This window comes from Plectropomus leopardus, chromosome 12 (assembly GCF_008729295.1).
Source record: "Plectropomus leopardus isolate mb chromosome 12, YSFRI_Pleo_2.0, whole genome shotgun sequence".
In the NCBI taxonomy this organism is placed as follows: Eukaryota; Metazoa; Chordata; class Actinopteri; order Perciformes; family Serranidae; genus Plectropomus; species Plectropomus leopardus.
The window spans coordinates 20,354,275-20,495,699 of NC_056474.1; the positions used below are offsets into that span (position 1 = coordinate 20,354,275).

Genomic DNA, 141,425 nt, shown 5'->3' on the forward strand with positions numbered 1-141,425 from the left:
AATGAAAATAAATTTATTCATACTGGGAATATTTTGTATTTTTATTGCCGCCAGAGAGTACGCCCCTGCATACGCTTGACTTGTGCGGAGCTGCAAATGGATTTGCTTCTTGGCATACATGAGTGAGGACAGCACATGTCAATAGGTAGAAAACAGGCATGCAGTTATTATATATACTGATAAATTAGGGCTGGACGTTTTGGAGAAAAAATGTAAGGATATTTTTGACCAAATACACTGAACAAAAACTTAAATGCAACACTTTGGTTTTTGCTCCCATTTTTCTCAGATTTCAAAGAAAGGTCTAAGACTTTTTAATGTTCTCAACAGATATATGTCTCTCAGTTTTTGGTCACAAATTTGGTGCCCAGTAGTACACCTGGTAGAGCAGGCACCCCATGTTTAAAAGCTGTGTCTCCCTTTACTGTAGGCCTTCCCCTTTCTCTCCCCCTTTCACATTATATGCTGTTTAAAAGCAAAAAGCCCCCCAAAAAATAACCCTTAAAAAAAATTTGTGAAAAAAAATGTCCTTTCCTTTTACAAGAAAATCCCTCCACCTGACTTGTGGTGTATCAAAATGCTGATTAACCTTTTGAAACCTGAGCAAATTGGTTTATGGTGAGACAGCAATGAGCAACTTAACAAGAAATGACCCAAAAAATGTGTAAAAAGTTACAATAAAATTACCTGAAAATATTCAAAAAAGTGAAAAAAAAAAAAAACCCACAAAAACCCTCAAACAAACAAGAAAGTAACCTTAAAAAGTACTGAAAATTTATATTTGATCTATGTTACATTTTTCTGTAAAACAGTTTAAATATTAAAGTATTATGATTGAAAATATAGTTTTAGGGACATTTTTCACTATTTTTGCGTGATAATTTTCAAATAATCCTCCCGTCTTTTTAAAGACGTTTGTAATTTTGTTGTAATTGTCACATTTTACTCATTTCTTTACATTTGCAGGACATTCATGCCAAGTTGCTGATAATTTTTTTAACCTTGTTTTGGACAGAAATCAATTTTGTAATTTGCTGTGCATTTTTTGCCAAGTTGCTGATTGCCTTTTTCCAAATCAAGCCAATTTTCAAAGGTTTCAAGGATTTAAATGCTTGTGAAAGGCATCTGAATGCAGCACTGATGTCGGTCCAGGTTTCAAAGGGTGAAACAACATCATAACTACACTCTTGGGATAGTCACAATAAAAGGCCACTCTAAAATGTAGAGTTTTATGACACAACACAATGCCACAGATGTCCCAAGTTTTGATGGAGTGTGTCACTGGCATGCTGATTGTAGAAATGTCCAGCGGAGCTGTTCCCCGAGAACTTAATTTTCATTCATTTTTAACTTAAACCTGTGAAAAAATGGTAATAATAGCACAAGTGTTGCTTTTAAATTATTGTTCAGTGAACTTCAGTATTGATATTACAACAGTTTTGTTGTAATAAAATATTAAAGCAATTATTTTTTGCAATAAATAATCATTATTAATCTGAATATAATGACTACTATACTACTAATAAGTCATTAAAAGTCTGATAAAGTCATAAAATTACATCACTTTACTGTAATGCGGCCTTTAAAACAAGAAAAAAACACCTTACAATAGTATGATATTTAAATTCTAAGGCGATATCCAGTCTCACATCATGATATTGACATATTATCAATATATTGTCTAGCCCTATGATAAATACAGTTGATGTTTACCAACCCTTTGGAACTGAGAAAAATGTCTTTATTTTTTATTTATGTTTTAATTTTAAACAGAAATGAGGCATTAGCAACTTAACAATAAATGACCCAAAAATTAGCAAGAAATTGGTCTTAAAAAAAAAAGTTACAAAAGTTTTTTTTTGTTCATTTTTTTTCTGAAAACCAGCCAAAAAACGTGTAAAAAGCACACAAGTAAATTGCCTGGGGAAAAGTGCTAAAAATTAAAATAAATATTCCAATAAAATAGTATTTATTCCCATTCTAACATAATTTTAAATATTTAATTGTGATAATTATAAATAAAGTTTTCTGGAAATTTTCTCTGTTTCTCTGTTTTTAAGCTAATTTTCTTGTCACCTTGCTGATTAACCTTTTATTTTCTTAAAATTTGTATTTATTTTTTACCATGTTTAGGGCTGAAATCAATCCAATTTGCTCAGGTTTCCAATTTTTTTAAATGCTTGTGAAAGGTGTTTGAATGCAGCACAAGAAAACTGATGTCCATCCAGGTTTCAAAGGGTCAGCTGGCCTCCTGTCATTTTGCAAGTGCCCTGGGAAAAGCAGGTTGATTCTCACTGATGCACATTATTTTGCAGTCGGCTTCTGCAGATAATCTGGACGAAGGTTTCCTGTGTCATGGCTATGGTTTGTCCAGTGGGCTCGTACTGGGTTCAGTCCAAGTCCCTGCCTGCCACTCCTCACAGGAGTCACATGACTCATCCTCCATCTGTGCTTCTCTCCAGGTTCACGCCTCACCTTCCCAATCTGCTTGCTTGTTTTCTCCCCTGTCTGTCCCCCCTCAGCACACACACTATCTCCATCTCCATCCAAATACACTTTGAGTCCACAACTATGCAAAGATAATCTGTGACTGTAAACAAAAAAGAGAGAGAGAAACTGGCAGAATATGAGAGATGTGTATTTCTGTTCACCTGCCTCGATCTCTGTTTTTTTATTTTTCAGGGTTGAATAAAAACTGCTGTTGTAAATGTACTCAGAGAGGTTAAAATAGGTTATATTGATTCAGTGTGTCTACATTTGTCGCGGCACCGCAGCTCATCCAGCCATCTGTTGCTATAGAGACTGGTTTGGTTTTTCAGAGTGCACTGCAACTGGAACTGAAAAAAAGACAGTTCAAAATATTCATGGGTGTGCCTGTGTGCATGCATTAGTGTGTGTGTGAGAGAGAGAGCGTGCACACGTACACACTCGCAGCTCGGATGTGTCCATTCATTTCACTTTGAAGTAAGAAAAAAGATCAAGGCAGAGCTGGTTGTTTCAGCACAAAATGCTTTAATTTATTCATTTGTTCTTGTAAAAAGACTTTCATTTTTGCTTTTAAATAACAGTAGAAGGAAGTCTTTCGATATAAATACGCAGACTGAGCAGCAAGGTCAAACAGTCATATGCCATCAAATCTCATCTCATAATAAAAAAAAGAAAATTCAGCATCTTTGACCAAAGGTAACCCCTCCTCTTTGCAGCAAGCTTGCACCTCATTCCACCACTAGATGGAAGCTACAGCGAGGATTTTCCTCTCTTTGAGGCGGGCACTGTCAGCACCATTGATACTGTTCTGTTTAGTAAACATACCCCATATCCCGTAACACATAAATACATATAAATTATATAGAACTATAAAATATCCATGAGGCTTATTATGATCTCCGCCTGATCCCTGTAAATATCCCTCACAGTACGTTCCCATGGGATCATTCTGTCATATAGTGTGTTAGTTTTACTGCAACAATGTTTGTTGATATTGAAAGTTAGTGTCACTGTACTCCTGTTAGTATCTGATAAGAAAACCCTTTTAAAAAATACATATATAAAGCAAAAATGTTTCATATTATTGACCCTCATCTTTTGTGCAAAGCAGCATTTTTCCAGAGTGACGGGGACATGTGCAACCTGAACCGTCTCCAGCTGTGGTTGTTTGGCTGTAACAGATTTTTATCACATTTCCTGCATTTCCACATGCCAAACTCACTAACACAGTTCACAGAGTCCTGCTCTTGTCTGTGTCGTGTACCGCTCGTCACTTCTGTCAGGTAGTACACTTCACAGAGGTATCAGTTTTACACTTTGATGGCGCTGCTGCTGGCAGGTTTGCGCTCGTAGCTGTAAAGAAATGTGGCAGCAATAACCAGCACTGCCCCCAGGAAGAATACACTGAGGCGGGAACAGGACACAAAAGAGAGAAAATAAAGAGGCATTAATATGGAACTGATTAAACAAACATTGTTTGCTCAGCTCATGTCATGTAAACAAGACTAGAGTCTACAGCTCTTGCTATGTGATGTTGTCCTTGAGGGTACAGTTCAATCCCAAATCAAAAAATCATATTTTTACTCTTACCTGTAGTGCTATTTATCAGGGGCGTGTCTAAGGAGTGGCCACCCCTAAAGTCTGACTGGACACCCCAGTTGCAGTTCCATTATTATAGGCTATCTGCCCACTCAGTTTGAACTGCTTGACGAATAAACTGAATTTTTGTTTAAAGGTGCAAGTCAGTCTTAAACCTGCGAGGCAGTAATGTGCCAGAGTCGTGTGTAGCCTGCCAAAAAGCCACAGAAGAGGAAGAAGATCTGTTTTGTTTTGGAGTGGAGCCTTGGAGCAGAGCTTTATGTTACATTTGTGTAGAGTCACTCTGTCGTGTTGGGATTGGTAGGTCGATTTATCTTTGAAATTAAATTCTAAACAAGAATGTAAGACACTGCAATGTTAGTATTTAAAGTAGGTATGGGAAGTGGAGACAAAACTGGAATATTAAAGCTATGCCGACGCATGTGCCTGCAGCAGTGCTCGTACTTCATGCCACCCCTGTATAAGTCAGTGCCAGACTTGGGCCACCCCAGTATCATAAATGTCTGCACACGCCGCTGCAATTTATCAATCTAGATAGTTTTGGTGTGAGATGTTCGGCTGTAGAGATGTCTGCATTCTCTCCAGTACAATGGAGCGAAATGGCACTTGGCTTGTGGTGCACCAAAACAATCTAGATTGAAAACTAGCACTACAGGTTTTTGATCTTGATGTGAATTTTATTTATTTATTTTTTATACATTGAACAAAATGCTAACCATAGCATGATAATATGAATGTCCATACACATTTCATGGCAATTAATTGAACAGTTGATGAGATATTTCCGTCTTGACCAATGTGGTGGACTGAGTGGATTGCTTTCTTTAGAGCCACACCACTAATATGGCTATGAAAAAATATTTATATATATATGAAGCCTTGTAGGAGTGTGTATGAGCATGTGTGTGTTTACCTTGTAGGGTTGAAGTCCTCCAACAGGAAATATGAAATGAGTGTGGACACGATGATGGACAGAGAGGTGGCGAATCCTTTGAGGATGTTGTCTGCATATTTAATGACTACTGCTACGACCAACCCGCCCAGAGCCTGCAGACAGACAGTTTCAAACATGAAACACAAAGACGAATCTGTACAAGAACAAGTATATGAGCATGGACACCAAATGCATTTCAGTGACAATTTGACAGAATGAAGAGAAACATAATGACCACACCTGCAAGACAACGACTGTGTACGTGACGGTGTTGTAGCCCTGAAATATTCCCAACTGTCTCACCCTCTGGCCGTCATACACCATCATCCCTATGAAGCCAAACACAAAGCCGAACAAACCTGGAGGAGACAAGGAGAGAAGACAGTACAGGTAAAAAAAAAAACACTACAGGTACACTGTCCAATTTTGAGATTAGGAGCTATTTGCTTCCATAATTTATCTCCTTTTAGACTAGTGGAAAATAAAAGTGCAAAATACACTTTTAGGTGTTTTTAGTTCAGATTTATTCTAGAAATATATGGGGGAAAATGTATTTAGTTAGATAATGCTATATTTGCATATTCAAACATTTCAGAAAAATTGCAATATTAAAAAAAACAGTAATATACCAGGGGGTAGCTTTTATAGCGATACCTAAAAGTTCAAAATGTTGACCTTTTCACCTGTGCCGTTAATATTTATGGTATTTTACAATCTATATATTTGAAGGATGTTTCATCAAAATGAGTTTTTCTCATACTCTAAATCAGAAATATCCACCTTAATAGTACATAAAAACACCAAACTTTCCAATTTTATTCCTATTTTTATCCTGAAGTTTTTACAGAAGGGTTTGTTTATATATCATTCATAGTAGCCTGATTTATATGACATTTTGTGTTGAAAATCACTGTTTTCTAATGGCTATTGATAGTATTTTCTTATTCTTATCCTTTCTTATTTCTCTGATGGAGTGATAAAGTGATAAAGTATACAAATACAAAATTCTCTGTCTCTAAACCTTTGACTCTAAACCTTTGACTCTAATATGTCAACAAAATGAAACAAGAATTTTGAACCCAGCTTTATCCAGTGTTTGCATTCCTCTTCTGAAAATGTATATAAATTAGTGCATATTTAATTCCATAACAACAATTTGCATATTTAGACATGTCATTTCAGAAAACGTGTCATACAAAAAAATAATTGTCTTCATGTAAGAAATCAAACTAAAAAACTTTTACCCTTTTCATCTGTTTACCCTAAAGGCAAAAACAAACATGATGGGATGGAGCCATTGGCTTAGCTACAGTTTCAGACAGGTTGTTACAATCTTTAGCCACATTTTAGTCTCCAGAGTTGTTTCATTACACCTGTTTGCCACTAGAGGTCACCATATTTGAGGTTCCAGTGATTTCACAGAGGCTCAACAAAGTGAAATGTTTAAGATTTACACGCACACTCGTAAAGGAGAGATGTTATTGTTTTTATGTCTGACAGGTGTCCCAGGCCCATAAACTCCTCCTCTGCCCTCCAGCTCAAACATTTTTGCGCATCACATTGTTAAAAACGAATGCACATGAAAAATCTACACACACATACTGTCATGTTCTCAACAAACACACTAATCACACATCAACTGCTTTCTTTGTGAGTTTTCATAATGCTTACTGAGCTTGAGAAAGGGTGAGAAAGAGCAAAAGAAAGTCTGTGTAACCTTTTAACCTCTTCCTTCTGCTCTGCTAGTCGTAAAAAAAGATTCATTCACACAAACCTCTCATTAGCAAGTGAGAACATAAACCTAACATTTGTTGTTCTGTCTCAGCATTTTTTGAACACAGATGTCTTTGCAAATATATGTGATGATGCTGCAAACCATAACAGTCAAATCTGAGGAAGAGAGGAACTGATTAACTGACACAAACACAAACATGGGCGGATTATGAGTCAGTGGGCCCCAGGGAACGAGAAACTCTCTGTTGCTGATGTTTTAGATCTTGTAGTTGTCAGCATCTTTTTGTGATTTGCCTCCTCTGTGGTTCCTTTGCATGTCTTGTCATTCTGTATGTCTTTAAAGGTAAATATGTTTTTACTTTAAGTATTTTTTGGTCATTTTGTTAGGCTTGAAATCATTTTGTGTCTCTTAGTTGTTCTGATAGTAGCTCCTTTGCATGTCTTTTTTAGCTGTTTTGTGGTCAATATGTTTTTTCCTTGAGGTGTCTTTTTCGATCATATTGTGTCTCTTTGTACTTGATTTGTGTTTCTTTGAGGTATTTTTGTGTCGTTTTATGTCTTTTTTGTAATTTTGTGTGTCTTTGATGTATTTTGTCTCTTGGGTTATTGTTTTGGGGGTTGGGCCTGTGCCCGAAGGCCATGCTCTCAAAGGGAAAATCTGATTGCTGTTTTCACCAACTGTAACTTCAAATATATCAAACAAGACATAATAGGAGATGCTTTTTAAATTTCCTTACCTGACAACATTGTTATTAACATAGAAACAATTCCAGGTTTTAGGAGAAAGTTAACAATGGCATTTTCTATGTTTTCCATATTTTGCATTCTTTGGGGCAATACTTGAGCCTTCAGAGCTTGAGTTGTAAGCCATTTAATATCAGCCACTTAAAAAATGTTTCTTTTCCTGTAATCTAGTAACATAAAATTATGCCTTTGAGTTTCACTATCACAGAAAAACCAGTTTCATTGCTACACCTAATGCTGGCACAATCGACTGCATACTTCAGCATGAATAAAATCAGCATCCCCATTCCTTGAATCAGCCTTTAAGGAATACTTAATAATTATTTGTATATCAATGACTCACCCTCTGTTACCTTCAATTCATAATGAAAACTCTATTTTTCTTGAATTGCTCCACGATGAGCGAAGAATCTAAAAAATGGTGAACATTCTGGATGAATTAAAGAAAAAGGGGGTCAATTCAAGGAAGCATGGGCCGAGAAATTGATATATGAGTTATTATTTTGTAAATGAAGTATTCCCTTAAAAAAAGCACAGTAAGGTCACTTGTGTAACACTGCCATTCTTATCTGTGGCATCTATGGGAGGAGGGCCAGACTTAAAAAAAAAACAAGCAACAAGAAAACATGCAATGACATAGAAATAACATTTTGAAATGATCATTAATTCACACAACAGTATGAGTCTGCAATATTTATGTCACAAACAATATATACAGTATTTAGTATCACATGGGGTGTATAATTTGAGCTACTGCTGCAATAAAGAGGCACAACAAAAGAGTAACGGACAATAGAGGCTTATTAAATAATGTAATTTTCAGAACATTTTTCATTTATTTCCTTCTGTGTGCATCTGCACCTCCATAAAGATATGAACAGGTCAGTGGAGTGTGCCTGCCAGTAGTAGGTGTGTCAGTGAAACAGTGCTCTTTGTCATACTGAAATTCAAAGGTATAATATTTCTTCTGTGTCATTAGAACAGGAGGAGATACATTTCACCTGGCTGAATTTCTCCTTTTCAAAACAAAACGGATTCTTATACAAGAGTCAGTCTGATCCATCGACTACATACTGATTTATGGACATCATTATTATCATTTTGCATGTAATTTGAAAGGATACTCTTACAATTGAGCATTTTAACTCCATAAAATTGAGACAGTTTAACAAAGAATTGTGAAAATGAAAGCAGTTTAGGCTGAGGTATCCTGATTTTTAATCCCAAGTACAGGTCAAGCTCCAAAAACAATGAATCCTAACCCAGGGTGATTTTCTTCAGACTTTGGGAACCTCTCTCTAGAGGAACCAAGGACTCGACTCTGAGTAGCACCCTCCGAGTCGAGTAAACTCTTTAACACTGCTCACTTTTAAAATATCAACCCAATTGCCCTAATAGATGTTGGCATTGTGTGATTGGGTACAATCCCAGTTTAACAGGTCAATAATAATAACCCATCAAAACACCAACATTTAGGTTGACATGTTGTGAAAAATCCCTTTCACCTGCTGTAATTTTTCAGTTAAATGTTTTTTGTGGGCATGACATTTTGGAAACTGGTCTTGCCTCGGCAAAGAGCTAGAATTAAGAAACCATTTGGAAAATGAAAAAACATTTTATCACTTCATGTTGAAATTGAACTGATGTAGGTGCTAAAGGAGTATGGGTTAGCTTAGTGGACACACGTCAAAATCAATTTCACGAAACACATATGCACGCATGCACATGCGCGCACACACACACACACACACACACACACACACACCAGGCTCAGGACTCAGGACATATGGTCTCATCTTTCCAAACAAACAGAGGCCATGGTTACTTACCCAGCTGTATGTTACGGACCCACACACTCTGTTTAGTCTCCTTGAGGATTTTCTCAAAGTAAACACCAGCGAAGCCGCTGGACACACAGGCCATCAGCACAGCCATCAGCCCCACAAACTGGGAGCCTGCAGTCAGGATCTTCTGCTCAGGGTCACCCTCAGACTCTGTGGGCCACTGGGGAGGTTAAGACACTGATCATCACATACAGGGACAGACAAAGGACTAAACATCTGCATATGAGATTTATCTAACAGCTGTTTTTTTTTAAACCATCAGGCACTTTGCAGCTTCAGTGTGTGTTGGTACCTGCACTAGAGTGACTCCAGCCATGAGGAAGAGGAGGGAGAGCCACTGGTAGAAGCCCAACCTTTTTCCCAGCATGGAGACAGAAAACAGCGCTGTGGTGAGGATCTTCAATTGGTACGTGACCTGTATGGAGCACAACACAAACACACCACTAATTCCCCTTTCCCACCAAAATTAGTGTGTGCACGTGGGTTTTTCCAAACACTCGTAAACCAACTAAATAAAGGCAACAGACTACATTCCTATTGCCACTGAACAACATTGCCACATCAAACGAGTCAGCCTTTCTGTTAGCTGGCGTGTGTTTGTGTGGGTTGTTTTGTTGGTGTGTCTGTGTGATGTCGCGGACAGGCAGGAGAACAGGTAAACAGTGGACAGCAGCAGAAACAGAGATCTGTGGAAACTTTCCAGGGATTTCTTCTCTCTCTATAACTCTTACTTATTCAGTCTCTTTGAAACTTGGTGCAGATGTATGTGGATGTATGTGTTTTAGTGCTGCTTAGGAGGAGACAGACAGTAGTTAGTGACAGTGCGTCATTGCATCTCAGTGGTTAAGGATCTGAAATTACTGCGTTCACCCGGATGTTGCATTCCCATCAATGCCAATCAGGGCCAGAGGGGATAAAAACTTTATCCCTTTACTGCAGAGTCATTTGACCCAGGTGTGAATACCGATCGTATGCATTCTAATTGCATTAAAAAGCCAGATTTTAGCACGTTTTGTGCAGTGAGAATGAGGCTTAAGAAAGCAAAGTAGTAGTAACCATAGTAACATCAAACTCAGAAAAGTTGCTAGAGAGAGTACTGGTCCTCATGCCCACTTATCTTTAGTTCTTTTGGGCCTCTCATGGGGGGTTTCTTTCTTCTAAAGATCTAAAATATGAGATTTCCTGAACAAACTCAAAGATTTATGGGAAACTACTGAATTGCCTCACCTTTTTTTGAAATAGACACAAAATGGATGCATCCCATCAATCTTAGCTAGCACTTCATGGGAGGTGTAGTTGATGAAAGTTAATCAAACACTATCTTATTATTTCACCTTTGTTAAAATCTGCAGCACTAGAATGTCCTGAACGCTGACTTATAAGGCAGGTATGAAAATGTGTCAGGACTGGAGAAGTTTAACTGCCATCAAATAGAACTAATGGAGTTGTAGGAACCTTTAAAGAATTACATATTAAAACAAAAAAAAGTAACTTGGAAACTGTAGGGTCACTTTCTTGCAGAGAGTTAGATGAGAAGATCAATATCACTCTCATGTCTGTTCTGAAGCTGCAGTCAAGAGATGGTTACAGTGTCGCAAGATGTACAATAATTATCGTCTCTGTTCGATGTACGATCAATAATGACCAAATTCTCACAATGTGCGATAATGTGATCATTTTGAGACACTTAATATAAGTACAGAGCAACATAACAGAACAGAAATCAGTTTAATTTTACACACTCAAACACTCACACAGTGAACTTGAACCAGCACATTCATATGTTACCTGATAGGTGGCTGCGTCCAGGTTGGATAAGGCAACATAGAGCAGATTGTTCTGCAGTGTGTAGATCCCTGCAGGAATGGCCAACTTCATGGTCTCCACGGGTTTGTTCACAATCTCCTCCTTCAGCAGCCGAACACTGAAATCTGGCAGAGAAAGATTGTGTGTTGTTGGTGATTTAATCAAGAGACCCCCCATGGGGGGAAGAGACAAAGAGAAGAGACAGGTACTTGTTGTGGTATTAATTGTGAATTTGGGGACATCTAGTTAAAAATCTTGTACCCTGTAGTGCAAAATCTACACCTGTATACAGACTTAGAAGAGAAAAAAAAACAGAAAAAGCTTGTATCACCCTCCCCACTCTTTCAACTCACTGTTCTCCCTGAAGACGAGGAGGGTGCAGGCAAGGATCTTGAGCACCTCAGCCGACACCACGGCGGATGAGGCCAGGTAGCGGGGGCCGTCCTCCTTAAGGGTACGGGAGTAGCGCATTGTGAGCACCAGCGAGGTGGTCTGTACCACCAGCACGCCCAGAGACAGATACTTCAGCCTGGAAGACTGCGGCGAGGACACAAATGACATTCCGGAGGACTTTGTGCCCAAGTCAGCAGACAACCGAGAAGTCTTTGGGATGGACAGAAAGAAACAGAGACAGATTGAATGAGTGAGTTCAAATTAGATTCAGTCAGTCACTGCTTAGGAACACTGGTGCCACCTTTTTGCCTGAACGTCCCCAAAAAGTCCAAATAAGTAATTGTGGTTTAGGAGAAAGGGGGGGCACTCACCCCTCAGTCACCACCAATGGCCCAGTGCAGGAGACTATGGACAAATTCAGATACCTTCAGGTATAAGTCTGGGTACAAAAGGGCCCGAAATTTCTCCTGCACAGAAGCTTGACACAGACTTTGGAGTGCTTTTGCTTCTCCTTGAGCCATTATGCTATTTTGTGTTTTTGAGTGTCTTTGAGGTGGTTTTGTGTCTTTTTTGGTCATTGATGTTTCTTTTAAGTCACTTTTTGTTATTTTGTAGTCACTTTGTCTCTCTTTGAGATCATACTGTTTCTCTTCGAGGTCATTTTGTCTCTCTGTAGTTATTTTGCTTCTCTGTGACCTGAGAAGGCCTTCACTTTGGCCCTATTCATGACAAGGACCTGACATGGCCTACCTGCCCCCGTCTTTTGTTAAAAAGGTCCAACAGTGTCTGAATAGTTTCAGGCACCTGAAGAAGTTTGGCCCAAAATCCTCAGGAACTTGTACCAGAGAACCACAGAGAGCCTCCTGACAGGCTGCTTCACCACCTGGTGAACCTACCAGCTGCACTAATGGACTGCAAACTGCTACTACTACTAAATTAAAAAAAAAAAAAAAAAAGATTTTCTTTAATGAAGCCTCTCAACGAAAGTATTACACGACTGTACTTGTATAACCAGGGTGAGACTAAACATCTTGTGTCTTGTGGTCAGTAGTTAAAGGGTAGTAAAACAGAAAGTCCAGCCTGAGGCAGAGTGGTGCGTCCCTGTGACCGGCCTGCAGTCCTGGAGCACATAAAACATCAGACCATAAATAAGACTAATGGGGACAGTGGGTAACATGTATTTAGCAGTCATCTCAACGTTAAAAACAGCTGTCATCTTCTCTATACTGAGTGTGCAAGTCTGTCCTCCACCAGCAAAAACAAAGTGCTCACTGTTTCTGTTATATTACATTCCCTGTCTCTGCTCAATAATTCAATTCAATTCAATTTGATTTATCAAGCCCATTATCACAAATCACAATTTGCCTCAGAGGGCTCTACAGCATATAATATCCCTCTGGAAAAACTTGTCAAAAAACCCCCAACCCTAACACACATGACTAATAATATTCATGTTCCTTATATATTCAAATCTAAACATTCAAAGTTTGTTTGTTAGTTTCCAAACTCTTCTAAAACTGTTGTTCCATGAGACCTGACGTAGGTTTTTGCATGATTACGCTACATAAAAACCTCCCAGCTGCTTTTTTTTGTGTGTTTGCTGGCAAAGGCAAAGCTTTAAAAATATTCTAAAAGTCATGTACACATAAACTTAAGTTTATTTTTTTAGGAGGTCTTTTTTTACATGGCTTAATTATGTTTCGCTGCTGCCCCCATCCACAACCAAAATGAGCGCACAATCACTTACAATGCCATAAGATGTCATGACTTTAGTAGTCTACATGTCTGATATCACTTTTACTGACACTGTTTGTATCTCATCTATTAGCCCTCAATAAAGCACACTGTCGAGTGTTTGGGTAATTATTAACTGTCTTTTAACTACGGTGTCCTGGAGGCTTGACGTGGACATTCTTTACTATTTTACTTTACTTATCCTTACTGAGGCATCTGTTCTCTGAGCAGCCACTTCCTGTTCCTCACCTCATCCAAATGCAGCCAAATCTAAAAGAAATTCCTGTGTACAGAAGGCAAAATATGAGAGGCAAACCACACCTCTGAGCGGGGGAGGAAATGAGGGACCTTCAAAACAGGTAAAACTGAACAGTGCGATTGGCACAGATGGATTGTTTGCATTAGTTATTAACTAGGCCCTGCGACCGCAACCACCTCTGTATCACTCCCACCTTCAGACAATTGTGTACCCGGACCTGACTGACAACAATACAGTTTTTATCTCACCACAGTTAACGCACGTCAGTGTTTTATTTTAAGCACACAAAGTAGTACATTTCACAAAAAAAAGAGAATTTGTAAATTTATTTTCACTACTGTGAAGTTGAGAGACAAAGTCCACTGAGCCGTGCCATAAAATAGTTGCATATTTTCAACTATGAAAGCCTATATATACTGCTTTAGTAAACAGGATGTACGACAAGCCACGAAGCCCAAAGAAGAGTTGACAGCACAAGAGGCGTGGTGTGTTCAACACACTGACCTCCTTATGTAGCAGCTCTGCTTTGCAGCGGGGCCCGGCTGCACAATCCTTCTCTGTTAGTGTGTGTCAATAAGTGAGTGTGTTCCCCAACAAGCTCTCCTCTCACTCTCTCGAAGAACATCTTTAGAACACTAACGACTTTCATTTTTTAGTTGCAAGCAATGCAAAGATCTGCACAAAACCGACTTCAGACAGCTTCAAGAACGCTGACTGTTTAACCTCTTAATGAACAGAATTCTTCTCGTGTGTCTCATCCTTCACAACCAAAAGACCTTTATTGCAAGGTTTCGTGGAGATTTCGAAGTTTCCAGAGATACTGGATGCATTAATTTACCTGCAGATGAACAGTAATAGAGTCTAGATGGTGTAATACAATTTTAAAAATTCCTAAGTTTATAATTTTGTAGATGTCAGGATGCAAACATGCTACATCACACAATCTGCTATCTGCATCAGTAAAACGGGTCACGTCAGCTCAAGCTGTTCACCATAGCAAGCTGGTAGAAAGTACATTTACTCAATCATTGTGTTTAAAAACAGTTTACATGTACTAGAGAATTTTTATTTTCTGCTACTTTACACTTCTATTCCACTACATTTCAGGAGGAAATATTCTATGTTTTGCTCCACTTCATTTATTTTACAGCTGTAGTCACTAATACTTCTGTACTTTTACATTGCTACTTTGAGTTAAGTAAACTGTCTGAGTATTTCTTCAAACACTTCAACAGATCACACACGGAGTGCCAAGACAACACAGTAATAATACACCATCTGCCCCTACAAGCTATTAGTTTATAATCCACCATGAGTCCCCCTAAGCATTGCTGTCAACACTAATTTCAGTCAACTGACCCCTGACCCTTAAATACAGTTATCCCTTGTCTTCGAACAGTCCTGTCACCATCAAACACTGCACACAAACTTAGTTAGACCAGGTTCTGTGTCAGGATCGAGCCGGACGCTGTGAACATGTGGGGCTCAGCCCAAACACAGGAGGCTACAGTAGCTGTATGCACTATTTTTCTAACATTTGTGGTAATAGAATATCAAAAAAACTGAACATAATTTGGTAAAAAGAAGATAGTTGCCAAGAAAAAGCGGTTTGATCCTTGAATGATGACCAGAAACATATTTTGTAACGTCAAAGTGACCTTGACCATTGACCACCAATTTCTTATCAGTTCCAGTGCTCAAGATATTCTGGAGATATCATGTTTACGAGAATTAGACTCATGCAAATCACAGTGAGCTCGATTTTTAAACACCAAAATCTCTGCTGTTCTCAGTTTAGTCCAGGCGAATGTTTGTGCCAAATTTGAAGAAATTCCCTCAAAGCATTCTTGAGATATCACAATAAGAATGAGACACACGGACAGATGGACGGATGGTCGGACAACCCAAAATCAATACTTCTGACTACTGCGAGCTAAGGAATGAATGTTTAGCTGAAAAATCTGCTCCATTTGAATCGATGCAGTAATAATTGAGGCTGCTTCAACTGCAAATCAAGGATCCCCAACAATACCAAACAGTCTTCATACTCTGAACTCAATATTAGTAGCAACAGAAGAACATTCACTAATTTATACAAGATTTAAAGAGCATACAGGCATAAACAACATGGCCATATGTTATTATTTTACTGACACAAGGTTGAAGGTAAAAACCTAAAGGATTCAGGGCTTCTGAGAAAACATTCAGGGTAGCTCATTCTAGTGTAGCATTATTTTCAACTGTAGCTGCGCAGAAATACCAGGGTTACACATACTTAGAAAATGTGAAGAAAGAAAAAAAATAGCTGTGCAGCAGAATTTGCATGTCAGCATTATGAATAAAGCTTTGAACTATTTGGTACAGCCCTATCTGAAACCAATATTTTCTCCTGCACCACAAGTGTGGCAAAGAGTCCTTATTTTCTTTATTTCCACACTTCATTTCCTCCCCTTTCCTCAGCACCGTCTGGTTCGTTTCACTCTTTGTTTACTCCTTATTATCCTGATTGAGCTCACCTGTTAACTCCCTTTTTAAACCCTGCACACCCTTTCTCTCACTCTTTTATTTGATCATTGCATGGGATGGCAGTGCTGGTAAAGTTTCTTTCTCTTTAGTTCTTTCTGTGCATGATCAGATTAACTGAGAACATTATTTATCCTTATCAAGATGGATATTGTTTAATTTGACTCCAATTCAATTTTTGTATTTGTGTCTGTCAGAGTCACAACCCATGTGTGTTTGCTCCCTCATTTATGTTTAACTGCGTTTTTTGAGTTTTGGAAAATAAACCTTTTTTCACTGTCTGATCAGAGTTTGATGGCACAGAAGATTTGGCCGCCTACTAACTAATTATGGTGAGTATTTCATGTAAACCCGTCAGAATAAAACTGACTGAACTGTAGATCTATGAGTAAACAGACACAACTGAAAGCCACAAACATCCGTCTGATGTAGTGTCATCGCAAATGAGACTCCATCTGTCACAACATCTTCACAGACGAGTACACTTCCTTTTCCAGAAGCTGCATCACAGATAAAATCTTTGTGGTGGTCTCAGGTCAAAGAGAGCGGTGCCTGTGGCCCTGCTGAGGGTGGGGGCGTCCCACAAGGTCTGCTTCTCCTTTGGGACATTTGAGACAAGATCTCAGTCTGATAATTCAGCAAGCAGGATAATGTAACATAAGAGAAACAGGTCAAGCTGCAAAGATATCGTAGGTCTAAACTAGGGGTCTTCAGTGTTTTTCAGGCCAAGAGCCACTTAGCTCAAACAGAGGCCCACTAGGGAACCCCTACTCTATAAAATATGAGTTGCATTTATGATAATTCTTTGAATATTTTTGGCTTTTCTCTAGTTTGCTCTTGCCTGTAGCTGCTTACACAGCAGCCATGGTAACATGGCTCGGTGCATTAGCCTCACTCTCTGCACTTTTGACAGTAGCTCACATGATCACACAAGGACTCGTAGGAAAAAGCCAAGTAGCAACCTCAAAGGCTGAGAAATGAATCCAATGCTTAAGTACCAAAGACTGCAGTTCATCCAGTGGCCACTTGAGGCTGGCTCATAGACAGTTTATCCCCACAGACCCCCATGTGAAAACGCCCAACTTAACATCAGAAATACACGTTTACAGCCTGGTACAAAAACTGTTTTTTCTCTATAGCTAACTGATAGTAACCATACAGTAGCCTATTATCATTAATGTTGTCACAGAGCCCCTTTTGAAGACCCAGGGTCTAAAGTTAAGTGCTTCGATTTTCGGCATTTGCTAAGAATGAATGATGTTTAAAAAGTCTTTCACCTGAGGGGCCACAGCTAGTGACGTAGACCTGTGGAGAAATCAGAGCTGATTAAGGGAGACATTTAATCATTTGTTTTAATGGGAGTTCACTTGAACAAATATTGAACCTCACAACAGTATCAGGATGTGGATCCGTTGAGAGAAGCAAGTGGGAAGGAGTGAATGGATGAATCAGCCCTCATATCCAGTTCAGCCATTGAAAACCTGAGCAAATTGGATTTATTTCTTTAAAAAAAATGGGGGGAAAGGCAAAGAACAACTTCAGAAGAAATGACCAAAAAAAAATTGAATTAAAATAAAATAATTTATTTTAAATTACTGCGGGGGGCGCGGCATGGGAATAAGGTTAAAAAGAAGGAAAAATGAAGGAAGGAAATGACCTGGCAAAGTGTCTAAAATATGTGCTCTGTCCCAATATTATTTTTTTCGCCATTTTTCACTAGCTTTGAAATAATTTTCCAAATCCACTATTTCTTGCAATTTATGGAACACTTCTTGCAAAATTGATCGTTACCTTTTATCCCTCGTGTATGGAAAAAAAAAAGCAATACAATCTGCCCGTAAAAGTGATGCTGATCCAGGTTTCAAAGGGTTAAAGGCTCTCCTGATTTAACTTCTGCTGCTGACAATAAAGTTACATTTACTTACACTGTCCCTGAAGGGGTCCCAGACTTGAGCGGAAAAAGAGGTAGTAGGAGAAACCGACTATCAAACCTATAGCTTAACAGAAATATCTGCAGCCAGGGAAAGTTAACGAGCTTTTTCATACTTTTCCCCGTAGACTCTCACAGATCCCCCCTCTCAAACTCCCCATCATGCACTTACAGAGTCACACAGTTACCTGTCGGACTGGATCTCAGCTGAGGACGTGGATGAAAGTGTCCGGACACTCGCTGGACGGTCCTCTCCTTTCTGCTCCTCCATACATTTATTATACAGCTCTAAAAGTTAATCCGACCGCTTCTTATAGTGAAACATGGCAGACAGTATGGACTGCTCTCTGACAGCTGCTGGAGTTGGAAAATGTTATCTTGAGTACACAGACGGGACGCAGTCTCTCCCTCTCTACACTGAATGAACAAATCCACATGTAGCAGACTGACCACCAAACGTTTGGTGACTCCTGCTGGAGAAAATAAGTTAGGCCTATTATAAATGGCCTGATCGCTTTTTAACTATATAAATCAGAAGTACTTTTGAACTTCAATTAAAAATATACACGAAAAATTAAATAATCTCAGCCTATAGCCAACCAAAAATATTGATGATAGTATGATATGATTGATAATAATGATAATTTTGTTGTTCACCAACCCAGCCTCTCACCACATTCCTCTCAAATTTGCCAGAATTTAAGACAATTAAGAAAACATGCTCACAACATCCTCATAGATGTTGTGAGCATGTTTTCTGACTGCAGGCCATTCAGTATCACATCTAAATATCTAGATGGGTAGGCTTGCTACTTCCAACCTTTTATTGTCTAATTCCAACAGTATGGCATCTTAATTAATAATTGAAAAACGACTTAATATGTTCTCTTTAATATCAATTTTTTTATGACTTGTCTTAGCGATACATTTTTGTTGTAGGCTAAAATAAGTTGGTATAAATACATTTAGGTTATACCGATTAAATTAGAACAGGGGTAGGACTAGACAAGCAGTTTGTGTCTTGTCACTCCTTTTTTGATATGACATGTAAATTTATTTTTTCTTATTGAAAATCTTTTATGTTCACTTTTGGTTATTTATTTGTTTTATTAGTTTTATTTTACATGTAGGCCTACATATCTATATTATCTTAATATTTTTTTTTTAAATGGTCAAAATTAAGTATATTAAAATTCAAATTCAAAACAAATTATTTATAGGCCTACTAAATTAAACCAGAAACCCTGGCAATGCTGCAAAACACATAAAAGCTCTAAAGACTAAATTCATAACATTATCCTTCCTCCTTTTTCCCATATGTAGGCCTATATAGGAATATATAGTCTACATGTATATGTATATCTCCTTTTTATGTGTTGATATTTACCACAAGTAACGTGCATTTTTATTTTATTTTATTTTATTTTATTTTTTTTTATTTTATTTTATTTTATTTTATTTTATTTATTTTGTTTTATTTTATTTTATTTTATTTTGTTCACGGTGAAACATTTTTCTTCATATTTATATGAAAAGTAATAAAATTAATGTCTACTTTTGGTTGTCAATATCCACCATATTTTGTGTGACGCATTTTCTCAATAAAATCTAAAAAAGAAAGAAGCTCATATGATTTTCTAAATGTATATTTAATGAATTTAAAAAGAAAACCCCACTGTGAGCACAAAGCGTTTTTGTTTTCGTTGTTCGCGGTAGGTGGCGCTGTAACCCGCGTTGACTTCACACTCGACTTTAAATGGTCCCCGAGAAGAAAAACTACGCACGTGTTTCCCGTTTCTCTTCGTGCTGCATGGGTTGAAGCGTTTTGTAAATATATTGTGTTCAGCCAGCGAAAGGTGGAAAAATGGTTCGTAAATTAAAGCACCACGAAGAGAAGTTGTTGAAGAAGGTGGACTTCATCAACTGGGAGGTGGACAACAACCTGCACGAGGTCAAAGTGTTGCGGAAATATCGCATCGAAAAGAGGGAGGACTACACCAAGTGAGCATCAAAACCGCGTCTGTGTTCAGTGTTGGCTGCAGCCAGTAAACCTAACTCTTCTGATTTTGTTTATTTTATAGTGTTTGCCGCGATAATTTAGCCACCTTACGTTTAAAAACGGGCTAAACGTTCGTTTTTTGAGCGTAAGGGAACAAAATACCGCCAACACGACCATTTGTGATTAAGTCACAATACAGTCAGTAAAAACATCAAACCCAAAAATGAACGTGTGAAATGAAGCGCTCTTTTAAAGGCATACTGAAACCCGCAAAAAAAGAGCTTTTTTAATGTCAAATTAATTGTTTCTAAATTTTGTTAAAATATTACCTCCAAAAGTTTTTAGCAACTACAAGAGAGCTGTGTTTGTTAGTATTATTCATATGTTGTAAGACATAAATATATATCTGGGTTAAAGTAGATCCCCCCTTGAGGATAATGAGATATGGTCTTTATTTAATATCGTATTTAATTAAATATGTGAAAGTACAGGATGGTTTAAATAGGATTCAGGGTCAGTCAGACGTTGATTCATGTTTATTAATAATTGTATGTATGAAGAGCAAAGTCAAGTCTGCCATGAAGTCTTTGTAAATGTGATTCTGTGTTTAGCCTAATTTTTGTTAAAAGGAGGACAATTTTGTTTCTTTTCCATATTCAATGTCAAACCCACAAGATGAGTTGTTTTGCCTGTTGTGTGTGTCTGTGGTATTGTTGTAAGTGTGTTTTAATGTATATGTGTGCATCTCAGGAAGAACAGCCAGGGCTTATAATGGTGCTAATGGGGATCCAAATAAAGACAGAAATGACTCACCTATTATCACGTTGAATTTATGAAGAAAACTTCTCTCGCTTGCTGTTGTGAAATACTCTGAATCCAGCAACTGAGGAAAGTCTCGATGAGCTGGAGTCAGAGTATTTCACAACAGCAAAACTATGTCAAAAATCTGTTTACAAAATCTCACACAACTCGTTCAGTATAATGCAAGTCTCGTTTTTCCAGCTCTGTGCTCAGTACTTCCCAGACAGCCAGCCCACTCTGAAGGGGGCTGAACTGTAAGTGAAACTTGTCTTTTCTCTCTTCAAAGCCAGACTCCATTCACTGAACACAAGAGCTGTTTGCCTACAACTGCTTTGATCAGTTATGTAATTGTGTGACTTTGGTGAATCTGCGCTAACCTTTTTAAAACACCAAAGTCACACAATAACACAAACTAACAGACTGATGGGGGGGGATGGCAGACCAGCAGCTCCTGTGTTTAGGGAGGTAAAATAGATGTTTTTGTCAGTGGATCCAGATATTGAATAGAGTTTAGATAGTTTAAGGGCTGTTTGTTTGGTAAGTACTGAGCATACGTCAGGATAAGTGTGACCTGGATTATACTGCATGAGTTGTGTGAGATTTTGTAAACAGTTGCTTTGTTCTAGTTTTGCTGTTGTTCCCCAATAAATTCATCAAAAATCTTTGCCTTTTTTTGGATCTTTGTTCACTGAGGAGGAATGTGAGAAAAGCGTCTTCTTCGTGTATTTGGCGTGACATGGGCTAAACAACTGATATTCAAATGGTCATTTGGGAGGTGAAGCATTCATTTCAGTCAAAAGTTGACCTCTGAAATAGGTTTAAACTCAAAACACAATTTTAGTTTTTAATGTCTTACATTATAGCTAACGTAACACGACATGACACTGTCAAGTACTTGAATCAGAGCTTAGAAAAGCTAGAGACCGTTATGAACTGCGTGTGTCAGAATTTTTAAACCTTTATTCTAATTTATAATTTGAGTCAACTAGTCCTTTAAATATTGTATTTTCAAATTGTCCTTGTTTTGAAGGGTAGCAGCTGACCACTTCATAGTATGGACATTAAAAACCAAATTCATTGTTATAGTAGTGTAATAGTGATGGTGTCTCTTTCTCCTGTGTGTCAGGTACAACAAGCTGAGTCGTAACATCAGAGATCTCGCTCAGAAAATCCGAGACCTGGATGAGAAAGATGGCTTCAGGGCTCAGAGCACACATCGACTGCTGGAAAAACTGTGAGTTGTTTGCTTTGACGGAGTCATCTGTCAAATAACTTTCTGTCAACACCTGTGTCACAGATTATCCGCCCTCCTTTGGGCTTAAAGTGATGGTTCCCCCCAAAAATCAGAAAAGCATATTTTACGTCTTACCTGTGGTGCAATTTATTAATCTAGATTGTTTTGGTGTGAGTTGCAAAGTGTTAAGTATAAGCCACAGAGAGGTCTGCCTTCTCTCCAGTATAATGGAGCTAGATGGCACTCAGCTTGTGGTGCTCAAAGCGCCAAAAAATAATCTTGAAAAACCCAACAGCAATGTCTCTTTCCAGAAATCATGACCCTGTAACTCAAGATAATCCACAGACCTTGTTGTGAGTAGTTTCATGTCCGATCTATTTTCTTTCTACCGAACTACGCCCTCAAACAGTATCACTGCACAGAAGGGAGTGTGCATATACCGCTGGACGAGAGGCTGCTGCTCGTGACAGCGTAAGACGTAAACAATAAGACGGCCTCCTGTAACGTTAGCCAGCTCAGAGGTGCTTGGCGGTAGAAGTTCGGTTGAAAGAAAATAGTTCCAACATGAAACTGCTCATAGCAAGGTCTGTGGATTACTTTGAGTAACCAGGTCATGATTTCTGTAAAGAGACATCACTGTTGAGTTTTTGAAATGTTTTTTGTTTGTTTGTTTTTTTTGGTGCTTTGCTCACCGCAAGCCAAATGTCATCCAGTTCCCTTATATCAGAGAGAAGGCAGGCGTCTCTACGGCCGATATCTTCAACACTCAGCAACGCACGCAAAAGCAATCTAGACAGATAAACAGCACAACAGATAAGAGGAAAATAAAATGTGTTTTTGATTCTGGCGTGAACTGTCCCTTCACGTTGGGTTTTCCTGGATGACAGAGATGGCTCACTGTTAACCTGGCTAGCTCAACATGCTAACATTCATTTCACCTTATTGAATTGTTCTTTTTAGGGTTAAACCAGATTCTCAGTCAGGTATTATCTTTCCATCTCCTTGCATATTTCATATATCTGGACACGTTAACATACAAAGTTAAAAGATCCAGTTTACAACCAGCTTCATGATCCCGACTTATCCTGGATCGCCAATGTTCGGCTCAGTGAAACCAGGTCGCCTAAAGACAGCCACGCTGAGCTGGCTTTATGATGCAGACTCCTGCACTGACACACAATGGTGTTTTTTTATGATTCTCTGGACACTCTGTTGATCTTTTAAAACATCGCACTGATCGTTTTATTGTTTCTTCACATAAGGTACAGTATCGGTCTCTTGCCCACCAAACAGAATCTGTCCCTCACAGAGAAAGTCACAGCTTCTTCGTTCTGCAGGTAATTCAACTGTTACTCTCGAATTGAGACCTCGGACGTGATCATGTATCACTAGTGTCTGTCATTCAGCTCATCTGTGTGACTCCTGCAGGAGGAGGCTGCCCAGCATCATGCTGAACCTCCGTATGGCTCAGAACCTGAGGACAGCCATCACCTTCATCGAACAGGGGCGTATCCCTCATTACTGCGGGGCTGCACACGTTTGTTTTTGGGGGGGAGTGAAGTTTTTAGTTTTGAATTTCCTTTGAGATATTGTTAAGTTTTGTTTGCAGTACGTCCAGGGGTAGAAATTTTCTTGCAGTATTTGACCTTGACTCAGTCTCAGATGTGCGTGTTGGCCCAGAAATCGTCACAGACCCGGCATTTCTCGTCACAAGGTCAGTGTCCATTTTTTGCATCATCTTCTCTGAATTTCTCTTGAACGGCTTTATGCAGAAAATAATCTTTCGCATAAACAGTTTTTTTCTGCAGAAAAGGAAATGATCAGTTATGTGAAAAACTGTCTCAAATGATTAAATAATTACAACCCATTTATGGTCAGGTTTTTGGAGTATCCCATTTATGTGTTTAAAGTCTTAAAAAGGCATTAAATTTATTAATCTATAAATGAGGCCTTAATTGGTATCAAAATGTCTTCAATCGATCTTTCAAGTTTTAAAATGCAAAGACATTGGAAGTATGATATTAAGATTAATTTTTGTTTTCTCTGATGTCGCATTGTAAAATCTCAAAATAATTGGTATTGTATTTGTTTAAAATAATTTACCAAATTTAATGTCACACAGATTTAGACAGAGGAACCACCAACACTCGTACATTTATACCGTCCCGTCAAACAAACAAGCTTTCTTAAAGAAGGGTAACTTGTATGAGAATTTAATATGTTCGTTGTTTTCCACGTTTTGCACTCTAGAAAGTTTTTTAAAAAATGTTCAGTTTTTGATGCAGATCATCTAACTTTTTCACTTGACCCAAAAAAATCATGTTTGATGTTAAGGTAAACATTTGGGCAATTGTCTCTAACCCAAAGTAACTGCCGTTTAATTTAATTAATTAATTAGTTTATAACTGCATTTCGAAAGGCGTTAAGAAAGTCTTTAAAAGTCTTAAATCTAACTTTCCTTAAGCTGCATGAACCCTGGTTTGAGCACGTAAACACAATATTCTTTTTATGAGAATCCCGAATATGCCAGCTGGAAAACTGTTGTGCAAGGGGAAAATAATTAGAGCAATTTCTCCGTGCTCGTGTAAACATAAAATCCCAAATATTACCCTGATAAACCTAATAAACAGGGCATTCGTGTCCATATATGCACGACCATTGACACTCTTACTGCGACTTTTTTTTTCAGAAATATGGAAGATTTTGTCACCTGGGTGGACTCTTCCAAGATCAAGCAGCATGTCATGAATTTTAATGATGAGGTGAGTTTTCAGACCGTGATCACATATCTGCTGTAATCGCTTTGTTTCAATGAAAATGACCATCTTGTGTTTGAATCGGACTCAAGTACCACAGATCATTTTTCCGGACTAAAACATAAAGCTGATGTTAAACGACCGCTGTGTTTCTTTTGCAGAGGGACGACTTTGATCTGACGGCGTAATGCTGTCATCTAACATCCATGTGTCACCCTGGAGGAGAGGAAAGGGGCAGATCTGTTCTTGTAACTGTGACGTGAATAACTCTGCAACCCAGGAGGCAACAGTTTGTGCTTTCACCTCCCCGAAAAAACATTAACTTAAGTTTCATCTGAGCCAGGACAGGAAGGACTGATTTCCAGGCTTTTGCACTCTTCATAGAGCACCTCCCTTTCTATTTCGTCAAAAATTCCAACTAAAATATGATCTATTGACGATTAACCATCCAAAATATTTGGGTTCATCTGAAACTGCATTCCCGCCCGACAATATCTCACGCTCCTCAGCAGCACTCCCAACGCTTGCCGGCATCTCTCTGGATGCACAGAACAACTTCCGGAGTTTGTGTCCTATTCTATTTCCTGTGCCCCGACGTTGTTTGTTCTTGTTTAAGTTCTTCGGGTAAACATTAGCTGGCTAAACACGGTCTGTATGTGAGCGTGGAAATGCTGGTTTGCATGTTCGGATATCAGCGGGGGCTTTTAATGTCTGATAACATAGTTAAAGGTATACTGTGCAGGAGTTTTCGGTTACTGTTTGTACTACCACCTACCTCATGGCTACTTTTTTATAAAGTCCTGGTAACAGACTATTTATAAAGATGGATGACACGCAAGTTCCCGAAAAGTGAAGCCAAAACTTCGTGGTTGTTCCCTGGTGGCTGGCTGTAGTGTAGATCATTAACCCCTCCATGTAATCAGACATGGGTTACACTGAAAACTCAATGAACACGTCAGGTGAATTTACCGAAAGATGTGTTTTGTCATGTTAGGCAGCCTGGTGTTTGTACGAGTGCTTTTTTTTTTTTTTTTTTTTTTATTAGTTTGGTTTTAATTAGTTATTTGATGTAATAAAAAGGGGGCGTAATGTCATGATTGACAGCTGTGTGTGCCAGTCGGTTTGCTCCCCTTCACTGCCGTCGTTCATGATTGGTTGGACGAGTGTTTGCAGGATCTTGATATTGCGGAGATTCCTACAACGCTGACTCTGTTTCCATTTGAGGTCATAATTCTTAGATGGCAGAAGCTCCTTCTGAGATATTTTGGCTTCATTTTTGCACAGTGGGACTAAGTGGAGATGTGTTGTCCATCTTTATGTACACTCTTTGGTTCTGAGCCTCTGGTTGGCCACAAGCGATGATTGAGGGGGATTGTTTTTGTATGAGTGTAAAAGGAAAGCTGTGACAAAATCAGAAGGTGAGAGGATGACACACAGCAAAGGGCCACAGGTAGGAATCGAACTCGTGCAGCTGCAGAGGCCTTAGTCAGGTGAGGTACAGGTCGCCCCATATACATAGTTTTTTAATGATTTTTTGCAGGGCTTTTGCCTTTATTGGAAATAGGAAAGCTAAAGGGAGAGAGAGGGAGGATGACATAAAGCAAAGGACTGAGGAATCGAACCTGCGGCTGCTGTGGTCAGGACGTAGACCCTGAAGATGGGGCATAGACATAGTTTACAGAAAATCCTGCGTATTATACCTTTAACATAACATGTCAGAAATGCAACTGCAAAACAAAAACTACAATTTGATAAATATTTAATATTTTCAATAAGACTTTGTTACAATGTAAACTTTGAGAACAATAAACATTCTTTTATCACAGTATTAAGACTTTTCACAAAACCTGCTTATTCATACATAGTGTTTCCTTAATGCTGAGACTGAAACCCCCAAACCAGGTTAGAATTAATTTATTAAGACCCTGCTCTTAATATTCCCATAAACAAAGGTACTTAAACTCACCATTTCCATACAAAGAAGTCCCATCACAGAGCAGCGGCTCAGTTCATACTGTATACATGACGTAAGCACAGAGAATTTCGACCTTCAATAGGAAAAAACTAAATATTCCCCTTTAAGGCACCCTGGTGAAGAACAGAAACGTAACAGGATCACTTTAAACGCTTCTTCACCCTCTCCCTTATGTCAGAGTCCTTGTCTGAGAGTCATTCAGAGCCACCAGAAACGCACATAGATGATGAGCGTGAGGAAGAACACGGACACAGCGGCCACCTTGGCGTATGTGGAGCGGGTGTTGAGGTATTTGGCGTCGCTGCGGTACTTCTTCGACAGGCTGGACAGGTTGCTGGCTTTTGTGTCTAGAGCTGAATAAAAGTAACAAGATGACGAGAGCCGGACTCTAAAGCAATAAATGTGTGTTACATCGAGTTGTTAAACCGTACTGACTAAAACAAACTGCCCACAAAATTGTCCAATGAACACCTTTGACACATACAGTTAATTAAATTTTCACAAAGGCAGTCGTAACAGCAAGGTTATTATTGATTTAGATTCTCTTGATATTTTGTCGCTTTTGTTTTGCACCCTGAGCCAGAGCTGGTGTTTTAATACTGTACGTACCAGAGAGAGATTCTCCTCTTTGCAGGACTTCCTCAATATTTGCCACCATAATTCTCTGGACGTCCTGTAGCTCGGTGTTAATACTGCCTAAGTTCCTCCTGGCCCTGCTGTCAATGTACGACTTCTTTGTTTTCTGGATGTATGTGTCTGGGGAAAAAACGCACGCACAACATAAGCTTAGGCGAGGATTTTCTTTTTTTCTGCAGAAGGTGAACCAGATCACAAATGGTCTTACCAAACTCGATGAAAGAGTACGGCCTCGTTACCACGGCTACTCTCCGTCCATACTGGTCATAGAACTCACTGTGGAGGTCTTCGAGGTATGCAAAAGCCATCTTTTTGGGAAATGAAGCCCCGCAGAGGAACAGGTAGCATATGCCCTGTGCTATTAAATAGCTGAAAACAAAAAATACAACTTCAGTCCAAGTCAGTGGTTATTTACAATGAATTTAATGCCTGGTAAAAATGTATCTAAACAAAGGGACTGTGCTTTATTTATCAGAGGAAAGTGTGGCTAGGGTGTGACTTTGTGTGTGTGTGTGTGTGTGTGTGTGTGTCCCTGGGTGACTGGGGGAAAATAAATCACCCTCCCTTCAACATAAATAACCATATTTGCAAGAAATGTCGGTATTTAGCCAATGCAACAATCAAACAGCACAGAGGGACTTATCAACAAAACAAAAAGCAAACTTCTTAAAAATTCTTTATGTAGCTTTAAGGAGTCCCTAACTGTCACACATGACAAAGGGAACATGGATTTCCTTTTAAGAATACACTTTAAATGAGCTAAAGTGTCTGGTGCTTGTGGAAACATACTGGAAGTTCATGTCTCCAGCCTCCAGCGTGCAGCGCTCAGGGCTTTGAGCATTCAGTTTACGAAACAGCTGCTTGGCTTGGCTCTGGTACTGCTGAAGGTCTCTTCCTGACTGAAAAATGACAGTTTGTAGTCAAAACTAAGTAATTCAGCTTTCTGTAAAAACCTGAACAATGAACAGTTGCATCTGGTTTCGACATGCAGTTGTCACTGCTAGTCACTTAAATGCTACTAAATCCCATTTAATCTTAAACACTTCACCTTAAAGGCTTATTTTTTATTTTTTTTTAAATTAAAGAGGAAAGTTTTATTGCAGCAGATTATTAATGCATATTTTTACCCCCTAATAACCGGATCTACGTCAGTTCCCTTGTGCTGCATTCTGACACTTTTCACAGTCATCGTAACCCTGGAAACCTGAGAAAATTAGCTTATTACTGTTAAAAACATTACGAGCAACTTGGCAAGAAATCGCAAGTAAATCGCAAACAAAGTAAAAGGTGACAAGGAAATGGTCGGAAAATTAGTTGTGATGGATTATTTGATATTCTAATATATATATATTTAACTTTTTACTAATTTCTTGCTAATTCTGGGGTAATTTCCTGTTAAGCTGCTCGTCACCCTCCTATGTTTTTTGAAAGAAATCAAGCCAATTCCATGGTATAATAAATAGTCAAACTACAAAAAATAAAACAAATAGTTGCACACTGTTCCTTTAATGGAAAACCATGCTTATAGTTTGAACAAGCTAAAATTTAGTGTAAAGCCTCAATAAACATTAAATAATGTATTTTTATTCCCACATTTATTTCCAGGAAAATAATGTGTACAGTGATGGACAACAAGAAATGTAACGTTAGCTACGTGCGTCACTGCAAACTGATGTTAACATTTAAAATTGAAGTTACACTCTTATTCATCTAAACCGCTGGTTCGTAGATTAACTCGTTAATTTCCTAATATTCTACCAAGCATCAAAGTTAAGTCTTTATTCTTGTTGTGGGTTTTTTTCCCGGAGGTCTACACCTCGGCGGATAAGCTAGCAGTCGTTAAATGTGACATTTTTTGAATGGGCTTTGGTGCGCAGCTGCAGTGACGCTAGCCGTCATTCATACCTGCTCATCCTCCTCTATGGACGCGGCCAGCGGCAGTCCGTCCGACACGCGAGCGATCATCGTCAGTGAGGTCATACTGGTGGAGGTCAGCAATCGGCGGCGTCAGCTGTCGGTTTTTGTCAGAGACAGTGAACTTTAAAAACTTTGTATGTTTTTTTGCTGTCAACTTTGATGATGCAGAGGGAACGCGCTGAGCGGAAGTTCCTGGTGCGCCGCTGAATTAGGTCCGAGTGGCAACTGATAAAAAAACTTCACGACGCTGAAGTTAGCTTTCGAATCAGCAGTTAAGTGGAGAGTTAAGGGGAAAGTATTTTAGATTTTTTTAACGACTTATCCTCGGCTTTATGTGCCTCCCACTGTGCCTCACCACCGAAACCCACTTTCATATTTGTGAAATCTTTATTTTATTCACGAAAATGTATTAAAAGAGAGATTTCACTGCTTATTTCACATGTAGACCTCATTTGACCAGGTCTCTCTCAAAAACCAATTTGGCACAAACTTGCCAAATCTAGACGAGATTATCCCAGGGAGGCTAAAGACCATTAAAAAAAAACTTTAGATCAATGAAACTTAAATTTGTTTGTAAACACGTATAAAAGGATGATCTTACTGTGTGTTTCACATTTAGACCACATTGCATTTTGACATGAAGAGAAAAGGCTTCACAAAACTGAAACCGTGTTTTTATTAACTTTTAGTCCCTCTGGGACAATCCTGACCAGATATGACACGTTTAAGTAATGTGGTTCTGGAGAGAGACCTGGCCAAATGTGGTCTACATATAAAATAAACTGTTAAATCGCTCTCTTTTTTTCTTTTTATATATAATAAATGTTTCATAAATCTAAAGATGTGATTTATATAATATTTAGCATATCTGGAATAATCTAATGTTATGTTATCTATGTCTAAGTGTGGTGGTTTTTGATATGGACCAGGTCCGGTGTGGTTGAGATTTGAAATCGCAGTGAAATTTCCCTTTTTGTATTTTCATAAATATTAGAAAGATATTACAAATTTCATAGCATGTTTTTTTCACTCTTTTCGCCTCTTGATTAATGTAGTCTAAATGTGAAAAAAGCAGTGATATGTTCCCTTTTTTGTTTTTGCATTTTCACATATAAAATAAAGGTTCCACACATCTTAAACTGTGTTCTAAATAATATTCGACCTTCCTGGGATAATTAGGTCCAGATGTGACAAGTCTTAAGTGTAGTGGTTTTTGATCTGGACCTGGTTTAATGTGATTGAGATGTGGGGAAAAAAGCAGTGAAATCTCCCATTTTTTTTGCATTTTCAAAGATAAAATGAAGGTTTTGCAAAACTGAAAGTGGGTTTTAGACAGCGTTGAGGTTTTACTTCAAACGTCTAACATGCTTAGATTCACAAAATGAGGCGCAAAGAGCCGATGGGTCATTAAAGAATGTAAGTCACCTTTCCCTTAATTTTCCCCTTAAATGCTAAAGCAGAAGATACCAATCGGAAGCTAACTTCAGCGTCGTTGAAACTTCGTAGTCAAATTTCCATCGCATTGAAAGGTAGCATGCTTCCAGAAATTTAAAAATGGAGAGGATTTCTTGTGGTTTGCGTGGTGAAAAATAGTAATCTCTGAAAGAAAAATATATATTTTCTAGATTTGCATTAGCTGTTGTTTGACTCGCTTCTTCATTTTGGCTTTTTTTATGACTTTAAAAGGGCAGCGGGCCATGAGCTCCGGCAGACAGCTGGCAGACGGACTGACTGCAGCTCCACTGCTGATGCCTGTATTGAGCCGAGAGGTGCAGTTGATGCGGTCTGTCTGGCTCCTCCGTCTGGAGTGAAGCCTCTCTGAACTAAAACCAGAGGAACCATCATGGACAAACCACAGAGGTAATTCACTGCACGTTTATGTGACTATGTATTGTTTGTTTGGCCCCGTATATGTGAAATGCTCTCGTTGTGATCGTGTTATGGCTGCTCTTTTCGCACCTTCTTTTGTTATTATTTGTTTAAGGAACCACGATCGCTATCACCTCTCCCTGATGTTGTGAAATGAGATGATTTTGCAGCTTAAAGGAAATGCATTTCCTCTCACATCTCTTTCTTATTTGCTCGCCAAAAATGGTATGAGGTAACCCAGCGATGCATCGGTAATGGACTGCAGCTTTTTTTTTTTTTTTTCATATAAATGTACAGTGAGGAGGATAGTGATGCGACTCTGCAGCTGGACTCAGCTGTGCGATATAACGTGAATCGGTGCTCATTTTCCATGCAAAACACAACCGAGTGATTTGGTCCAGCACGCCGTTATGTGAGCCATATTGCTGCGGGTTTTACAAGCCGATATAACGATGGAGATGCGAGCACTTATGCGCGGCCACAGTTTAATCCTCTGAAAACCCCCATTCAGTGATAGAAACGACCCGGCGGCTTGGCACAGTGGCATCCTGACAGCCTGAAAGGCCTCATTGTTGCGGTGCAGCTGGCGCCGCCGCGCGCACCTTCTGATTGGTGTTTTCCCAGACCGGCGTGTGCGTGATTCCCAAACACCAGACCCCTTATCTATGTTTTTTCTTTCATGAATATATCACTCGCCTGTTTTAATCCTAGGGTGGGGCACTTCATGACTAATTGATTATGAGAAATAAGTGATTCCCAAGCTGGAGTTGAGGGGAATTCAGACCAGTTTACTTCCTTTTCTTGAAGAGGTCTGCTGGTAATGATAATTACAGGGACCACACTCTCCACTGGATGTCTCTAGTAAAGACAGATGCTCCTCAGATGATTTCCCCAGAGACAAAATACTAATCAAGAGGCCTGTCTGCAGTGGTGGAATGTAGAGAAGTACATTTACTCAACAACTTAAGTACAAATTTGGAGTACTTGTATTTTACTTGAGTGTTTTCTTTTTTTTATGCCACTTTATATATGTAATCAGATAATCAGCATGCAACATGGCTTTCCTTGCAAGTTCTGGGACATTTGACATTTTGCCCTGCACACAGTAGTTGCCTCAGACCAATAAAAAAAATGCTGTTTCATGTAAAGCACATTTATAGTGACATCTCAGTGGCATATTCAGTGACTAGCTGCTAATATTTATGGATTACCTGATGTCCCAAATTATCTGACCTCACCCCACGTAACCATACTTTGTCACCTCCTCAGGTGTGCCTGTAATGCTCAGGGGTGAGGAGGAGAGCAGCTGAGGAGGAGGAGATGGGCTGCACCTCTGCCAAGCAGGTGTCTGCCGTGCCCAACGGTGAGGAGGGCCAGAATAAAGCCTACAGCAACGGGGACCTCCTCTCTGGTCAGTCTGTTTACTGCAGATAGTAACCACGCATATTAAAGGCAAATGCACATGAAAGGTCTTTTTTAAACTATACAAGGTTTGACCATCATTAAAAAAAACAACGCTGGTCTATCAGTACAACTAACAATTAATTTCACTATCAATCAATGTGTCAGTAATATTATGCTAATTACTGGGTCAATGAAATGTTAGAAAATTATGAAAAATGTCACAATTTCTGGGAGCCAAAGTGATCAGTCTTCAAATTTCCTGTTTTATCTGTCCAAGAGTCAAAAATCCTCATGTATTCATTTTATTATTATTAAGAAGAAAAAAAGTTACACATTCGGACATTGGAGAAGCTGGAACCAATAATTGTTTAGCACGTTAGCTTGAAAAATGCCTGAGGATCCCTCTTTGTTTTCCAAAAATGATTATTAAAATTGTTGCCGTTTAATTTTCTGTTGATTTTGGTTGATTAAGCAGCTTGAATAGTTTAAGCTTTCTTATAAGTATATTAGTTATATATAAAATCTGTATATATGTGATATATGTAAAAACAAAAACAAAAAACAAACAAAACTGTAGGTAAAAGAAGTACAAAAAAGTGCACATTTCTGTTCTGAGAAAGAAAAGAAGAACAAACAGCTTTGCACTAATGTGTGTTTTCTCAGGTTTCATTTCAAGTTCTTGTATGATCTGGAAGCCAAATGGGAGAGAAAAGTTGTCCCTTTAAAGCACTTTTCTCTTCATATGTATTTTTTTGGCGTTTTGAGAGAAGGCAGACGTCTCTACGGCTGATGCTTTCAGCACTCGACAGGTCACATCAAAACAATATCACTGATAAACAGCACTACAGTTAAGAGGAAAATTATGTGGGTTTTTTGGGGAGGGGGTCCCTTAAATTGGATTTTCAAAACGATTTAAAGTGTCAGGATTAACCTCTGAACTCTTGATAACCGGTAAACTATCAGAGAAGCTTTAGTGCTTTATTATTTGCAAAATGGTCAAACAGTTATACCGAAGATAAATGTCTAATATTGTCTCAGTTATCAAAGCTGCTACAGAAAAATAATAAAGTGAAACTGCGAGCTTCAACGATAACATGCTCAGCATTAAAGGAATGGATTTTTTAAAGTGGGGTTGTATGAGGTACTTATCTATAGTCCGTGTATTACCAACAGTCGATGTCAGTTGGAAAGACCAGACGTTGGAGTACTGACATGGAAGCTAAACAACATGCTGCTGTGCAGGCGGCTAGAAACATGTTTTTTAGACACCTAGAGAATGAATATCAATTTAACCCTTTAACACCTGGATCGACATAAATGATCTCATTCTATGTTCAGGCGCCTTTCACAAGCATTTAAAACTTCTGAAACTTAAGAAAATTGGTTTGATTTCTTTCAAACACATGGGGGAAAATGCACTGAGCACCATGACAAGAAATTGGAAAAATGGGGGAGATTATTAGATTCGATTAGATTAGGTTATAAAAAAAAAAACCAGGGAAAATTTCCAGAGAACTGTATTTATAAATCTTAGAATTATATATTTTAAATTATGGCAAAGAAAAAAACATATTTTTTAAATTATTCTTTTTCATTTTTTTAGCGCTGTCTCAAGGTAATTTTCTTGTTTATTTTTAAATTGCATCCATCTTCTTCCCGTGCTTTTGAAAGAATTGAAGCCAATTTGCGCAGGTTTCAAAAGGTTAAGTGTACCTTTGATTAAAAAAACAGCTGCTGGTTTGGTTTGTTTGTGTTATTCTGTGAATTTGGCATTCTAAACACACACACACACACACACACACACACACACACACACACACACACACATATATATATTTAAATTAATTAGAGATTAGATTGACATCTACTGTACATTATACACCATGGATAAGCACTTCACACAACCCCACTTGAAAAAATCCGACCTGTCCCTTTAATCTGGTGTGTTATGACAGCATGAGTCCATCAGGCCATCGTTACTATGCAGTGTAACTGTATTTTCATTTCCTCCTCTCTACATGCGTGGGAGTGGGATAGAGGAGGGGGCTGTGCATGTGTGGGAGAAAAGATGGAGAGGCAGAGAAAAGAAGAGAATCAGGCTGACAGCTCATGTGTTCGCAGCTCGCCAACCATTGTTAAGAGAGGATTTAGTCCAGAGCGTGAGAACTCAAGCACATAATTACTTTGCCAAGTACTGAACTGTGAGAACTATTAACCCGGAGGATTGTGCTGATCGGGGCGGCTGTGAGTGTGTCGTCCTCTGCTGCTGTGTATTAATACGAGGAGATGTGCTCCCCTCTGCCTCTCTGTCTGTCTCCCACTCTGTCACAGATGAGTACAAGATGAAGGGAGTGGAGAAAGTCAAGTACATCAGTGGAGACGAGGGAGGAGTGGACGGCCAGGACAGCACAGTGCGTGGCTTTATTTCACTCTTTGCATTCTGTTTTACGTCTGTAACGGGACACTTGCTGGTTTTTTATGATGCCTTCTATCCATCTGTAAAAATATTCAATTTGTAATTCAAATACATCATGACAAAACCTTCATATTCAGGAACATTTGATCAGGTTTTGGAGCTCAGTGCTGCATACATTTGCAAATTAATGGAAAAAGGTGAATGAGAGTAACACAAAAATGCTTAAAGATATTGGAATTTGTATTAATATCACACATTTGTTTTAGGGCTGGGCGATATGGCTTAAAATGTTATCACGATATAATTTACATATCAGTCGAAATTGATAATTATTGTGCTAAAAAAGTCAAATCCTTTTTTTTTTCAAGTTTAAAGGCTCATTTTTACTCCTGAGGGAAAGTTAAAGAAACTAGAGGGTTAATTGTGGTTTCAGCTATCATTTATTGTCAAAATACAGTCATTTGTAGATTAAAACAAAACATATAATCAAATTAATATCAATATATAGACAAAGAAATCACAACTCTGGCATGTCAAACTCTTCGTTCAGACTGTGTAAACAGTTTTGTGTGTTTTAGCAGACAGTGTTAAAAAATATATAAACAAAACATAAATCTCAACTGTGGTCAGTATTTCTGCAAAAGCTTTACACCCACAATAATAATTTATGCCATTTCTCAATCAAAATAATAACAAAAGACGAATGTTTATGATGTTGTAAAGTAGCGTGGGATCTTTTTATGGCTGGGCGATATGGATTAAATTAAATATCATCATATGTTTGACCAAATACCTAAATATAAATATTGCGCTGATATTATAGGGTTGACTGTTGGTCAAAATATTTACGCAGTGAGATTTTTGAAAAATAATCATCAGTATGGCGATATAATGACCGAGTAACGCTCGATTCAGAAAATCCCATCACTTTACTTTAATGCAGCCTAAAAAGCTAGGAACAGAAAACACTTAAGATATTACAATATCCGAAATCTGAGACAATATCTAGACTCATTTCACAATACTGATATAATATCAAGATATTGCCCAGCTCTAGTGTGTTATGTAAACATTTTCTAATAACTTATTTTAAGAGTGTAATTGGTTTATATAAACTCTCATGTGATTACTCTTCTTATATTTAAATTGTGATTATTATAAAATTTTCAGCCCAGTTGTTGGCATTGTACGTTTCTGAAAACCAAAAACACATTACATTTGCATGTTTCATACGTATCACATCAAAGTACAAAAAGTATGTGAGCTGACTGTCATTTGGAGGTGGAACATGTCATGAGACATGTCACCTTGGCAGCATGCCTGCAGACCTGCAGACTAAGTCAGAGACCAACAATAAAAGTTGTGATTTTTGAGCCATTGCTGTTTGTAGCTAATTTTTGGGCATCAAATGTGGGTGTTGTGTAGCGCCTGTTTCTACTTCTGCAGTGGGGAAAAGCAGCTGTCTTTTGCTGAATCTTTGCTGCGTTTTGTGACGAGAAAGTGGATTGTAAAACTGTAGTTTTTTTTTTACCAAGACATTTCTGTATTTCCTGGTGGGATATTGCCAGAAAATGCAGTTTTATTTTACTGAATCATTGCTGTGTTTCTTGGTAGGACAATACCATGAAAAGTGATTGTTATTTACAAAGACATCGCTGCATGTCTATCAAGGACTGGGACACCCAAACTGGGTATTTAAAGCAAAAGCACAATCTTTTCTTAACTGTAACTAAAAGGTTTTCTTTCCTGAATCTCTCCATGTGTTGCTGAAATGTTAAGTTTCACTGTAAAGTTTCAACATTTCCACTACATAATAACATGCAAATGTAATGTATCTGTAGTTATGAGTTTGCATTAGTTAGTGTACACTACCAATTTTTTTTTCTGGCTGAGAATTTTGTGCTTTCCATTCTGCTTAATAATGCATTGTCTGTGTGTGTGTGTGTGTGTGTGTGTGTGTGTGTGTGTGTGTGTGTGTGTGTGTCCTGCAGGAGAAAAGTGCTCTCCTCGGTAAAGGTCAACAAATGGATGAAACAGGGTCAAATGGAAATGGAAAGATTCTGTAAGTGTCACTAACTGATGATGCTATTTGTGCGTTTACAATAGCACTAACATCTATTATACTACATGTATATATGTTGTGCAGTACTATTGTGTTTGTCAGACATCATCTAAACTTTTCGTCATGTCCTTCGTAATGCCAAGCCGTAACCTGTTGTACCGTTTTCCTTCGCAGGAGTATCCACTCCTCAGAGAGTCAGCAGGAATTCTTTAGGATGCTGGATGAGAAAATTGAAAAAGTAAGAAACAACAATCTGTCATTATAAAAGCGCTACTATTTGTTTCTGTGTTTTGTAGCAAAAAAGTTCCTTCTAAATGACATAATGGAGGTTAATCCTATCACTGCAACAAATCTGTAGCGAGTGAGGACACAGCAGATGACAGGATGATACCTAAAAAAAAAGCCCTAATCTGTCATGTCCTGTGCTTTTCAGTAGTGTGGTTATTTATGTTGTTGAAAACAACATGTTTCACTGAGAGGTTTTAAACTGGGCCTCGTGATTGTTTCATGGCATAAAGGGGCAGTTCAGTGATATCCTGTGTTTCAGAGTATCAGTCTTGCATTATTCTATACTTTTTCTCATTGTCAACAAATGCCATGAAAAGAAAATAACATTGAATTTCTTCCACTAAAAAGTATTCTACGTGTATCTAAAGCCTGATGTAGCTCATTCCTATGTGACACAAAGATCTCTTGTTGTATATAAACTATTTTAACACAGCAATGAGCCACACATGTTCTTTCATTATGCTGAGCACAGCCTGCCCAAAATACTCGCCAGCTGGATGTGTATTTATCCACTGCTAAAAATAGTCCCCCAGCAAATGCACCATTTACCCCTGTTTTAGTAATCTTTGCTAAAATAAACAGTGGCCAGCTGATAAGAGACATTTTTCGTCTTGTTTTTATGTACATATTTTTGTAATTTTTTTGTTTTATATCTTCAAAAGAAAAAAACTCTTTTTTGGTTTGTCGAATATGAAATAACGCCAGCCTTATCCTCTCTGCTTTGTTTCTGTCTGCAGTTTGTGTCTTCTGTCTTAGACAGAAGATATTTAAAATGCAACATGTCTTGTAGCTGCATTTTTGTTTGGTTAAAGGGAACCTATTGTGCTAGTTTTTCAGGTTCATAATTGTATTTTGGGGTTTCTAATAGAACATGTTTACAGGATATAATGTTAAAAGAAACTGAAGTTTCTTCATACTGTCTAAGCTACAACACCTGTATTCACCCTCTGTCTGAAACGCTTCATTTTAGTGCCTGGATCTTTAAGCTCTCCTCTTGAAAAAGCCCAGTCTGCACTGATCGCTCAGTGTTTCCGGGTCTTCCATATCTTGGTATCTCTGCAACATCATTAGAGCCCAAGAACGTCTTAATTGGAGAATAGCAGCACTTTCTACTGTTAAAAATAACCAATAAAAGCTTCTAAAAACAATTCAAACATGTTCCAGCAGGAATATGATCCATAATCAGGATAAATTAACATCACTTCAACCAAGTTTACATGTTTCCCTGACGTTAGCATGTAGCTACATGTAGCTGTGTACTTGCATCACAAAAAGCATCACAGTGGATTTCATTCATTATAATTTGAATAACGTCTGGGGATTTTAAATATATTTGCCATTGCATGATGTACTGTTTAGACTATAAATATTGTGATACTAATTCATTGGGCTAAGCCTTAGGAATAAGAAATTCATACTAATTAACTAATAACTAATTTTTTTTCCACAAGTGCAATTATTCTCCATGTGCAATTGGTGTATATATTGTTTGTACATATTTGATATATATACTTTTTTTCTAGAATGTGAGTTGTTGGCACCTTGTAACTTTATGTTACTATTTTGCACTTTGTTTTCTTATTTACTTGGCACCTTGTTTTTTATTATTCAATTTTTTTTAATATTTGTAATTATTTTTGACTATTATATTGTTCTTTTTTATCCTGCACCTCATAGCTGCTGTAACACTGCAAATTTCCCCACTGTGGGACTAATGAAGGATTATTTTATCTTAATAAACGAGACTAAAAATGTAACGTGCACTAACATCTGTGTGTTTGGTTCACAGGGCCGGGACTACTGCTCAGAGGAGGATGATCTGACATAGCACTGTGGTCGTATATCCAACAGCTCCGATACGAAAGAACTGTGATCGCAGTGCTACAGCTGGACCGTATCATGTGTTACCATGTGGGGGGGGGGGGGGGGACTGTCCCTTGTAAGTACACGCCTGAGAAAAACGGATTACTGACTTGAATCAAGCACCTTTTTGCCCTCCTGCACACAACCTCAGTTCCTGCTTATATATCAACCAAGAGAGAAATGACCACAATTCAAAGATGGTTTATAACTTTTACTTCCTTAATGAAGCCATTGCAAGATGACAGAGATGTTGGGATTTTAAGATACACCTGCTTTTCTTTCCCTCCCTGGATATAAGTCCTGGACCGTGGCCGCCACTGAGACTTTCCGTAGACATTTGAAACAAACTGTCGCACATATACATTTCCAGCAGAAGCAACCAGTGCTCTCATGGACACTCAAAGTGAAAATAACCTCTCTATCTGCATCATTTTGAAAATTTCGTCCTTGAATGCCTCCCTAAAAAGTCAAGTTTGAAAACTTCCTGCATTCCAAGACACAGTATGAACCTCTTTTCTACAGTATGTTGGCCGGTGCAGTGTGTTTGTCTGTCCATGTCTGTTTCTGCGATGATGTAGAGTATTTATGTTGAATAAGGCTCAGGGTTGAAGTGTTGTAATCTCTGTCTCATGTAGTCGAGTCCTTCCTCTCATTTAGACACTGTTGCACCATTAAAGAGACACTCATGCACTCACACAGCAGGGTCACTCATGTCCCCTGTTTCAGTATACGTCCCGTGCTGACCCTGCAGGGTGGACACTGCTACGTCACACATAAGTCTGATTTTGCTCACCAGTGTTATGTTGTTGTGTTCAGTTTCTATGTTGAATTTTTGTTTTTCTAGAAAAATAAAAAGTGTTTTCGGTAACTTATCCATTCATCTGACAATGTTGTGTCACTTTAAAGAAAAGCCAAAAGAACAAAGTGCCAGATGACTCGTTTTGTCAACAATAATACTCCCTGCAGCTCAGCTAGTTGGCATTATTCAAATTAATACCCCATTACTGCATTTATCAACATTATGAACTGGAGCTTGTGAAAATAATTAAATTTGGTGATAACATTAAGTGAAATCTCAATGCACGTAGGAATTAGAGCCAAACTGATACACTGGCATGACAGATATTATCAGACAATTTTAGCTTATAGTTTTTTTTTATTATTGGTCGTTAAAGGGCGAGTGTATGGGATTTACTGGCATCTAGTCGTGAAGCTGCAGGCAGCAACTAACTGAAAATTTTCCTGTGTGCTGCAGAGTTGTCGTTCGGCTTCCACAGGCATCTATTGGCAGAAATTGAATATAATTCATAGCTATGATAGCATTAGTTTAAACTCACTTGTAAATAAGAACTGTTGTGGTATAGTTACTTTAAAATGAGCCGTTTATCTCTGCATACTGAGCCGGTCCTCTTTCACTGAGTCCACCATGTTGTTTCTACAGTAGCCAAAAAGGGACAAACCAAACACTGGCTCGAGATTGGGCCATTCATGTTTTTTTTTGTGTGTGTGTGCTTTTGAGTCAATTGCTGTAGTGTTCTCCTACGTACTTGTCACACATGAGACATTTCAGTTGGTTGCAATCTGCAATCTTCCCCGCTAGATGCCCCTAAATCTTACACACTAGATTTTTAGCAAATAAAAATAAATTTAAAATCCCTGCAAACACATGAATTCATTAAACACACCTTGTTGCCTCTTTTGAAAGGAGCTAATTTAATGTACACTCTCCCAGTTAGCTTTATTTACGGTTTACTTTTCTGGTGTCTGGTTCAGCCGTTACATGTGAATACCTCTGATTCCCAATCGTCACATGGGTCAGTGATCTTTTTGAAATCAGAGATATTTCTGCTTTTAATGATATAACAAAATAAAAGGGGAAAAAAACGGGATTTAGGACACATACTTAATATCTATTTGGCATAAAAAACATTTTTTATGTCCTTATAATAATGACAAATATGTCTTGATAATCAGTTCATTTTTATTAAACTTTAAAATATCAATATCTGCATTAGCCTCAGATATCAAGCATCAGTCAGTCTGCATTAGTAATTATCTAGAATATTTTGTGGATCCATCTCATCAGCCCCCGTTTTGAGAAACATGTGACCACGTACTGTCACGTGTATGGCTGTGTGAACACATCTCTGAAGGAGCACCTTGTCAGTGCATCTGTCTCACTGGCTAGATGTAGCTTGTTGTTTCTCCCTGGGAGCACTCTGACTGTGGTTCGGTCCATTCGCACCTTCTGCCATGATCTTTGTTTTAGGAGCAGCTCACATGGACAGACCAAACAACTGCCTGTTCATCTCTTCTACGTTTCACCAACGACACCAAGGTGTCTTCTCATTCCAGCCGGTCAGTGCTTCTGTCGTCTCTTCCGGTGCTGCCGGCGTCCCAAATCCTGGAAGGGTCCAACAGGAGGGTCCGGCGTCACCAACCCATCAGTCATCCTCTGGTAGACCAGCGTGGAGTCAGAAGCTACAGCGCACAGCAGCATGGGAAAGCCTCTGTCCAGCACGAGACGGATGCTGCACAACAGAGAGGACGGAAGCTGTAAGTTTGGGAAGATAACTTTTGGCAGTAAAGTAAATCTGGGAGCTTCTCCAGTGTCTCGTTACCTTTTGTGGCTCAGAGGTTGGTGAACAGGGAGAGGGAAAATGGTCTGAATGGGTGCTCCTTCCTTCTCTCTCCCCTCCAGCAAAACCACCTGCAGCTCAGGACTCTTGACACAAGACACCTCTTTCCACTGACGCACTGCGGAGGACAGGACACACAGGGTCAGAGGGAGAGCCTAACTGAGGCTGAGACTAACTGTAAGTCGTTACGGGGATGTGGGACTTTTGTTGACGAGATGACTTTTCTGTCACCACTGAATATTGATCCACCTTTTTCCTGTTTACATGTTTTTATCTTTTTCTCCGGCTGGCCAGACAAACACAAATTAAAGGATTACAGGCTAATGTAGTTTGTAACTTCTGTGCAAGTCAGAATTGTGTGCTCTGATAAAAACATGACAGTGATGTAAAAACATTTTGCCCTTTAATATATTAAACTTAAAAAAGGAAAGAAAGAAATTTCGTTAAAAAAAAACAACTTTTAAGGCATTTAACTCATAATGGTGGGAGTAATTTCCCTGTCATTTTCATAATGACATTTACAGAAAATACAACTGGGTAGTTGAATGAATTCATAAATAGGTGTCAGACGCCCCCTGCCTCTGCATGGCAAGAGTAACAGGTCCTTTATAAAACCTAAAAAATCTTGTCAGACTCACCCTCAGTGAGATCCATGTACACGAGGAAAGCTGCGTGTATTTGTGCACTGTCCTCAACCCCCAGGCTCTTCATTTGCAGATACTGAAACAAGACAGAGGCGCTGTTTATTTCATGATCTCACAGCAGACCTGTGAACGCAGCACGGAGCTCCTCGGACACTCACCGCGGGGTGCTGAAGCATCCAGTTCGCAGGTGCGGGTTTCTCTGTTTTGGCTGACGCTTCTGACATTTTAATGACTGAACCTGCTGAGCGAAGCTACTGTTTGATCAACCATGGTCTGCTGTCTCGACATGTGTAAATCGTGTTTTCAGGTTTGCCGGCGTGCTACAGTATTAGTCGTCCGGGTGGAAAATGTTACTCGCTCATGTTTTCATCTAAAGCTATCAGACCGGAGACAGCAGCCGCCTTACAGACTGAACGAAGGGTAGAAAAAGCACGCTACACTGTCGCTGAAACTTTGAAGGTAAAATCTTTTGAATGCTTTTTTTTAAACTTATATTAAGGCCTATGCATGTATATTAACTTTCAAAAATAACACAAATTACATATTGTTCATATGTTTCACAATACAGTTTACTATGACTACTACCACCACAACTATCAGTATTGTGGAGTAACTGGTTACATGTAACCATTTATAGTAATTAAATTATAAAATAAATGTATTTGTGATCAGTTACAGTTACTGAGAAAAAATAATAATTAAATTACAGTTACTAAACAAAGTGTTGGCGATTACAAAGGAGTTGCATATAAAAAATATTTGCAGTAAAAGGTTTATATGTGGAATAAAACATTAATTCTGATGCTTTACATATTTTTGCTCTGCCATATTTTTGACCAGCAGGGGTCAGCAGATCCATTGAGACAAATGTGATATTTTTAGGTGAAAAGTAATCAAAGGTAATACGTTACAGTACTTTGATGAAGTAATTAAAATAGTTATGTAACTTTGCCGATTACATTTTTAGCAAGGTAATCAGTAATCTGTAACTTATAACATCTCCAAAGTAACCTTCCAAACTTCTACTTCTACTATTACTACTACTGCTACTACAATCACTACTACTACTACTGCTAAAAAAAATAATAATAATAATATAAAAAAATACAAATAAAAATATAGAAATCTCTATTGTGGTTAGACATTTGAAAAAATATGCATTGTTATGTTTTACAATATTTAGTTAGCAGTTATCAATAATATTAACATCATTAAATACACCTTCAAGAAATTAAAAATCTAATTTGTAGACAGACAAATAAAAAAGCAATTATAGCAATTGTAAACTAAGGATTTAAAACATTAGACAGTGTTTATGTTTTAAATGCATTATTATTTTTAGTATTAATATTAGTATTAAAAAGATGAAATATAAAAATTTAAATTGAGGTTTGACATAAAGTAATAAAGCAGTGACAGCATATATAAAAAAGGATTTTAAAAAAACATGAGACATTGTTTATATATTTATACTTTTAAATAATTCTGAAAGTTAATACCGATGATATAACTTCTAATATCTGTGTAGCCTCCTCTCAGTTTCTCCTCCTCTTCTCTCTTCTCTCTCTTCCACTGTGTGTGTGTGTGTGTGTGTGTTATCTTGTGTGTGAGAGTCTCCTTCCCTCCCTCACTTGCTCCAGTCTGAGGCTGCAGAAACATCAAGGTGCCCTGTTGGAAATATGCCTCTTGGATTTGTGGGATTCAGATTATATTTTGTGATTTTAGCAGGACAGCTCGTCCTGTACACAGGTGGCACAGAAGAGCTGTCAGCTGATCATCTACCTCAATTGGCCCAGCGGGAGTCATCTATACTGAGGCCCACAGTGCTGATCACTATTCTTGCACGCAATGCACAGCACAGCCTCCCATATTTCTTAGGATGCATTGAGAGACTGGACTATCCAAAGGACCGCATTGCCATCTGGTAAAATTTAATTTCTTTTGATTCAAAACTGTGCTCATATTTCTTACATTTAAGAATTTGGTTTGTAGATTTTTTTTCTGCAAGAATGAAAGAGTTACTGAAAAGGATCTGATTTGATTGAGAGAGCAGAGACGACAAAACAGTGTTAGTACGTGTAAACTGATCAATTTTTGTCATTCTCAGACGAGTGAGGAAAGAAAGAAAGAAAGAAAGTAAAAAAACAAAGAGATGAAGTCAGTGTTTATCAGTGTTTACATATGCTCTTTGTGACTTGCAGGGCAGCGTCTGACCACAGTGTGGACAATAGCACGGCCATGCTTCACGAGTGGCTCAAAGGAGTTCAACACCTTTACCACTCGGTGGAGTGGAGGCCCACAGAGCAACCGAGGTGAATAACCACTACAGAAAAATGTGTCTCTGAAGCAGCAACTCCATTGATTATCCACCATCTAATAGATTTAACAGAGTGGTGGTGAACCTGATGTCCTCTGATTCTAAAAGATTCACATTATTAATATTATTTCCGTCTTTCTGTCAGCTCTTACGCAGATGAGCAGGGTCCCAAACATTGGCCCGACTCTCGGTTCACCCATGTGATGAAATTAAAGCAGGCGGCACTCAGAGCTGCCCGACGACTGTGGACTGATTACATTCTGGTGAGACAGCAAAAAACAAGGCTTAAAGAACTAAAGGGACAGTTCAAAAATACGTATTTTTCCTCTTACCTGTAGTGCTATTTGTCAGTCTAGATTGTTTTGGTGTGAGTTGCAGAGTGTTGGAGATATCGGCTGTAGAGATGTCTGACTTCTTTCCAATATAATGGAACTCGATGGCAATCAGCTTGTGTTGCTCAAAGCGCCAAAACATACATTTGAAAGTCAACAACAATGTCTCTTTCCAGAAATTATGATCCTGTCACTCAAAATAATCCACAGACCTTGCTGCAAACAGTTTTATGTAGGAACTATTTTATTTGTACCGAATTACACCCACCAACCGTATCATCTCGCAAAAGGAAACGTGCACCTACTGCTAGCTCACCTAGCACCACAGAGCTAGCTAATGTTACAACTCAGGAGGACGCCATTAATGTTTACATCTCACTCTGTTATGAACATGACCCTCTTGTCCATGAATAAATGCACGCTTCATTATGTGCAGCGATACTGTTGGTTGGTGTGGTACATGAGAAATTAAAAAAAAATAGTTCCTACATAAAAACTGCTCACAATAAGGTTTCTGGATTATTTTTACTAACCAGGTCATGGTTTCTGGAAAGAGACATTGCTGTTGAGTTTTTCAAATGTATTCTTTGGGACAGGACAGACATATCTACGACCAACATCTCCAGCTTCCCGCAACTCATGCCAAAACAATACATTAACAGACAGAACTACAGGTAAGAGGAAAAAAAATGTGTTTTTGACTTTGGGGTGAACTGTCTGTTTAAGTGTCATACTGTGACATTATCTGGTGGATCAAATCACCGCTGTGTCATCTATTAATGTTCCTTCTCTGTCCCTCAGTTTGTGGACAGTGACAACTTGCTTACAAACCGTCAGGTGTTGTCTGACATGATAGCAGAGAATCTGACACTTGTGGCTCCCATGTTGGAATCAAAAAGTCTTTATTCAAACTTCTGGTGTGGTGTGACTCCTCAGGTAAGATACCATAACACAAAATATATTTCTTGTGCAAGAAAATAACTTAAAACTGCAGGAAAGTGATGGTTTTGGATCTATTTACACACAGGGCTACTACAGGCGAACACCGGAGTATATTCCCATCCGTAAATGGAAGCGACAGGGCTGCTTTTCAGTACCCATGGTGCACTCCACTTACCTGCTGGATGTGAGGCGCAGAGCCAGCCAAGCGTTGGCCTTCTACCCTCCTCACCCCCAGTGCCCCTACCATATAGATGACATCATGGCTTTCGCTTTCTCGTCACGGCAAGCAGGTCAGATCTTTGTCAAATTGTATTTTCTTTTATTTCAGGTCCAACTCACAAGACCATTTTACTGTGATGTTGATGATAATCATTTTGTGGCAGGCATTAGTGTGTTTTGTTCCTATCTGGTAGTAAACCCCCACCACCCCCATTTTTTCCTTTCTTAACCCTTTTAAACCTGGATCAACAACAATTTTCTTTAACTTTTAAATTAGCAAAAATAAAAGGACAGCAAATAAAAAAACAAGGAAATGACCTGACAAAAGTGCTCAAGAAAAAATAAAATTCTGTAACATACTTTTAAATATACAATTATGATTATTATAAATGTAGTTAATTTGCTTTTAGCTTTTTAAAAAATAATATCTTTCTTAATTTTCTTTTATTTTTCTTTATTGTCTTACAGCTTGCAGGACATTTCTTGCCAAGATGCCAACTTTTTTCCCATCAAAAAAACCCCCCAAAAAACTAACCAAATTTGCTCAGGGTTTAAAGGGTTAATTACTTGTGAAATGCATCTAAACACAGCACAAGAAAACTGATGTCGATGTAGGTTTTAAAGGGTTAAAGTACACTTTTATCTTTACAACTCAGAAGTCAAAAGTAGTAGTTCCTATACAGTATAAAATGTAGTAACATTATAAATTTGCCCATAAAAACATCTCCATAGAACATGAGCATTATAAACTTTTTTTAGGCCTAATAATAAATAACTATTATTGCTCTTCTTAATAATAGCATTATTAAGTTATATTATATTGCTTTGTAACAACATGATTTTTTTGTCATACCATATATTATGCCAACCACTGAATGTGAACTCTTTCTGTCACTAAATGTCAAATTCAATTTTTTTTTAAAAATGCACTGAGACCTGACCTGTCTGCTCCCCTGCAGGTGTTCAGATGTATGTGTGCAACAGGGACCATTATGGATATTTACCAGTGCCCCTCAAACAAGACCAGACACTTGAGGAAGAGGAGGAGAGTTTTACCCACACAATGACAGAGGCTCTCAGTAAGCACCTAATTTTGCTATTATGCTGTTAACACTTATAACTGACAATACTGAACAGCAGGATGAATTTTCAGTTGCTCTGTCCTCAGAGTTTGCTGTTTCTTTGCTTCTCTGTGAGCAACTTTGGTCCTTTTTGCTCTCACAGTCCTGACACATGTCTCACTCCTCTGTTAAAGCCCACTGCCTCTCACTTCCTGTTCTTCCCGTCTTATTTGACTATTTCACATCAGTCAGATGTTGAACTGATCAAAGAAACTCTCTTGAAACCAACAGATGGTCCAAAAAAAAGACAAATTCACTACACTTCATGTGAAATGTGTAACTTTACTTTACAGTCGCCTACACCATGGAGCCTTCACAGTATGTGCACACTTTCCCTAAAGAACCAGGAAAGATGGGATTTGATGAGGTACAGACACATTAGTAACAGCTATAGAGATATTGTCAGTAATGGAGTGCTGTTTGAATGAACACTCTTTTTTTTTCTCTGCCTCTAGATCTTTCTGATCAATCTGAAGCGCCGCTCAGACCGTCGGGACAGGATGTTAAGGTCTTTGGCCGTCCTCGGCATCAACGCTACACTGATAGAAGCCGTGGACGGCAAGTATGATAAACAGTAACAGTTCTCCTTATGCAGTTGTGGAAGAGGCATTCAAATACAAGTAAAAAGGTGATATGTTTAGACATTATTTACATAATAGTGGATTATATTAAAGGGACAGTTCACCCCAAAATCAAAAATACTTATTTTCCCTTTTACCTTTAGTGCAATTTATCAGACTGTTTTGGTGAGAGTTGCAGAGTGTTGGGAATATCGGGCGAATAGTGCATCCTTTTGAGTCACGCTTCCCAGAGTTTATCAGATGTTTTCTCATCCAGTTCCTCCTCCCATGAGGATTTCATGCTATTTATTAATGATGTTGTTTTTAAAGGAGAAATTTGTCTATAGATTATTTTCAAGATAACCTTCAGAGTTGGAAGTGGGATAAGGAAAGTATCAAACTGTGTTGCAGCAGGGAGGATGGGGAAACAGGGATCTGACTACAGATCTGTCAGAATCTATAAAGATGCAGTCTGGAGAGACCAAATTAAACCCTGGGGAAATTGGCTTGAAAACATGGGAAGAGGGGAATGGGCAATTTCAAAAGAAATGACTTGGAAGTTATTAGTATATGATCATCATCTGAAAATTTGAAAAAAAAAAAAAAAAGGAAAGGAAAGTAGAGAAACAAACAAACCGGGAAATTACCTGAAAAACTGTCCAAAAACTGGAAAAGCGGAACAATTTTCTAAAAATAATTTTCAACATGTAATTGTGATAATTAGAATATATCTCCAGAATATAGCTCTCTGGTAATGTTTAGCTTTTTAAAAAGTAGTACTACTTTCTTGCAATTTACAGGGCATTTCCTGCTAAGTTGTTGTCTTCTATCTGATTTTTTGGCAAACATTTGCTCAGGGCTCAAGGGTTTAAATACATGTGAGAGACGTCGTGTGCAAGATGTCGATTCATGTTTACCGTGGAGAGCTCTAAAACTTTTAATACTGGGACAAGATCATGCTGAGGAATCATTATCACAACTGAACAATATTATTGGGTGTATTCAGCATTAATGCTGCAAAAACTAACAGTGAAAACGATGCTTCACCTTTCAGCACCTTTTTGTCTTATGGCTGACTGTAATTATGAAGATCATGTTTCCTTGTGTTGTCCTCAGAGCGCTGAACTCGTCTCAGCTGCAGGCCATGGGGATAGACATGCTGCCCGGGTACAAAGACCCATATTCAGACCGCGTGCTGACAAGAGGAGAAATTGGCTGCTTCCTCAGCCACTACAACATCTGGAAACAGGTGCAGCCTCACTCTGTGAAGATTTTAAACAAGTCATACCTCAAAGCAGTGAAGCTGATGAGGCAGTATGATGGGGTCAGACAGTATGAAGAGGTTTTGACTGTTCAGTGTTAATTACTGTCATGTGGTTCCCCCTAGGTGGTGCAACAGGAACTGCAGCAAGTGCTTGTGCTGGAGGATGATGTGAGATTTGAGCCGAGGTTTTGCAGCAAACTGATGACTATCGTGGAAAATGTACAGAGAGTGGGACTTGAATGGGACCTGGTGTAAGTGACTTGAAGTGATGGTTCGGTTTCTTTGAAGAGGGATTGTATGGGGTACTTATCAATAGAACGTATATCACATGTGGTAGCTGTTGTTTGGCAGACACCAAGTTTAGAGATGCAACATGGTAGCTAAGCAATGCACTGCTATGGACAGAAGCAGCAGCAAAACAAATTTTATCTTCCTGAAAAAAATCACACATAAAAAAAACTGTAACAGTTTAAATATATGTTATGCTGAGAGTATTTTTACTGCTTTACCTTTCAGACAGCTGGCTCTGGCTTCAGTTCCCCATCTGTGCTCTTGTCAAATTCACTAGACTCCATTGACAAAAATGGTAATTATTTTAATAATAAAACACAAGAGCTTCTGGTCTGCCACTGCCTCGATGAGTTAGTTTGTGTTATTGTGTGATTAAATAACCAGTACGGACAGCGGTAGACCAGCAGCTCCTGTGTTCAGGGATGTTAAATCATTGTTTTTCTCAATGGATTCTGGCTCTGAAGAGAGTGATATAACAGCTTAAGTTCCCAATTGGAAAAGTAAAGCAGTGGAAATATTCCAACTATAGCAAACATGTAAAAATGATAGATTTTTTAGGTAGCTTTTTTTTTTTTAATTGCTGCCTCCATCCACACCAGTACATTACTTAGTTTCCATGTCCATAATAGCCAGCCAGCTGACATCTGCTGTAAGGTAATACACTGACTCTGGATAAGTCTCTCATACAACTGCACTTTAAAAGATCAGAATTTAATGATTTTCATCACTTTAACACTTTGCATACTTGAAAAATTAGGCCTCTAAAGTTTGATTCGAAGCACCACAGACATTCACTCACTTTTCCGTTCTCTTAAAGTTATGTAGGCCGCAAGCGGCTGCAGGTGAAGGAGCCAGAGCAATGGGTGAAGGGAGTCAGTAACCTTGTGCACCCAGGCTACTCCTACTGGACCTTGGGTTACATCCTGTCACTGAATGGGGCCCAGAAGCTCCTGCAGGCAAATCCTCTGAACAAAATGCTGCCTGTTGATGAGTTTCTACCCATCATGTTTAACAAACACCCCAAGTGAGTCTCACCCACTGTATTCATATTCAAATGTTAGGCTTTGAATCGTAGTAAGAGGCTTTTCTTTTTTCCCCTGTCCTTTCAGAGATGAGTACATGCAGTATTTCGAGCAGAGAGACCTGAGAGCGTTTTCAGTGGAGCCCTTGCTGCTGTTCCCCACACACTACACCGGTGAGCCCGGCTACTTCAGCGACACAGAGACCTCCACCATCTGGGACGACGAGGCCGTGGAAACAGACTGGGACAGAGACAGAGCCAAACAGCGGCGTGACACTGACGATGTAGGCTTCCAACCTGCCGCTCCTTACTCTGCTCGTGGTGGCGTGCCTCCTCTTTCTGCCAGTGGAAACAGAGATGAACTCTAAGGTCATGTCATGGTCGGTTCAACATCCTCAGGGAGGGCCTGAGGCACAAATTAGCAACTGCTCTCCAATTGAAAGTTATTCCTTCCCCCTCTCTGTGCAATACGTACAGTTTTATTAACCGATTTTCTGTGTTTAGTTTTAAAAATGCATAAAACTGAAATAATGTAGTATAAAACCCACATTTTAGCAAAATGACCCACCTAAGACTCAGCATTAAAGGGACAGTTCACCCCCAAATCACATTTCCTCTTATAGAAGTGCTGTTTTTTGATCTAGATTGTTTTGGTGTGAGTTGTCGAGTGTTGGAGATAGTGGCCACGGATATGTCTGCCTTCTCTCTAATATAATGGAACTAAATGGCACTCAGCTTGTGGGGCTCAAAGTGCCAAAAACTACATTTGAAAAACTCAACAGCAATGTCTCTTAACAGAAATGATGACTCAGTTACTCAAGATAATTCACAGAGCTTGTACTGAGCAGTTTCATGTAGGAACTATTTTCTTTCTACTGAACTACACCCACCAACCGTATCAACGCTCAGAAGCGCGTACATCTACTGCTAACTCACCTACCACCAATGAGCAGTCAGCATGTGCCCTGTTTGCAGAAACAGACAGGACTACCACCTCTGCAGCTCAGCAATGCAGTGCTGTGGAGTAGGGTTGACAGCAAAACATATCTTAGCCACTTTAAAAAAGGCCTACTTCAAAAAATCAACATCAGTCTAAGTAAACGGTATACTTAGAGTATTTTCACTGCTTTGCCTGACCTTCAGACAGCCCCTTCTGTTGGCACTACATTTCTCAACCGTATAACTTCTGTATTCCTGCGCAGAATCCCAATGGTGCTGTGCGCTGTATTACTCCGCTGCTCAGCTGTTCTGATTAGACTCTCAATGGTTTGAGGAAGAGACAACAGCAAAAAATTGAGTGACTATTAGAGCAACAACGAAAAGGTGTTCACTGCTGACACAAATGGATAGGCTAAGTAAACAAACTGGAGTATAAAGAAGAACTTTGAGGAGGGAGACTGAATGGGCTGTAAAAGAGACAGAGATGAGAAACTTCTGTGGAAACACTGGAAGCACAAACTCATTGTGGACTCAGAGCTGCTGCTGCCTGGACTTGGTTACAACACAACCTCAGGATCTTTCTGAATCAGAGGATGTCAGCACTTGACATTTCACTGGTTGTTTGGTGAGTGGTTTCATTTATTTGTAGGTATTTAGTGGGATTTACCTGATGGTTGGGTACAGCAGTGCTCTCCAGTGTCTCTGTGGTGGTTTTATATAATTGTTTTGAGAGATATGGTCACCGCTAATGCAGAGTTGTCTCAGTCTTTGCAGGTGAAGTGTTGATGTTTACATTCAGTGTAACTGGCCACAGCAGTTTTTACTTTTTTCTTCAAATAGCCTGGAAAAACACAAATATGTGAAATCTTTAGAAAAGCTAAGTTTTGTTTCGGATGGATCACTTAACAGCCAGCTTCTGATTCACACAGCTGACCAGCGATGTAATACAGTGCGTGACGCAGTTGGGATTCAGTGTAGGAATACAGAAGTTGTGCTGTTGAGAAAATTTACTTATAATAAAATTTATTTTATTTTTTCGAGGTAGGCATTTTTTAAAGAGGCTAAAATATGCTTTTCTGTCAACCCCCATCCACAGTAATGTATTCCTAAGCTTTGGGGTGGGAGTCTCTGTTGTTTCTGTAAACAGGGATCTCGCTGACTGCCATCTACTGTATGCAATACACTGACTATGGATAAGTACCTCATACAGTCTTACTTCAAAAAACACGAATTATTCCTTTAATGCAGTAATTAAGTCAGTTGATATTGGGCTTTGGTGGCATGAATTTTCAAACTTCAACTGACTTAAAACAAATCAGATGTACAGAAGAAAGGTAACACATCTATTTTGTCATGGTTGCAGCAGTACACTAATCTAATGTTTGAACCTGAAATGTTGGGGGTAGGACTTTGAGAAAATAATGCAGCCCTGCTGCCACTCAATTAAAATAATAAAACAGCATTAAATGCATTACTTGGTTAAGGTGTCACTTCTTTTTCACCAATGGTGACATCACATTATCAAAGGCATTTGTTTAGGATTACAACCTAACCCTAACCCAGCTGCAGCACTTTTTACTTATTAAATGAACTTGTTTCTGTTCACATCTTATTAAGGCCAACTTTTTGAAAATGTTCACCTGTATGTACATATAGTGCAGAGGCAAAAACACACACAAAGCTTAACAGCAATCAACTTAAGGATTTTTATTCTTAAAAAAGCACTGGTATTTTCATGTCAAGCAAACAATGGAACCATTTAATATTAGTACTGTTCCATATCACAAAATGAGTTATGAAAAGAATAATTAAACCACACAAATGATACATTTTTGGAATAAATTAATCAGCATAACAAAAGAAATAAAACATGCTTGTACTTAGGTGTTGCACAGGAAATATTGAAACCCCAATGCTCAAAATTTAAGACACCTGAGAATATAAATATCAAAACAGCTTGTTGCACCAATTATTTAGTTCCACAGTTCCTCATATTTACCTTAACTAAAGCTTTGATAAGAGGATTTTTAAAAAATTACATTAATGTAAAAATTAGGCATCAATTTAAAAAACATCCGTTTCTGTACAATGTGCATATCTGAATTAGTGTGGTGACAAGAGAAATTACCGCATTTTTTTTTTTTTTTTTCCCAGCGAGGCAGCAAAACATTAAATCCAAACTGGATAACGCTCGCCTGTCGTCAAGCCACATTCAGTGATATGAACAAATAGATTTGGACTGAGCTCTTTCAGTTGAAATCTGCAGTGACGTGACAGTCTACAGGTATTTCTTTTACATTATAAAACCCCTTTTGAGCCTCTGCCCGAGCCAGAAAAGTCTGTCCCTTGATAACTAAAACTCCTGCTGGGCTTTACTGAGAGGGGCTGTTGGTGCAGGATTTATCCCGGAGATTCATTTGCTACTGTCTATTAGCAACAGAAGTTAACTGAGGCAGGGAATAGGAAATTCTGCTGCTACATAGGTAGTAGTGATGTTGCATATACAGACAAGATAAGGACAAAGGTACATAGCAGACCATCTAGCTGATAAAAACTAGTTTCTGAAATCCAAGGCTCAATGGCTTTGTGGGACTTTCTGAAAGACGGGTTGGATGGATTTTTGTAAAGACACCGATAAAAATAAAACAAGTCAGTGAGGTATGTTGTTATTGTGATATTATAGCTTTGAGACCCGGACAGTCTGAGTGAGATATTTCCGTTTGAAGACATAGTAAAAAACAGGTATATTGCGTGTGTTTGTTAAACAGTCCATGCGTTCATGGTTACTGCCAGCAGCAACCACAAACTGTCAACAGATTGAACCTCTGAAAAAGAAAAATGTGTACAAAATTTCAAAGCATTGCATTCACTCCAATGAGTACAACTCTCATTAAATGAGCTCAACAGTGAAACGATCGATAGATAGATAGATAGATAGATAGATAGATGGGATGAAATGTGACTGAGGAAGACATCTGAAGTCTTAGTGCGGAGGAGACAAACTCAACCAGTCTGGAAAGTGAAGCATGTTCCATTTCGAGAATAAAAAAATCCACAACAAGAGATGGCCTGGATGACTAAGCAAACACTAAAAAAATGAACAAAATCAAAAACTAACCACTTCTTTTATCACGCTTTCTAAAGCACTTGGACAAAAAGGCAGTTTTACAAACCATTGGTTATCAACACATTAGCAAAGTTCCACAGTGCTTGCTCGTAGAAGCATAGTGACAGTGCAAGCCATTACACTATTCAGCCAAATACACCTGTAAGAAAAAAGTGCCATATTGCATAATGAGTATGGGCCCACCGGAGGGCATATATACCTATACAATGATCCAACTGTAAACATGGTGCAAAGTAGTTATGACATAGTTTAAGGCTTTAAGTGTTGTTCACTGAGATAAAGGAATATGTCCATGAGCTGGACAAACAGTGTGGAAACATTAAAAAAAAAGTTTCAACCTTTCTATAATCAGATCTGGGCACTGTATGCACTCAAATAGATTTGAAATATATAAATTATTTGAGGTTTTCTCATTAATGTTATTTTTCCTGAAATACATGAGGAGTATTGACCTTTTTTTTTTTACATGTAGGAATACTCAGGTGCCTTATTTTTAAATGTACTTGACAAGTTGTTAAAGGGTTACTTCTGTATTTTTCAACCTGGACCCCTTTCCTATGTTTTGTGTCTAAGTGACTAAAGGGAATGGCAATTTTTGACTGGTCGAGTATAGAGTGAGAATGCTGCAGTGGGGCCATGAAACGGACCACAATTAAACCACGCGAGGCATGTTCCACCGTCACTTTACATTCACTAAAAGTACTTGTTTTTTGCTGCTGACAGGCTCGGATTGTTATTAAAATTGTCTGATAACATTTCAGATCCTTTTTATTTAACCAGAAACAGTCCTGAAATCGCTGTTGCAAAGCCCAACAGAGAATATTTAAATAAACAGTAATTTAACCTGTATAGCGCAGCATAATATGACAGCTAACTGAGTGAATTAGGGATTTACCAAGATGGTTTTTGTGAGCTTTGATTTCTGTCGTCTTTAAACAAAGTGTGTTTTACGATGATAAAAGGACTTTATCATTAGTTTCACAAGGGTTTTTTCAGGGCTTAGCCTTAGCCTTAAGGATCCTAGTCTTTAAGTAAAAGGCCTATCTCTGTGGGGATCCATTCTATAATGCTGTCAGACAATGTGGATAACAATCTGAGCCTTTCAGTGGCAAAAACAAACACTTAGTGGATGTAAACTGATGGTGCATTAATGACCCTAGTGGTTACATTGCAGCTTAGCGTTTGACCAATTTAAAAAATTGTTGCTTACATTTATCACTCAGAGGCATACACATGGGAAAACAGTGTCAACATTGAAAAACACACAAGTCACTAGGGGTTATATGGATCCATTGATCTGGATCGATATATCGATTCAATGATCAACAATGCAATTTTATCAATGCAAAGTGAAAACATCAATATATATCGCCATCTTTTTGCTGCTTTTATTTTGAAAGTCTGCGTCACAATCAAATAGCCTCGTGCAGGCAGGTGGCGAGCAGCCAAGAAACGGACGACGCGGAAAACGTAATTTGCTCGTGAATAAACCAGCAGTGACATATATAATATTTCGATTTCGGATATAAGACGAGGGGTCAGCAGACAGCGCACATGCTGAATGTAAACGACGCCGTTACGTGATATAAGGACGACGTACCCGCCGGGTTTTCACTTTGCTAACTTGGAGCTGCAACATTAGCTGCTCTGTTTCTACAATGTTGGCTGAATAAAAGCGAGCATGCAGACTGAGATGCAGTGAAGTCAGCGGTAAGAAAAAGTATAATAATAATACATGCCATTTTTTAAGCTACGACTAAAGGAAAAATCCGTTAGCAAAGTTAATACTTTGTGACTAGCAACAAACAACTGTTCTGTTTGCGAACCTTGACAGTTATTATTGAACCAAATTCTCTACTATCGTCAAAAAATGTTGTCAATCCATGATTTTTTGCTGTAGGAAGATGTTTGTCTTCAGGGCTTTGTGCCAATTTACCCTGAAGTTATAGGATAAAGGTCATGGTTTGAGTAAAAATGAAAACATTTTTTCTGACATAAATTCCTGAATGTTAACTCATATGCGGTTTTCTTAAGAGTTAGTTAAGTTGTTTTAAAGTAAACTTTACTGCACAGATTGGGTTACAATTATTCAAAGTATTTATGTTTTTGTCTTTTATGGCCAAAATTTAAAAAAAAAAACCCCAAAAAACAGGGTGGTAGCTGTTTTAGTGACAGACTGTGTTAAATGGGCATTTGATATCCTCTTATATCTATCACAGGCCACTTAACCGAATCGAAATTGTATCGTGGCAGATGTTGTGATATTGGCAGAAATTGTTTTGTTACCCAAAGAATCGATATATTTTACATTGTGATGAAACTGGTGATTTGCACCCCTAGAAGCTACCCTTTAATGAATCCTCAATTGTTTCTCTAACATTGTAATATTTCTTCATCACAGTGGACATCTTGACTTGTCAAACACAGATTAATAGAGCCATCATTAATTGTATTATTTGCACCTTTGCTTTTGCCTGTTTGACAAGTCAACATGTACACCCTGATAAAAATCCACTGGTATTAGAAAACCTAAATGGGAGCAGAGAAGCAGTTTTCATACCAATTTTGATCCCCACAAAAATAGTTCTATCAGGATGTTTTTTTTAACGCTACGTGTAAGACTCAAATAGTGTACATAAACACCTGGCACACTTAATCCTGAAATGAGTCCTGCCGTGTTGCTCCACATCCCTGACAAGTGGGGTGAACACTTTTACTTTGAAGGCATCAGGCTGCGTCAAGCTCCACTCATGTCATCATTTTCCCCACAAATATTTTGAAATCATCTCATACATACTTGTCCCAGTTCTGTCGCTAACAAAAATGTAAATAAAAACACATACACACCAACACTCACAAGCAATGCCATCCTATCAAGAGTATACTGTTACCCCTAATATAAGGACTACAATTCATCACATGTATTAATTCTGCTGCTAGTAGCATTACCATTTATCTACATTAGAAGCTTAAAGCTTATTTACATTTGCATCAGTATTAGACATAATACTACTGTTTATTATGTGTCAGCATTTCATGGGTGATAACTGATCTAGACTTAAAGGTGGCGTGCAAACAGCTCTTTTACAGTGAAGTTTGATCCACTTTCTGGCAAAATCAATATTTGATCTATAGTTAAATTGAATATAAAGAAAACATTACAAAATATCCTCAATGATAATTACCAATGCAATAAAAATGAAGGAATGTGTCACCACTAAAATAAACTTTTTATATGGAATCAGCAAAGCTAGAAAAAATAGCTAAAAGGCTTCTAGTCACAGCCTCGCTACCTAACATCACAATTTTGTGCTACTCATGGTAAATAAATGGTACTGAGGAGCACAACAACAATCTACAAATTAACCACAAGAAAACAGAGGAATTTTGGCTGATGATGACTGTGCAGATTCTTACGGATAATGTGAAAAATCCCTGCAATTTGTGTAAGTGTTTTAGAAAATGAGGTTATTTTTTAGGGTTGGGTTCACTTCATCGATTTAAAGCTGCTTTATGATTCCCATTCTCATCGAATCCTGAACAAGAAAAGAAAACAAAGTATGTTAAACATAAAAAAACCTTTTATTTTTATTTAGTTTAGGCTGCCAAAAACATGTAATAAATGAGGAAGTATAAGTGATTTGTTTTTTGGTAAAAAAAAAAGAGAAAAACTTTCAGAATTCTCTGTTGTGCCACAGAAAAACTGAACGTTGTTACATTTGATTTGCTTTTAGAGGCAAATATAATTATATTAGGTGATGTTGTAAATCGATGAGCAGGACAGCTTTATGGTTTGGTTTTACAGATTTTTTGCATCAATGTGATGAAGTACCTTAATTTGCCCTGCACTTCATTAAGCAGATTAACTAAAAACAGACATTCCTAACTGGTCTTTGTTCTATAAAAATGTTTAATTTAATTTCACTTTGATACAGGACATAAAAATTCTGCATTCTCCTAACATTCTGTAGTAAATGTGTTGTCATGTTTGACAGCCTTCGTTCCCTCGCATGTATTTATTTTCATGTTGTGATTACATTTCACTGCATCGTTACTGTCTTTTGTGAAGTGTAGCCACACTTTTCAAAGCTAGCTGCAGTCCGTCTCGTTGTAAACGTTATACACGTGCTTTGATGCACGTGTAACTGGCAATGTAATTGAAGTAAAGTAGGTCCAAACTTTGCTTTCAGGAAACGATGAGTGGAATCGAAAAGCAAATTTCTTAACGAATCCTCTCTTCATAAAGATTTTGGAGCATTCTCAATACCCAACCCTAGTTACGTTGAGCAGGTGGATAGTGGTCACATGACTCATCTGTGTTGATGGAGGGATGAAGATGCTTCCCCCTCACATCCAGCTCTGTGTGTGTTGTGTGTGTTATGTGCACATTTTTGAGTACAACACAGCAATGCTAAATCCTACTCAGTGGATCTGATTGTAGCTGGTTAAATTGAAACCACTGTGACCTTCTGTGCTCCTGTCAGGAAACCCCCAAACCATCCTAATGGTGCATGGCCGGGCTGGGAGAGGAGGAGGAGGAGCCCTTGCTGCGGCCCAACATGGAGGGCTGGAAGTCTGGATGACGGCGGGCGTGCTTGATCAGGTGGTCGCTGCGCATGAAGCGCTTATCGCACAGCGGGCACAGGAAGCGTTTCTCCCCTGTGTGGGTGCGGGTGTGGCGGGCGAGCTCATCGGAGCGGGCAAACTTCTTCTCACAGTCTGGCCAGGTGCATGGGAAGGGCCTCTCACCTGAAGACAGTGGAGGTAAGGGGGGAGAACCATCACTTACTGTACCTTAAAGTTTACCCTACGAAAATGCACCAGATATTTTTGATGATGTAAATACACTTGAAAGAGGATCACATACTCCCATTCTATACAGCTATTACAAACCAGTGCTGCATTGATGCAGAACAGTGATTAAATAGCAGCTAATATACACAATTGTTGTTGTTTTTTAGCAATTAATCTGCAGATTTTCTAGATGTATTAATTCCAGCTTGTTTTTAACATGTCAGAACAGAGTGAAAACACCAGTTGCAAAAGCACAAGGTGAAGTCTCTAAATAGCTGATTTGTCTGACCTTAAATTCCCCAAATATTCAAATTATCACAGAGCACAAAAAAAAAAAATATTTACAATTAAAAGTGAACTCGGGAGTACTATTGCTTGAAAAAAAATATAAAAATGATCTTGGATTATTTTCTATCTACTGACTAATCAACAAAGGGGTTTCAAAACGAATATGTGCAATTCATGCCTATGTAACGGCTGTGCAGTTTGATTATTGCAAACATTTTATAAATAATTGGGGCAGAGTAGGTTTGTTTATAATTTGTGTATTAAATGAGATATTGGTAGGACATGTGTAACTACATCCCTGTAGCGTAATTAAAGTTTACTGTTGCACATTAAATACAAAGATGTTGATGAAAATTTACTGCCTGCTTTACATTTATGTAATATGTTGTAATATTAATCTCTACATAGTTAAATTCGTGACAAAACCCATCTAGGCATGAGATTCTTCAGATTAGTCTTCCTAAGCTACTACTAGCCTTAATCTCCTGCAGGCAGAATGAGCAAAACCAGGATAAGCGAGTAGGATGCTCGTAGCCATTTTCAAGATCACAAAGCCAGGGCCACGTTGTTGTTGCAGAACTCTTTATGGGCGTTCCCACCACAGTTTCTTTGAGCCGTTTCCTGTACTTAATCCGTTTGCGCCTGCTCAGTGACCCTGAACACACCGATTCCCCTCATTTTGTGAAAAATCCCACGCACGTTTTAACTCGGTAGTAGAGCTGTTTTTACTGTGATGGGTGGGTCCTATTTCCAAATATGTCGCTTTTAACATTGTGGCAATTGACTGTAAGTTATTGCCACAGTTTGTGAAGTGAGGCGCATCTGCATATTCAATTATTTTTCTCTGCAAAAAAAAAAAACCCCAAAATGTTATTTCCTACTGTACGGTTGACGCATCCATTATTGGACGCGCCTCCTGCAGCTTCTCCTCAAACATTTTAATCAATAATTTACACAATGCAGAGAATAAAATCGATTTTAACTCGTCAGCAGACGCCAGGAAGAGGAGGTGATGCCCAAAGAAAAAACTAAACAGCCAAAACATCAAGCACTTGCTGCTGCCATCATCAGGACAGACCGGGCCCGACAATGAACTCATTGCTCGCGACGTTAAGGTTTCGTCTTACGTTCATTTCATATGCAAATCCAGGCGGGAGGAAGACCTCCGTCACCGGTTTTAACGTCCAGCCCAGTTCTTTTGTTAGTTTACTTCTTTGTCAGAGTCTGAAGGAGAGTTTTTCTGTCTTTCCCTCTTTGTTTGGCCACGTTACGGTGCCAAGTGGGGAAACATTTGCCACCACCACGCCACCGTTAGTTAATCCCATAAAGTATAAAAGAGCACACCATTTCCCACTTTTCTCCCATTATAATGGTAATAACAACATGGGCGTGTGTGTCATCGAAAAAGCAGAAGTTGGGGACAAAGTTTAGTTAGCTACAACAACACTTGAACTGCTGATGCAACCAAATTGTTGTTGTCTCCGTACCTGTGTGTGTCCGGATGTGTGCCTTCAGGTGGGACGATTTCCCATAAACTCTGTCGCATCCGTCAAAAGTGCACTGATGTCGCTTTACCGGGGACCGCGGGGCCCCCACGCCTCCTCCTCCTCCCCCCCTCAGCTGCTGCTGTCCGGGGACAGGGGTGGCGGAGGGGGTCATGGTAGGGGTGGTCGGGTCGGACAACGTGGTGTAACCGCTCTCTCCGCCACATGAGGAGTTGCTGCTCTCCGAGTAGGCCGACATGGGGCGGAACTTGCCGTGCAGGTCGGTGAGGATACCGGCCACCGCCATCATGTTGGCCCCCTCCAGCCTCAGCGTCTCCCGCACTTCCCTGTCCTCGCTCGACACGTCGGGCTCCCCGGGGAGCAGGCCCACCGTGGCCGGCTGGCTGGCAGGGGCGACTGGGGTGGGTCTGTGCAGGACAGGACCGCTGGATATCGACACCAGACACTCGGCAGCGAAATAATCAGGCGAAGCAGTCAACGACATTGTTATCTGCCTTGTTTTGTTGGCTTTATCTAGAAAAAAAACAACGAAAAAAATCCACCAGGAGGGGCTAACGGTAGTCTGAGCCTGACCTCGTTTTCATCAAACTCGACGAACCAACCGTTTCCAGATTTGCCTTGTTACCGCCATACAGTGTACCAGTAGTTTGAAAAGGACTAAATAAATCAAATAAAAGGCACACTTAGGAATAATAATGTGATAAAACGGTGTCTATGCCTCCAGCCTAACATGCGTGCCTCTCACTGTCTGACGGTTCATTGTGTCTGAGCTTCACAAGCCGGTCAAACCTACGCCCCCTGGTTCGGACTAAAGATGCGTTCAGGGCCAGACGGTCAACTATCTTTTCTTTCTTTAATGTCTTTAAATTTCTACAAAGGGCGCACCAATGCTTAATTTTCGTCTCTACATCCACTCCAACATCGTTTCGATAAATTACACATTTAGCTCACCGTCTAGCAGCAAACCTCATATCATATTAACAAGCTCAATCAAACATCAAATTGTGCCCTTCAAGCGTATTGCGAATGTTATCACTGAATCACAGGTATGATTGTTTTGTATTTTATCACACGAAAGTATAATTGGCATAACTGACGTAACAACTGCCACTGCTGTATGACCTTAAAGTTGGGGGTGAAAGCAGGTTAGCGGTATATTTTCAGAGGAAGCTCCGAAATACAGTTTTTCTCCAGTTTCTGAACGCAGCGTCAGCCAGCAGCACGCAGTGTCTGACGTCGCAGCACGGGCGTGGACCAGAGCGGCGGGTGCATCGTGGAAAGTGGGTGGCAGGCAGGCAGCTTGGTTAATGACGGGGGAAGGAGGCGATGGGGATGAAAGGTTTGATGGGTAATTTAGTTTTAGCTCATTTAGAGGCTGAAGACCGTGGCTGAATGGAGCAGGGCTTTTTATTTCACATTTCTGGCAAATACAGTTAAATAAAGAGCCATCATGGCTCCCTAAGTCTACTTTTTCATCAGTTCCTATCCCTTAGACACTAGATGTCTCTCTTCTCTTAAGCTTACCTCTTAACTGTAGTTGTTTATCTTCAGGGAAGTTTATGAAACAGCTTTTAATAGAATAGAGTTCACACTGGTTGTGTGGCTTATTGATTATGGTCATACTGAGTGTGTGTGTATCCTCAAATAATGTCAAAGAGAATACTTTATCATAAAGAGACCTTCCCCGGACCTACAAATATTTTTCCTTGAGCCTCCTTCATAGACGGCGAAAATGCATGAACCTTCCTCTACCATAGTTAACCATATTTCACAGTAGGGTTGCAGCGATATACCGCTTTTATGGTGTACTCTGATATGAAAGGTGACAATTATCATATTGTGCATATTTGCATATTGACAATATTGGGGAAAAATAAATCTGGACGGAGAATCTTACCTTTGTTTTAATTATTTTCAAAAGGGATTTTTTTTACACATACTATCACATACTATACTTTGAAAATGGTTTCAAGTCTTAATTATCATGAAAAATTATTTGTTCAAACCAATCTAACCCTTCTGTTTTCATCACTTTAAGTGTCATTCTGACTGATCATAATAATATTTCTGTAATACTGTGATACCATGAAACTGTAATACTTTCTGGGACGATTATTGAACTGTGATGATCTCATACCATTACAACCCTATTTCACAGTTTACAGGTATGCTTAATGGTGTGATTTTTAAAGAAAATGTTCCTTTCAAACATATTCTCAGGAGATGTGCCTGGCCTTGAAGCCATTTTTTGTAGTGGCCAAACAGTAGACAACAGTAGACAGTAAACACCATTTTAGCTTCCTGCTCAGCTCTCGTAGGAATGAACGGGCCCCGCATTCAACACTGTATCCATGTCCCTCCTCTAAGTCAAATTAAAAAACATACCTCCCTCCTCAGTTCTTAAGAAAGTATTTGAAGTGCCTCCCCTGTTGTGCACCGCCCCCTCCTCTGTCATAAATACTGAACAGTACCTAAGCAAATCTATTTTACCATTGAAGAACAATGTACAGTAGCAAAATATTCTGTAATTACTATTACAGTGCTACTCTTTTTAACTATGAGGACTTCTCTTCTTATTTTGTCCTCGGTTCCTGCAGATAATATATTAGAGCGGATATTATGCCATTGGCCTACAAGCTTTCAAACTGCTTAACCCTTCTGCAAAAAACAAAATTCTGCCTCCATATGTGGCACATGTCTTATGTCTGTCCAAGCCAATGGGAGGGATAAGAAAACCTAATTTTCTGTGAGGCCCGGTGCTGTGTCAAGTGATTGGCTCAGTGAGTGTAGCTCCAGCCTGGAAGGTATTTCCTGATTGGTCGCTGTGAGCACCATGGGTCACTGTGGAAGCCCACGTACAAGTGTGGTCATTCAGTGGCTGTGAACAGTGCTTGGTTTTCATCCCGCTTACATGTGGAGGTGCGGAGACAGCCGAACCTACGGTGACTTAGGGTTGCTATGGCTATGTACTTGATACCTCTCAACTGTCTGTATGTCATGCTATTTTCCCTCCTGCTACATGGTGAGTTTAATGGCTTTAATTGTGCATTATATTGATTCTTGGTGTGACATTTCATTTCAGACTAAAAGCAGAGGTGACTTAGTCCTTTGAAACCTGAGCAAATTGGTTTGACAATGCAACATGCAAAGAAGGCAGTGAGCAACCTAACAACTTAACACCACATGGCCCCCCAAAAATAGTCCAAAAAATTACCCAAAAAGTGTAGTTCCATAACATAATTTTAAACACAAATTACAGTTATTATAAATATAGTTTTCTGGACATTATTCATAGTTTAAAATAGACAGTTTTCTAATAATTGTCTCCCCCTTTTTAGAAACAATTTCTCAGGTCATTTTCTTTCTCACCGTTTACAGATTTCTTGTGCAATTTGTGGGACATTTCTTGCCAAGTTGGTCATTGCATTTCCTTCATGTTTTTGAAAGGGTTAGTTAAGTCAACATGACTTTGAGTGTCCAGTTAAGAGTTTTGGAAGGCTTTTTTTTTAAAGAAAAAATGTTCCTTTTTGTCATTTTGTCTGAGATTTTTGATCTTATTTTCCATGCAGTAGGGGACTGTTATGAGATGGAACCAGATCTCTGTGATTCAACCTGCGCTGGTGAGAATCCAGTTTGTGTCCTATGTCAAATATGATGCACACTTACTAACAAATACTTAGATATTGAGATTCTATTCATGCAAGATGTTAATTTTTTATTTATACTACAAGATTTGCCCCAATGAAAAACTTCCTCTCTTTTAATTTTATGATTACTATTTCATGTCTCTAGGGTTTTCTACCCTTGACTTGTCCTATCAGAGAGGGGTGAGGTATACTTACAGGTATAGCACAACAGTTACTACAACCCTTCATGGCTCCAACGCTGGCAGGAACGGACTGGCTTTGGACTGTGTAGTTGATATCGACGTGGTTTCCAAGTGTCACCTAATGATGCAGGTCAGCTTTAAAAAAAGTGTTTATGAAAAAATAAAGTAGTGCAAAAAGTAAATGCTGTATGCTTGTCCAACAGATTAGGAATCCACAGATAAAGCGGCTTTCCCCTCAGAAGGAACACTCTGTGCAGCGCTTAAAGAGCTTGAGGTAATATCCTCTGGATTTCTGGATTTGGTGCATTTTTATAACGTATAGTAAATGAATGTCATTTTACACATCTGTTCGCAGCATTTAAAGTGTAGGTCCAGGTCATTTTTGGAATGCTACAACTGTTTTTCCTATGAATGTGATACTCTGTTCAGATGCTCCACTTGTCTGTGTTCCCGGGTCTCGGGGGGCTCATCTGGTGTTTTTGTTTCCCAGGGAGTCACTGGAGAGAACGCGCCTCAAGTTCTCCCTCCAGGGGGGAAAGGTCACGGCCCTCTGTCTCCAGGAGGGGGAGCAGGTGTGGGCCCTCAACATTAAAAGGGCTCTACTGAGCATGCTCCAGACCTCCCCCATGGCTTCCAAACAGGAATTACAAAAGGAGGTGAGGGTTAATGAGGGCTGGTAAAAGAGTGATGCAGGGATGATGTTTTCTGTAGGCTGACCTACAGTTAAGTTAGCGTCACCCTGGTACCCTAAAAAAAACTCTAATGGGATTTTCCAGTTGCATTTGGATTATAACTGAAAAAAAACTGTGTTGCAAACAAAAGTTTACAATACTTATGATTTGTTCAGGGAGAAAAGCTTCACAATTGAACACCACTTTTATGATTTTTGAAGTGTAAATGCAATCACCAGAAGTAAAAAGCTAACATTAGGTTATAAACGAAATACCCCACATTCTCATGACTTTAACGTTACTTAAACAACAAGGCTGTAAATCTGTGTACAGTGTGATAATGTTCTGTAGTGTCATTTGGCCTCATGTTAGCAACTGCCTTTTTGAAGATGCATAAAGGCTGTGAAATTCACAGGTGGGTTGTTAACTGACATTTTTTGTGCTTGTGGCATTCTGTGTGCTCACCATAGACCTTATTTCAGGCATCTAACCATAAACCCATTCAAAAAACCCCCGACTTTAAGATAAGGGAACTAGAAGTGAAAAGCATAACTAATTTCCATATTCCTGCAGAGCTCTTAACATGTGCACTTTACAGGATGTTTTACGCACAACAGCTCCTCAGTCTTTCAAAATTAAACAACTATTTCTTCTAGTCTGACAAATACCACCTCTAGCCCTGCTAATAACCGTCATTAACATCATCTTACCATAATAAAGTGCATTCACACAGTGATTATCTGACTTTTCTTAACTCTTCCTTCTCAGACAGATGTCTATGGGACGTGCACCAGCAGGTATGAGAGGAGAGGACCTGTGCTGCTGAAGAGCAGGGACCTAAAACAGTGCCAACAGTCCAGGCTGGCAAACTTCTGGCCCCATTCAGTATCTTTAACTCAAGACACAGTAAGTTTAGTGTTGCAAGGATACTGGAATTTTTAACATTGACACAATATCTTGAAAAATATGATATAATTTTTATACCACAAGGAAAATTTGACATTAAAAGCATAGCAGTTTTATTTTGAAAAAAATAATGTAACAAGGCAACATGACAATGATGACTTTTCTTTTCTTGGTTACTAGCAGAGAACAGTAGAATGACTGTTGTAAACACTAACAATACGAGAGAGCGAGAAAAAGAAGCTGATACCACTGTTAAAAAAATGTATAATGACTACTTTTAAGTTCAATAAATGTGTAAATGATTGAATTTTATTTGCCATTTGAGGTTTTTAATTTGAATTTGGAGCCCTATAGCTCTCGTGGTAGAACAAGCGCCCAGTAAAAACTTGAGTTTTTACTGCAGCAGCTCGGGTTCGATTTTGACCCACAGCTATGGCTGCATGTCGTCCACTTCCTCCCTGCTTTCCTTTCGACCTTTAACTGTCCTATCAAATAAAGGTCAAAAATAGCCTAAAACGGCATATGGACCATCACTTTGGTAAACAGTAATTAAACACAAAATAGTTATGTTGGTTTGCTTTGTTTGACGAGTCTACTCCAAAATCCTGCCTATGGTCTAGTGGTGCACTGTGTTGGTAAATTTCCTTTTTTCTCTGGTATCTGAGTTCAAGAAAAGTGGAAGTTGAAAGTGGGCGTTGACACTGCTTGGTTGTCAGATTTTTCTTCACCAATAAATAACAGGATGTCCCCTTTTAGCCCATTATCATCATTGTTGCATCAGTAATGTTGCATTTTGATTTTTTTTCTTACTTTAGTCAGTGCAGGCAGAGCTGCAGTGTGTTCAGAGGCACAGATCTACAGTGATGGAAGAGGTCAACTGCACTGAAGCCGTTTCCATGGCAACATGGTCCAGGACTGCGGGGCTGGTGAAAACCCAAACAGTGTCCACTCTGCTCCTGCTCAGAGCTCAGCCAGGGACTCCTTCAGGAGTTGGTCAGGACTTAGACTTTTGTGGTCACCTTAAGCAGCTGTACAGTTTCACAGACATGGACCCTAATGTTCTCCTTAATGCTCTCCATGCAGATACCTTAACTTCTGGTGTGCAAAGTGGCCTGCAGTTTGAGGACGAGGGTGCTGCCAGGCCAGGAAAAGCCAGAGTGTGGACTCCCCAGCAAGTCGGTCAGACTGTCAGGATTTTATGTAGCCTCAGCGACCCACAAGTGGTACGTGTCGATAGGTTCCTGTCAGATTTTAACAGCATTTATCTGTAAAAAACACTTAAGTGCCTTAAACTTAGATGCTACAGTCCTTTTCAACAAACGAATATGTCACTTTTAAGTAGCCTGTACCCAGCCAGACCACTGTTGGCTTATTTGTGTTTATACTGACTTCCCCTGAGGCTTTGCTGCATATCATACACAGGAGGCCAGTCAAACCTCATCTGGCAGCCTTCATCAGTCTGTTTACATGGGAGGTGTTTAAAAGGGGCAGTCAGACCCAGAGCGCGACACACTGTGATATAATTTCTGTGTGGAGATCGGGTGACTGATGGGATGAAAATGTGTGTTCACAGTTCTGTAGGAGGCGATTGGTTCTGGCTGAGCAGAAATAGTTTTGAGAAACTGGAAATTTCATTAGTTTTATGATGCCTTTAATGTAAGTCCATATATATGTTTTGGATTTGCTCCTAGGTATCACAGGAGTTCCTTCAACTGGCTTTCCAGCTGAGAGGTTTGACTCTCACGGAAATCAAGACACTTTGGCAAGAAGCATCTTTCAAGTGCCGCAATGACTGGTCAGTATTTCGTCAGTGTTTCGTCAGTGCGCATTTCCACACTCAGTATAGTTAATATAATATCTTGTGCTATCAGTAAATTTGATTAAAGTTGAATGGGCTCTTATTCATTTGTTATAATTATAAAATGTCTCTGGCTAAGTCAACAAGTAAACAAACGTCAGTCTGTGTGGGACAAGGATGTCTTACACAATCCCCTCCCTAAATTAATTAATTAATATTCCTCTTTCCTGTAGTGCTATTTATCATTCTAATTTGTTTTATTATGAGCTGCCAAATACTACTGCTAACAGTATCACCACACAGAAGGGAGCATGCATCTTCTCATGGACAAGAGGTTTTGCTTGTAACACGCCAAGATGTAAACGTTAATGGCATCCTCCTTTGTTGAGCTGTAACGTTAACTTGCTCCTTGGTGCTAGGTGAGCTAGCAATAGATGCACACTTCCCTCTATGCGGTGATATGTTTGACGGATGTAGTTTGGAAAAGAAAATAGTTCCTCCTATGAAACTGCGCCTTTCAAGGTCTGATAGGATCTTGAGTAACTGGCTTATGATTTCGAGAAAGAGGCATTGCTGTTGAGTTTTTCAAATGTATTTTTTGGCGTTACAAGTAGTTAGTTTTATAACATAAGAGAGAAGGCAGACATCTCTACAGCTGATATCTCCAACACTTGGCAGCTCACACCAGAACAAACTGGATTGATCAATAGCCCTACAGGTAATCGGAAAAAATATGCATTTTTTGATTTGGGGCTGAATTGTCTTTTTAAAGAAATAGTACAACAATCTGAGAAGATTGATTACCATCTCAATGTCTGTATGTTGAATATGAAGCTGCAGCTCGCAGTGGCTTAGCCGAGCATAAAGAGTGGAAACAGACAGTTTTAAAACATCTCATTTAACTATGACACAGTTTACATACATACAGAAGAGACTCATACTGATGCTGGGTAACTATTTGGACAGGCAGCCTTTGTTGGATGCATTACCGGCCTGTGGATCTGAAAACTGCATCATACTACTGACCGACCTAATGAGGGACAAAGAGCTGGAGGAGGAGCAGGCTAATGCTTTCCTCACCACTATCGCCCTTCTCCCTCATCCATCACCACAGATCATTCACTCCATCAATGTAGGAACCTCTTGTTGACATTATGATGACCTTGACTACTCATCAGTGCTACTATTTGTATTTACTACTGAGATGTATTAATCAAATTGATGTCAGAGATATTTAAAGATGTGTAGCTTCTGCATCCGTTCATATGAGTAAACATCCATTATTTTTAGTTCTTGTGAAAGAAACATTAGGGCCTGGAGGCTCAGTGTGTGCTCTATTTCTGCTGCCTGTGTTAGGCCTTACTGGAGGTCCAAGATGTTCAATCCAAGGCACTGTTAGCTGGATCATCTCTGATCTATCAACTGTGCCAAAGGTCTCAAGCTGCCTGTAGTGAACTTCCTCAGGTTAAGACCTTCATGCAGACGCTTGAGGAAATCCTGAAGGAGGGCTGCAAGGGAGAACATGCCACTCGAGTTAAGGTGCTTTTAGGAAGAGAAGCACACTAGGTGCACTTCACATCATGTACTGACAGTGAACCTGGTGGTATGAGCAACTTTACATATGCATATAATTTGTCACCCCAACAGCTTTTTTATGCACTGAAATCTGTGGGAAACACTGGTCTGTCCGCCCCGATCTTTATTCCTCTGCTAAACTGCTTCATGCTCGGCCACACAACTGCTCTGGAGCTAAGACTTGCTGCCATTCAAGCCTTCAGACGCTTTCCCTGCACAGCTGATGTGAGTTGATTCTGAAACAAATTCTTCATTCATTTGCAACATGTGTCTCTTACATATTATTTTACTGAATTTGTGGATAAACAAAGCCTAATACATATATAACTGAAAGTACGTTGGAAGGACACTAATCCTGTACCTATTGATTGATTTAAAGTCACTGTTCACTTTCAAGAGAAGGTTTAGTAACTCAAATGTTAATATAACAAGTCTTCATATCACAGAGACTACCTTTTTAATTGATTCATGATGAGTTGAGGTGGAGGTGAAGAGGTGATCGGCGGTCTAACATCAGTGACTGACAGCAGTTTCCTTCCTTCAGAGGTCTGTGCTGTTGCAGCTGTACAGCTCCTCCCAGGAGGATCCCGAGGTCAGAATTGCTGCATACCAGCAGCTCATGCGATGCTCCGATCAGGACGTGTTTGAAGTGGTGAAGACCACACTGAGGAAGGAGACCTCCAGCCAAGGTTTGATTCAAACCTCTGTCGTTTATAAGGGATGCTCATAGCAGTTTCCCCAAATAAATAAGTGCTCTGCTGCTCGTGATCATATTTCTGCTTGCGGCGTCAAACAGGTGAAACATTCTTTATTGCAGCGACTTTTACATTTATTTTCTTTATCTTTGAGTTGTGGTGCTGTACCAGGGGTCTCAAAGCTGGCTGCAGTTGTTTCATTATACAAAGCTGATGATCCATGTTGTTTTTCTAATTATAGGGTAATTTCAACTCTACCATGTTTACCATGTTGGATTCTTGTTCACTGAAATTCCAACTTTAAAAATATTACTCCAATTACATGATAAAATCTCTCTTGCACTTGATAATAAACTATATATTTGTACTAAATTTCTTTATATATTCAAAGCATTTGCTGCAGTGAATCACCTTTTACAGGGGCATGGTTTTCTGGACTCAGCAATTGTATAGCTAAAAGATTATATTTGTAATAGAGAGCAGTGTGTTAAGCTGTTGGGTTGCCAATCTCACAAAACACAGTGAAAGCGTGGTGTGCCCCAGGGCTCCAGTCCTCAGTCGCTATTATTTCCCATTTATATAAATGATTACCAAATGTGCATAAATTGTTTCTTCCATAATATTTCTGGATTACTTAACATTGGTGGTGTCCCACTTTGTTTTTTCCAAAAAATCTTGTAAAAATCCATACCATCCCTTTAACCTTTTCTCTTGTGCGTCTTTAGTGGGCTCATATGTGTGGAGTCACCTGACTAATATCATGAGAAGCGAGGACCCCATGAAGCAGGCGCTAATCGAGTCACTGCCCGACGACATCATCAGCAGAGACTTTGAAGCTGAGTTTCTGAAATACTCCTCCTATTCAGACAACACTGTTTCATCAGGTAATGGGGGCTTCGCTTTAGCTTCAAATGGTCAGAATTTTCCATAATTGCAGAAACTAACATGATCAATAGTATGTATCCACATATAGAGATAAACTAATTCATTTGTTATACCAATAAATTTATGAATGCATATAAAGATGCAGTGTGTCTACTCTGTTCCCTTTTTGCTTCTTTATTTGTTTTAGGAATGGGAATTACAAATGTGGAGACATCTTTGGTTTTCTCTCCCAAATCATTTCTACCAAGATCTGCCACTGCCAACCTGACACTATATTTCCATGGCAGAGCCCACAACCTACTGGAAGTGAGTTTGGTATCCTTTTAACTCCTAAAAGTATAGCACAGTTTAAAAAAAAATGATGCTGAATGGATGCATTTTGTTTCCAACTAAGGTGGACCTTCATGTTGAAAATGCTGAGGCACTTTTGAAGAACGTTTTTGGCCACCAGACCCATGACTCTGATGGAGAGTCTGTGGCTCAAAGTCGAAAGTCTCAGTCAAAAAGAAGGCAGGAGGACAAGAAGAAAAACAGATGATGGCCATAGAGGAAAAAGAAAAGTGTTTATCCAGCACCAACAGTTATCTGAGCCAGGCCAGGGCCATGGTGAGGTCACTGTGATTATTGTCAGACAGCCATCTCTCCAGGGCTGCTGTCTTAGAGGGCAGCGTGTTTAACATGTTAACTTGGTCGTGGGATACAAAAACCAGAGCTGTTGTAGGACAGGTGGGGAGGTTTTTGTGGCAGACTTGTAGCCATTTACATTGCATTTTAGATTTTAGATGTCGGTTGGCTTGTTGTGCTGAACGTGCCCAGTTACTCAAGACAAGATCATTTGCAGACCTTGTTGTTGTGAGAAGTTTCGTGTAGGAGCCATTTTCTTTCTACCAAAGTACACCTTCCAACCATATCACCATGCAGACAGAAGTGTGCATCTACTGTTCGCTCAGCTAGCGCCACTGAGCAAGCTAACGTTACTGCTCAGCTGAGGAGGAGGCCATTAATGTTCACATCTCTTGCAAAAGTAGATGCATGCTTACGTCTTACCACTCACAATAAAGTCCATTTATTGTCTTGAGTAATCAAGCCATGATTTCTGAAAAAAGACATTGCTGTTCAGTTTTTCTTTTTTTTGTTTTTGAATTGGTGTTTTAAGCACCACAAGCTGAGTGCCATCTAGTTCCATTATATTGGAAAGAAGGTACACATCTTTATGGCCGGTATCTCTACCATTCAGCAACTCACACCAAAACAATCCAGACTGATAAACAGCACTACAGGTAAGAGGTAAAACATGTATCTTTGATAGGCGGATGAACTATCCCTTTAAAGATTTTTATTTATGTAACACTTTGCACTGAGAGAAGGTGATTTCATTAATGCTAGTCAGTTTGTAATACATGTTTTTGCCTTGTCTTTTCCAGTTTTTGGGGAGTCGCAGAACAAAGGCGAACAGGCCCAAGTGTTGGGTCGGTGTAAAGGTGTTTGGCAATGAGCTCAGTGTGTTCACATGTGAAGATCTCGACAGACAAATTGACCAGCTGTCGCTGAGCATGGCAGGACTGGCCGTCAAACTGCTCAAGGTATACTGGAGGTTTATTGTTCTCACAGTTGCTAACCTTGACTGTCTCTTCTCTGTCTGTTTACCTCCACTGATTTTCTCTCTCAATCTGCCTTCCTTCCTCTCTGTCCTCCAGGGTCATGAGGTTCAGCTGAACCACAGGGCTGTGCTGATGACAGACGAGCTGGTTTTACCGTCTCTGTCTGGTTTGCCTGTCAAACTGGGCATCAACATGACCTCCCTCCTGTCGCTGCGTTTGAAGGGCAATGTCAACTACAGGGACACTTCTCACTTCTCCCTGACTGGATACATCAAACCCAAGTAACTCTACATTACCACATGGAACAGAGATTGCAGCTCTGACATTTGGTCTCAGACTGTGCCTTCAGTAGAGTGTAATGTCTGTCTTTATTCTCAGTGCCTACGTGGGGCTGTCTGCCAGGATGGGGGTTGATGGTGCTTTGGGTCAGGCTGCAGTGGACTGGGTCTCTGAGTTGAGGAGCTCCACCAGTCTTGATGGCAGTGTTCAGCTGCAGGAGGGGCGGGATGTCAGGGTCACAATTAACACACCAGAGGACGTCATGGACATCATCTCCCTCAGGTAAGTGTGGGCACTTATCACAAGGATGAGGAGAGTTTACATGTATTATGTGAGCAGAAAACTATAAAACGGCAGGGATTACGAATATATTTACTTGAGAAAAAAAATCATTTTTTTACATTAATGTAAAAAGATTCTAATCACATAAATCTAGGTTGTAATTATAATATATATATTCAGGGACATCCCCCACCCCCATCCCAATATTCAAATATGCTCAAAATGCCCCCCCCCCCCAGTATTTATGAATAAAAAATCTTAATTGTAAAAAAAAAAAAAAAAAAAAAAACAGTTTCAAGTGATTCAAGTGACTGTTCAAAAGGCCATTCTTAGCTTTCTAATGACATCAATACTGTTTTTGTACTCTGAATACTAGACAAAAGATTTTACATGAGCCTACATAATGACTGTCAGTGAGCTATGATTTTGAAAAAAACTGCCTTTGAAGTTTGCTGTACAGCGGCTGCAAAGACATAGAGCCCGTTGACTTCTAAACTGAGAGCACATGCCTTACTCCAGGTGAATGATGAACAATACACTAAAAAGCTCAGAACACCATTATTTGTAGACAGCAAGGTCAGCGCAGGCAGCACGTTGTCTTGTTCTCTCTAGTTTACCATGCCGGTAAATTTGAATGAATTATACTTTTGTGCCCATGCTTTCTGTAATTGAACCAAGCAATTACATTGTGGCAAATCAACCCAGATAATAATGTAGCATGTCCACACTGACAAAACTTTAATGTTACACATTCATATTTTGATGCGCAGTACTAAACTGCTTAAAACTTGGCCAGTTAAACCAGGGTTAAGTTTACTTAAATATTTGACATTCGCTTTTTTTCATGGCTATTAACATTATCTACAGTAGCTCTGTGTCGAAGTCTTGATTTCTCCCAGTTTTTGGATATGTTTGAAAGATAATTAAGGCAGATATTTTACAGTTTTATTGAATTTCAAATAATTAGTGATTAAAATGCTGTTTAGAGCACAATGAACTGAATATCTGTTCACTGTGAAGTCACAAATGTGTGACTAATGGTGTTCATAGGGACCATTGTAAAAGTACAAAATGGCCATTTCAATATTCAGTAACTTTTTTGTTTTTCAACATAGAAAACTCAAACCATTGCCATTATAGAGAGTGGTGGCTCATTAACATCTGTCACAACTTTCACAGCTGTTACTTTGTTGGAAAGAGCCCTCAGAAAATCTCCTAATTCAGAGATGATAATCTTTTTTTATTCAGAAAACCAAGCCATTTTATCTCTCTTCATTAAAAATTTTTTACATTCAGCAGGTTGCACTATCATGGAATAACAATTAGTTTTAGTGATAATACAATTAAATGAATTAAACACGCACAAACTGAACAAAATGGTGTCTGTTGGTGTTTGTGATGTTTCAGTTTTGCCAGTTGTTTTGAGTGGTTTTCCCAAAGAGAGTGTGTTATCTCTTTTAGCTCCAGAGTGTTTCAGCTGAGTGGAGACCACATAGAGGAGATAAAGGGGCCGAAGAGTCGAGTTCAGAAGACCACATGCACACCAAAGACATGTACGTTCTTGAACAATGATGGCACTGTATGGCATCATTCATGACCCCCTGTCAGAATAGACTGCTATCTGTATAAATATATTTAAATGTGGAGTAGGTCATTCTTTCAGGTAAAAACATCTAACAGAATGGACTACTACCTGTATAATTTGGGAGTTAGTCATTGGGTCAGGTACAAATATTTATCAGAATGGACTTCTACCTGTATAAGTGGAAAGTATGTCATTCTGTCAGGTAAAAATATCTATCAGTGGAGGGTAACTGTATAAATGGGGAGTATTTCTCAAGTATTTCTCAAAATGGACTACTACCTTTATAAATGTAGAGTATTTATGGATGAGACCAAATCCATTTTTGTTCTAAGCTGTAAATATGTTTATTTTTGATTGTAAAGTTGGGCATTTTAACAATGGGCATCTACGGGAGTTGACCCGCTCTTGGAGCCAGCCCCAAGAGGCAATTTGATGAAATGCATTTCTTTGGCACTTCCTCATTGTCTTCATTTTCAGCCCTTGAGGTTGCATCTCCATATAATGGCTTGATTTTAAAAAGTGTGATTAAGAAAGTCAATTTTATTCATGTTTTATCTCTAAAGTTTGGCATAAAATTGTGTAATTATGCGTCTGATCATATATCTGAAAAACTGAAGGTCGTTTGTAATTGCTTGATCAATTGGCTAATTTCTTGCAATGATCACATGATAACACAAAAAGCGACCTTCGATGTCTGCCTCCTCATAGGGTCCAAGATGGTCGGCTGGCAGCTTTGCTCCAATGCCTCTTACCCGTCACCTGCCAGGGGTGTTTCACTTCCCGCTCCAGGACCAGTGCACCTCTCGCTCAGGCTGCTGAAGCTGGACAGAGGACTTCATTACTACCTGCTGGAGGCTGCCTACTCACTGCTCCCTCAGGTGTGAGGAAGAAAGAAATACTTACTGCTGAATTTCTTCTTTGAGGTGGTTTGAACTTTGTTCTGAGTGTTACTCTTCATCAAGTGGCTAAGAAAGTTATCCTAACTTATGTTTCAGAGAGGCACCTGGCTCCCCAGAGAGGCCTCCATCCACCTCCTCCTGGCCACACCTCAGTCGTCCATCCCCAGGGACATGTCTCTGGACCTGACCTTCAACCCTCGCAGGCTGCTGCTGAGGATTACCCATCCTCTGAAAACCATCCACATACAAGGTTGGTCACAGAGGAGCACCACAACAAACCCTCCACCTCCTGTTGAGGTTTAAGCTGATAGTGTGTTGTTTTTTCTCAGGGCAACTTGAACAAGAGAAAAACATGAAGTCAGGAAAGCTGGAGCTGTTGATTGACGGAGTTCATTATTACATCTTGGTAAGAAGGAACATTTTCCTTATTTTTTTCTGTAGGATGGATTTATCCTTAAAATGATTTTCCAGTCATTAAAGATGTTATATATTGTGTCATCATTAGGGTGTGGTCGACACTCAGACCTTCCTTTCAGAGCAGAGAACGAGCTATCACCTTGAAGCAAAAATGGCCGCTGATGGACATCCCATGATCCTCTTTGCTAATGTCACTCGTGGACTGGGCAGGAAGACCAGCTTCTCTGCCACTGTAAAGAATGTGTTCAGAGAAACTGCATCACTCTCAGGTACCGACACAACCAAACTACATGCATGCATTATCTCTAAAAGAACTAGTTTTATATTCAACATATACATTAATTTATCAGTATTCATCATTACTCACATCAGTGGCCCTGGAGCGCAGGCGGGATGGCAGCAACAGGCAGTACTCTGTGGAGGCGGAGCTCCTGTTACCCGGTGTGGTTGGTACCAGGATGCTGGGACTGATGGAGCAGAAGGGCTCACTGTGGAGCTCCGCACTTAGGCTCAGATATGGTCTGGGAGGTGAGTGACTTAAAATTGTATATTGTAAAGTTTTTATGCCACAAGGCGGTTAACGCTGCTGCTCATACAAGTAAATGCTAAAAAGTAAAGAAACAAAACCACATAGAAGCTTACTGATAGCGCTGCTCTATCCCGCAGGTTGATTTAGTGTCATTTGCAGAGGTTAGGAAGTATTTTCTGTGATACAGTGATACATTTGGGAAAAACAACTGACTATCACACGTCCAGTTTATAACATGGACTCTCACAATCAAGGATGCTAGGATCCTAGGCTGAATCCAAATGTTCACCCTCCAAATGTCCACTTGCGGACTTGAGCCCTCACGGACTTCAGTCATACGCTCTGTGACGTGTTCTCTGTCATCACGTAAAGTCTGTTAGGGCAGGGACTGCAAGCTGCTGATAGATAAGCCTCAAGTCTGATTTACTCGTTGCCGTGGAAATGTAAAAATGACAACGACATTCATTTCCATGGTGATCACTTCTGTCATATTCTGTCTGCTCATTAGTCCCTGCAGATAACAAGATGTAAATCCCATGTATAGGCTTTTTTGTGACTGAACAAAATATTATTCACACTTTCCTATACAACATATAGGCTACACGTATTTGTCGTGATGTGGTTGAATATTATTTCTGGCCTAAATTATTCACGGAACATTTTAAGATAGTCATTTCTCGTAAATTTGTTTTGTTTTTTGGTAGACCTTTGGAAAAAATTAGAGTGTCATGTGCATATTGCTTTGAACTGTGGGTTAATAACTTGAGAAGTCCAGTGAAGTCTGCACCCCAAGCAAAGTCTGCAGAAAGTCTGCTTGAGGCCGCTTGTAGATCAGATGAATTGTGTCTTTGAACAGCTCTCAGCACTTGTGAATCTTGTGAGTGCGCCCGCAAAGTCCAGAGATTTGGATTCAGCTCTACTTCTTTGAGAAGCACCGAGTGTCACAGTATAACAAACATTTTCTTATTTAGAAAGAAATATTGCTGTTGTGTTGTTAAAATGGCATTTGTACATAATCACCATAAAGGAAATGCATTTGAGCCTTATTGACTTCCCATCAGTCTACAAAAAATGAACCTGTTTACATTTGGAGAAATTGCTCAGTTTTCCAGTAAATTTCTCACTTTCAGGGAGAATATGTGGACCACAAATATTGACCCTTGACCCCTATACAGGTGATGCCCGGCACCTGCGTCAGGAGTGCTACATGTCTCAGAGACTCCGGAGTGAGAGGGACTCTAACCTCACATACATCATGAGAGCGGATCATGAATTCTACTGCTCCAACACGGCTCCTATAAACCACAAGGTATCATCCACGCTTATGCTGCTGATTTCCAGCTTCTGAGATGGATTCATTTCTAGCTGGAAGAAACAGGTAACTGAGCTCTGCGGTTTCTCATTTCTGTGTGTCTGCAGATCCACCTCAGGCACGAGGAAAGCCCCATCCACATTAAATCATCCCTGGACATGAGCTATGGCAAACACTGGGATGAGATTAACAACAAACGCACACTTCTGCTGAGCCAGTCCTTCAAAAACCAATCCACACAAAATCATACCAGCTACATACTGGAGGTAAACAGAGCTACATCTGTGATGGCTCAAAAGAGTTTGTGTTCCTACACATAAATATATTTCTAAATGCATTGGTTACTGTGCGATAATCCCTGTATTTACATTATTAAAGGGAAATTTACTGATTTTCAACAAGCTTTGTATCAAAACAATGTGGGTAGTATGTGTTGAAAAAGTGTGGTAAACTTCCCTCCATCTAACCAGTTTCGTAGATATTCCTCCTTTCTCACCTTTCAATTATGTTATTTATGTAATTTGTAGGAGTTTCACCGGTGCTTGGGCTGTTGCTGGAATTACAGGCTGTACTTTGACATTTCCCACCACCCATGCCACAAACGTTACGGACAAAGAGTATACAGCTGATTAGGAGTTTCCTGCCCCTCTCTCTCTTTCTCTCAAACTTGGACTGAAATCTGATCAAACGGCAAAACTAGGTAGTGCTGATCGAATATAAATCAAGACTGTGTTACTGCACTGCCTATTTCTGTCCTAAAATGTTTCCAGAAACATATTTTAACGCTCGTTTTAGCTGTAATATCAAGAGTTTGTGTACAGGAAGTGGGCATCATACTTCTTCCTGCAAAGTAAAAATGGAGGCCAAATAAACAGTGATCAAACATTGAAACTAAGCAGCGCTGATCAAATATAACCATGCATATTTCTCGCCTCAAATGTTTTTAGAAACATGTTTTAGCTTACAGTTTAACTGTAATAAGAGATTGCCGGCCGCCATTATTTCACTTGGACCAGTACATATTTCATCATCCACGAGCAGGAGTGTCTGGTCTGGTGCGATGCATTCTCGTAGTTGTAGGTTTTCTACCTCTTGAGTCAAAGCGTCCTTTTTTTCTGTCTCGTCTCTGGTCATGTAGCGCCAATTTCAATAGTATTTGCATCTTTCTACTGTAATGACGGCCACGTTTTATGAGATGACTCTCTTGATGTTGTTGATGAAGTGCATTTTTTTCTTTATCCACTATTCACTCTTGTGTTATTCCAGTTCAATCTCCAGGTGCCAGAGAAGAATTTAAACTACAGGACTCAGCTGCTGCACTCTCACTTGAGACAGCCTGGATCTGAGAGCAGCACTCACCTTAAAGTCAACTACAACAACCTGATGCCGCTGGTGGCTGGATTACACTGGAAAAGCCCCCCAAGGGACACCCAACAAAAAAAATGGGAAGGTAAAATGGATATATTTAATGATATAAAGTTGTTATTGTTGGAGTCTAACCGGACAGTGAGACAGTGGTCAGCAGCATGTCTCTTTCATTGTCACTATCAGGCACATTTAACATGGACACGCCGTGGCTGTACATCTATTCTGCCCACAAACTGAGCCAGCACCAACGCCACACGTTCCAGCTCACCTCAGAGCTGACAGCCAGCAAGTGGCTGACCATCCGTAACCTCATGCTAGAAGGTTTCTACAAGGACAGGGGCAGAGAGAGGGAGGCCCGTCTGGAGCTCTACACACCAGCTACCACCTACATCCAAGTAAGGAGAGGAGCGAGAGGCTATTAGTATTTTATCATTTAACTCAGGGAAAATTGTTTTCATGATGGGGATTTTATTTGTTTGCACCAATTAGGGAAATCGTGCTGAAAAATGTATACATTTGCATACCTTTTGCAACGTCTCTGTCTATCCCAGGCTGGTGGGTGGGGCGTGGTGGGGAAGCGCAGTGTTAAGGCCTCCGGCTCACTGAGCTCCTTGTGGACTCCTCCTTTGAGAGGAGACGTATCTCTGGAGACCTCTAAATTCAGCCACACCCTGCAGATGGCCTCCACCTACGGCAAGCACAACGTCAGCATGGCTGCTGCCCTGAACACCGTGGATAAGGTTGGTGGCGACATTGTGCCGTGTCTGCGGATTTGGTGTTAAAGGGTGGACCCTAGTTTCTTGTTTGTGTTGAAAAAAACGAATGGCAACAACAATTTTTACAAATTGGTCCAGTATTGTGTGAGGTCACTACAGCCGGCAGCTGCACAACAGGCTGCAATGTAACCACTCAGGCCATTTGTGCTGTCAATGTGCGTCCACTAAAAGTTTTTGTTTTTACCACTGACAGGCTCAGATTGTTATTATAACTGTCTGACTTGATACCAAGGATCCCTACAGAGATAGACCCTGTTGTTAAAAGAGTAACATCTTTTTTGTCTAACCAGAAACAACCCCAGAATCACATCGCCAAACCAACCACACTCTATGTAAATACACTGTCATTTTAAAGTGTATAGAGCCGGAATATTTTCACATCTAACTGGTTGAATTAAGGATTTATTTAAACCAACCAGAGTAGGCGAATGCTGGACCAGTGGAAAGACAAACCTGGCTTTTGTGAATTTTATTTTTTTTCTGTCGACTTTAATTGAAGTGTTTTACAGTGATAAAATTGATAAATTGCTGTCAAACAATTAATTTATTTAAACAGCAATTAATCGCAGAATTTCAATAGTTAATTGCAATTAATAGCATTTTTAATAGCATGTTTTCAATTCCATTGTTTTGCGTTACAAAACAGTATTAAGGCATACTGACTGAGTGAAGCAATTCTTACCAGACTGTCTTGATTAGGAATCAGATGACAGCAAAAAACTGCATGGAACAAGCAAAAAAAGGGCATTTCTATAAAGGGAAGAGGTATGGCCTAATACCTATTGAACCAATTTTCATTCAGATATCCTGAGGTCAGAGGTCAACAGATCCCTTTGAAATGGCCATGCCATTCTTCCATTGCCAAATATTAATTTAACTTTGAAGTATTATTCTGCTCCTAACATGACAGTGTTCTAGTTTCTGATGATACTAGAATCATCCCTGTAGCTTTAAAACTCAGCCCGATACAGCCTCTTATAGACAGAAATGTTGGCCAGTGATTAAAAATAATTAAATATTTTAAATACAGACCTTAATCGCATCACGATTAATGCGTTAACGCTGACAGCCGACGGCTTATTTAAATGGAGTCTGGTGGGGCTGTGTCTGGTTACAGAAAAGGGATCTTACTCTTTAATATAAAGGTCTATCTCTCTGTCATCCTTTTTATAATGTTATCAGACACTTCAAATTACGACCTGAGCCTGTCAGTCGTAAAATAAGTACTTTTTGTAGGCACACATTGGCAGTGCACAAATGTCGTAAATCGTTGCATTGCAGCCTGTTTGGCGTCTGTCAACTATCCCTTAATACTGGACCAATTTAAAAAATCTCCATGACTCGCTTAGAAAAAAAAAGAGAGAAAACATGGTCAAGGTTGAAAAATACCGAAATTACCCTTGAACCCTTTTACCCTGTATACACACATTACAGAATGTCTGTCTACTTACTTTTTAAGAATTTAAAAAAGAGGCAAGCGATAGTGAAGATGACCTTCTCAAAGCCGAAGAGTGAGTCCACAGAACTGGAGTTTGAGGGAGTGGTAGAGGAGCTGAAGAAGGACAAGAAGATGTATCAGAAGACGGCGATGCTCCAGCTCAGGTCTGTGCCTCATTCTGATTGCGTTGTTATGAATCTGTTAAAGTATTTTAAAATGTTTGTGATTTTAATGCAGTAAAAAACAATGATAGTGAGAGCACTGCTGACTTTAATAGAGACACCATATCGCACAGACAGCCCTTTCAGACCTTCCCCCAGACTCTCGTTCTGCGGGAGACTTTCACTGTCGACCTTCTCAAAGGCCTCTACATCCTGCAGTCGAAAGCTAGTTTCCATGTCAACAAAGAGGTCATTCACACCCTCACCCTTGGCTACCAGCCACCGAGCCCGTTTGTAAGTTTAGTTGATTTATTAACTTAACATATGGTACTTAAACATAAACTGAGGGAGTATTCAATCACTGTATTCTGAGATTTTTATTTTTTGTGGCACTTGTTCATATTTAGGTTTGTTCTGCACTCATCCATCCTTTCAGCTCTGACATTATTCCATCAGACTCAGAAATCTGTGTGACCGTAACCAGCAACAAGGTGAGCTGCCAGTTTTTAGTATTTAAAACACTGATTTAAAAGACACTAATATTAATTGCAAATCCATTTCAACATCATTTTAGCTCCACAGACAAACATTTTTTAAACTTATTATTTTTTTAAACTTCAATTCTGGCCCTTGTCTCAGTACCTCAAATCATCCAAAATGGCACTAACTGATAATGAAACTACGAGTCCCATCTCCTTTGTACTAGTTTTAAAGATTACTAAACAGTAAGCACTTTAAATCACTCACAAAAGATGCACAACAGGCACTTTTGAATGTTCTACGATTTCTTAATATTGTTGTCTTTTATTTATTCTAACTTGTATGTATAGTTTTGAGGACTGAGGGAGCCAGAGAAGACATTTTATTGAATTTGAATGCAAAATTTTACTTTTTAGTGTATATGACAATAAACAAGCTTTTTTATACTTTGTATTAACAAACATTTTGGTGATCCGAACACAAGTGGACAGCAGAGACACATCACACTTCGCACCTGTGTCTATCGTGCATCTCAAGCTGACCACTTGTGATTAGATTTGGTTACTGTCTGGGCCGCTTCCACCACATGCATAGTAATTACGTCCACACTCTCACAATTGTTGTAACACAGGCAAGTTATAGAGCGTAAGCAGGCTGTCACCTAAACAACCACCAAGTCCTGCATTGATGACGTAGTCCTCGTAGTCTGAACCTTGACAAGTGGTTGAGAGATTGGATCACAGTGTGCCTCGGTGGTCATGTTCGTTTGTAATCGGATAACCCAAAACGCATTAATACCATGTTTAAACAGGCTTAAACTAAAACAATGTTTTGACATATATGACACACGTAAATTACAAATTGAATTGCTGGGAAATTTGTATAAAATCATACACATAACGTGCAGAACTTCGTGAGAATTTAATTAAGCAATTAATTAAAATAATTAATTGCAATGGTGTGTGGGATTTGAATATTCTATTCAGTTTGTTTGTGAAATACTTGATTTGATGTCAAAACCTGGAAAATGTGTAACCTAAGTTATATTGTGTTGATGGAGGATCTGGGGAGATATTGGGAATATTGGTGAATCTAATGTTTGATTTATATGCTCCCTTTCAGACCCAGAAAGGTGTGCAAGGGAGGTTACGTGTCGGTAGCAAAGAGAGAATGACTTTTTTCGGACAAGTTCAGTTAAACCCTTTGAACTCAAGTCGCCAAGCGATAAACATCAGAGCCAACTTCACTCATCAGCTGCAGGTAATCTGGCCTCTCTACTCAGAAAACATTTTATTAATACATTTTATTCATGGGCGCCTTTCAGGACACTCAGAAACAACAATAACAAAAAGTTAAACAATATATAAATATATCATATATAATAATATGTGTTTTACTGATAAAACAGTTGATTTGATTGATGTACAGTATGATTGCAGTCAGCAGTGTAACAAGTAATGTAAACCCACTTCCAACAGCGTACCGTGTAGTTTACAGTAGAAAAGGCCAAACTTGTGACCTGTTATTACTGTTACAGCTGCAGCTCCCCTCCTCCGCTATAGTGGAAGGAAATGTATGTTGGTCCCCCAAAAACAACAGTGACTTTGATTATCAGGCCACAGGGAAACTGAGAGTAGAGCGACAGGAGTGTCAAGTGAGTGAAAACCAACTCAACATTTAATTATTGCATGTTTAATCATCAGCATTCCTGATGAATTTATAGTGTGATTTTTTTTTTTATTTTAGCTTTCTATGCAGCTCAATGGAACGTCAGGAAGAGTCGGTCTTTACTCCTCTCTGAGCCATCCTTTCAAATCAAAGATTCCAAAAACATTAGAGGTGGGTAGGCTTTGTTATCTATCAAATTACATCATTTAGTGGTCCCAAAAGAGTCAAAAAGTCTTACAACAAATTCAGCTTCTGGAAAAACAAATAATAATGAAGCTGGCTCACTTTTAGCATCTGAGATATCTTCTCATTTCGCTTTTTTTTCATGTTAAGGTAAAGGCCACTGCAGACATTTTTGCAGTGGCTGGTACAGGAAGTAGCTCAGTGCATGTTCGGGCTGATGGCAAGGACAGGGTGAAGCTGGACACCCAGATGTCCCACTCCTTCCATAGGGGACACAGAGCTGTGGGACTGAGGATGAATGTATCGCAGAGCCTTCTGCCTTCTGCCACTGATCTGCATGTAAACATGGTTGCCAACATGTCCTCAGACAGGTATGTGCATCCACCTGTATTTTATATAAATTTATAATTTGAATTTGCCAGACTATAACAATCATATATGTGATAAATAATGTAAATTGTCTCTTTATGGACTTTTGAACGCATGCCCTGTCATCTCCAGCGTGTCTCTACATGGCGCCTACACACAGGGGCATGAGGCTCTGCTGGCTAAGGTCAAAGGCTCTCTACAAGACACACGGGGTCTCCAGCTGGCTGTGTCTGGGGATCTGAGGCACTCCATGGCCAACCTCGCTATTTTGCCTCCAGTCCTGGGGTTGGATGGGGTGCTTGGACAGTCTGACACCCTCATTGAAGGTAGAGGTTCATCTGATGGTACTAAACCTAGTAACCTAGTATTACATGATGACATTGATTTGGAAAAACCTTTACCTGAAAAAAAATCCTGGGTACTGGGAATCATTTTTAATGAAAGGGATCATTCAGAATTTTTCCTGTAGGTATGTGTGAGGTACTCATCCATATACAGTGTTTCACCTACAGTAGGTGTCTATGACACACCCCCAGTTTTGGGAAGCACACAGGAGTGCCAACACAGAAGCTAAGCAATGTACTGTTGTGGATGAGGGTAGAAACAAAACTATTTAATCACTGTTTTGTTCAATGCAGTCTTGCTTTGAAGAGAGTGATGGCTTAAATATGTTTTGTTACTGACCACATCCACAGCAGTACATTGCTTAGCTTCCATGTTGAACTCCAGCTGTCTACTGTAGGTAATATATTGACTATGGATTAGTGCCCCATAAAACCCTACTTAAAAAAATCGAAACTATCCCGTTAACTTAAATTTAGGACAGCTGAGAGTTAGAGTGATGGAGACCCTGTACAGCGTGGAGCTGAGACATCAGGAGGATCCTGGAGATTCTTCGGACAGAGAAGATGAAGAAGGCATGATGGGAAAGAAATTCCCCGTGGCCCGCGATTGGCTGTGTGTTTGGTTAGGGAAGGAGCATTTGTGTGTGAATGCGAGCCGCCGACTGGGGGATCAAGGTACGGGTGAGGTCACCACCAGACTGTCTCACTCCTTCCACTTGCTCAATGCCACAGGTAAATTTTAGTTTATACACGTTATATTTCAAGCATTATTATCTCTCCTGTTGTCTCAGTGTCTTTGTCCTCTGGATGCAGGTGTGCCTACCAGCAGTAATGCCCGGTTAACGTGGGCACAAGATGGCAGCCAACTGTCTGTCCTTGCAGAGCTGCAGGCTGGACCAGAACATCTAAAAGCTGAGTTTAATGGGGGCAAGACAGACCAGGTGTCCCCACGATGGGAGAACTTCTGCAGGTTACAGCATCAAGTCAAAGCCCTTATGAAAATAGGTGTTTCAAGCTCCATGCAAGCCAAAGCACATTACCAGGTGCAGGAATATCTTATATTTTTCTGTTCCTTACGATACCATATTTCATCAACAACCGTAGAAGCATCAATGTGTTATCTTTCTTAGAATATGTGCACATGCATATTTGTATTTCATGTATTTTTCTTTCCATTGCTAGTTAGAAACAGAAGGTCTGGACACAGGCTTTGTTCTTCACGTGGATGACGACAGAATGGTTGACATTCTTCTTAATGTTGGATCAAAAAACAGCGCAGCCATATTGGTACTGTCTCTATGGCAACAGATAAAGATGCTTCAGGGGGTTATGCCCACCTCTTTACAGGTAAACTTGACATATTTTACACACATTCATTTGCAGATATTAACCTGCAACTGAAATGAAGAACTTTGACTGTCTTTAATTGATCTTTATCCATGATCTTTATGTAGTTGATAAGTATTGTGTCTAATTCTTAAGAACAATGAGTCATTACTTATCCATAGACTCTGGATCACTGGTCAGAGGATCTGTAAATCTGTGTATCACCAGGTATGATAAAAACATATATTTTTATGTTTTTAAAAGAAAGTCTAAGTGGAAGAATGTGCAGTGTGAATAAAGAGGTCCCAAAGATTGATCCCTGATGGACACCACACTTAACCTTTCGATTTTCCCACATTAGGAAAACAGTATTTGTGTCTTGCATGTAGGACCTAAACCAGTTCAACGTATACTATACAGGATACTTCTAAATAACAATGATTAGGCTCATATGGAAGTAATCTCTCTTAATCATCACATACAACACACTACAAGTTTGTGGTGGTCTGCCTGTATTTCAGTTTTATTTTATGTGTTCAGGACATTTGTAGGTGTGCACCCTCACAGCACTCAGGTGAGGTAGGGGCTTTATAAAAAGGCAGGGACCAGGCGCTAGACTGTAAGCAGCAAGCATTCAAGAGACTGCAGAAAAAGCACAAATACAGCAAGCAAGTAAAACTATATTTATATAGAACATTTCATTCCAGTTGGAAGCACAATGCGCTGCACAATGGGCAAGGTACCTGTTGCAGGCTTACAACAAAGCTGTAAACTGACCATAAAAATTAATTAAATCTGTAAAACTATTGTTACTGTTAAAATTAAAAGAAATGATAATAAAATTAGACCATTAGCAGAGGATCATGCATATTAATTAAAATGAATAAAATAACTAAAAATAGAATAAAACCAGTAAACAAGTAAAAGTAAAAACACACCTAAGTTAAAACCAATAAAAGAAGAATAATAGCAAAATGAAAGAAAATGTGGGGTTGGCCCAGGTTGGGGTTAATTTTTTCTGGCAAGCTTGTTTACACACAGTATACTTTGAAGGGAATAGTGAAACATATTGAGATAAGAGATAATAGGAGGTGCTGGTATTTTGCTACCTTATGACAGAGCGTATTTTATTCCCCTTTTTCCAGTCTTTAAACTAAGCTAAGCTAACAGGCTGCTGGATGTAGCTTTATTTTTACTGTACGGAGTTATCAATCTTCTCATCTAACTTACAGCTAGAAAGAAAATGAGCAGAAGGAGAAGAACAGACATACTGTTTCAACATTAATCATGTGTTGTTTCATGATAAAGACTCAGATTAGCATGTTGATGTGATACAAAATTATATGTGGATTGTCTAAAGTTCAGTAATTCCTCAGAAATTCTTCTGTCTCCTTCAGTTTCTTCTTTGAAAAACAAACTTTGCCAACAGGGGGTTTTGTTTTCACAGATGAGCTGCACGGGGGACGCCACCGCAGACCGACTCTCAGCCCAGTGCTATGGAAATGTGGCGGGTCGCCCTGCGGAGGTACGACTCTTTCGCTCCTATAGACCACACAACAGGCTCTGCTATGGCTTTTTGCTTGCTCACTTTAGCCTCAATGCTCAAGCTAAAGGTTGTTACAGTTCCAGTGGACAGACGGAGCTCAGAGCTAACCTCACTCATTCTTTTCCACTACTGCTGACGTATCTGGGTGTGCCCAATGAATCTAGTCTCAGGCTTCTGCTCCGGCCTGGGCCTCAGAGGTGGGCCCTTGGGGTCGGGTTGGCTGTTGGCCCTTGGAGAATGGACTTGAATGTAGGACTGAGGTTGGAGATGCCTTGGCTGTATGGCTGGCACGGGCTGCTTGAGTTTGGGACCCACAGTGCTACACACAAGGTGGAGGTGACAGGTCGGATGAGGCTGGAAAGCTGGTGTCACATCTGGGCAGATGTCAGTGTAACATGGGACTCTGTTACCTCAAGTCTGTTGCTGTCTGTCCGGTGTAAAGGGGTGTGGAGGCTGGCATGGGTGCAGGTTAGGAGAGTTGAGGGCGGTGTACCACATAAATCCTCTTTAACTTTACATGGACAAGCAGGGAATGACGGACTGAAATGTTCTTTGGGTTTAGAAAATGAGAAGGACTCCTGTCAGTGCCTCTTGTCTGTACTGCTGAAGGACCACAAGGCTGAAGTTGGCTGGACGCTCCAGCATCACTGGGCTTCTCTTGCCTCCCTCATCCCAAACAGAGTGGACCTCCGGGGGTTGGGTCAGCTCAGTGACAACTTCCTGTCTGGAAATGCTCGACTTTTTCTCAACACCCGCTCTGCTGTGATCAACCTGACTGCTGCCTGGGAACCCTCCACATCCTTAAGGGTAGTGCTTCAGCAAAACCTGACCACCACTATTGTACCAGGGGAGCTCGCTGTTAGCGTGTCGACCATGGCTAGCCAGGCTGAATTTAAGGTGGAAAGTGATGTGTGCTCCTTACTTCTCCTGGCGAATCAACACAGCAGAGGAGAGGACAGAAGGACCCACTGGAATTTTTTTGTCCATCAGCGATGCGTCTTACTGAAGGTTAGAGAGGAAACAAGAAAAAGAGGAAACTTGTTTCCCAGCAGAAGGAAAGCCAAAGAAACATCTTCACCTTGGAGATGACTCTTGTCTTTCCATTGTAGTACAAGTTGCATCAATAACAACAGTACTGTACTAAAGAAGTATTAACAAGACCATGGTTGAAATACATGTTAACTATGAGCAGGAATCTGCGTCACTTAAGAATGAATTTTAACCGTTCAATTTGAATCTGAATATATTTGTTCAGAACTGAACTCCAGCTTAAAACTGAATGTAATGTTATGAAATTGAATTTAGGTGCTCTGAAACTGTATTTGATCCTCAGTAAAAAAAAATCAACTCCTTGTATTTTGCTTTGACAATGTAAATTCAGTTCTTGCAATTCAATTTCAATTTACCGAGACACATATTTGGTAGCTAAGATTGAGCAATCTTGTTTTTAGGTACAAAGCACTTAGTCTTACCTGTGTAAGTGCAGCAACAGAAAGTTTTCTCCGACTTATTGCCGGATCAGCTGATCCACTCCACTGTCCACTATTGGGGAGTCAAGGCCAAACTCTCTGTTGTTGCTGTTACACGTGTCTTGTGGATTGGTCCAGCAGTCCAGACACCGATTTTTTTTCCTGCCTCTGATTGACTTACCCTTGATATTCCTTCTCTAACCTATCCATGCCTTTACCATTCTGGGGATAAAACATGTGTCTGAGCATCTGGGTCCAGGATCAGCAAACTTTTTGTTGCTGCTGTTACATTTGAGCTTCCGGATCAGCTGATCTGGGGCATCTGCTGAGGTTCGCCTGGCTTAATTTGAGTTGAAAAACAAATTCGTTTTCTCATTTCTGCCACTGTCTAAATTACATTTAGCTTCAAGTGTACGGGTAAACTAATAAATTTGACAATTTCAGCAGTGGTCTTGTTGGTGTGTTTAAGTATATTTTTGTTAAATAGATTTAATGGTTATTTATTAATGTTTATCTGTAGCACTGTACATGTGTCCATATTTACAACAGTTAATACTTGCACGGTTGCACCTAATTGATTGGAAGATGTGAAGAATAGTCCCGCTTCTAATTTTTGCTTTTTGCTTTTTCCTCTGTAGGCTCTCTTGCCATCGCAGACATCAGCCAACATCTCCATCACCCGTTCTGGCTGCTCCACAAATCTCAGTACCGTCCTCCATGCTGAGGGGAAACAGAAAGGCAGCCTCAGTCTGCATTTCACTTGTCACCCCTACCTTAGCCTGAAAGCATCTGCACAGCACTCTATAGAGGCAATACAGATGCTGGGATTTCCTGCCCATGGAGCGTTCATCTTGAAGGTTTTAACTGCACATCTGCCTGGTGTTGAGGTCGGCCTGGAGTTGGGACGTTGTTATTTCAGGGGTAGTTTGGGAAAAACAGAGGCCTCACAGACAAAGGAGGAGCCGTCCTCATACGTTGTGAATGTGACCAACTACTGTCCTGCACTACAGGTCAGACAATCAATCAGTTCTGCTTGTAGAAACCTGAATAAACCTCACATGTTAAAGTTACAAATATTAATGTTACCTCTAACTGTGGCAATACATTTTCATTTCTTTCATCACAGTTTGAACATTTGTGATTTCCTACATGATTCATGCCTTGCCATGTTAACACAAAAATACAGTTTCCAGCTCGTTAGACAGCTGTAGGTCAAGCTCATTGATAATAATAGCAGAGCAGAATAACACGATAGATGATACAGCTGCTAGGTTAGATTACTATCATCACTGTTTGACTTGCTGCCGCTGTGGAGAGTCAACTCCTCTGCCAGTAAGTAATCTCAGTCTCTCAACACCCATTAACATCTTCCACGTATGTTTGTGTCACAGGGAACGATCCTCCCAGTGTCCCTGGCTCTCCAGGGTCTCCTTTCAACGGTCCCCTGCCAGTTAACCTTGACCTCATCTCTGAGGGCAAACCACCAGGACCTCTCCCTTGAGCTAAGACAATCCTGCAGACCACCGAATCTCTCTGGGACCCTCAGACACTCCTTCCCTGGCCTTAGGAGTCATGGTGTGCCCCAGGTGATCACCATAGAGACCACTGCTCCCGGAGGCCCTCAGCAGGCTGCAGCCCTGTTCATTAAAGCTGGGACATGTCACATTAGAGCCAATAGAGTCAAAGAGGTCAAAGGAAGGACACAGTGGCTCTGGGCTCTGGAGTCAAAGTGTCCAACGTTACAGGTAACGTAGGTTTTTGTGGCTGGTAACCAGTGGGGGAATGTAACTAAGTACATTTACTCAAGTACTGTAATTTAAGGTTCTTGTATTTTACTTAAGTATTTTCTTTTCATGTCATTTTATACTTTTACTCCACTGCATTTTGGAGGAAAAGATTAAGATTTTTGTATAAAAAAACATAAGAAGAGTTAATAATATATGTTATTCTGTATATTTGATATGTTAAATGTATACTACAGTTTATGCAAGTACAGCTGCAACAATTAGTGAATTAATCAATCAGTCAATTGAGAGCATTAATTTCCAACTGTTTTGAGAAACATTTACATATACATATTTATATTTTTGATTTTTGGGTTTTTTTCTTTTCTTTTCTTTTCTTTTCTTACATTATTTTGATTTATTTTGGGTGTTTTGCTTGTTTGTTTGCTTTTAGATTTTTCTGCCTTTGGTACTTTTTTTCCCTTACTTCCTTATTTGCTTACTTTTACTTAAGTAAAATTTTCAATGCAGGACTTTAACTTCAAGGAAGTATTTTTCAGTGTGGTATTAGTACTCTTACTTAAGTAAAGAATCTGAATACTTCTTTCACGACTGCCAATCACCAAAGATTTGACATGGTTTTCCATCAAATTAATCAGACAGAAGAAAATGTTGGCATTGTACATTTATGCAAACCACAGATACAATATAATTGTATGTTTTTTTAAATGTATCATATCAGCATTTCTAAAGCAATGTAGTTGTGATTATATGTATATGAGTTGAGTTTGGAATTGGGAGGTAGAGAGGATGGATAGTGTGACACCTAGGCGCCAAGCTGCAGACCACTGTTAGAGTCCAATATCAAAACTAATTTTGTACTTTTTACTTTTTTTAATGATATATTGGTTGCATTTCTCACATGACCTTTTTCTAACCATAACCAAGTGTTTTTTGTGCCTGAATATAATCACACATGAACCACAATATTGTTGAAAGCTAAAGAAATGTAAGATTTCAACCTGTCTGCTACATAACAACATAAAATGTTACATATTCATTGTTTGCAGAAATATATATTGGAACTGGGAATGATGCAGTTTTCCTTATACAGTGAATGGTCTGAATCAAAAGATCTCTTACACACGTATAATTGCTAAGAACTCTTACAAACTGCACTACAGTGTGCTTCTTCACACTGAATATTAAGACCTTCCAGAAAAAAAAACGATGTAATTAATACCATATAAATAATGAGACGCCCATTGAATTAAGCAGTCATTAGTCTTAGAAGTTATACCTAAGATTTGCAGCAAAGTCCAATTGAACAGCTCATGTACCGGTAAATGCTGCTCCACTTGGAGAGGACACTGATACAAAGATGAATGAAGATGAAGAAAGGCATTTTTAGTCTGTTTGTGTAAGAGCTTTTCATTTGTTTGATTTGATACCATCACCAGTGGTCAAAGTGACATTGGGTTTCTGTTCATTCTAGGCTCATCTGAATGGCTCAGTATGGCAGGAAACTCAGGGAATCTGGACAGCGACCGTGGACATCAATCTAAAGGGCAAAAGGGGTTTCCTGAGGCTCAATGGACGGGCCTGGCCGCAGCTGAGCGTGGAGGGCGAGCTCAGTCAAAACCTTCCTGCTCTCAAAGACTTACCAGAGCACAGCAGACTGAGAGTCGCTTGCAGGGCAGGTAAACAAAGATATGACACTGAAGCCCTCATTCAGATGGAGGAGTGTGCTGCCGGAGCCAGTGGAGTTGTGATGTCACAGTCAGGCCTGCGAGGGACGCTGGTGTATCACAACAACTGCACAGTGATTCAGGTAAACAACCACATGATTATCTGACTGTTTACTGGGGCTATAATGACTTCACTATATCATTTTGTCATTGTGTTTGTAGGATTGGGGTAGTCCGGACAGGATGCAGTCCTCTGTGTTTTTGGTTGTCTCCCCAGCTCTTGCAGAGTCTCAGGTCTCTATGATGATGGATGATACAGAGTTACAGGCCTCAGTGGCTCTTCAGAAAACTAAGGTGTGGACATGTGTGACAAAAGTGTCAATTATTTCCAGTAAAATTCACATTTCATCAGGGCCCAGCTGATGGATTTTGATTTGATCACATATTGAAAATGGGTCATTCAAAAGAGGGAAAAAAAAGATTCTGAAATCAGATTAGGTCATGTAATCCAGTTTGGTTTTGATCAGGCTCAGAACTTCAGTATGTTTGGGTCAAACATTTTTGATCCATACTTTTGATCCAAGAAATCAGGATTGTGCTGATCCCAACAGAACGCTGGATTCAGGGTGGATGTCAGGAACAAAATGTAATAAAAGTTTTAAATTGGGTCAAATATATACATAAATGTATTTATATTTTGCACCTGATTTGTTAAACTGTCACAGTGATCAACTGGATAAATTAGACATTCGACTACCTATTAGGTCTTTAGGTCAAGTAAAGTAAAATGATGAAGGATTTTGTACCCATAAAATATGATCCCAAATAACTGTCAATATCAAACAAGAAATACTCAATTTTAACTTTCATTTGTCACTTTATATTAAATAAATTGACAAATTCAATATTTGTTTCTCACAACTATACCCCCCACGCTCACAATACTGGAATTTCTTAAATGGAATACCTTGAAAAAAATATTGGATGTTTTTGCAAAATCACAAGGATACACTGACAATGAGGACAAACAATTTCAAATATTTATGTAAAATAAAAGTTAAATAAATAAAAGTTAATGTTAAATAAAAGAGAGTGAGTAAGCACAGTTGGTACCAGTGTATTGACACTGTGGATAATAAGTATTGAAACAGTTTCTAACATTCAGAATCAGTACGTCTTAATAAATTGATATTTTTAACAATACTACTAAAAAAAACAGTACAAGAGTACAATGGATTAGCTGATCCTGGACGTTAAAACATAGTATTTCCAAATCTGAAACATTCTGATCCTGATTAAAGTTTTGAACAGCTGGGCTCTTTAATACATCAAACAAAAATGAAGGGTAAAATGATTGTTTTCAGAGACAAAGGACATGATGCCTGGTATTATACATAATTCAGTGCTGTTGCTTTTTCAGGATAAAAATGAAGCATTGCTCGGTCTAAACCACTCTGTACCCCTGTTGAAGAAGCTGGGTCTCCCTGTTAATGCTGCGGTGACGATGAATTATGGGAGTCATGGAAATGGCTCATACTTTTACCTGTTTCAAAGCAGTACAGGAAGCCAAAAGGTAGGAGGCAGCGTTAACGCTCTGTGAAACAGTTTTTTGAGATGTTGGAATGAAATGCTCTTTCAAATCACACAAGCCTGAAGTCTAGGACCATAATGCTGTGCTGTATGTGCATTTATAACTGCACAAACCCTCTATGCTGCTGCATTTGATATCCTGAATGTTTTACAGCTAACTCAGGAGGTGACAGTTTCAAAGATGTCTGAAACAGTCAGACTGAAGAGCCATTTTAGACACACAGTGATCTATCTGAAGAAATTGCGAGTCCCTGCAAACAACAGCATCCAGGTTAGAAACTCAGCCATCAAGAACTATAGTTGATTGTTTTAAAGGGACAGTTCACTGCAAAATAAAAAAAATACAGTGGTGATAGCTTTGGCAGGTGTGGTTTGGTAGAAAGAAAATGGTTAAGACATGAGAAAAGTGTTAATACTAGTTCCATTACATTATAGAAAAGGCAGAAATATCTACTGCCAATATCGCCAACACTTGGCAACACTAAAACAATGTGGACTGATAAACAGCACCACAGGTAAGAGGAAAAATATGTATTTTTTAATTTTTTGGGTGGACTGTCACTTTAAAAAAAAGAAACTCACTGCATGAAGGTGCACAATCTCTAAGGTGGCTGATGAGGCAGTGACTGTGTGTGCAGGTAGAGCTCGGCTCTGCTGAGGGGAAGGCCTTGAACTTGCAGTCCCAGTTTGGAGGTCAGCAGGCAGGAGTGAGGCTTCAGATAAAATCTCTCCCAGTGACCAAAGAAATAAGAGGAACCGTATGGCACAGCTGGTCTTGGCTACAGGATAGAGGACTGCCACTTAACATAGAGGTAACATAATACACAGGTGGTTTTTGGTTCTTTACATTATATTGGTTTATTGAACTGGTATTTATAAGAGTGGATTAAAAACTCCTTGTGATTTTCTTCTCTAAGGGCCTGTGTTCCATCCAGGGAGTCTTTCCTCAGCTTCAGTCCAGAGCCCGGCTCACTGTGGATGGACACAAGCTGCTCGCCTCCGGTTTTAACGTCAGTATGGCCGATGGACGCCTGGCCCTGCTGCTCTCTTACTCTCCACCTGCTTCTTATCAAACAGGGACACAGCACAGTCTGAACGCTACCCTGACTGCTCAGTTCAAAGGTCAGATTGTATTGACAGATAGATTTCATTTTTGTGTTTAAAGGAATGCTTCACCCTCCAAATGATCATTTGTAGATCAATTACTCAGCCCATGTTATGTTGAATTCGTGAAGAAAATGTCACTTTTCTCCCGCACCTGAAGTGAGCAAGAATCCAAAAATGGAGACATTTTTTGAATGAATTGAAGTCATAGGGGCTCGTCTTAAACAACAGTGAAACTATATCAAATACAACCCATGTCTCATTTATGGGATATAATGGGAAACTGAATGGAAATTGAAACTTTGCTCTCTTCAAAGCCAGACTTCATGGACCAAAAACTGTAATTTCACATTGCTGAACACAAGAGCTGCTGATCTATCGTTGCCTGAATCAGTCAGTTTGTTTGTCTCATTGTGTGATTAGTGTTTTAAAGTGTTTGTTCAGATTTATCAAAGTCATACTATACCACGAGCAAACTAACCGATCAAGGCAGTGGTAAACCAGCAGATTTGTGTTCAGTAAGGTAAAATGAACTTCTAATTTAATTTCTTGTCAAAAAGAGCTGTCTGTTTGAGGAGTACTGAGCATACAACTGGATAAATGAGACTTGGATTATACTGCATGAGTTGTTCGAATTTGTAAACAGGTGTTTTGTTTATTTGCTGCACATAATAAAGAGCAACAATGAGGATAAAACATAGTAATGATACATGTGAGGGTGTGGTAGAAACCTATACTGGCTTATTTAAAAACCACACGCAAAAAACATATGTATAATAAAATATAAACAATACATCAATACATTTAGTTGCTAAAAATACAAAGTGTCATAGTATCAGTATAGGGTTAACAAATAAAATACGCATAATCATTGTGAACATGTGAACATCAGTCAAAGATCATTCTTGAATCAAGCAAGATATTGATAGAGTATTGCCCCTTTCACTCCAGTTTTACAAGGATTTTCTCTGTTTTTGAATTCTTTGTTCACTGTGAAGACAAGCGAGAAAAAAAAGTTCTCCACAAATTCAATGTAACAGAGTGAGTATTAATATACAAATGATCATTTGGGGCATGAAGCATTCTTTTAATATTGTCTCCTCCTTATGATTTATTATTTGCGGATGTTTCTCAGTGCCTTCTGAAGGTAAAGAGGACATGGTGATATTATTGTTTTATATAATATCAGGTTGATATTTTCTCCGTGTGTCAGAATGAGGTTTTATCTTGAATAATAACATTCAGCTGCAGTATCAAAGAGTGACCAGCTGGTGTCACCATTGGACTACATGTGGTTTTTAAAGCTTAATTTCCTTATGAAGTGAAAGTCATGGATATTTCAACTTTGAAAAGTGGACAGCTATTAGGTTTAGTCAATTTGCATTCTTATAATGGACATTAGACAATATTTAAAGTCTTATCATGGCTTTTACCCATAATAACACTGCTGATCCTCTCTGCAGGTCCTCTGCGGAGTGCCTCAGTAGATATTCATTGTCAGGACTGGAGAGTGCGAGGAGTGGGGGATGTAGGGGGCTGGGGAGCACACAGAGGATCCAAGGAGGCCAGAGTCACACTAAAACACACTGTACAGGGACAAACCAGCCCTAACTTACAGGTGAGGACAACATACAGTCAAAATTCCCTCTACTTTGCTTCTTTGTGCTATCCATCACTATGACTGTGGCTGCAGGTGGAGGCCTGGGGAAGACTTACTGAGTCCCAGCTGAGGTGCTCGATGGCTGTGAACCCTGAACTCAGTTCCTCACTGGCACTCATCATCCAGGGACACCATCTGCCTCATAGGTACTATAAAGATAAACCACATCACTCAGGCTGCCTCATCATTTATAATCAAAGCATTCGGCCACACAGATTCAGAACATCTTGTATTGATCAAACACACGCACACAAACACTTACTTTAGGTGACAGCTGTTCTTTTCTCCAGCAAGGACTTGATGGTGAAGACGGTCCACAATATTCCCAGGATGTTGGTTTACCTGCCCTCTCAGCTCAATGTCCGCTCTCAGGTAGGATCTTATTCTGAATCATTTTAAAACCAGAACTTGCTCTGCAAAATGCATACTAGAATTACAACTGTCATGCTGTTATGTTATTAATTTCTATGCATTTGTTCTATTATTTAACTAATATTTTAGGCATGATATGTCACAACATGTGTCGCCATCACTCTTCCCTCTCTCCAGCTGAACCAGTCTCAGTCCAGTGTGGCGGGTTTGGTGGAGGTGATATCAGGCAGGAGAAGGCTGTGGGCTCTGGGGGAGCTGGCAGCTATAGAGAGTGGATACAGACAGGCGGTAGAGCTCAAACATTCATACCCACAGGTATTTCTGAGCTGAAATATCTATTGACTGTGAATACAGTATATATACTATATAGTACATATAAGACTTTATTAAACTCACAGATAGTACACTGTAATTCTGGTATCAAGCATGACCACACATAATGGCCAGATCTAAAGCAGTGCACTTGATCAACCTTTAAAGGTACAGTTCACTCCAAAATCAAAAAAACATATTTTTCCTCTTATCTGTAATGCTATTAATATGCTATCAATCTAGATTGTTTTAGTGTTAGTTGCCGATTGTTGGAGATATCAGCCCTAGAACTTTATTGGGGAGAAGTAAGCCAATATAATATAATATACAAACACTCAGCAGCTCACACCAAAACAATCTAGATTGTTGAATGGCACTACAGGTAAGAGGAAAAATATGTTTTTTATTTAGGATGAACTGTCCCTTTTATTGACATGATGGTCTTTGTTGTGCAGTTGAAGCCGCTGCCCAGGATAGTCGCAGTGAGGACGGTGTATGAGGTCAGGAATTGGAGCTACCAATTTCAACATGGAGCCATTTGGGGCAGTCAGGAGTTCATCCTGTCTGGTCTTTACTCTGCACCTCCAGCACTTGGGATGGGGAACCAGACCCTGAAGAGTAAGCTATTACAGATCCACCCTGCAGAACAATAAAAACCATCACAGAGTCAATGTTTGTCCATTTCGATTCCATCTAACAGTATGTCTACATGAGGGCTAAAATAAATAAAAGACCCAGTTTATAGTTTTGGCTGACTACAAATTGTTAATGTTTTTGTTTTGTTCTTGACTTCAGTTCAGATAAACTGTATTCCCCGTTGGACCAGTTTGGAGATGACTCTTGAGCGTTCCCTCCATGGCAGACTGGACAGTGTTTTACTGGGATGGACGAGGCATGGCCGACTGGAGCAGGTCAGACTGTACAATGTGTTTCTTGATCCTGATAATGTGAAAGGCTTCATTCAAATCAATCTTTACATCTTCATTTGAATCCACTTAAAACTGTCATATTTAATTGCAAAATTTGAGTGAACGTTTTGATAAAAATGTTTAAGAATTACAAATCTGGTGTATGGAGTTTAATAGAGACTCCTGTCTTGCCATTTAACAACAAATTCTCTTTTGCTCTCTGCCGTCACAAACTGTGGTTTGCTCATCTCAAGGTCAGAGCTCTGAGCTTTTGGAGTCGATCGGAGGAGACAAATGAGACCAAATTGGAGCTGAAACAGCCTTTCTTCTCCACACTCAGCCAGATGTTCCTTCACACGGTGTCGCACTGCTCGCAGAGGGAACAACGCAGCAGCCACCAGGTAGGCTGCCACACTTTACTCTGCTTTTTACTGCCAGGGATTGCATTTGCACTTAGAGAATCATCGAAGTTTTGATTATGTGTGAAAATTATCTTGCTGAACAAAATGTATAATTTAAAACAAACAGAGTTTTTTTCTGGCAAAATCCAAAGGAAAAATCCGTTTGGCTTTTTGTAGAGGCTGATGTTAACTTCCACATTGGCCTACAAATAAACATCATCCCTGCTGCACTCAATAGGAGTTTTGTTTTTTAAACATATTTTTATGGGCCAATTCTGATAGTTTTGTATGATGTAATGTGCTGTGTAAGTAAAATAAAAGAAAGAAATATTATGAGTTTAATTGTAAATTTTACTGTATTATTATTATTTTTATTGTGCATGTAGACCCATCTTTCGTGGGACAGTGCAGTCCCTGTCAATATTTCAGTCAGCCTGAACAAACAGTGGCAGCACAACTCCAGCAGGGGGCAGGCATGTGCTCTGTTCTCAACACAACAGGTTGGTGGACCTTCTTTATACTTAAAACTCCTTATGGATGTCATGTATACTTGTGTATTGGTTGGAAGTGAGTACCCAGTTGCTTGACCCATGCGCGTGCGCGTGTGTGTGTAGATGGTAGTGTCTTCTGTGAAAGGCTGTGTGTCAGCAGGTCAAGAGGGAAACTCGTATTTACAGAATGCAGAGCTCAGATGGGACAACAAGAGCATAAAGCAAGACATGAAGTACCAGGTGCCCTGAAATTTCAAACTTTTCCTCTCTCTTCTTTCGTTGTGTGATTGCAGATGGCTGATGTTTGTGTTTCTGCATTTTTTTTCCAAGAGAGGTCCTCGAGGAATGCACAGCCTTCAGGTTAATGTTGGCCTGGAAAAAGTGTCTCCTGCACCGTGTCCATCACACACACTCCAGACTAAGATTCAGACCAACCTGAGAGATCGCTTGGAGCACACAGTGCTGCTGGGCCTCTGCCCTCCACAACCTGTGAGTGCACACTTTTCGCTTTCATTGAGGACAAATTGTGGTTGAAGAGACTGTAGCTGCTGTGTTACTATAACCGAGTAATGGTTTGTCCGTATGGTTTCTGTGATAAATGTACATAGTCTCTTAACATACATCTCTGGGGGAAAAGTATTGTAGACCATATATATATATTGTGTTATGTGTCTTATAAGTGTTTTAGACTTACAGGATTCCCTTTGTTCAGCTGTTGTTTAGTTTCTTTGTGTCTCTCAGACTTTGTCGTGGTCGGGATCCCACAGAGTGAACTCAGGACGGGAGCTGTTTTACACACAGTCTCGTCTGTCAGTGACCGGACGGCCCTACCAGTGCAGCCTCACCTTTGCCTTAACCAACTCCTCTACTGCTCAGGGATCCAACATGTCTCTGTTCTCTGAGGTCAGCACATTAATTAACAGCAATGTGTCTAATTTAAGAACCGCAGTTAAAGCTGGGGTAGAAAGTAATCTGGAAAAGAAAAAAAAAACAACAACAACAACAAAAAACGGTAGAATTTAAAAATAAACCCTCCTCATGCAGCTCCCCTCTCTCTGTCCTAAGCCCCGCCCACCAGTTGACCACAGGCTTATACACACATCTCATATAGTACCCTGGTGTTTCCCAAACTTTGGTTTATTTAATCTTGTTTTATTGTGGAGTTGTAAATCTTGTTTTATTGTAGAGTTGTACACAGGGCATTCTCTGTTTCGACCACAAATGAGGCAATTAGCTGCTAACAACCCCATGGTCTGGACTGGTTCCCTAGGAGAGGAGAGCAGGCAGCCTCTCGGACGACTCAGCTCTCGAATCAGGATTTTGCCGAAAGGTTGTACTCGCTCATCTATATTTATAGAACAGCCAAAAGGAACAACCTCTCTCTGGAATGAGCTGTGATAAGCTTAAATTTTCTATCACAGCCTAGATTTTCTAAAGCCTGAAAACAGAGCCAAGCCGAGATGTGGAAGTCTAATTTTCTGTTAGACCACTTGATTTACAATATGCTCAAAGTTTATGATGGGATTTTTGCCCAGTGACGCCAAAATAAAACTGCCTACCCTGGTTTTAAAGGAAACTTCAACTGCAAAATAGTCAGTTGTATATCTACTACCCAACCTGTGTTAAGTTGAATTTATTAAGACACCTTTGTTTTCTCGCACGTCTCCACATTGAACTAAGAATCCACAAAAGGAGAAAACATGGATTTATACTGCACAAGTTGTGTGAGTTGTAAACAGATGTTTTGGTAATTTTTTTCTGTCGTTAAATGCAGAACCTCTTTTACTTCAATTCATGAAGGATTTTCTTCATTTTGGATACTTTGTTCACTGTGGAGCCATGTGAGAAAAACAAAGTTTTCTTCTCAAATTCAGTGTGACACGGGGCTGAGTAACACTTATAAAAATGATCATTTTGTGACTGAAGTATCCATTTAAAAAGGGCACGCCATGTCACTTTTATTGGGTACGATGGTTTTATTGCTCCCAGGAATTCATTGTGACTTGGCATTAAAAGAATTGGATTAAATAGCACTCTATACACAGTGGCTAACAGCACTGCTGCTCTGTGTGTGTGCTTTTCTATTTCCATCTTTGAGAAGTCAATTTAACTTTGCAGCTTAGAATGTGAGGACATTTGGTGGTAAGTAAAGACTCGATCCTCACCTCTGCAAAGGTAAAATTTGAAAGATGCATGTAATGTGATAGTTTTAAGGAATAGTTTGCTGTTTTGGGAAATCCGCTTTTATTTGCTTTCTCATTGAGAGGGCGCTGAGAATATCACTCTGGTCTTTATCAGCAGATATTAAGCTTCAACTGATTAGCTTATCTTAGCAAATGTAACAGGGCCCCCCTACCAGAACCTTTAAAGCTCATTGATTAGCTCACTTATTATTTATATTAAACATTTGATTAACAGAAATAAGTGTAAAAATGACCAGTTGTGGTTTTATGGGAGTCTACGCTGGTGACGACAAGACAACAAGAAGTTAAGGGTCCCAGCCACATAACCCCTCATAAAACCACAATACTTTTTTTTGAGGATCCGTATGAAAATATAAGTACAAATATATGAGTTAACACTTCACAGTCTAGGATTGGTAACTGGAGTGTGGAGGTGGGGGGCAGTGCCCTGTCTTGGCCCCGGGGTTCGGGTCTCCAGCTGCAGGCCAGACTGGATCGCAGAGAAAAGATCTGGCTAAACGGGACGGCAGACGGACGATGTCTTCGGACCACAGCAGGATATATGAACGGTAAGCACAGAATAATCTCTTCAAAAAACTTTAAAAAAAAAAAAAAAACTACCAAAAATGCTAAAACGAGGACTATGAAGAATTCAATCTCTTCATGTCCAGGTCTGATCGAGGATGTCACTGTGGCGGCGTGTGTGGGAGCGAATCACAGTTTAATGCTGGATGTACAGAAAAGAGATGGCAGCAACGAACCTGAAACTCTGGGCATTGTGTCTGTGGGATCAGCCAATCAGAGGCTGATGCTGCGAGCAAGTGGCTGTTTTGAGAGTCTAACTGCAGTGGAGGTATTGCCAAAATAACGAAAATTGCCACACTTTCACTACAAACCGTATGGGGCTTTGAAATACTGTATGTTGTTTTCACAGGCACGGATTCATTACTTGAGCTCTCAGATACGGAATAAGCTGCTAGAAAGAATCAAGACGTTACAGCATCTCCTTGTTGAATTCAGACAGCAGGTAACTAAACTACTGCAGGATACTTAATATAAACAGATGTCGTGGGTTAGACTCAGCCAATAATGAAGGTGATGTAAATTTAATGATAAAATGTGCAATTTTTTTAATGTGTTCACTTCACAACTTTCTCTGCAGTCCAGGGACAGTGAGTTGCTCCAGGAGCTGAGCGCTGTGCCCCTCCACATCTCCCAGCAAGCAGAGGCTCTTCTGGAGCACAGAGACAGAGGTCTGTTGGCTCTGTGGCAGAACGGCCCCGTGCGTCACATCATGACCGACAGTCTGCCTCGCTTTCTCGGCTTGCTGCAGCACGCCTCCCTGCTGGGCCAACAGGAGCTGAGGAGTGAGTCCAGAGATACGGCAAATGGGTCATATCAACCACAACAGGCAATCGAAAATCCTAATAGGGCTCCAGCACATTTGCGTCACTGCAAGAAAATTGTAGAAACAGAAAGATTAAGAAAGCAGATATATGAGATAGCTCCCGTTCCTGCTGCCTTGTTTTGCAAATATATTTTATTTCTAATTTCATTTAAAAAAGTTATTTACTTTAAAGTAAGCCGTTCACTTCCAGTGTCAGATGTCTGTTTGATGGACAGATAGATCCACAGGCGCATTAGCTACACTGACAGAATGGTGCACTGTGGTTGTTTTTCCACATTAAATATGGTTGCTGACCTGACCTCAAGTTTTTGAGTCCTTGCGTTTCCTTTCAGGCAGAAATCTAATTTCTTCAGAAAACTCAAAATTGCAATCTAATCCTGTCTTCCTGATACATGAAAATGATCTCCTCCGTTTCACATTTTTCATTATTTTGCTCTTTCAGAATAACATATAAACCAGAATGTTTATTTTCTGTTGCTCTAATAAATGAGCCATCTCAGTGGGTGAAAAATGATTGTGCTCCATCCTCAGGGCCCCTGGCGACTCTGGCTGGTGTGTACCAAGATGTGAGGGGCCAGAGCCTGGAGGCGTTGTGGAGAGGGGCTGTGTCATTGTGGACTGACGAACTGGTGGAGGTGCTACCTGTGCTGTTGGAGAACCCACAGCTGAGGCCACTGGCTCAGGCCACTATCACCACGCTGAGGTTCGCCCTGGATGTGGTAAGAAAGCTCACCATTGCCTTTTTTTGTGTGTAAAATGTGCAGGGATGTCAAACTCACTGTATTCATGGGCCCCATACAGCGCAACTTGATCTCAAGTGGGCCACACCAGTAACTCCATTACATAATAACCTGTAAATAACAAGACCTCCACATTTTTCCTGTTCTTAAGGTTTAAAGAAGTACATTCTGAAAGGATTATCCATATACAAAACAGATGATGAACAGGCTGAAATGTCACAAGAAAAAAAATATATGTATTGAATAATATATACATATATACTATGTATATATTGTATATATACATTTTTCTGAACACTTCCACTACTGTGAAGTAATCTTGGCATCGCCACATCAAGCTCAAGTGGAAGTTATTGCAGAAGCAGATGAAGTTATCCCCTGCCTTACAAACTGTTTTCAAATCAATCTCTTAATATTAGGGTTCCACCAATAATGTTTAAAGATAGAAGTTTGATAAAGATGCTGATTGACAGTATTTTGCAAAATGTTCAGTATCTCTACATATGATCACATTAAGAATTAATTGTTTTTATAGAGAACTGTATTCTGGGAGCTATTATGCTTTTCTATATTTTGTGTCTCGTATATAGTATTACAATGAAAGATGATCATATTAGACGTGCTTAAGTTTCAGATATTAAGGTACCCGTATGTGGAAGTAATCACTGTAAGCAAAAACCTCAGGCGCCCTACCACTTTGAACGCTCAGTATTAAACTGTTTTTTCTACTCCAGCTATAGTATGATGTCATGGCGTGCTAGATTTCTACATTACGTAGCTTACATTTATACAGCCACAGGCTAATGGCAGGGAAACATTTAATCCTAGTTGCCAGTTTTTCCCCCTGACTTCGGATCATATTCCTGCTGAAACAAGTCTGGTGTGAAGATTTTGGTTTAGAAGCTTTTATTGGTCATATTTCACAAAAGAAAACGGTAAGCAGAGGCGTACAACCACAAGGTGATAATTGTAGTTTTACAGTGTGCCACAGTCTGTGTCAATGAGTGTATTTAAATGCAAACTTTTATCCCAGTTATGACTGTGTTTTTGGAGTATCCCGTTTATGTTTTCTGTATGTAAATATCCTGGTTTCAAAGACTTGGATGAACTCTTATCCTGGTTTTTATAAAGCTTGATATGCTACAGTACAAACATTTGTGATCATTTTCTGCATGTCTTCATGGGAAAAATCAACTCAAGTAGTCTGTAAAACATAAAATATGATAATAAACTTGTAAAAAGTAATTATGACAAACATATTGAATGTGAAAGAGATGCAGAGTAGACGAAGAGGCTAAATCCAGTAATGCTGAGGTAACTCTGTCAGACAAGACAAATCCAGGATAAGACTCAAAATCAGCACACTATGCAGACACACTCATGACTGTGTATTACTGGTCGGTGTTCTGTGTGAACCAGGCAGGACAGCATACTTACCATTGGGTGGAGACCAGGTCGGCGATGGCTCTGTCTGGAGTCAGGAAACGGCTGGCTTCTGTCTACAAATTCTCCCCCAGGTACTGCACTTGTCTGAGACATACATGAGAGAAGCTGCCCTTTTTTTCATAGCATTACATAAAGAGTTAAGAGAAGAGACACGTCCTTCTTTATGTAATAGCATGCCAATTACCCAGAAAGAACCAAGGTCAAAAGATGTATAATGAGCAACTTTGGTTTAGGCATTAAGGTCTTTTTTAATGTCTAGATTTGTAACAACTTTCCACAGTATTTAATAAAAATCAGTGCTTACTGCACAAAGATCAACAAGCAAAGAGCTATTACTTTTGTGAAAACTGACATGACCTTAGGCTTGCTTCAGCTACTGCGTTGCTGTTAAAGGAAAAGCTTCAGTATTTTTCAACTTGGACCCCATTTTCCCATGTTTTTGTTATAAATGACTAATGTGAAGAACAATTTTAGAAACTGGTTCAGTATGGAGCGAGAGAATGGCAGTTTGCATCAGCAAAAACAGGCTGCTGTGTAACTGTTTAATGTACTTCCAATAAAAGTGCTTGTCTTTGTCACAGGCAGACTCAGATTGTTATTGAAAGTGTATGACAGCAGTTTGGAAAGGTCAACCTTTGATTAAAGAGTTAGATTCTTTTTGTTTAACCAGACACAGAAACAATTGTGTTTAAATTGCAACTTATTTAAAAGTGCTCTTGCTCATACTGGACCAGATGCACAAGTTATTTGTATCAGTCACTTAGACACAAAAAATGGGAAACAGAGTCCAGGCTGAAAAATACCAGTTACCTATTAAACTGACAAATCAGAGCAAAAAAGATGTAAGAAAATTATTCCAGCAAGATACTTGAAATCATGTGTCCTTTGTTTTACCAGCGAGTGTTCAGTGGTAGTGTCAGTGCCGCTGCCACAGCTCCCCTGGTCCAGGGTGTCAGAGGCCAGACTGGTGGAAATCCTTCTGGAGGAGTGGCTCCTGAGGCCACTGCAGACCATCGCCTCCCTCAGGCCAACAGCTGAACTTTTCCGCCTCAAGAGGAAGATTATGGACAGCCCTTTTATATGTAAGCCTACTTTCTCAGCAATATTTACATAATGCTAATGGAGGACTTCATCAAATTAAAATTTTGTCTTTTTCTATTTCTCCCTATAAGACCAAGCTCTATTGGTGGCAGACCAATTTGTTGTGACATTTGATGGTCACCTGTATGAGCTCCCGGGCTCCTGTCCGCTTCTGCTCGCTCAAGATGTCAGCGCTGAGCCTTCATACACTCTGCTGCTCAGTTCAGACTCGCATAACTTCCTTCTGATAGGAATGGATAATAGCACTGTCAGCATTCAGCACAATGGACAGGTATGTCTTAAAGAAACATCTCACACCTTAAATGATCATCTGTATATCATTTACTGACTTCTTTTGTTGAATTCTCGCATGCCTCTGGTGAACGAAAAAACCAGCAGATGATAAAATTCTTGATGAATTGAAGTAAAAGGAGTAATGACGGAAAAACTATATCAAAACATCTCTTTACAAATGCTCACACAACTCGTGCAGTATAATCCAAGTCTCATTTATCCTCTTTTATTCTTAGTACTTCCCAAATAGATAGCCATTTCTGATTGGGAACTGCACTAAAAGTTTTTTTTTTTGTCATTGTGTGACTTTGATGTTTTAAATGGTTAGTTTGGATTTACCAAAGTCACACAATAACACAAACAAACTAAGAATTGACGAGGCAGTGGTGGACCAGCAGCTTTTGTGGTCAGAGATGTAAAATTTATGTTCTTGTCAATGGAGCCTGGCTTTAAAGAGAGAGCACGGATTTCATTTTCATGTCAGTTCTCCATCAAAGGGGCTGTCTGTTGGGGAAGAACTGAACATACGACTGGATAAATGAGACTTTTGTTATACTGCTCGTATTGTTTCAGAGTCTGTAAACAGATGTTTTGATATAGGTTTGCTGCTATTAAACTTTTACTTCAATTCTTCAATAATTTTTATCTGTTTTAGGATTTTTGGTAACCGGAGGTATGCGAGAAAAAAAAGTTTTCTTCACAAATTAGTGTAACACAGGGTGAGTAATAGACATGCAAATTGTCATTTGAGAATGAAGCATTACTTTAATATTGGTAATAAAACTCAGTGAGCACCAAAAAGGTCTGTTTTTTTTAACAAAAAAAAAATGTTTGTGTCGTAGGTGACGGCCAACTGCAACAACGCTGTAACACACACATTTCACAGTGACAATGGAGTGGCTGTCAGAAGAGGGTCAAACATAGTGCAGGCGTCCAGTCAGAGCGGAGTGTCAGTGTCATGTGACCTGTCGCTTGAGCTGTGCAGCTTGACTCTTGATGGATGGTTGCACGGTACGACTAAAACTAAAGATTCAACATGAGTTAGGAGAATAAATGACATCCATGGTTATATTTACTGATTCTCATTATTGATACAAACATGTTTTTATCTACACAGGCACATCCACTGGTCTGTTGGGAACTAATGACAATGAAGCAGGGAATGATTTTCCTCTGCCAGATGGATCTCAGGCTAAAAACCTGCAGGATTTTTTCTACGGTTGGCAGGTAGGAAGAGTAAGACTGGCAATTTTTTGGTATGGAATAGATCCTAATATATGAGCTCTGTCAGCATGAAAGTATCCAGTTCTCACTTGCAGTTTGATCATTTCAGATGAAACCAGATTGTATTAAACCGCCTGTTGCAACAGAGCACATTCCTAAAGCGGCCACAAGCCCTTTGAGCTGTGACCTTCTGTTTTCCTCTCCCGATTCTCCGCTGAGTTCCTGTTTTAGGGTGGTGAGTAGAAAAGCACGAGCTCCATCACTGTCTGCAGGGTTAATCATTTGTGGATTTAAGAAGCTGGGGAAACATATCTTGAACAGTGTCTGACAAGAAGCCCTGACCCTTCCTGATCTTTGATGGATTTTATGGCCAAAATAAGAAATTTCCCAGTTGGATGTGCTCACACCAAAGCAAACATGGCCATCTGTACTTCCCTTATAGATTAGACAAATCTGTGCTGCTGCCTGACATGCACCACTGTCTGTTTTTGATTGATTAAGCACATTTTTACAATGTGTTTTTCCTTATAGGTGGATCCTGGTCAGTTCTTGTCAGTGTGTGAGTTGAGCTCCTCCAGAGCACCCTGCAGATTAGCATCTGCTTTTGTTCATCTCTGCCAGCAGAACTATATACCTCTGGAGGTCCCAACCCAGTGCTGTAAGTCAGGCTATTATGCAACCAGACATGCATGAATCAGACTTAAACTGTGTTCTGATCAATGATTCTGAAGTAAAATGACAGATGTTTAACATTTTCCTTTTACATTTTAGTGAAAGCATGAAGCAAGGAAGAGGTGATGAAGAGCACAGATGGGTGATTTATGACCTGTTTTAGCTGCAAAAAAAACCCAAAACATTTTCACTTTTATACCACTGTTTGTGCTACGTTACCTATACAGTTACATTTTGAATATTGTATTGTATTTGTACTCTGTTGTATAGTTACACATCATTATACCTCATGTAATGTTTGTTTGTCCAGTTTAGACGTGCAGATATTGCAATAGTGTCCTGCTGCAAAGCTCTAGGCTCGGGTCAGCCTCATGGTAAACGATGACATTTGTGTATGTGTTAAGAAGGTCCCCAGAAAAGCTGCTTAGCCTTGCAGCGATTTTTCCCAGTAGCCACTCGCAAAAAGGCACATCTATAAAACTGTTGACAGGACACCTCGAACTACAAACAAGTTCAATTATGAGTCTTTCTAAAATGAATTTCTCAGCCATGGAGGTTTAGATTTTCAAAACTGTCCTTGAGCCAAGAAAAGTATTTTGAGAATCTGTGACATCATTACAATGTATAGTCTATATACCCAGTGGGAGCTTGCGAGAGAAACAATACTACGCATATTTGGTGGCCTGGATACCACAGAAGTAGACCCAAAGTAGGTAGAAACTTTTTTGGCGTATGCACCAGGTGAGCAACTCCATTGGAAGTATGCCATCATGGCATCTGGTATCTAGGTGTTAAGGTGGAAAACCACAAGTGTTTATCGCACTTCATTATCAATACATAACAGCTACACACAGTGTATTGTTTAAGCGTGCGCATCGTCACTAAATTTAGTAACCCCCTAGGCATATATTGAATACATTGTATCACAACCATGCCACTGTATAAGTAGGCCGTCTATAGGCTGAATGATCGCATTTTGATTCACCTTTACGCTACATATTGTTTGTCATGCTTATCCTTAATAAATGAGTGTATTATATGTTAAGATGCCACTGTGTATCATATATATACAGGGCGATCATCAGATTAAATAAGTCACTGATTGAGTGCTCCAGGTATGACGTTTTTTTGTAGGCCGATGCAGGAGTAAGTGTCACCTTGGTTCCCTCGTCAAAAAGCCTGTGGGATTTTTCCACTGGATTTCAGACAGAAAATAAGCTCTGTGAAAAAAGTTTATGACACTTATGGTTTCTTCAGCAAGATAATCTTCACAAGTGAAAACTACCTTTATGATTTTGGAAGCTTAAGCTATAAACGAACTACATTACTTTTGCATGACTTAATGTTGCCACAACAATGAAGCTGTAAAGCCGTGTTCGCCGTGATGATGTTATTTAATCTCATTTAACTACTTGTTAACAACTGCCCTCTTCAATATGAGTAAAAGCTTTAAAGTTCACAAGTGGAGCATTTGTTGACATATTTTATGCTGTACAACAAAATGTGAAGGTCTCTTAAGCTTGTCAACCACAGACCTTATTTCAGGCCTCAAACAAAAAAACATTCAAAAACCCATTGACTTCTAGACGAGGAAACCAGGAGTGCTGGTATGCTAACTGATTTCAGGTTATAGGACTCAATTCTGGGGTACTATACACCAAGGTAAACAATACAGCCTTAATATTGCAATATATGTGTTTATATGGTTATGTGATACAAGGTTTATTAATAACCAAATAGACAGATAGATAGATAGATAGATAGATAGAAACTCATAAGGTTATTTCTTCCTTAGCATTACTTTACCTAACTTTATAAGTTACAGTAATGTCGAAATATTAGGTTTTATTGTTTGCCAGGGTGTAGTTGGTGAAGGGCTTGTGGCTTATACAATCTAATGAATGCATGCTATTGTATCCTGATGCTTGCTCTTGCATACATAGACAATTTCAGACTCATGTCTCTGCACCTGGACTGGAAAGAGTCCAGCGGTGGAGGTGGGCCTGAGCCTGGAGCTCTGCAGCTGGACCCTTCTCACATATTGTGCCAGTAATGTGAGTGTGAACATACTGTTGGCTGCTAATCATAGGACTTACTTTATCAATAATCATGAGGCCTATATTTGTATTTTCTTTGGTCTTAAGTACAAACACTGAAAATATTTGTTACTGACTTTAGTGACTGACTTTACTAATCCTCACAACCAAATCTTGTGATCATAAAGGGATTAACAAATATGTTTTTGATGAAGTTCATTTATTATCTTATTGTATGCTATCTCACAACTGTATGTTAAATATAATAATGTTTTTCTCTTTATTGCACAGTTAATTTTTTCCCTCAAAGATGGGTATGTAGTTGTGTATCTTTGACTTCTGTCTCTGTGTGACACACTCGGCGATCCAGACGATGTTGCGACTCTCCTGTTCCTTCAGTTTGATGTAGGAGTAAAATACTCCAAAGTGGAACTGCTGCAGGAAAGCAAGTGTGTTCAGCTTCACCTGAGAAAAGACAAGTTGAAGCTGCTTAAAAAGACAGAAGGGCAGGTTTACATACAATTAAGATATACAGTTAAAACATGGATTAACTTTTGAAAAAGTTATTGGGCTGTTTCCTTGCCGCAAAAACTTTAAAAAAACGATGAAAACCACTCATTAGTCAACTTTGGGCCTGTGACACCAAGTCAATGATTGTCCATTGGTCAATGTCGGGATGTTGGTGAGCATCTGTCGCCCCAGTTTTTGTGGTGTTGGCACTAATTGTGACCCTTAACGGCTTTTATCAGCTGACTCAGCATGTTGAATCGGTGTTAGAGACGGCAGAGCTTGATGGTGAATGAAATCACTGTAACTGGCAGCTCAGCTCGGGTGTGAGGAAAGCAAACAAACCACTGAAGCTCAGAGGTGAGATTATTTCTTAACCATAGAGCTCTTTAGCAGAAATGGTTTGTGTTTTATTGTGTTATCGTCCGTTAGCACACAGTAAATATCCTTTCTTCTTTCTTGGTGTTCTTAATGCACTAACAGGCTAACAAACACCTTGAATGCTGGTATTTCCTCTCAAAAGGCACTGAACGTATGTGCTGGTTGGCTGTTTGCTATAGTCGTTGCATTTTGTTCAAGTGCAACATTTTAGCCGAGACACAGGGGACATGAGTCCATGTAACAGTAGGCCTTTGTTGCAACTCGTTCTTGATGAGGGTTTGGTTTGTCTGGGCCCTAAAATATTTACCTTTTAAATCATTGGCAGTAAAAAAAAAAAAAAATGAAAATTAATTAATTAATTAATTAATTATTACAGCTATTTTTAATACATTCAAAGTCAAACAGAAGTCAGCAGATTTGATTAGTTAGACTTTTGAAGATCATGAAAGTTATATTACCTCTTGTTCAAAGAATCTGTCCTCCAGAGTCTTAAAACCTGATCCTGGCTCAGGGTCATCAAAGATGACTTTATATGCCTGCAAGCAGGATTAAGTAAGAGTTGGACATGGCTTTCACATGTAAGCTAACTGTAATAAAAAAAAAAAAAAACAGCAGCTCTCTTGCTGAGGAGTCCTCAGAGATGTGATCAGACTCACTGGGTAACAGTCAGCCACTGCTTTGACCTGCTCGTGGTCGTCTGCTCTGGCCAGCAGTTGTAGCCCTTCAGGGTAAAGTTTGCCACAAGATGGATAGAGTGCACTTCTGTCTGCACCACTGAGATCTGTCCCAAAGGAGTTCACTGTGATGATGAAGGCTCGTCTGTCTGCCTCAAACTGCAAACACACACACACACACACACACACACACACACACACACACACAGAGCATTTCAGTGAAAAAAATCATACATATTACGTAAAACAAATGGCCTATGCAATGAAATCTGTCACAGTACCTCCAGGACAGGACACATTGTATCTTTTGTGGCGCCACCAATGTTCTTGCAGAAGAGTGGAAAGACTCTAAATATGCCTTGGAAGAGAAAAAAGAACATAAGACAAAAGCATAAGATGGAAAGCACCCCATTGTAAAACCCGTGTCCTCTGGGGTTGTTTAACGTGGTACACACAGTAGTAAGTCCAAGAACACACACACACACACACACACACACACACACACACACACATTATATAACCCAGGCATCATGGTAAATTATGATAGCCAGTACATCTTATGTCACTCTGTAGTCACCTTAAACAGTTTGTTTCTGAGGATCTCAGCTTCCATTTCATCCAGATTGGACTCAGATACAGCGTCCTGGAAAAAATCAGCTATGACACAACAACACAGTGGGCATCAGTTTGTGTTACATATTACTTTTTATCTTGCAAAACTTCAGTATGAATGGTAAAAATCATAAAACACAAGACAAGTCAAAATTCTGACCAAAGGCCTGGACAAACCAATACCGAAAAGAACTTCCAAGCACAACTTTGCTGCTAAATCAGTTCTAATGGAAATTTGTGGATTCACTCGTTGAGTTCATGTTGGTGAACACTGACCCTTTGACCAACAGAGAATTCATAATTTTAAAAGGTCTGACAACAGAAGGAACAGAGAGCCAGAGTCCAAAATGGGGAATGAACAGCATATGAATTCATAAATTATGCCCTTACTGAAAGGGTAATAATACTTTTCATACTAAATTTTACCAAATCCGGGAGTTCAAAACATATAATTTAATGACTCTACCTAGTGGTGTGTCCACCAGGATGGCCGAGTAGAGCTCAGTTGGGGTACGAGCGATGCCCACTGCTGCCATTTGGTCAAAAGCTCCCAGTGGGTGACACCGCGGGAGGAGCTCTGCCACATCCCTCTGTTTCAGAGCTCCGGTGATCAGCATCACCACATTGTCGATCATGTAGCTGTAACTATGGCAACACAGAAAACAGTAAATGGATCTGCCTTTATTTGTCTGCATGCATCCATTTTATTTATCCATTTACCTACAAATATGCTTTTATTTTTAGAAACTCATTTAAAATGAGGTTAGTGAAATGAGTTTTAATGGACTATATTATAATAGAAGGGGGAAAGGTACCTAAACCATAGTTTTCTACAGAGCCCCTAAAAGGACATTGGGAAGAAAACAAATTAGAGGGTGGAATAAAAAATAGATGGTGAAAATATATTAAATGGTAGAAAAAATTAATGGTGTTAAAAAAAAAATTCTTGGGTGAAAAAGTAGATTTTTTTTTCACCATCTATTTTTTTCCCACCATTTTTTAAAAATATATCATTTTTTTCCACCATCATTTTCCCACTCTGTTTTTAAAAACAATATTATTGTTTTTTTTATTTATTTTTTTACACATTTAATTTTTTTCCCACCATCTATTTCTGCCCCCTCCCCCCCCATGTCCCTTTAGGGGCTCTGTAGATAAGCAAAAAAATATGGATAAATAACTACAGGAAATATGTCTTGTGACCTTTGTATAATTAATAATTTAGCAAATGTAGCGTACGTTATATAGTCGAGGAAGGTAGATAGGGGAGGCAGCGCATTGGAGCGAAGGCAGCTGAATTCAGTCACCAGGCTGTCCCTCAGCTTGCTGTCCACTAGAGACACAGTCAAGTCCTCCTCAGAGGTGGACAGCAGCTTACCGTAGTCTGTGCTCTGCAAATGCAGCTTCATGTCTGAGGAGAGGAGAGGGAAGGCATAACATAAAGGTTTTGTACTCGACTCCACCTTATTTCCCCTAATGGCTGCATCTCTGACCTTAAATCAGGGTTGTTCCACAGCCGTCTCCTGTGAGCTCAAATTACAGGAATACGAAAAAGACTATCATAATACAAGACAATTAATGCATTTGTCTCTGACAATTTTTCCCCACATTTTTAAATAGATAACAGTTGATGATGACTAACTACTAACACAAACATATAGATTACATAAACACATTAGATAAACTGTAATTGCAGGGTCTGTGTCTGTCTTTCCAAGAACCACCAATCACACTGTCAACGAACACATCTGGTGAGGGTGAGTCTAAACATTCCTGTTGCTTAAAAGTAACATCTCATTAGTCTTCATCTTCACTGACTTTCTCAGTATGTTTCAATCAGATAGGAATTCCTGGTGTTCTGTTACAAAATTCAGATTATCTCCTTGAAAAATTGGATGTAGGTGAAGAAACTTGATAGAAGATGGTAAAAAGATGCCTGTCAAACTGTGGTCTTATGAGACAAAGCCATACACATGCACAAGAATGTCTGGGAATTTAAAAAAAACAAAAATCCGTCCAAGGTGATACAGTGTGATACAATATTCTTACCCTCAAGTGTGTCGCACTGGGCCAGATTGTGATAGTCGGTGCGAGTCAAGATTCCTGCCTTCATTCCGCGAACTAGACCCTCCAGATATCCGTGATCCACGTTGAAATTGAGCTCTGCCATGATGCCAAATGAGCTTTCAGCAAATGTGGTTGCAGTTGAGGTAATGTTCCTGTCCAAATATATATCTCTTTGGTTTTTTTTTTGGTTTTTTTTAATGTAACTTCTGCATTATGTCCTCTCTGACTAACATTCATGCTGTTATTTTCCCTTCCTCTTTGAAACCAAAAATTCCATAGCTGCCCTAAAAGTGTTGGCTGTCTCAGTTCCTCCTATCAAGTACATCCATCTAGCCACAAAGGTGAAAGGTTAGTGGAATTTAGGGGGATATATTGTCAGAAATGGAATATAATAAGATAAGTTTGTTTTCTTTTGTGTTTAATCACCTAAAAATTAGAATCGTCATGCCTTTCTTACCTTAGAATGAGACATTTGAATCTACATAGGGAGCAGGTCCTCGTCCATGTTGCATCACTGTGGTTCCACAGTGGCTCAGAAAGGACAAACCAAACGCTGGCTCCAGACAGGTACATTAGTGCTCATTCCAAAGTTGTCATATACTGTCGCTTTGTCAGTGATTTTGGTGTAAGATACAGGTGCCAAAAGTCACTTTTCACAGCCGTATGATAATTTGCTGGATGGCATCAAGTTAAAATGCTGCCAGTAACAACCTAATATAGGGCAGGTAAGCATCCCTGTTGGGCAGGCCAGTGAGAATGGGTCCTACAAACCCTCTATGGAAGTACAGCCAAAAAATGTTTTTCGCCTAAACATAACCATGTGCTTTTGATGATATCCTGGTGTTGGTTGCAGCATCCCAGGGCATCAACAGCAGACACAGGAGGATACCTGGAGAGTTATATGTAGACACAAAGTCCCCTGACAAAACAGTGATTTGTGATGACTTGGGATAAGAATGTGTTTCTATGTCGGTCACTGTAGTTTGCAGCCGGAGGGCATCAGAAAAACACTTTTTAAAAAATGTAAAACAGCTTTATTCAGTGTTCAAACTGGCTTAAATCAACAGTGTCCTGATGACTATTTGGGAAGATTGGACTGAGTTTTTGTAGAAGACTTATGTAAATTGCCTATATGAGTTAGGCTCACTGTGTTTTCATTTGGTCTGTTTATCATTAAGCGGACTGTGTTTTCTTGGTGTTTTTCTCTTCCTGTGTTCCTGTGCTGCCTTTCCCTCATTAGCCCAGCTACACACCTGCCATGCATCCACCTTGTTATTCTACCCTGCTCCAGAGTTTTTTTCCTGGCTAATCAGCTTTTTTTTTTTTTTTACAGCTAATCAGCTCCCTGCCTGTTCTTTACCTTATTCCCGTCACTCGAACTCCTCTGCTCTTTTCTCCTCCTGCATTTTATCCTCGCGTTGGTCCTGTGCCTAGGGGTTCTGCTCATTTTCAAAGTTTGTTTACGAGTGTTTTGGTGTTCCTGGTTTCCTTTTGGATTTGCCTGACTGTCGTGGGACAACTCTCTGTAAGTTTATTATTTGAACATTTTAATCACTCAATCACCCTGCTGCCTGCAGCCTTCTGCTTTTGGGTCCAAACCTGCCATTACCAATTTGTGACAAAAAACTTCATGAACATCTAGATCTTAAAGGTCATTTATTAATCTCATTTTCGGGTTAATTCACTGGAACATGCCTACATGCTTTAAAGCCCAGTCTGCTGTGAATGGTCAGCGTTTCCAGTTCTTTCACATGTGTACTATTTGCATTTCAGTGCCATCAGTGCAGCTGGGAAATGACTGTAATGGCACTGTATCAGCAATTTCTACCTGTACATAGTATAGTTGTGACATCACAACTTTACAGAAGTCCTGATGGCTTGTTAAAAGGTACACTTTCTTAATACAGATTTTTTGCATTTCTCTGTGAATTGAGCAATTTGATACATTCACAGTATTGATATAGCACCTATATGCGATTGATCATTTAAAAAAGATCAATCAGATCAATCAGTCAGATCAATCTGACTTTTTACAATATGGGATTTTAATCAGAAACCAAAGGTGAGCAGACATTAGCAGGTGCCAGGCTACCAGTCTGTCTTTAACATGCCAAACTGCGTCGTAGAAGAACTCATCTGTAATGTGTAATTGCTTTTTTTTTTTTTTTAGTGTTTTTTTTCTTCAGTTTTATGTTTGATTTGGGGAGGAAGAGACCTCTGCGGATATTTTGGCTCATAGTTAAAACCTCCTGAACAGTAAACACTGAAGGAATCCTAACTGGAAAAAGTTTTAGCTGGTTGCAATCTCACCAATACATGCCTCCAAATCCCCCTAAATCTTACTCACTACTCACTTTTTGTGTACTCTACACTTGGCCCATGCAGGGAGAGAGGTATGTCTTTCTTAAAAGTAGTGTATGTGTTTCAGTTACGGACCATGATGCCCTTGGACTGGAGGTCATGCAAGAGTAAGAGTACTAAAGCTGACTCACTTGTTTTATAGCAGTCAGATAAAATAAATGACCTTAACTGCGCTTTCATCCTGAAATGCTCACAATTTTTAAGTGCAATCAGTCTCAGTTTATTCATTTCTTGCACCCATGTGAGCGTGGAGCACAGATCTATGCCAAATCAGGCAGCAGAAGGCAGGTTAGACTTGTTGGGTGACCATTTCTCATTTCTTCCTATGTGCATGACTGTTTCTGCCCATAGCGTGACATAATCAGATAAAGCACGCAATTTACGTATATCAGTTGCTTCATCATGGCCATTTTTCAGTACCCTTCATATTTTGCTGTCTTTGACTCCTTCTTGCTCATGACTTTTGATGATGTACAGAACATATGATGATATCACATCCGACATAATAGCTACTGTTATATTTAATTATGTGTGCATACTTTTGCAATTAGACACCCTTCCTTCTCGTCACTCTCCACCAGAGGAGAAGCAAACAGCGTCCCAGACAAACCAATACAGTATGTGGAGAACAGATTGCTTGGATAGGATTTATGAGATGCAAAACTTCTTTATTTTGGAATTGACAGACTAATGTCACCATGTGTCTATGCATGTCCTTCCTGGATACACATATGACCCCTTACACATGAGGTTCATGTCCATTATCTCTCAGCTTTCCACAAAATCCAACCACTTAAGAATACAAAGCTGCTGTAGTCCATGTTTATCCTCAAGAAAGCATCCCAAAAACATTGGCAAGAACTATTCTTTTTGTTTGCTTTGATTGTTCAGTGTCATATTTTCTTAATTTAACATGGTTCCCTCTCATGAATCTACATACAAGCAATTCTACATTTACTTATGTACTCATTTTAGGACATTTCCAACAAAAAAGGACACCTGAAAGAAAAAAAACACAAGCAAAATATAGGGGTATGATAGATTTATTCAAATGGCAAAATTATAAACTAACGTTTACTCCTTAATCCACATGTGAATGTTAAATTATTCCACATTTGAGGACCTAAATTTTACCTTTTCGAAACGTATGAATTTGCTTCATTTTTTTCACATGTATATCATTTAATGTATATCTGGTTATTATTGTTTCCGACATGATTAACAGAAGAGCAGAGACGATGGGGATATTCCAAAGCAGCAACAGTCTGGAAATACCCAAGGCACAAAACATAGTTTACAAGCGATTGTCTACACACATGAAAAAGCATAAATCAATCAGCCACAAAATTAAACCACTGAAAGGCGAAGTGAAAACCATCCATCATCAAGTTAATATGCATTCCTCTGCTTCAAAACTTTTGGTCCTGGCATTTATGTGGATGCCACTTGACATGACACACCATCCATCCAAACAACCTAGTCTCTCTACCAACTCGTAAAAATACTAACCCAGTCAGTGGCCCTTCATAATAAACACCAACAAACCAAGACACCCTTTAGTGGCAGTATGAGAAGCACTGGGCGATGCCATTTACTGACAATCCTGTAGTATAAATATCAAGAAAGTCCACATGTGGACAGGCATGGGTTGTAGTTGGAGTCAAACAAACATCCAGACATTTACTAGGAAGCCCTCTTTTGTGTCCCATGTGAAACCAATAGTAAATCAAGTTATTCAATAACAACAGTGTGCTAATTGGTGTAGCATGCCATGCAAGTGACATATTTCGCATAACTTTACATTATGTTAATATCAAATGTACTTATTTAAAGCCATTTAAATACCAGTGTTGCCCACATGTAAGGAATAAATGTAAAACCAAAGTTTTTACATAAAGAGCTTAAGACATCATCCTTGCCTCCAAATTCTCCAGATTCCAAGAGATTGATCAGATTGAGCGTTTGTGGTAGTGCCAGTACCCCACCTCACAACCCACAAGACTTAAAGGAACCACAGCCAACACCCTGGCACCAGGCACTGCAGGACGCCCTCAGAGGTCCTGTGTCCCCCCTCGACAGGTCATAGGCCCCACTGTGGACCTGACTTGGCTCTGACCTGTTGAGACATGAAACCAGAATCTTTGGAGTCCGAGCACATCCCACTGATTCTTAACCTGACTGGAATCTGGGGAATTTAGAGGCCAGGTCGATGCCATGGGATCTTTCTTTGAGCTCTTGAGGCAATTTCCCCTCGGGGATCAATAAAGCATTTCTGATTCTGATTCTCATGTTCCTCGAGCCATTCCTGGGCAGGTTTGAGGTTGTGCCATGGCATATGCTTTTGCTGGGAGGCCCACTGCCATCTGGGAGTGCTGTTGCCATGAAGGGATTTACTTGTTCTGCAACTATGTTTGAGTGGGCTGTCAAGTCAAGTGGTGCTAACATGAATGCCAGGACCTAAGGTTTCCCAGCAGAACACTGGGTTGTAACAAGATTATCACTGTTATTCACTTCCGCTGTAAGTGTTTTTAGTGTTGTGGCTGAGTGGCGTCCGTTGCTCCTCCTTTGTTACATGTGCATGTACATCTATGCAAGTATTTTCTTATTTCTCAGAAGACCGAAGACACAAAAACACAACTTAATTCTTTAATTTCCCTTACTCATGTGTTAAAGCCACAGACAATGGAAAGAACTTTTATGTTGCTCATGATTTTTCAAATGTTTCTCTAGTTATATTCTCTGACCTGCACCCACAGGCCAGAGGGCAGTGTTTCTTCTTTGTGTGTATAGTATGACTTATCACTGTATATGTCCAGATGCTGGGCTCTGCCTGTGTATATGTGTGTTAGTGCTTCATCTACGTCTTCTTTAAGCACAGGGGGTTCACCCTCCAGCAGTGACAGATGGTGTTGAAGAGTCGACAGCGGCAGGAGGCACAGGGGTCACAGCACGGGACGTGGACGGAGCAGCTTTCCATTAGGCGGCCACAGCGACGTGCAGGGGTCATGAGGTTTGACTTGTGCTTCTGAAACAAGAGAGAGAATTTACATGTAAGTGTCTTGCAAAAAAAATAAAATAAAATTTCTGTTGACGCTTTGGAATAAAATTCACCAACACCTGCAACAAATGCAATACTTACAGTGTCAGATGACCTAAAAACTAAGTTGAACTTTTATCATCTCAAGCATTCATAAACATGCATTGCTAAAAAGCAAGAGAGCATACAGTGACATTTTATGCCATATCAAGGCAGTTCAAGAGAAACAAAGACAGCTTACAGGAGTGTGGCTTTCCTGTGGTAGAGAAATCTTTCGCCTTGCAAACAGCCGTCTGTTCTTTGCTTGACTCCAAGCTAGAGGTGAAAATAACAAGAATTTATTTGTTACTGTTAAAACACTCTATAAACATTGCTCATTACGATACCTGTACTTTTACTTAAGTCGAGGTAAAATCATTTTGCCAGAAAAACAAAAACCTCACCATACTCTTGAGACCTATACACTGGTCTCACACAAAAAAGCCTCTTGTTCATTCTCCTCTCTCCGCTCTGTCAGATCTTTGCCTCACAAAAGAAGTAAACTAGTACAAAACTATGATATCTTAAGGCTATAATCTTCTGATAGGTGTTCTTTGTCTATTTTTGGTCATCCTTCAGTTGGACGTTCCTGGAATACCTCCACAGGCAGATGTCCAGGGGTCACACTGATCAGATGTCCACACCACTTCAGCAGTCTACTTTCAAGGTAAAGGTGCTCTAGTTCCACTCTGAGCTTCTTTTGGATGTGCAAGCTGCTCACTGTCCTCTGGGAATGGGCATCTTATTGCGTCAAATGGGGGGGAATCACAGAGTAACTCACAGTACGATCATAATACATTGCTCACAATAACAAGGATATATCAATACAGCGATTCTGCAATACATGATACATTGCAAGACAATCGCACCCTAGGCAAGCACTTCCTATGTAAAGCAGTATTTTTGGCTGCAGTAGCTCTTTATGCTTTGGGGGGCCCTATTCCCAATCCCCCTTTTCCATCAAAACGAGTGTGTGTGCTGATCAGAAAAAAACAGCTAAAAATAGGCTATACACAAGGCTGCCTTTCTGTTTTTTCATGTGTGTGTTATACTCCCCACGACAGACAGGCCGTAAAACTGGGTAGTAAACAGTAGAAAGCAGCATGGAAGCCAGTAAAGGCATAAGGAAGGGGTTAAGGTTCAGTTTAGGCTCTCATCCGGAGAGCTTGGCACACTGACAGCTGATTACAGAAACTGGATTTTGTAGAATTGAAAGCTACAGTAAATGTGCATTTACCTCAAAACAATCCAAGGGGCCTCATTGACTTACAATTTGGGCGTCCTTCCATGTAGAGGCCTCCTTCAGTGATAACTCTGAGAGGTGGGCTGACATTTGTATGGTTTCCCTTGTGTAAGAGCAACTAAAGTGTCTGTGCTTACTTGTCTTCGTGCTTTGTTCATGGCCATCTGTAACTACTAGAGAGCGTTCAACATGCAATCAAATATTAAAAGAGACGCAGAAGTTTGTTTACCGTTTTCTTTGTAACCCCTCCTTCATCCTGCCTGATATGTCAGCCTGTTGGCAGGATGATGTATTACTGATCATCTGGAAGTCTACATTCCCTCTCTCACATGCTTGCTGGACAGCAGCGAGGATCACATGGAAGCTATTTTGATTCACATTAAAGGGCTCATTAAATAGGTTTTGAGGAAGAGACATTCATTCGTCAGTATGTTAAAACGGTTACATCTACTGCTGACAGCTCTATTGATTTAATTATTTGGGGATGGTTTTTTGTGGTACTGCTCACGTCTAACTGTGCTATGACTCACTACATAACTCAACAACAAATTGAAGGATTTCCATGACACTTTGTACATTCATTCATGATTCCCAGAGGATGAATAGTAATGACTTTGGTGACCCCCTGACTTTTCTTCTAGCACCACCAGCAGGTTATTAATTGTGTTTTCAAGGCCTCTTTTTCACTGCATAAAAACACTGCTAACATCTGGCTTTTAATGCAATGGGTATTCACACTCAGGTCAAAAGACTGCAGTAGTCATGGGTATTTATTACCTTTGGCAAGTACCAAATCAGCAGCGATGTATACATGAACCAAATTCAGGTAGATTTTTACTTGTTGCACACACACACACACACACACACACACACACACACACACACACTGCTCTACTAGCAATGGGGAAGCAATCTATAGCCTATTTTTATTGGGTTTACCTGTCTTTAAAAAAAACATTTGCATATGCTTATATGGTGAAAAAGGAGTATAAGTGAAATATCAGCTATTGGACGGCCGTGAAATGTGGTATAGATTCCCATGTTACCCTGTCTCCGGAGGGGATGCAGTAATGGGGGACGAGTGTTTCTATCATCGCTCTCCAGCTTGAACTGACGACAGTTCCAAACTTTAGAAAGGGATCACGACAATCAGAGATTTTGTTGTATACACCTAATAAAGCCAAACACCACTGACAACATTGTGTGGAATACAATGAGCAGAGTGTGTTTTTGTTTCCAGCAAATTAATTCAGATCATCTGCACAGATGGGCATAATTTATTTGCTTTGAAGCAGCTAAAAGAAATAGCAGCTCAGACTGTCCCTGTTCCAATGAAAATCAAAACTGATTTGACTCTATACCTCCTCTGCTAGCCGTTCTTTTGATCATCACAAGGTTAAATTAATCATCTCAGACACTGGAACCTTCAATTCACTGACACGCTATCTATTGCAACCTAGATGCCGTGCAAATTCAAATCTAAAAACCCTCTTTCTGTGCTCCGACCACTTTCCTTCTCTCCCATGACTCATGGCTGCTGCACCCTCTAATCCACGCTGTAAAATCTGACAAGTCAATCTGTTGCAACTTAAAAATGACAAGTTGCGCAACTTCAGTAAATCAAGTTAGTCTGACTTAACCTTATCATGACAAAGATGAGAAAATACAAATATGATTGACTATAATCCAACCAGCTGAAGTTGCTAAAACTTAGAAAGATAAATTTAATCAAACTTGTCATTTTTAAGTTTAAACAACTTAACAAAATTGAGTACATAAAACTAAATTTTAAGTAAATTTAACAATTAGATATAAAGTTAACATGAATTAAAATTAATAGTTATGTTTACTTACATTTTTTCAAGGCAATGGATTTTCTAGATTTGTTAAAGTAAAACCCCTTTTCTGTCATTTTACAGCACAGCTCCACACCTCTGACTTGTCTTTGGCCAGATGTTCACACTTCGTCTGTTTTGTTTTTTTGCAAGAATTATCTTAATCTCAGTGGTGATAAATTCATCTCCTGCTGATGAAGAGGTCCTCATTCATGCTCATATCTTCCCCTTTTAGATATCTATATTTGACCACATGATATAGAGAATTTTCTGGGGACCAATATCTGTCTTCTAAACAAATTATAATGCACACACATTTCCCCTCATTTTCTCCCATTCTGTCCATGTTTAAGGGCTTGCCTTTAGTAATAACGTTTATAGTGAGATTGCCTTTTTGAATGCTTTTGAGAGTCACAGCACTGTAAATCTGACAACTTGATTTTATTTTAGAAAATCTTGGAAACCAATTGCCTTGAAAAAGGTAAGAAAATATTACTATTAGTCTTAGGTTATGTTTACTTTATATCTAATCTTTATCTCAAAATTTAGCTGTATTTACTGCATTTTGTGAAGTTGTTGCAATTTAAATATCCTTACTTAAACCTTAGAAAAATCCTTTTTGTCATGACCAAGTTAAGTTAGATTAACTTGGTTTACTGAAATTGTTTACACTAAATAATGAAGTAATTTCCCATGATATTTTTAAGTTTCAGATACTTTACAAAATTATGTACACTCTTCAGAATTATGAGTAAACTAAACATTTAGATATGAACTATAAAAAACTCAAGATCAATTGTTTTATGAATGTACCTTTATCCTAGATTTTTTTGAAAAGTAAAATCAATTTATCAGATTTTTCAGTAAGGCTGTCTACGTGGTGTCGAATCTGAGTCAAATCCACCCCTTGCTCCTCCACAGCTTATCCAAATATAGTCACTCAAACCAAAATGACGTTGGCTGAATGTCAAACTCTAGGCTTCAAAAATGCAGTCCAACAAATGGGTGATATCACTGTAGCCATGTCTATTATTTATACAGTGCGTTATTTTAACACATTGAAAATTTCATCCTACTTGAATTGTCATAAAAAAAGAAAATGTTAATAGGCAGCTGTCCACGTTGGATTTCTTTCGCAGAAGCACAAGTACACCAAACAGTGCAGGAAAAAAACTGTAAAAACAATTTGATGCATGCAATTTATAAATTACATGCAACAGTGCATGTACATGAAGAAGTATTTTAAGCCCTGTCCAACTACCTCCGAACCTGCATAACTGTTGGGTGTGGTCAGAAGTGCACTCTGTTCACCTGTAACCACACCCAACAGTGATATCACGGTGTGTTGATCGCACCGTCAGTACACTTCACTGCAGCAAGAACTTAACCTGCACCAAGAAATATATTTAACTAACAACAGAAAAGATGATGATTTTTGTCGGTTTTATGGCTTCAACACTACTGTTTGGTTCAGTCTAACTGTTTTGTTTTGTTTTTTCAAAGTTAGCAACTGGCAGGTGAACACAGTGAAGCATTTAACAGCTAGGGGATATTTCCCTTGAAAGTAGAGGGATATTGAACAAAACGCTCAGTCTCTTAAATTTACACTCTTAAAATAGTGTAACTATTTTACACGGACATTCACCGGGTAGTCAGAAACATTACTTCATATGCATACCGATTTTGTTTTCCATCCATTGGATGTGTGTCAAATGCTTGTTACTACACTTGTTATTTAAACTACAATACTTTCAGCTAGTTACTGTAAAAAGGAGCAATCCCTTTTTCAGCTGCAGACAAACCATTTCCCCATTGCATAATTTGCAATAGTGTGAGTGGAACATGCAATCTAAATCTTAATTCTTTAATGTTTCTACTGCTTTGGATGTCTGTTTACAATGTTTGCAGCAGTAAAACAGGCTTAATACACAAGGAAATGTATTTTAATATCCTCAAGTGAAACTCTTGTTGGTATACTTGTAATTGCTGTGGTCAAAAAATAATTGATTGGGTTCTTAAGCCTGACAGACTCCGAATGTGTCCTGCTCATAATGTGTTGCAACGCTCCCATAAAGGAAATTGAGACATACCAAAATAAAACCATAATTTTCCCAAATGAAAGTGTTCAAACTTTTTTGCTTCAAGAACTGTAAATCATACCAGATGTAGCTTGCATGGATTAGTACAGTAATATGCAGGACTGGTTAAACGATTAAGAAAATACTTTTAACAAATACTTTACTTATATAATTGCCCTGTTCAATTTTTTTTTTCCTTGCATCCATCCGTGGAAAACAAATGAATAGATTAATTGGCTCATTGCGGACCAAATCTGTTCAAATAGTCACACAACTCATGCAGTAATCAAGTCTCATTTACCCAGTTGTATGCTCAGTAATACCCACACACATTTTCACGTAGAAAACAAAAAAACAAATAACTGCTAAATATTAAGGCCTGGCTTATATAGTAAAATTGATGTCTGGCTTTCAAGAGAGTATAAGCTTCACTTTCAGTTAAGTTTTAAACAGTAAGATTTTAGCATGGTTCCCAATCAATCAAGAAATCAACATGTTTTATGTCTTCTGTGGAATCATGCAAGAATTCTTCTTCACAAACATCAAGGAAACCCAGCATGACTAATGGATTTAAAAATGGTCATTTGGTGGGTGAAGTATTCCTCTAAATAAAAGACAAAAGATCATTATTATATTGTGGTTCTGTTAACTTCTAATGCAATCATCAAACCACTTTAGATGAAACTTCCTTAAAAAATTTGTTTAAAATAATTTGAAAAAGAACAAAAAAAAAATGTTGGAACAACTTTATTTTATAAGTAATTACTTAAAATGTGTTCAAAAATATATGGTAATTTCTTTTAGATAATATGAAAAACCTAGTTGGAACAAATTAACTTGTAAGGGACATCCACTTAAAAACTTGGCTTTATAATTACGGTAATTAAGTCTTAAAGGGAATTAAAGTGTTAAAGAGAATAGGTTTCGATAAATTTGAGTTTGATTGAATTAATCAGACTCCTCAATGTTTGTTTTCGTTGGGCATTGTAAATAGCTTCATTGCAAAACCTGCTTTGTACGGACTGATAATTGTAAAATTACAGAGTGTTAATATATATATATATATATATATATATATATATATATATATACTTAATAAAAATTAAATACAAAAATGAGTCACCTGCGTCTCTTCAGATTACAAATATAGCCTACTTATTTGATTATTTTACTGTCTACTTTCCAAAACAATTCCATAGATACTCTTACTAACTACACAGCAAATAGGTGTTACAAGGGCGCAATAGGACATACGGTGACCACATCAATCTATTAGCGCCACATACATTATTTAGAGCAGTCATTATGTTTCCTTTCAAACATTTGTCTTCAGGGTGTTGCATTAAAACGCATCTTTTGAGGCTCACAGCAAAACGAAAAGCAATCTAAATTTTTTTTTATATATACATAGGCTATATATATACATATATAAAACGGGTGAATCCTCACCTGTGTCATTGTCCGTCTGCCTCAAATCTTTCTTCGTGTTCTCTGCCCAGGAAAGCGGGAAGGTAAGCAGAAAGAAGCACAACAAGTGTCTGCCGCTGATTTTCCTCATGATGATGATGTTGAAGAGATCTGTTGTAAAAAAAAAATACAAAATAAAAAAATCAGTCTCACGTAAGTGAAAGAAATCACAGACTGCCTGGTGCTACGGGGTGAATATAATCTATGACTCACGTACTTCTCCTCCTTTAAATCCTCACTTCAGCCCCCTCAGGTTTGTGTCTGGCTGTGAAGGGGTTTATTTCTGCCTCCAACGCACGCGGAGTGACGGAGGACGAGACGCCCCCCACGTGACGAACTGGACGCATTGCAGGAGATGACTGTTGCCCAGGTAACAGACAACAGACCAGACTCAGAGGTGAGGAGTTACTTTGTGTAAACAAACATAATAAAAGATGGAGGATTTAGGGATTTTGGGGGACCGAGACAAGCCCCACCTTTATGCCTCATTCTCAGCCTTTCACAGATAGACAACATTTGAGGTTTTTGATCTCCATTATTACAATAGCTGCAAAAACTTGATTTCTTTCCTGCCCTTCTTAGACTTAAGCCGTCTACAGCTACAAAGTGCTTTCATACAAGTAGTGGAGACTGGGAACAGTTGCAACACAAAACCCTTTTGCAACATTGCAGAGAAAAGTTGCCATGGTCTCAGCTTGACTCGGGCCAGCTGGTGGTCTCACCTGCAACTCAGCTGGTCCACAGACTGTATATAAAGATAGACAATATGACAGCTCCTCCAAAGTGTAGATTTTCAGTCTCGATCGTCCCCTGTTGTCTGTCTAGGTCAGAAAGTCCGCCCCTCCGTGTTAGTGAATGGGACATGGATCAAACTAAAAGAACAGCCCAAATAAATTTTTCCCAGAGATGGTTTCTGAAACTGAAGTTAGTTCTCATCACCCCGATGTTCGTTCAAGTGTTTTTTTTTATGATAAGTTAATAAGTTTTTAAATTATACAAAAAGAGGAGTTTCTGCCATAATTGACAGCCATGTCAGTCAATCTATGCGCTTGCATTCGATGGAGCTGCTTGTGATTGGTCAGATGGGTGTTATAGTGGGAACTCCCCCGCTGACAGTGCTACTGCAGACTCTGGCTCTAAGTGACATCATCAGCGCAAGATGGCAATGTCTGCATCTAGGATATTTAAGCCTAATTAATTTTTGCAGTGCCCTTCTTTATATAGAGTTTGTGAGCCCAGTTTGATTTGTTTATGCTTTCTCTGTTTTATCACCAGCCCGCTGCAGATGCAGCTGTAGCAAGTATCTCACCATCACTCTCCTCATTCTTATTTTAAGAGTGAGGAACGCACATGCTCAATGATTGTTTTCCAATCCAAGGACATAAACTTATCATGGAAATTACCTAGAGATTTATCCCACCTTCAAAGCCTTATGGCTTTAAATAACTACTCTGCGTTTACTGAGAGTTCTCATTTGGACAGTATGAGATACTGAAGGTCTCATCATGTGATGTTGTTCAATGGAGATGGTTGATTGTTTTACTGTACTCATATCTGGTAACATGTGACCTAACCCTGGCCCTGAGCTGCAGTGTGTTCAGACGCCATCTGATTTTAAATCTCTGTCTGGTCTAAAAATTATTCATCTCAATGTGCACAGCTTGTTATTAAAAATCGATATGATTAGAATAGGGGTTAGATCAACAGATGTGGACATTGTTGTAGTATTTTAAACATGGCTGACAAAAGTAGTTAGGAATGAAGAGACCCCCATCTGCCTTGAATGATGCATTACAGTCTTTAAAGCACCTTTTATCCAGACTAAATTATAATAAAATTGTTTCAGCTGGTGATCTTAACTGGGATTGGCTCAAACCAATATCTAAACATTGTAAATCATTTTGTGATTCTGTCAATGATTAATTCACCATCTTGTCCAAATCATAAAAACCCATCCACCCTGATTGATTTGATCATGACTAATGTTTCTCATAAATTTTCAGCTTTTAATGTTATTTGCAGTAACCATGTGCTGTAGCTGCTAACAGGAACACTAAGATCCCTAAATTAAAACCTTGTGTCATTTTTAAGAGGGATCTCACCCATTTTCATGAACAGGGGCTTTATCATGATTTGTTTCATGTCAGTTGGAATAGAATAGAGCAGACCCCTGATGTGGAGACAGCCTGGACATTTTTTTTAATAGTGGTTTATTGCACATTTTAAATAGACATGGAGCCTTTAAGAGGATACAGAGTTAAGGGGTGTGTGATAATCCCTGGTTTTCCCCTGAACTAGCATCACCCAGTGTCACTGGGTTATTGCACTGGGATTGTTCCTGACATTTTGTGACTGGTGTTGAGTGTTCATCATAGGAACGACCTGTAGAAGGAACCTGTTCCTGTGTCTGGTTATTTTGGAAAGCAATGCACGCTCCAAGCTTCCAGAGGGGAGAAGTGTGAGCACTAATATAATTTTATAAACCTATATCAATAGCAAAGTGCCAGACATATTTCTGAGAGCCAAAAATTCTACACTTGTAAAAGTAAGGCAACCTTCAAAGAATCAGCTTTGGATGTGTTTAACATTGCCTCTTGTTAAAACTTTGCAGCTACATTACCCGCAGTGCAACTCGACAAGTCAGAGATTCAAGTGTGTTATACTTAACAGCAGCTAAAGCACCCTTAAACCACTAGCTTCAAACAGAGCTGAAGAGAGGGCTGCCAAGTCTGGTAAACTCAGCAGGTCCTATTAAACATAACATATGTTTATTATAAAAGTAGGAACACGTGTACAAAAGAGTCTGTATGCAACAACAACAAAAAAAACAAAAACAGGGTGGAATAATAAATGCTTAAAGTTTGTTTTAGTCCGTTTTAATCAGTTTCATTTGTTTCACCGGTGCGTAAACTCACACTGCAGCTTGAACCATCACTGCTGTTGCCATGGTTACCTGTCATTTCCATGGCTGGCCTTCACCTTGTTTAGTGCCCTGTGTGTGCATGAATGAACGGCACACATTTGCTAAAGGCTGCAGAAAGCTCAAAAGAAAAGTAACCAATTCAGTTTTAAATGTCATGATGGCAGAAAAAGGCCCACAAGGTCAGCAGATTTATGTCCATTTATGCCCACAGTCCTCAGATTATGTCTGATCAGGTAAAATAAGTGAATACACTTGATTGGAAGGACCTTTGTGTGTTAGGCCTTTAAAGCAGATTCAGTGCTGCCTGATTCCAGCCTCTTGAATTGTTATCCATCTCTCATTTTCTGCAGCAATGCAAAATAGTAATTCATGGAAGATATTTTGACTTGGGAAGCACAATAATATCATTGCGTCATCAGTATTGGCCAATATTGGCGTTAAAATGAAAAATCCAAATCGGCCAACATGTTGCCATCACAAACAAAGTATTTTTCTTATTTTACACAATGAATGAATATTACATACATTGAAAAACATTGTATTTCATGTCTCCATCTGCTGGTGGGCCATCACAATTAAAGTATGCATGATGTTAAATCCACTACAGAAGGGACTTGATGATCACTAAAATTAGGTGGAGAAAAAAAGTGGACATATCAGTATCAGTGTCAGTATCATTATCAGTATAGGTTATTGGTCAAATGAGTTGTTATATATCTGCAAAAAAATATATTATAATAATATATTATAAAAAGTATTGTTCATTCCTAATTTAGACATGATACAGGAGGAAAAGCACTGAAAAAAGAATGATGGTTAAATTCCATTTGGTTGCTTTGGTTCTGGGTTTTGTACATGATGGCTAATGTTCACACTGTTAATGTGACCTTTCAACATGCGTTGTGCTGTTTATGTGCTAATTGGCTAACTTGTATATTGAATCTGTCCTGTTGGTTCTCCGGCTTCCCTTTTTGAGTGATGAATATGGAAGCAAAACGTACATGCTAGATGGCAGTTTACTGTAGTCTTTGTGGTGTTAAGGTGCAACGTTTTGACACAGGCGACATGAGGTGACACAACAGTCAGCCACCGTCGCTACCAGTTCTTTGATATTGGTTTGGTGTGTCAGGGCCTTAAGAGCCAGTGAATTGGAAGGCTGGGAAAAAGTTGTTCATATCGGCTGAATAATATAAAAATCTAATAATGTTTTGTTATTTTTGTAAAAGTTAATGTTTAACAATGTTTAATGTATAGTCTCTTAAACTTGTATGACAGCTCTTCATATAGGACAAATAACAGCCACAGCTGGGGAGAAACACTCAATTGACATGGACTCTGTGTAGTTTTTGTGTGATATAACTTTCTTTAATAAACTTTTCCAATGTTGATGAAAAGAGAGGTCAGGTTAAGGTTCATATTTGGAGTAAACTCCAAAATGCGGATCAGGTGATGGGCAGAAAAAAATATTCAGTATTTTTACCGGGTACCTGCTCTCTGACAGGAGACGTCAATTTAAATATGAGAATAAATAGCAAGCACCAACTTTATTAGTTTTTTCAACCTTCATCAGATTATTTTTGTGTGTTTGAAGTCCCAAAGGATAACCAAATGTTCTCTTTGTCTAAATCGAAAAAAAATAAAAAAGATTTATCGTTACAGTCTGGACAATGACGATCCCATATTTGATTTACATTCTCCTGATCTCTGGAGAGAGTCCATCACATCTGCTGATTTTATGCACTCCTTTGAAAGGCGTAGATACTGAGTGATAACTCACTTTAATTCAAGAAAAACATCTTGATTTCATGGGCAATCTCTCCCAGTAAATATTTGGAGACATAACTCCCCAGCTGTTATGTTAAAGTCACAATATTCTTGTATTTAGTACTTCAGTTTTCTAAAATGGATACTAGATATAATTATCTAGTTTAGATATATATTTCTGCAGAATGTCAGCCTAATGTTAATCCACACACTATTCCTCTGTGTAAAAATAAAGATTTAAAATGTCTTATTAGTCTTATTTAAAGGTTCAGTGTGTATGATTTAGGGGGACGTATTGGCAGAAATGGAATATGATATAATAAATATGATTACTTCAGTGTGTAATCACCTGGAATTAAGAATCCTTGTGTCCAAGGATCCAAGGATGTTGTATTGCCATGTTTCTACAATAGCCCAGAATCAAAAAAACAGACTGTGGCTCTCAATTGGGCCTTTTACATTTTCATATTTTCGCTTTCTTGCACTGGCCTCCATAGTTGGCAGTCCATCTGCAATGAGCAGTGTTGAAAATAAGCTAAAAAAATTAAGCATGAAACTGCCTCATTCAGTGTTTTTACCAGATTAATACAGATTAATTACCAGATGATGTGATCTGATGTTATTGTAACTTTAAAAAATACAAACTCTTATGATTAAAAGAACATCTAAAAATATCACAACTTGTGTTGCAATTTTAAAACTGCTGCGAAATCAGGCATTTCAAGCAACAACAATCACAAGAAATATCTTGCAAAATCGTGGAGGGACTGTAAAATTATCAGAGAAATAGGATACTGGCGTCGCGGCCCATCTGGGACAAGATGAACAGTGTCAGAGAAACACTGATTTTTAACATGAAACTGTTTTTTACTGGTTGTACTAATCTAATCACTGGGTCAGTTTGTTTTGGAAGAGAACATCCTCTCTGCAGATAATTCAGATCCTGATGAAAAACTCCTGAACAGTGAACGTGATAGAAATCTTAACTGGGAGAGGTTTCAGCTGGTTGCAATCTGCAGTCTTTACTTAAAGATGTTACTGAGTTGCACTGTACCTTTACATAAACAGTCAGGGCAGGCGAAGGGCTTTTCTACTGACCAAATCTGACTGTTCTGTATATTGATAAACCCTTAAAATTGCTGTTTAATTTTGTTAAAAGCAATTCAGGATCAATGTTTCAGTGCCAACATAAGGGCTAATAAAAAAATCCAACTGCAAGTCATGTGGATGGAGCAGTGATGGGAAAATAAGATTAGTTATTCAATATTGGAAACACAAACAGCAGAGGGTCACTAATGTTACCTGCTATAAACCCTTAATTTCTCCTGTAAGGCTGCCTGGTGTGCTTACCATTATCCAATAAAGGTCTCTCGCCCAAATCTCCACAAGCACCAGTTCCCAATTTATAGCCCTCTACCAAATAGTGCACTAAGTGCCCTTAAGCGTTAGGTGCTTAAGGGCATGCTCTCCGCATGTCTCTCAGTAGATTCTGTTCTCTTCCTAATAATCATGCAAGAGATCATATGCAGGTCACACACAACAAAAACTTTGAGATCAACATCAGCATCTAAATTCATCTGTTGCAATAAGCTGACTAGTGTCTTATTATCTGAAATAGTTAATTTTCAGCAAATTCTGGGAAATTAAGACTTTATCAAACTACCAGTCACATTAATTACCCATTCAGCTCCATTCCCTTCAGTGTAAAACGCTTGTATTCAACAGCTAATGCATTTTTTTAAAAAAAAAAAAAATCAGCAAATCAGTGGAAAGATGAACCAAGGCAGTTTGTGAGTTATATTCTTATTCTGTCCACTTTTAATGAAGTATGTTTTGCGATGATAAAATTACAGTTTATCTAAATGGAGGCGGGTGGGTTTAGTGATGGCGGTTTTGGGCCTGTTTGTGGTTAAACATAAAGGATCTTCAACAAAAAGGTTTATCTCTATAGGGATCCTTTCCATAATGTTGTCAGACACTTTAAATATTAGCCTTAGCCTGTCAGGGACAAAAGCAAACACTTTTAGTGGACGTAAATTGATGACGTGAAGATGCCTCAAATGGTTACATAGCAGCTGTCACAGTTCTGCATCCCTGATCACCTGCAATTTTCTGCATGGCTGCTCATCCAGCTCTCAGTCTGTATTTTTCATTCACTCTGGTTGTCCTTCTACTCTCAAGCACTTTATTACAGACCAGCCCTCTGTCCTTGACCATGACACCTGCTTCTGCGTGCTTGGTTTCTGTTTGTTTGTAGCTGCTTGGCATTTCCATCCAACATCGATGCTACAGTGTGAGTGTTTTCAGTCTGCTTGTCTGCGGTTTCTTTTTTACCGTGTTGCCACACTCACCCTTGTGTGTGTGTGTCCTGTGAGCTCTTACCTGCTAGCTTCTTGACTCACCACCTGGCATTGACTTACCCTCTGCCTGTCCCCTACTTGTTTGTCGTCTTGGACCGTAAAACTACCCGGTTCTGTTTTTTCTACTGAAAAGAGAAAACCCTGTGTAGGATGGCATTCCAGAAGTTCTGGTCCGTTTCTGTGGCTTAAGGCAAAATATAGTCAATGAGGCATGTGCAGTGTGATATGTGCACTGCAGGGGTTCATGACAGCTTGATATGCACAAAATGCAAATAATAATGTGGAAATACAGGGGTTAGCACAGGTGATTTTGTCCCAAGGCCCTCCACTGGGTTAATCTTAGCATGCAAACTAAGCTCAACAGCATCACCTTAATCAAAATCCTGTGCATTAGTATGACAATATAAGTTAATACATACAAGATAATGTGAAGGTGTTTTTCGCATTCTTGAGCAACCGAAAGTTGTACTCTAGATGTTGCATTGTTACAATAGACTCAAAGTCTCACAAGAAATTGAAGAAGAAAAGGGCCCACAAGGTCAAGAAATTCAGCAAAAAGCTGCCATACAACAAAAACTATGTTTCCAAAGACCCAATCTGTTTTGTGATCGGTGCTCCAAGATCCCTCTGCGAGGCAAGTTTTCGATTTAGCTCTGGGAAATTCTCAGTTGTGAATCCCAAGTGAAACCTGTGGGCTAAACGTCAGGAAATATTTTTAAAACCTTTCCAGTACAGTCTGTCCTCTTGGCCGCCTGAATGCACAAAGCAAGTGGTCAATTAAAATAACAGCAACTCGCTGATGACTTGTTGTGCTGAGAAATTGCTCAGCATGGTCGTCTATTTGATGCAAAATCTGCAATAGATTATGAATGATTTGAGTGGTTTGTTTAACATTTTTATGAATTGTGGGATTCTGATGTTTGTTTATTTTAGGGAGGATGAAGTACTAATTTTTATTTATGTTCGGTTTTTCTTCTCCTCAGGGTGTCAGTTTTCCTGTGGGGTGCAAAACTGCTAATGCACTGACAGCTGTAGGAAATGGATTTGCAGTTTCAGATAAAAAATGTAAACTGCATTCCATCATTTTGACTGTGGTTTTTCCCTCAATGAGCGGACAACCAATGAACAGAGAGCTTTTCCCTCGTGTGTTAATGAACAGCTGGCAGGTGATTGAGGTTTTGGCGTTGAGTGAGTTTGGGATTCACATCACAGCACAACATGCTGGTTCCTCTCCCAAGATTGTCACAACTAACTATCAGTATATCCTCAGGTCTGTTAACAATCTGTTTCCTGTTAGAGACCAAATCTGTGGCCCAGATGATAACAATCCATCACAATTAAAAGCCAGTCATATCCTGCTGCCACTCCCTGTTTAATCTAAATTATCTGTGTTTTTATGTTGTTCTTTACATGGGACAGTGTGACTGTTTTGCAATTCTTGATTTGTTGTCCCAAGTCATTTTCAACTCCAAATCTTTGTGTTACAAGTCCCTAAATAAATAACTCTTTTGTCTTCCTGATGGTGGACACCTTTCCATACTGCTTGCGATTTACTGCTATGGAAGTGATTTAATGGTTTGTCAGCTGCCAAGAAGATGTGATTCACTTCACATTTTTTTCCTACAATAAAATCTATAGCCATGGGGAGTCTTTCGTAGTCAATAGGCTCAAGTCCAAGTGAGGTCACGAGTCATTAGTGTCTAAGTCAAAGTCGAATTGCAAGTTCAATGCATTTACAGGTATTCAAGACACTCAATTTCAGTGATATCAGCAGCTTTGGTCACTTTTCCTTTGAGTCACACATACATTTGATTAACTTTTTGCTCCATGATTTGGACACAGTCTTTTGTAAATGTGTGTTTTCGCTCATGATAAGTAATGTTTTGAATTATTAGTGTATGAATTAGTCAATAGTCAGTTAAGTGAGGCCAAGGATAATCAAGTTTATAAGTCAATTACAGCTTTTCCAAAAAAATGCCTTTATTAACCTTTTTTCCTTTAAATGGGAACCACCATTTTTCATCCCTATTTTTCCATGTTTCTGTTTCCAAATCTCTTTTTACAAAGAGATTATGCTGCAGGGCAGCTATGCCTTTGTGTTTCTACACAGAATCAAATAACAGCGGCATCATGCTGAGTCTGTTTATGATTTTTAGACAGCATTTTATTTATTTAGCCTTTATTTAACCATGGTTTTTCCATTGAGATGTCTTTTACAAGGGAGACCTGGCTGAGAACAGCAGCAACACAGAATTTCAACAACATATAAAATTCATATTAAAGCACATCTTTTCAAGGTTTCAAAGTCATTTAAGGTCACCATTTCTTGAAGCCTGGGATCATTTTGCAAATTGTTCATCGCTGTAGTTATCTAAAAGCATGCCAGCATCGCAGCTTCTCTGTTATATGGAGGCTTGTCTTGTCCTCAGCTCAGAGGACGAAAAGCTCCTGGACCACATTGTTTGTGTGGATATTTTCAGCTCCTGTTTTTCTTTTCTGATGTTAGCTTTAGCTGCTATTAGCTACTATTTATATCTCAATTGGTCACACAAGTAACATGCTGTCAAAATGTCACATGCGTCCTATCCTGCTGGCTGTCCCTTTTACACAGAAGCCTCTATAGCGCTAATACCACCTCTACTGCTGGCTTAAAGGCAAGACAACTTTGCCCCCCCCATTCGTAATACAGGCATGAAATTCTTCCTTTGAACAGGCAGTGCAGAAGGAGCTGAAGTGACCAGCAGAAACTATTTTTTTTTTTAATTGGTCCAGTGTTTAGAGAGAGCACCGCAGCCAGCAGTGTTGAAACAGGCTGCAATGTAACTGCTCATGGCAGCTGGAACCCTTAAATAAACCTCCATGAAAAGTGCCCCCCCCCCCCTTTTAAATGACAAAAACAAGCACTTTAAATGTCTGTAAACTGACAGGGACACAATTATCACGAGTAGTTGTGTTGCAGTCTTTTTCACTGCTACCTGCTGCAGTGCTGCTGCGCAACACCAGACCAATTTCAAGAACTGTTGTTCCCGTTACTCGATTAAACACAAAAACATGGGGAGATAGGGTCCAGGTTGAAATACCCCTTAACAAAGAATGCTAATTTGTATCCCTCCTTTTGCAGTTATATTTTATTATTTCCCAGATCACAGTTAGGCTGTAGGAGCACTTCTAGCCTCTTTAAACTTATTTTCTGACTTGGAACTCTCATTAAGTTGAGTTAGTTTATGTTGTATGTTTTATGTTTTCATAGAAAATACATATGAAATAATGTACAAGTGTATTCAGTATGGCAGTAATGCAGCCTGTTCCCAGACCTCTGAATCTCTGCCCACGTCTGTCGTCTGTTCTGTGACACAAACAGAATGAATAAAGTGGCTCTCCTTTAGTCTGATAATGAGGTTAGTATGAATGAGGTTTCAATTGGACCACACACACACACACACACACACACACACACACACACACACACACACACACACAAACACACACAAAGACACACACATTGCATTCACTAATTGTAACACTGTTATTCACTTTTCGAGAGGTAAACATTCTCAGCCCATTATGAAGGAGCACTGTGTTCAAGGTTGAGAGAGAGAAGTCCTTGCTTGTGTCGAGAGAAGAACATAAAGTTCCCATCATCCCTTTGAATCAGGTGGAGCTGCCTTATCTGTGAAAGCTGCTGTTACACTGCCACCTTCTGGTCGTATATATCTTGCATGTCTAAACTCATGAAAACACACCACATTACAGTTTGTGTCATTTGCTTGAAAATATTTGTACATTCAAAAGTGATCTTTCAAAACAATTCACACGCACAGGGTTAAACTGAAAGTCTCTGGCCAAAATAACTCATATTGTTTGCGAAATGTGAATTGTTTTAGCGAAATGCTAAAACAATCACAAAAAAAAATAAATGAATAGAAATATGCAGTAACAGTAAATATTTCCATCAAACAACAACAATTTGTGGTCAGTAGTTATAACATGTATGAAAAAAGCAAGGAAGCACATCACAGCATGACACTACAGTGATACATAGTTAAATCATTAATAAACAAACAAACAGATCCCCTCCCCCTGTCCCCTAAGATCCACTCCTCTTACATTATCTCTCACAGCGAGTAACTTTTGACCAAGGACATACCGTTCAAAAAAGAAGAAGTGTAGACAAGAAGAACAATAAACATGCATACAGCAATAATAATAATGTTTAAAAAAAACACATTATGCTCCCTCTGTGGGCTGTTGACCCTATAATCATTAAGTATTTATCATATTTTTAGTCTCTTACTTGGACCACCATTTTCTCTCTAATGCCCCCTTTCTCCTTATGTTGTATGTAAATTATTCAATTTCTTTTATTCGCTCCATCTTTCTATAGATATCATTCATTTTCTAATTAGGTACACATCCCTAGCCTCAACTAGCAAATGCCCATTTATTCACAATTTAAGGTAAATAAAGATAGAACATATACTGAACATAGACAGAGCTACTGTATTATTTACACAAGTATGTGAAAGAATAAGTGATTATATGACACATAGAAAGCACTGATGACCAACAATAAAAATGAAATACCAAAAAGTCTACATAAAATTCAAGTGTTCTGTATGATGGAATTTATAAAATAGTAAGAAGAAATAAATACTGAATGGATATACATGAACTGGATGATTATGTACAATATGTACATGTCTTGGCAATAGCTATACAGGAGGCAGGATTTATATTGACGGTGACAGATGATATTTACAGTAAAATGATGATCTATGATAGTCTAACGAATAATTCCTTGGTATTTTAGGAGATATCTGGAATTTCGTCTGAAGTAAATCAATCTCTGCCTTACCTTTCTCACCGCTGAGTCAGCATGCAGCGCTCAGGTCAGGCCCTCTGTAATGGGGACACCACGGCACTTGAAGCTTTCCACTCTCTCCACAGACAATTCATCATTAGGATTTTATAAACCTACAACACAGAGGCAAAGCCATGTATCAGCGAGCATTTGTGTCAGTTTAAAATAGAACAGAAAGCTTGATCCTCTGAAAATGGAGGATTTTGAGTGCAGCTGCTGTTGTAAAATGAAAGGACATGCTCTCACTTGTGACTGATTCTGCTTACTCAACAGTTTCGTCCAGTCGACACTTGCAAGTTGTGTAAGTTTTTTCAAGAGAGGAAGTTCTGTGATGTCAGTGTGACATCACTTGCATCGTCAGACAAGGTCTATTTTAACTTTCATCTGTTAATCACAAGTCCATCAAGGCTTTTACCTAAAAATATCTCAATTTTATACACCCATCAGTCTGAGTTCTTTCTATTCTTTCTGTCTTATATTTCCTCATTGATTGATTTAAAGTCTGTCGTACTTAAGAGATGGTAGACCTGTTAAATCCTCCCTGTGAACTTTGCCCCCTCTTTCAGGATCTTGTGGCTCAGCAGTACCACGGTGGTTGGTCTCTCCACCCAGTTAACCCCAAGGCTCCCCTCACCCTCCACCTGTGTGGATGACCCATCCAACATGGCGCCTATGGATCTACTCCAGGAGTTATGTTGGGTGGGGGCCCTAGCTGCAGCACCCCAGGGTCACACGCTTCTACTTAGGAGGTGGTGATCTGAGATCCCTTAGTCACTGGTCGTCCTGATGTCAAGGCTAGTGACTAAAAGTGACCGGGCTTTTGCCATCAGGGCCCTTACGCGCTTATGCTCTGGCATTCTCTACCTGAAGTATTATTTTTCTTTTTGATGACTGATTTATACATTTGTGATACGTAATGTTGTGGTTTATTTCCTTTTGCTCTGTTTTGCCTTTGTGCACACTATTATCCCAGCTCTTAACACTATTTTATTTATTGTAACTATTTCTTTGTTTTAGTGTCATGCACTTTGAGAGCACTTAGAAGTGAACTTTGGAGGTGAGGACTGAGTGGCAGCCATCTCTGGTGGTCTTGGTGAGCTCTTGATATAAATATAGAGTTAATATATATAAACACAGGAGCACACAGAGGGAGCATACATACATTGGTTTCAATTCTCTCGATCTGTCAGAGCTGGAAGAATGATGCACGGCAGGTTTTCTTTTCTTCCCCCAGAACTGTACAGGGACGGTCTTGTTATAGTCTTTCTGGATCATCAAAAACTCTGAGTACGTTATGTGACATCTACCGAAGCAGCACTTATAACTGATTTGTTGACAGCCTTTGCTACACAGGTTTCAGATTACAAGGGAGATGATACAATCACGTGCTGATGAATCATGTGCATGTGTCCCTCTTCTCCCCCTAGATAGAAAGTTTGTCTTCCTCTTTTTAGATGAAGCTCAATAAACAAACCCGCAGTGCTTCATATTAAAACCCTGTAACCCCTAAAGTAATGTCTAGTTAAAAATTTTTTATTAGAAATATATAAATTCTATATGTTTTTTTTTTAATGATACAGTTGTAAAAAGCCCAATAAGGAATGTCATTACAAGAGTGAAGTGTATGGATAGCTCTCGGTGACATATATTCATTTTAATGGTATTGGCTTATAGAACTGATTAGTGTTACGTTTTTATTTGGATTTATAGTTTTATTATAAACGAAGTTTCCATATAGGACTGCACTCTCTATTATTTAATGTAGATGGTTTTACCAGGAGCTGAATTATCCGCATGAGGTCTCTACCTTAACACAGAAAACATCTAACAGTAAAAATGAAAATAAATGGTCTTAACAAAACTTTTTTCAACATAAAAATATGATCATATATTTGTCATGATTGGTTAGATCAATCGTGGTTCATATCAATGAATATGTTGATGTTTTAAAACAAATTGTATATATATTTTGTATTGTATTCATCATTATGTCTCATAATATCCTCAGTTTGTCCTCAGTGTGTTTAAAACCTCCTGAGATGATTATTCTGTGAACATAATACAGCAACATGACATTATAGGCTGATTGTAAAATTAGAAGACACTCCCCTGTACATTCCAGTGGAAAGATGTTTTTGAAAAAATCCTGAGGAAAAGCTGTAAATCTTTCATTTTTTCTTTTTGACACATATAAGTAATATACCATTTCATGTTTACTATAAAAACTGTTTAATCTCAGATTATGTACTTTAAGATCCATTCACTCTAATACATAGAAATGA

The 141,425-nt window shown here is 39.2% G+C and overlaps 12 protein-coding genes and 2 long non-coding RNA genes across 17 annotated transcripts in view; 8 read left to right on the forward strand and 6 right to left on the reverse strand.

The window, feature by feature from the left end:
* Positions 1–61, forward strand: part of fam78ba (family with sequence similarity 78 member Ba) — a 6,965-nt gene extending 6,904 nt beyond the window's left edge. For both annotated transcript variants that reach the window (XM_042498181.1, XM_042498182.1), the window contains exon 6: positions 1–61. This exon is cut by the window's left edge and continues 1,522 nt beyond it. The gene's annotated coding sequence lies outside the window, so the exon portion shown is untranslated.
* Positions 62–3,025: 2,964 nt separating this feature from the next.
* On the reverse strand, positions 3,026–20,839 carry slc35a3b (solute carrier family 35 member A3b). 2 transcript variants are annotated; one of them, XM_042497622.1, is made up of 8 exons: positions 20,800–20,839; positions 11,502–11,751; positions 11,131–11,273; positions 9,635–9,757; positions 9,328–9,502; positions 5,261–5,379; positions 5,000–5,133; positions 3,026–3,891 (listed from the first exon to the last, which is right to left on the reverse strand). In XM_042497622.1, exons 2-8 carry the CDS (start codon positions 11,707–11,709, stop codon positions 3,798–3,800), a joined length of 996 nt encoding a protein of 331 aa, XP_042353556.1. In that variant the 5' UTR covers positions 11,710–11,751; positions 20,800–20,839; the 3' UTR covers positions 3,026–3,797. The 2 variants fall into 2 exon arrangements, with proteins under 2 accessions (XP_042353556.1, XP_042353555.1); XM_042497621.1 differs by lacking the exon at positions 20,800–20,839 and adding an exon at positions 18,176–18,284.
* imp3 (IMP U3 small nucleolar ribonucleoprotein 3) lies at positions 19,784–26,120 on the forward strand. Its single transcript, XM_042497624.1, has 7 exons — positions 19,784–19,988; positions 21,914–22,021; positions 23,284–23,358; positions 23,450–23,529; positions 23,684–23,735; positions 24,711–24,783; positions 24,939–26,120. The coding sequence occupies exons 1-7, from the start codon at positions 19,852–19,854 to the stop codon at positions 24,963–24,965; spliced, it is 552 nt and encodes a 183-aa protein (XP_042353558.1). The 5' UTR covers positions 19,784–19,851; the 3' UTR covers positions 24,966–26,120.
* Positions 26,115–29,651, reverse strand: sec22ba (SEC22 homolog B, vesicle trafficking protein a). The gene is made up of 5 exons (XM_042497623.1): positions 29,294–29,651; positions 28,178–28,287; positions 27,597–27,757; positions 27,362–27,508; positions 26,115–27,105 (listed from the first exon to the last, which is right to left on the reverse strand). Exons 1-5 carry the CDS (start codon positions 29,366–29,368, stop codon positions 26,951–26,953), a joined length of 648 nt encoding a protein of 215 aa, XP_042353557.1. The 5' UTR covers positions 29,369–29,651; the 3' UTR covers positions 26,115–26,950.
* A 1,162-nt stretch (positions 29,652–30,813) lies between these two features.
* On the forward strand, positions 30,814–40,198 carry zgc:55943 (uncharacterized protein LOC406337 homolog). Its single transcript, XM_042498316.1, has 7 exons — positions 30,814–30,834; positions 30,992–31,165; positions 32,444–32,585; positions 34,910–34,989; positions 36,986–37,056; positions 37,231–37,294; positions 39,134–40,198. Exons 3-7 carry the CDS (start codon positions 32,495–32,497, stop codon positions 39,170–39,172), a joined length of 345 nt encoding a protein of 114 aa, XP_042354250.1. The 5' UTR covers positions 30,814–30,834; positions 30,992–31,165; positions 32,444–32,494; the 3' UTR covers positions 39,173–40,198.
* A 1,012-nt stretch (positions 40,199–41,210) lies between these two features.
* tsen15 (TSEN15 tRNA splicing endonuclease subunit) lies at positions 41,211–42,803 on the reverse strand. The gene is made up of 4 exons (XM_042498434.1): positions 42,649–42,803; positions 42,485–42,566; positions 41,829–41,964; positions 41,211–41,738 (listed from the first exon to the last, which is right to left on the reverse strand). The coding sequence occupies exons 1-4, from the start codon at positions 42,712–42,714 to the stop codon at positions 41,567–41,569; spliced, it is 456 nt and encodes a 151-aa protein (XP_042354368.1). The 5' UTR covers positions 42,715–42,803; the 3' UTR covers positions 41,211–41,566.
* A 1,366-nt stretch (positions 42,804–44,169) lies between these two features.
* colgalt2a (collagen beta(1-O)galactosyltransferase 2a) lies at positions 44,170–51,149 on the forward strand. Its single transcript, XM_042498283.1, has 12 exons — positions 44,170–44,414; positions 44,692–44,802; positions 44,953–45,070; positions 45,941–46,075; positions 46,167–46,371; positions 47,260–47,379; positions 47,715–47,788; positions 47,877–47,983; positions 49,098–49,230; positions 49,369–49,496; positions 50,354–50,560; positions 50,646–51,149. The coding sequence occupies exons 1-12, from the start codon at positions 44,170–44,172 to the stop codon at positions 50,923–50,925; spliced, it is 1,863 nt and encodes a 620-aa protein (XP_042354217.1). The 3' UTR covers positions 50,926–51,149.
* A 7,037-nt stretch (positions 51,150–58,186) lies between these two features.
* Positions 58,187–61,957, reverse strand: zgc:153115 (uncharacterized protein LOC768186 homolog). The gene is made up of 2 exons (XM_042498111.1): positions 61,193–61,957; positions 58,187–59,372 (listed from the first exon to the last, which is right to left on the reverse strand). The coding sequence occupies exons 1-2, from the start codon at positions 61,692–61,694 to the stop codon at positions 59,125–59,127; spliced, it is 750 nt and encodes a 249-aa protein (XP_042354045.1). The 5' UTR covers positions 61,695–61,957; the 3' UTR covers positions 58,187–59,124.
* Positions 61,958–70,136: 8,179 nt separating this feature from the next.
* Positions 70,137–72,107, forward strand: LOC121951274 (apolipophorins-like). The gene is made up of 5 exons (XM_042497542.1): positions 70,137–70,214; positions 70,534–70,678; positions 71,410–71,568; positions 71,757–71,875; positions 71,964–72,107. The coding sequence occupies exons 1-5, from the start codon at positions 70,137–70,139 to the stop codon at positions 72,105–72,107; spliced, it is 645 nt and encodes a 214-aa protein (XP_042353476.1).
* Positions 72,108–76,804: 4,697 nt separating this feature from the next.
* On the forward strand, positions 76,805–97,388 carry LOC121951275. Its single transcript, XM_042497543.1, has 27 exons — positions 76,805–76,901; positions 77,005–77,160; positions 78,337–78,470; positions 78,581–78,739; positions 79,740–79,923; positions 80,025–80,236; positions 80,393–80,581; positions 82,077–82,219; positions 82,351–82,510; positions 82,624–82,707; positions 83,819–83,956; positions 84,234–84,350; positions 84,698–84,918; positions 85,049–85,242; positions 85,738–85,992; positions 86,074–86,303; positions 86,443–86,607; positions 88,034–88,111; positions 90,240–90,611; positions 90,993–91,346; positions 92,821–93,156; positions 93,236–93,367; positions 94,434–94,586; positions 94,758–94,874; positions 95,242–95,415; positions 95,521–95,725; positions 97,171–97,388. The coding sequence occupies exons 1-27, from the start codon at positions 76,805–76,807 to the stop codon at positions 97,386–97,388; spliced, it is 4,977 nt and encodes a 1,658-aa protein (XP_042353477.1).
* A 56-nt stretch (positions 97,389–97,444) lies between these two features.
* Positions 97,445–98,048, forward strand: LOC121951224. The gene is made up of 3 exons (XR_006106386.1): positions 97,445–97,513; positions 97,658–97,739; positions 97,917–98,048. It is a non-coding gene; the product is annotated as an uncharacterized LOC121951224 (long non-coding RNA).
* Positions 98,049–108,137: 10,089 nt separating this feature from the next.
* On the forward strand, positions 108,138–108,844 carry LOC121950986. The gene is made up of 3 exons (XR_006106372.1): positions 108,138–108,229; positions 108,336–108,461; positions 108,758–108,844. It is a non-coding gene; the product is annotated as an uncharacterized LOC121950986 (long non-coding RNA).
* Positions 108,845–111,225: 2,381 nt separating this feature from the next.
* Positions 111,226–115,278, reverse strand: LOC121951884 (V-type proton ATPase subunit d 1-like). Its single transcript, XM_042498371.1, is given in 9 exon segments — positions 111,226–111,399; positions 112,281–112,358; positions 112,479–112,655; positions 112,778–112,833; positions 112,836–112,854; positions 113,074–113,153; positions 113,575–113,753; positions 114,348–114,519; positions 115,158–115,278. Coding segments are annotated over 9 exon segments (1,056 nt in total).
* A 3,187-nt stretch (positions 115,279–118,465) lies between these two features.
* asip2b (agouti signaling protein, nonagouti homolog (mouse) 2b) lies at positions 118,466–127,478 on the reverse strand. Of its 2 annotated transcripts, XM_042498229.1 has the most exons (4): positions 127,453–127,478; positions 127,218–127,346; positions 120,815–120,888; positions 118,466–120,561 (listed from the first exon to the last, which is right to left on the reverse strand). In XM_042498229.1, exons 2-4 carry the CDS (start codon positions 127,324–127,326, stop codon positions 120,394–120,396), a joined length of 351 nt encoding a protein of 116 aa, XP_042354163.1. In that variant the 5' UTR covers positions 127,327–127,346; positions 127,453–127,478; the 3' UTR covers positions 118,466–120,393. The 2 variants fall into 2 exon arrangements, with proteins under 2 accessions (XP_042354163.1, XP_042354164.1); XM_042498230.1 differs by lacking the exon at positions 127,453–127,478 and having other exon boundaries at positions 127,218–127,417.
* Between the last annotated feature and the right edge of the window lie 13,947 nt (positions 127,479–141,425).

What these genes read in the sequence shown, in the direction of transcription:
- LOC121951275 (XM_042497543.1), top strand. Translation starts at nt 76,805, where the DNA reads ATGATCCTCTTTGCTAATGTCACTCGTGGACTGGGCAGGAAGACCAGC. An exon ending in ACCAGCCACCGAGCCCGTTT is followed by an intron (nt 82,511 to 82,623) that starts GTAAGTTTAGTT and finishes GTTCATATTTAG; the next exon opens with GTTTGTTCTGCACTCATCCA. An exon ending in ACAACTGCACAGTGATTCAG is followed by an intron (nt 93,157 to 93,235) that starts GTAAACAACCAC and finishes TTGTGTTTGTAG; the next exon opens with GATTGGGGTAGTCCGGACAG.
- imp3 (XM_042497624.1), top strand. Translation starts at nt 19,852, where the DNA reads ATGGTTCGTAAATTAAAGCACCACGAAGAGAAGTTGTTGAAGAAGGTG. An exon ending in AAGAGGGAGGACTACACCAA is followed by an intron (nt 19,989 to 21,913) that starts GTGAGCATCAAA and finishes CCTGTGTGTCAG; the next exon opens with GTACAACAAGCTGAGTCGTA. An exon ending in CACCTTCATCGAACAGGGGC is followed by an intron (nt 23,530 to 23,683) that starts GTATCCCTCATT and finishes ACTCAGTCTCAG; the next exon opens with ATGTGCGTGTTGGCCCAGAA.
- asip2b (XM_042498229.1), bottom strand. Translation starts at nt 127,326, where the DNA reads ATGAGGAAAATCAGCGGCAGACACTTGTTGTGCTTCTTTCTGCTTACC. An exon ending in GCAGACGGACAATGACACAG is followed by an intron (nt 120,889 to 127,217) that starts GTGAGGATTCAC and finishes TTTCACCTCTAG; the next exon opens with CTTGGAGTCAAGCAAAGAAC. An exon ending in CACAGGAAAGCCACACTCCT is followed by an intron (nt 120,562 to 120,814) that starts GTAAGCTGTCTT and finishes CTCTTGTTTCAG; the next exon opens with AAGCACAAGTCAAACCTCAT.
- zgc:55943 (XM_042498316.1), top strand. Translation starts at nt 32,495, where the DNA reads ATGGGCTGCACCTCTGCCAAGCAGGTGTCTGCCGTGCCCAACGGTGAG. An exon ending in AATGGAAATGGAAAGATTCT is followed by an intron (nt 37,057 to 37,230) that starts GTAAGTGTCACT and finishes TTTCCTTCGCAG; the next exon opens with GAGTATCCACTCCTCAGAGA. An exon ending in TGGATGAGAAAATTGAAAAA is followed by an intron (nt 37,295 to 39,133) that starts GTAAGAAACAAC and finishes TTTGGTTCACAG; the next exon opens with GGCCGGGACTACTGCTCAGA.
- sec22ba (XM_042497623.1), bottom strand. Translation starts at nt 29,368, where the DNA reads ATGACCTCACTGACGATGATCGCTCGCGTGTCGGACGGACTGCCGCTG. An exon ending in GCTGGAGACATGAACTTCCA is followed by an intron (nt 27,758 to 28,177) that starts GTATGTTTCCAC and finishes TTTTGTTTTCAG; the next exon opens with CTATTTAATAGCACAGGGCA. An exon ending in GTACTCTTTCATCGAGTTTG is followed by an intron (nt 27,509 to 27,596) that starts GTAAGACCATTT and finishes TTTTTTCCCCAG; the next exon opens with ACACATACATCCAGAAAACA.
- LOC121951274 (XM_042497542.1), top strand. Translation starts at nt 70,137, where the DNA reads ATGCTCGGCCACACAACTGCTCTGGAGCTAAGACTTGCTGCCATTCAA. An exon ending in GAAGGAGACCTCCAGCCAAG is followed by an intron (nt 70,679 to 71,409) that starts GTTTGATTCAAA and finishes GTGCGTCTTTAG; the next exon opens with TGGGCTCATATGTGTGGAGT. An exon ending in GAGCCCACAACCTACTGGAA is followed by an intron (nt 71,876 to 71,963) that starts GTGAGTTTGGTA and finishes TTTCCAACTAAG; the next exon opens with GTGGACCTTCATGTTGAAAA.
- colgalt2a (XM_042498283.1), top strand. Translation starts at nt 44,170, where the DNA reads ATGCCTCTTGGATTTGTGGGATTCAGATTATATTTTGTGATTTTAGCA. An exon ending in AGGCCCACAGAGCAACCGAG is followed by an intron (nt 44,803 to 44,952) that starts GTGAATAACCAC and finishes TCTTTCTGTCAG; the next exon opens with CTCTTACGCAGATGAGCAGG. An exon ending in ATAGAAGCCGTGGACGGCAA is followed by an intron (nt 47,984 to 49,097) that starts GTATGATAAACA and finishes TGTTGTCCTCAG; the next exon opens with AGCGCTGAACTCGTCTCAGC.
- zgc:153115 (XM_042498111.1), bottom strand. Translation starts at nt 61,694, where the DNA reads ATGTCGTTGACTGCTTCGCCTGATTATTTCGCTGCCGAGTGTCTGGTG. An exon ending in ACACATCCGGACACACACAG is followed by an intron (nt 59,373 to 61,192) that starts GTACGGAGACAA and finishes CACTGTCTTCAG; the next exon opens with GTGAGAGGCCCTTCCCATGC.
- slc35a3b (XM_042497622.1), bottom strand. Translation starts at nt 11,709, where the DNA reads ATGTCATTTGTGTCCTCGCCGCAGTCTTCCAGGCTGAAGTATCTGTCT. An exon ending in CTGGAGTCACTCTAGTGCAG is followed by an intron (nt 9,503 to 9,634) that starts GTACCAACACAC and finishes TAACCTCCCCAG; the next exon opens with TGGCCCACAGAGTCTGAGGG. An exon ending in GGTCCGTAACATACAGCTGG is followed by an intron (nt 5,380 to 9,327) that starts GTAAGTAACCAT and finishes TGTCTCCTCCAG; the next exon opens with GTTTGTTCGGCTTTGTGTTT.
- tsen15 (XM_042498434.1), bottom strand. Translation starts at nt 42,714, where the DNA reads ATGTCAGAAGCGTCAGCCAAAACAGAGAAACCCGCACCTGCGAACTGG. An exon ending in GGATGCTTCAGCACCCCGCG is followed by an intron (nt 42,567 to 42,648) that starts GTGAGTGTCCGA and finishes GTCTTGTTTCAG; the next exon opens with TATCTGCAAATGAAGAGCCT. An exon ending in CAACCTCTGAGCCACAAAAG is followed by an intron (nt 41,739 to 41,828) that starts GTAACGAGACAC and finishes TCTGTTGTGCAG; the next exon opens with CATCCGTCTCGTGCTGGACA.